Below are 144,179 nucleotides of genomic sequence, written 5' to 3' on the forward strand. Positions count from 1 at the left end.
TATCAGCTGCTGTATGCTCCACAGGAAGTTCTTTTCTTTTTGAATTTATTTCCAGTCTGACCACAGTGCTCTCTGCTGACACTTCTGTCCGTGTCAGGAACTGTCCAGACCAGGATAGGTTTGCTATGGGGATTTGCTCCTGCTCTGGACAGTTCCTGACATGGACAGAGGTGTCAGCAGAGAGCACTGTGGTCAGACTGGAAAGAAATTCAAAAAGAAAAGAACTTCCTCTGTAGTATACAGCAGCTGATAAGTACTGGAAGGATTAAGATTTTTAAATAGAAGTAATTTACAAATCTGCTTCACTTTCTGGCACCAGTTGATTAAAAAAAAATGTTTCCCACGAGAGTACCCCTTTAATGTCTGCTGCCGCGGGGGTAGGATCCAGCTCCCAGGGGAAAAAGGCATTAAAACTTAACATTTAATAGTTGCATATAAAAGAATGGATTGCCACCGAAGTGGCGGGTGACATGTCATTCCATAAAAACGAGTGAAACGCTGATGCATTTCGAGCTAGTGCTCTTAATCATGGCACTGGCATCATGTCACACGGAGATATAAATAGCTGCTGCTGCTGTGACATGATGCCAGTGCCATGATTAAGAGCACTAGCTCGAAACGTGTCGACGTTTCACTCATTTTTAAGGAGTGACATGTCACCCGCCACTTCGGTGGTGATCCATTCTTTTATATGCAACTATTAAATGTTTAGTTTTAATGCCTTTTTTCCCTGGGAGCTGGATCCTACCCCATGTTTTTCTTTATACATCTACATTATCATTGGACAGACCCAAACAGTAGAATACAGAGGTAGACTTTTATTTTGGATTCCCATATGTACAGTATACAGGAAGTGATATATTTAGATGACATACAGTAAAATCCCAACCATGAGACCTTAGTGACATATCAGAGGTTTTATTTGCTAGTAATTTAAAGGGGTACTCCCACCCTAGACATCTTATCTCCTATCCAAAGGATAGGGGATAAGATGTCTGATCGCGGGGGTCCCACCACTGGGGACCCCCGCAATGTTGCATGCGGCACCCACCTGTTTCTTGTCTGGTAGCGCGGGAGGGTCTGGGTCGTTACAACGGGAAAGGAAGTCCGTGACGTCAGGACTCCGCCCCGGTGTGACGTCACGCCCCGTCCCCTCAATGCAAGTCTATGGGAGGGGGCGTGATGGCCGTCACGCCCCCTCTCATAGACTTGCATTGAGGGGATGGGGCATGACATCACACGGGGGCGGAGTCCTGACATCACGGATTTCCTTTGGATAGGGGATAAGAATTCTGGGGTGGGAGTAACCCTTTAACAATATAGTTTGGTGACAATGTAGTTTTTATTGAGTGGTTCTTCAAAGAGACAACACCCCCTTTCTAAAGGACTTAGACAAGAATTGTGTTTTCAACCCTGTGGCCTGGGGACTGTGCAACTCTGATGCACATTGCATGCTTACAACCAAGGATTCCTGAGATGAGGAGGCCATGAGGACCCATGGAGGTGCAGAGTGATTTTTCACCAAAATGACCAGTGCTACCCCTTGAGTTGCATATGTGGGGGAAGCTGTGGTAAAGTGTAGCCAAAGAGAGACCTAAAGTGTCATAGTAGGACAGGCTAAGGTATTGAAAGAGCTTAAAGGAGTACTCCGCCCCTACACATTTTATCCCCTATCTAAAGGATAGGGGATAAGATGTCTGATCGCGGAGGTCCCGCTTCGACACCCCAGACATCCGGTGCACGGAGCGAACTTCGCTCCATGCCGGACAACTGGCGAATGCTCGTAACGTCACGGCCACGCCCCCTCAATGCAAGTCTATGCGAGGCTGTCACGCTATAAAATAAATAATTTTTAACAACAATACATTACAGTCTGTGATCGAGGAGGGGTGTGGGATTTATAGGGGTTGTGCAGGTCGGATCACAGGGCCAAATTACTCAATTTAATGGGACTACTAGTGAAGCTCAAGTTCTCCGACCCTAGCTTAAAGGGATTATCCACCATAAGGTGATTTTAGTACATACCTGGCAGACAGTAATGGACATGCTTAGGAAGGATCTGCACTTGTCCTGGAGCTAAATGGCTATGTCAAGAGATTACCATAACACTGTGACTAGCTTTTTTGAACTGGTATTTCCTGTTTCACTTTTCTTTTTCTCACTACAAATCCCACAATTCCATTTTCCTCCCTCCCACATATCAGCCACTGTTACGCCGAGCTCTCCGGGTCCCCGCTCCTCCCCGGAGCGCTCACAGCGTTCTCCTGTTCGCAGCGCCCCGGTCAGACCCGCTGACCGGGTGCGCTGCGATAATGTCCCTAGCCGGGATGCGATTCGCGATGCGGGACGCGCCCGCTCGCGGTGCGCATCCTGACCCGCTTACCAGACTCGCTCCCCGTCTGTGCTGTCCCGGCGTGCGCGGCGCCGCTCCCTAGGGCGCGCGCGCGCTGGTTCTTTGCGATTTAAAGGGCTGGTGTGCCACTGATTGGCGCATGGGTTTTAATTAGTGTGTTCACCTGTGCACTTCCCTATATTACCTCACTTCCCCTGCACTTCCTTTCCGGATCTTGTTGCCATTGTGCCAGTGAAAGCGTTCCTTGTGTATCCCTAGCCTGTCTTCCAGACCTCTTGCCGTTGCCCCTGACTACGATCCTTGCTGCCTGCCCTGACCTTCTGCTACGTCCGACCCTGCTCTTGTCTAATCCCTTGTACCGCGCCTATCTCAGCAGTCAGAGAGGTTGAGCCGTTGCCGGTGGATACGACCTGGTTGCTACCACCGCTGCAAGACCATCCCGCTTTGCGGCGGGCTCTGGTGAAAACCAGTAGCAACTTAGAACCGGTCCACGCCAATCCCTCTCTGACACAGAGGATCCACTTCCAGCCTGCCGAATCCTGACAGTAGATCCGGCCATGGATCCTGCTGAGGTCCCGCTGCCAGATGTCGCTGACCTTACCACGGTGGTCGCCCAGCAGTCGCAACAGATAGCGCAACAAGGCCACCAGCTGTCTCAACTGACTGTGATGCTACAGCAGCTTCCGCCACAGCTTCAGCAACCATCTCCTCCGCCAGCTCCTGCATCTCCTCCGCAGCGAGTGGCCGCATCCAGCCTCCGTTTATCATTGCCGGACAAGTTTGATGGGGACTCTAAACTTTGCCGTGGCTTTCTCTCGCAATGTTCCCTGCATTTGGAGATGATGTCGGACCAATTTCCAACTGAAAGGTCAAAGGTGGCTTTCGTGGTCAGCCTTCTGTCTGGGAAAGCCCTGTCATGGGCCACATCGCTCTAGGACCGCAATGATCCTGTCACTGCCTCTGTACACTCTTTCTTCGCGGAGATTCGCAGTGTCTTCGATGAACCAGCCCGAGCCTCTTCTGCCGAGACTGCCCTGCTGAACCTGGTCCAGGGTAATTCTACTGTAGGCGAGTACGCCGTCCAATTCCGTACTCTCGCCTCCGAATTGGCCTGGAATAACGAGGCCCTCTGCGCGACCTTCAAAAAAGGCCTATCCAGTAACATCAAAGATGTGCTGGCCGCACGAGAAATCCCTGCTAACCTGCATGAACTTATTCATCTGGCCACCCGCATTGACATGTGTTTTTCCGAAAGATGTCAGGAGCTCCGCCAGGATATGGACTTTGTTCGCACGAGGCGGTTTCTCTCCCCGGCTCCTCTCTTCTCTGGTCCGCTGCAATCTGTTCCTGTGCCTTCCGCCGTGGAGGCTATGCAAGTAGACCGGTCTCGCCTGACACCTCAAGAGAGGACACGCCGCCGCATTGAGAACCTATGCCTGTACTGTGTCAGTACCGAACACTTCTTGAAGGATTGTCCTATCCGACCTCCACGTCAGGAAAGACGCACTCCGATTCCGCACAAAGGTGAGACAGCTCTAGGTGTGAACTCTGCTTCTCCACGTCATACTGTGCCTGTGCGGATTTCTTCTTCTAACTTCTCCTTCTCAGCTGTGGCCTTCTTGGATTCTGGATCTGCAGGAAATTTTATTTTGGCCTCTTTCGTTAACAGGTTCAACATGCCAGTGACCAGTCTCGCCAGACCCCTCTACATCGCCTCTGTTAATGATGAAAGATTGGACTGTACTGTGCGTTAGCGCACAGAACCCCTCTTAATGTGCATTGGACCCCATCACGAAAAGATTGAATTTCTACCTGTGGTCTACCTGGACGTGTCAGTATTCCAGAAGTGATTTATCATCCCAACAGTGCCAGGATTTCAAAGGAGATGGAAGCTTCTGAAGCAGTGGAAATAGTGGAAATGGATAAGTATATTTCTCAAAAAGCACTTTTGTACATATGGAGAACAGGTGACTCTAAGCTTTCTAGACATAATATAATACGGAAAATAACATACAGACAGTGAGCGAGGAAAGGGATTTGAAGTCTTTGCCCCTTGACACAAATTACTTCATTTGTATATCTGTCCATCTGGATAGTTACTAATCTTTAAATAAAATGTAGTAAATGTTGAAGAAGGACGGAAAAAAAACGTGGATACTTTCAGGCGCAATTCAGCCAAAGTAACTCACATTAAAGCGTGGAGTAGAAGCATAGAGTTTATTAAGCCAAAACACAAACGCGTTTTGAGGTATGCTACGTCTTTTTCAATGTGAACATGGCATGTGTACAGATCAGGACCGAAGCCCTTATACAGTAAAAAAAAGCTCGCCAGATTCAAATGGTGACATCAGTGGGATGGTCCTGTAAACGTCACGGTACACAGTAAAAAAAAACTGATTGTGGCAGTACATAATATAATATACAACAACATAGGAACAGATAAAAATATGGTACATCCAGTAATTATATGGATAAAAATACACCTCGAAACGCGTTTGTGTTTTTGCTTAATAAACTCTATGCTTTAACTCCACGCTTTGATGTGAGTTACATTGGCTGGATTGTGCCTAAAAATATTCCTGGGTTTTTCCTTCTTTGTTCAACATTTACTACATTTATCAGCTCAGCTTGTTCCTGAACTGCCGACTCCGGCGAGGCAGCACCACCATTGTGGAAATCTAACCATGCGACTATAAGTTGTTGTGTCTTCCAACACAACTCCAGGTGAGCACAACTGTATGTTCATCTGACATTTTATGACCTAATTGTACTACTCTATTGGAAGCTCTGCGCAGAACCCCTCTTAATGTGCATTGGACCCCATCACGAAAAGATTGAATTTCTGGTCCTCTCTAACTGCACTTCTGAAATTCTTCTTGGACTACCTTGGCTTCAACGCCATTCCCCTACCCTTGATTGGACCACCGGGGAAATCAAGAACTGGGGTACTTCTTGCCACAAAAAATGTCTTATGTCTGCTCCCAGTCCTGTCAGTCAAAACCCTATGGCTCCTCCGATACCAGGTCTCCCCAAGGCCTATCTGGACTATGCTGATGTTTTTTGCAAAAAACAAGCAGAGACTTTGCCTCCTCACAGGCCTTATGACTGTCCTATTGATCTCCTCCCTGGTACTACTCCACCCCGGGGCAGAATCTATCCTCTGTCTGCTCCGGAAACACAAGCCATGTCGGAGTACATCCAAGAAAATTTAAAAAGGGGATTTATCCGCAAGTCTTCCTCCCCTGCCGGAGCAGGGTTCTTCTTTGTCTCCAGAAAAGATGGCTCCTTACGACCATGCATTGATTACCGCGGTCTTAATAAAATCACTATAAAAAAACGCTATCCCCTGCCTCTTATCTCGGAACTCTTTGACCGCCTACGTGGCGCCAACATCTTTACCAAATTGGATTTAAGAGGTGCATATAATCTCATCCGCATCAGGGAAGGGGACGAGTGGAAGACCGCGTTTAACACCAGAGATGGACACTTTGAATATCTGGTTATGCCCTTTGGGCTTTGCAACGCCCCTGCCGTCTTCCAGGACTTTGTAAATGAAATTTTTCGTGATTTGTTACATACCTGTGTTGTGGTCTACCTGGACGATATTTTGATTTTTTCTTCTAACCTAGAAGAACACCGCCGGCATGTCCCCATGGTTCTTCAGAGACTTCGGAACAATCAGTTTATGCCAAGATGGAGAAATGTCTCTTTGAATGCCAATCTCTTCCCTTCCTAGGATATTTATTCTCTGGCCAGGGACTCCTAATGGACCCGGACAAACTATCAGCCGAGCTATCCGTTTCTTGGGGTTTGCCAATTACTACAGACAATTTATTCCACATTTTTCCACTATTGTGGCCCCAATTGTGGCCCTAACCAAGAAAAACGCCAACCCTAAGTCCTGGCCTCCTCAAGCGGAAGAGGCGTTCAACCGTCTCAAAACTGCCTTTTCTTCTGCTCCCGTACTCTCCAGACCTGATCCATCTAAACCCTTCTCACTGGAGGTAGACGCCTCCTCAGTGGGAGCTGGAGCTGTACTCCTACAGAAAAATTCTTCCGGACATGCTGTTACTTGTGGTTTCTTTTCTAGGACCTTCTCTCCGGCGGAGAAAAAATACTCCATTGGTGATCGAGAACTACTGGCCATAAAACTGGCTCTCGAGTGTTACGCCTAGCGCTCCGGGTCCACGCTCCTCCCCGGAGCGCTCACGGCGTCTCTCTCCCTGCAGCGCCCCGGTCAGTCCCGCTGTCCGGGTGCGCTGCACTGTCATGGCCGTCGGGGATGCGATTCGCACAGCGGGATGCGCCCGCTCGCGAATCGCATCCCAGGTCACTTACCCGTCCCGGTCCCCTGCTGTCATGCGCTGGCGCGCGCGGCTCCGCTCTCTAGGGCGCGCGCGCGCCAGCTCTCTGAGACTTAAAGGGCCAGTGCACCAATGATTGGTGCCTGGCCCAATTAGCTTAATTGGCTTCCACCTGCTCCCAGACTATATCTGCTCACTGCCCCTGCACTCCCTTGCCGGATCTTGTTGCCTTGTGCCAGTGAAAGCGTTTAGTGTGTCCAAAGCCTGTGTTACCTGAACCCTTGCTATCCATCTTGACTACGAACCTTGCCGCCTGCCCCCGACCTTCTGCTACGTCTGACCTTGCCTCTGCCTAGTCCTTCTGTCCCACGCCTTCTCAGCAGTCAGTGAGGTTGAGCCGTTGCTAGTGGATACGACCTGGTTGCTACTGCCGCTGCAAGACCATCCCGCTTTGCGGCGGGCTCTGGTGAAAACCAGTAGCCTCTTAGAACCGGTCCACCAGCACGGTCCACGCCAATCCCTCGCTGACACAGAGGATCCACTACCTGTAAGCCGAATCGTGACTGTAGATCCGGCCATGGATCCCGCTGAGGTGCCGCTGCCAAGTCTCGCTGACCTTACCACGGTGGTCGCTCAGCAATCGCAGCAAATTGCCCAACAAGGACAGCAGCTGTCGCAGTTGACCGCCACGTTACAGCAACTTCTGCCTCTGCTACAGCAGCAACCATCTCCTCCGCCAGCTCCTGCACCTCCTCCGCAGCGAGTGGCCGCTCCTAGCCTCCGCTTGTCCCTGCCGGACAAATTTGATGGGGACTCCAGACTCTGCCGTGGATTTTTGTCTGTGTTCCCTGCATATGGAGATGTTGTCGGACTTGTTTCCTACAGAACGGTCTAAGGTGGCGTTCGTAGTGAGCCTTCTTTCAGGAAAGGCCTTGTCTTGGGCCACACCGCTCTGGGACCGCAATGATCCTGCCACAGTCCAGTCCTTCTTCGCTGAAGTCCGGAGTGTCTTCGAGGAACCAGCCCGAGCTTCTTCTGCCGAGACTGCCCTGCTGAACCTGGTCCAGGGTAATTCTTCAGTGGGCGAGTACGCCATCCAATTTCGTACTCTTGCTTCCGAATTATCATGGAATAACGAGGCTCTCTGCGCGACCTTTAAAAAAGGCCTATCCAGTCGCATCAAGGATGTGCTGGCCGCACGAGAGATTCCTGCCAACCTGCAAGAACTTATCCATTTGGCCACCCGCATTGACATGCGTTTTTCTGAGAGACATCAGGAGCTCCGCCAGGAAAAAGACTTAGATCTCTGGGCACCTCTCCCACAGCATCCTTTGCAGTCTACGCCTGGGCCTCCCGCCGAGGAGGCCATGCAAGTGGATCGGTCTCGCCTGACCCAGGAAGAGAGGAATCGCCGTAGGGAAGAAAATCTCTGTCTGTACTGTGCCAGTACCGAGCATTTCTTGGTGGATTGCCCTATCCGTCCTCCACGTCTGGGAAACGCACGCACGCACCCAGCTCACGTGGGTGTGGCGTCTCTTGGTTCTAAGTCTGCTTCTCCACGTCTCACGGTGCCCGTGCGGATTTCTCCTTCAGCCAACTCCTCCCTCTCAGCCGTGGCCTGCTTGGACTCTGGTGCCTCTGGGAATTTTATTTTGGAGTCTTTTGTGAATAAATTCCGCATCCCGGTGATCCGTCTCGTCAAGCCGCTCTACATTTCCGCGGTCAACGGAGTCAGATTGGATTGCACCGTGCGTTACCGCACAGAACCCCTCCTGATGTGTATTGGACCCCACCACGAAAGGATTGAGTTATTCGTCCTTCCCAACTGTACCTCTGAGGTCCTCCTCGGTCTGCCATGGCTCCGGCTTCATTCTCCCACCCTTGATTGGATCACCGGGGAGATCAAGAACTGGGACTCTGCCTGCCATAGGAAGTGCCTCTCCCCCCCTCCCAGTCCCGTCTGGCAAGCCTCAGTGCCTCCTCATGGCCCCCGTCTTGGTGACACACTGCCCCGTGCCAGGCTTCGCCCTCTGCCCTCCCTCCCCATTCCCACTCCTGCTGTACTGCCTGCCATTGAGGAAACCCTCCAGTCTTTCCCGGTGTCCTCATCCCAGGGGAGGCAGTTACCGGACAAAGAAAAGGGGAGACCTAAGGGGGGGGGGGGTACTGTTACGCCTAGCGCTCCGGGTCCCCGCTCCTCCCCAGAGCGCTCACGGCGTCTCTCTCCCTGCAGCGCCCCGGTCAGTCCCGCTGTCCGGGAGCGCTGCACTGTCATGGCCGTCGGGGATGCGATTCGCACAGCGGGACGCGCCTGCTCGCGAATCGCATCCCAGGTCACTTACCCGTCCCGGTCCCCTGCTGTCATGCGCTGGCGCGCGCGGCTCCGCTCTCTAGGGCGCGCGCGCGCCAGCTCTCTGAGACTTAAAGGGCCGGTGCACCAATGATTGGTGCCTGGCCCAATTAGCTTAATTGGCTTCCACCTGCTCCCAGACTATATCTGCTCACTGCCCCTGCACTCCCTTGCCGGATCTTGTTGCCTTGTGCCAGTGAAAGCGTTTAGTGTGTCCAAAGCCTGTGTTACCTGAACCCTTGCTATCCATCTTGACTACGAACCTTGCCGCCTGCCCCCGACCTTCTGCTACGTCTGACCTTGCCTCTGCCTAGTCCTTCTGTCCCACGCCTTCTCAGCAGTCACCGAGGTTGAGCCGTTGCTAGTGGATACGACCTGGTTGCTACTGCCGCTGCAAGACCATCCCGCTTTGCGGCGGGCTCTGGTGAAAACCAGTAGCCTCTTAGAACCGGTCCACCAGCACGGTCCACGCCAATCCCTCGCTGACACAGAGGATCCACTACCTGTAAGCCGAATCGTGACATCGAGGAATGGAGGCACCTGCTGGAGGGGTCCAAATACCCAGTTATTATATACACTGATCACAAGAATCTCTCTTATCTTCAGTCTGCCCAACGGCTGAACTCTCGCCAGGCTAGGTGGTCGTTGTTCTCTGCCTGTTTTAACTTTGAGATTCATTTTCGCCCCGCTGACAAGAACATTAGGGCTGACGCTCTCTCTCGTTCCTCAGATGCCTCTGAAATGGAAGCCTCCCTGCAACACATTATTCCTCCGGACTGTCTGATCTCCGCTTCCCCAGCTTCCATCAGACAAACTCCTCCTGGAAAGACCTTCGTCCCTCCACGCCAGCGACTCAGGATTCTCAGGTGGGGACACTCCTCACACCTCGCCGGCCATGCTGGCGTCAAAAAATCCGTCCAGCTCATCTCTCGTTTTTATTGGTGGCCTACCCTGGAAGCAGATGTTGCTGATTTTGTTCGGGCTTGTACAGTCTGTGCCCGGGACAAGACTCCTCGCCAGAAGCCTGCCGGTCTCCTCCATCCTCTGCCTGTTCCTGAGCTACCATAGTCTCAGATTGCTATGGACTGTTACGCCGAGCGCTCCGGGTCCCCGCTCCTCCCCGGAGCGCTCGCAACATCCTCGCAATCGCAGCACCCCGGTCAGACCTGCTGACCGGGTGCGCTGCGATACCTCTTCCAGCCGGGATGCGATTCGTGATGCGGGTGGCGCCCGCTCGCGATGCGCACCCCGGCTCCCGTACCTGACTCGCTCTCCGTCGGTCCTGTCCCGGCGCGCGCGCGCCGGGTCTCTACGATTTAAAGGGCCACTGCGCCGCTGATTGGCGCAGTTGGTTTAATTAGTGTATTCACCTGTGCACTTCCCTATATAACCTCACTTCCCCATCCCTTCCTTGCCGGATCTTGTTGCCATCGTGCCAGTGAAAGCGTTTCCCAGTGTGTTCCTAGCCTGTGTTCCAGACCTCCTGCCGTTGCCCCTGACTACGATCCTTGCTGCCTGCCCCGACCTTCTGCTACGTCCGACCTTGCTCTTGTCTACTCCCTTGTACCGCGCCTATCTTCAGCAGTCAGAGAGGTTGAGCCGTTGCTAGTGGATACGACCTGGTTGCTACCGCCGCTGCAAGACCATCCCGCTTTGCGGCGGGCTCTGGTGAAAACCTGTAGCAGCTTAGAACCGGTCCACTAGCACGGTCCACGCCAATCCCTCTCTGGCACAGAGGATCCACCTCCTGCCAGCCGAATCGTGACAGTAGATCCGGCCATGGATCCCGCTGAAGTTCCACTGCCAGTTGTCGCCGACCTCACCACGGTGGTCGCCCAGCAGTCGCAACAGATAGCGCAACAAGGCCACCAGCTGTCTCAACTGACCGTGATGCTACAGCAGCTACTACCACAGCTCCAGCAATCATCTCCTCCGCCAGCTCCTGCACCTCCTCCGCAGCGAGTGGCCGCTTCCGGCCTACGACTATCCTTGCCGGATAAATTTGATGGGGACTCTAAGTTTTGCCGTGGCTTTCTTTCACAATGTTCCCTGCACTTGGAGATGATGTCGGACCAGTTTCCTACTGAAAGGTCTAAGGTGGCTTTCGTAGTCAGCCTTCTGTCCGGAAAAGCTCTGTCATGGGCCACACTGCTCTGGGACCGCAATGACCCCATCACTGCCTCTGTACACTCCTTCTTCACGGAGATTCGAAGTGTCTTTGAGGAACCTGCCCGAGCCTCTTCTGCTGAGACTGCCCTGCTGAACCTGGTCCAGGGTAATTCTTCCGTTGGCGAGTACGCCATCCAATTCCGTACTCTTGCTTCCGAATTATCTTGGAATAATGAGGCCCTCTGCGCGACCTTTAAAAAAGGCCTATCCAGCAACATTAAAGATGTTCTGGCCGCACGAGAAATTATTGCTAACCTGCATGAACTTATTCATCTAGCCACTCGCATTGACATGCGTTTTTCCGAAAGGCGTCAGGAGCTCCGCCAGGATATGGACTTTGTTCGTACGAGGCGTTTTTTCTCCCCGGCTTCTCTCTCCTCTGGTCCTCTGCAATCCGTTCCTGTGCCTCCCGCCGTGGAGGCTATGCAAGTTGACCGGTCTCGCTTGACACCTCAAGAGAGGACACGACGCCGCATGGAGAATCTGTGCCTGTACTGTGACGGTACCGAACACTTCCTGAAGGATTGTCCTATCCGTCCTCCCCGCCTGGAAAGACGTACGCTGACTCCGCACAAAGGGGAGACAGTTCTTGATGTCTACTCTGCTTCTCCACGCCTTACTGTGCCTGTGCGGATATCTTCCTCCATCTTCTCCTTCTCTACTATGGCCTTCTTGGACTCCGGATCTGCAGGAAATTTTATTTTGGCCTCTCTCATCAACAGGTTCAACATCCCGGTGACCAGTCTCGCCAGACCCCTCTACATCAATTGTGTTAACAATCAAAGATTGGACTGTACCGTGCGTTACCGCACGGAACCCCTCCTAATGTGCATCGGACCTCATCACGAAAAAATTTAGTTTTTGGTCCTCTCCAATTGCACTTCCGAAATTCTCCTTGGATTACCGTGGCTTCAACGCCATTCCCCAACCCTTGATTGGTCCACAGGAGAAATCAAGAGCTGGGGTACTTCTTGTTTCAAGGACTGTCTTAAACCGGTTCCCAGTACTCCCTGCCGTGACCCTGTGGTTCCCCCTGTAACCGGTCTCCCTAAGGCTTATATGGACTATGCTGACGTATTTTGCAAAAAGCAAGCTGAGACTTTACCTCCTCACAGGCCTTATGACTGTCCTATTGACCTCCTCCCGGGCACTACTCCACCCCGGGGCAGAATTTATCCTCTGTCCGCTCCAGAGACTGCTATGTCTGAATACATCCAGGAAAATTTAAAAAAGGGGTTTATCCGCAAATCCTCCTCTCCTGCCGGAGCTGGATTTTTTTTTGTGTCCAAAAAAGATGGCTCCCTGCGTCCTTGCATTGATTACCGCGGACTTAATAAAATCACGGTAAAGAACCGCTACCCTCTACCTCTTATCTCAGAACTCTTTGATCGCCTTCAAGGTGCCCACATCTTTACCAAACTGGACTTAAGAGGTGCTTATAATCTCATCCGCATCAGGGAGGGGGACGAATGGAAGACTGCATTTAACACCAGAGATGGACACTTTGAGTATCTGGTCATGCCCTTTGGCCTGTGCAACGCCCCTGCCGTCTTCCAAGACTTTGTTAATGAAATTTTTCGTGATCTCTTATATTCCTGTGTTGTTGTGTATCTGGACGATATTCTGATTTTTTCTGCCAACTTAGAAGAACACCGCCAGCATGTCCGCATGGTTCTTCAGAGACTTCGAGACAATCAACTTTATGCCAAAATGGAGAAATGTCTGTTTGAATGTCAATCTCTTCCTTTCCTAGGATACTTGGTCTCTGGCCAGGGATTACAAATGGACCCGGATAAACTCTCTGCCGTCTTGGATTGGCCACGCCCCTCCGGACTCCGTGCTATCCAACGTTTTTTGGGGTTCGCCAATTATTACAGACAATTTATTCCACACTTTTCCACCATTGTAGCTCCTATCGTGGCTTTAACCAAGAAAAATGCCAATCCCAAGTCCTGGTCTCCCCAAGCGGAAGACGCATTTAAACGGCTCAAGTCTGCCTTTTCTTCTGCTCCCGTGCACTCCAGACCTGACCCATCTAAACCCTTCCTATTGGAGGTAGATGCCTCCTCAGTGGGAGCTGGAGCGGTCCTTCTACAAAAAAATTCTTCCGGGCATGCTGTTACTTGTGGTTTTTTTTCTAGAACCTTCTCTCCGGCGGAGAGAAACTACTCCATCGGGGATCGAGAACTACTGGCCATTAAATTGGCACTTGAGGAATGGAGACATCTGCTGGAGGGATCAAAATTTCCAGTTATCATTTACACCGATCACAAGAATCTCTCCTATCTCCAGTCTGCCCAACGGCTGAACCCTCGCCAGGCCAGGTGGTCGTTGTTCTTTGCCCGTTTTAACTTTGAAATTCATTTTCGCCCTGCCGACAAGAACATTAGGGCCGATGCCCTCTCTCGTTCCTCGGATGCCTCGGAAGCAGAGGTCTCTCCGCAACACATCATTCCTCCTGACTGTCTGATCTCCACTTCCCCAGCCTCCATCAGGCAAACTCCTCCAGGGAAGACCTTCGTTTCTCCACGCCAACGTCTCGGGATTCTCAGATGGGGTCACTCCTCCCACCTCGCAGGCCATGGGGGCATCAAAAAGTCCCTGCAACTCATCTCTCGTTTCTATTGGTGGCCGACTCTGGAGACGGATGTTGTTGATTTTGTGCGGGCCTGTACTGTCTGTGCCCGGGATAAGACTCCTCGCCAGAAGCCTGCTGGTCTCCTTCATCCTCTGCCTGTCCCCGAACAGCCTTGGTCACTGATTGGTATGGACTTTATTACTGACCTACCCCCATCCCGTGGCAACACTGTTGTTTGGGTGGTCGTTGATCGATTTTCCAAGATGGCACATTTTATTCCTCTTCCTGGTCTTCCTTCAGCGCCTCAGTTGGCAAAACAATTTTTTGTACACATTTTTCGTCTTCACGGTTTGCCCACGCAGATCGTCTCGGATAGAGGCGTCCAATTCGTGTCTAAATTCTGGAGGGCCCTCTGTAAACAGCTCAAGATTAAATTAAACTTCTCTTCTTCTTATCATCCCCAATCCAATGGGCAAGTAGAAAGAATTAACCAGGTCCTGGGTGACTATTTACGGCATTTTGTTTCCTCCCGCCAGGATGACTGGGCAGATCTTCTACCATGGGCCGAATTCTCATACAACTTCAGAGTCTCTGAATCTTCTGCTAAGTCCCCATTTTTCGTGGTGTACAGCCGTCACCCTCTTCCCCCCCTCCCTACTCCCTTGCCCTCTGGTTTGCCCGCTGTGGATGAAGTAACTCGTGATCTTTCCACCATATGGAAAGAGACCCAAAATTCTCTTTTACAGGCTTCATCCCGCATGAAAAGGTTTGCCGATAAGAAAAGAAGAACCCCCCCCCCCCATTTTTGCTCCCGGAGACAAGGTATGGCTCTCCGCTAAATATGTCCGCTTTCGTGTCCCCAGTTACAAACTGGGACCACGCTATCTTGGTCCTTTCAAAGTCTTGTGCCAGATTAATCCTGTCTCTTACAAACTCCTTCTTCCTCCTTCTCTTCGTATTCCCAATGCCTTCCATGTCTCTCTCCTTAAACCACTCATCATCAACCGTTTCTCTCCCAAACTTGTTTCTCCCACTCCTGTTTCCGGTTCTTCTGACATCTTCTCCGTGAAGGAGATACTGGCCTCCAAGACGGTCAGAGGAAAAAGATTTTTTTTGGTAGATTGGGAGGGCTGTGGTCCTGAAGAGAGATCTTGGGAACCTGAGGACAATATCCTAGACAAAAGTCTGGTCCTCAGTAGTGTTGAGCGGCATAGGCCATATTCGAATTCGCGAATTTTCGCGAATATATGGACGAATATTCGTCATATATTCGCGAATATTCGCATATTCGTTATAGCCTCGTTTTATTTTCGCGTATGCGAAAATACGCACATGCGAAAATTAACATATGTGGAAATTCGCATATGCGAAAATTAGCATATGCTAATTTTCGCATTTGCGAATTTTCGCACGCCAGTCTCACACAGTAGTATTACAGCCTTCTTTACACCACACAAGCTGGAAGCAGAGAGGGGTGATCACTGTGATGTGTACTGTGAAGAAAAAAAAAAAAAAAAAAAAACGAATATTCGTAATTACGAATATATAGCGCTATATTCGCGAAATTCGCGAATTCGCGAATATGCGATATTCGCGAATAATATTCGAATTGCGAATATTCGCGAGCAACACTAGTCCTCAGGTTCTCAGGCTCCAAGAAGAGGGGGAGACCCAAGGGGGGGGGGGTACTGTTACGCCGAGCGCTCCGGGTCCCCGCTCCTCCCCGGAGCGCTCGCAACATCCTCGCAATCGCAGCGCCCCGGTCAGACCTGCTGACCGGGTGCGCTGCGATACCTCTTCCAGCCGGGATGCGATTCGCGATGCGGGTGGCGCCCGCTCGCGATGCGCACCCCGGCTCCCGTACCTGACTCGCTCTCCGTCGGTCCTGTCCCGGCGCGCGCGGCCCCGCTCCTTAGGGCGCGCGCGCGCCGGGTCTCTACGATTTAAAGGGCCACTGCGCCGCTGATTGGCGCAGTTGGTTTAATTAGTGTATTCACCTGTGCACTTCCCTATATAACCTCACTTCCCCTTCCCTTCCTTGCCGGATCTTGTTGCCATCGTGCCAGTGAAAGCGTTTCCCAGTGTGTTCCTAGCCTGTGTTCCAGACCTCCTGCCGTTGCCCCTGACTACGATCCTTGCTGCCTGCCCCGACCTTCTGCTACGTCCGACCTTGCTCTTGTCTACTCCCTTGTACCGCGCCTATCTTCAGCAGTCAGAGAGGTTGAGCCGTTGCTAGTGGATACGACCTGGTTGCTACCGCCGCTGCAAGACCATCCCGCTTTGCGGCGGGCTCTGGTGAAAACCAGTAGCAGCTTAGAACCGGTCCACTAGCACGGTCCACGCCAATCCCTCTCTGGCACAGAGGATCCACCTCCTGCCAGCCGAATCGTGACATGGACTTTATTACTGACTTACCTTTATCCCATGGCAACACAGTTATTTGGGTGGTCGTTGATCGTTTCTCCAAGATGGCACATTTTATTCCTATTCCAGGTCTTCCTTCTGCGCCACAGTTGGCGAAACAATTTTTTGTGCACATTTTTCGCCTTCACGGGCTTCCTACGCATATCGTCTCGGATAGAGGCGTTCAATTTGTGTCAAAATTCTGGAGGGCCCTCTGTAATCAGCTCAAAATCAAATTAAACTTCTCGTCTTCCTATCATCCCCAATCCAATGGGCAAGTGGAGAGAGTTAATCAGGTTCTTGGTGACTATTTGTGACATTTTGTTTCCTCCCGCCAGGATGATTGGGCCAATCTCCTACCATGGGCCGAATTCTCGTACAATTTCAAAGTCTCTGAGTCCTCCGCTAAATCCCCATTCTTTGTGGTGTACGGCCGTCACCCTCTTCCCCCCCCTCCCCACTCCCACGCCTTCTGGTTTGCCTGCTGTTGATGAGGTGACTCGGGACTTCTCCACCATCTGGAAAGAGACTCAAAAATCTCTCATACAGGCCTCATCCCGGGTGAAGAAACATGCCTACAAAAAAAGACGAACTCCTCCTGTCTTTTCTCCTGGAGACAAAGTGTGGCTCTCCACCAAGTATATCCGCTTTCGTGTCCCCAGTTATAAACTGGGACCACGTTATCTTGGTCCTTTTAAAATCAAATGCCAAATCAACCCTGTCTCCTACAAACTCCTTCTTCCTCCTTCTCTCCGTATTCCTAATGCTTTTCATGTCTCTCTCCTTAAACCACTTATCCTTAACCGCTTCTCTCCTAAGGTTGTTGCTCCTACTCCTGTCTCCGGGTCCTCTGACATCTTCTCGGTTAAAGAAATTCTGGCATCCAAGACGGTCAGAGGTAAAACATTTTTTCTTGTAGATTGGGAGAATTGCGGCCCGGAGGAGAGGTCATGGGAACCCGAGGACAACATCCTTGACAAGGACCTTATCTACAAATTTTCAGGTTCTAAAAAGAGTGGGAGACCCAAGGGGGGGTACTGTTACGCCGAGCGCTCCGGGTGCCCGCTCCTCCCCGGAGCGCTCACAGTGTTCTCCTGTTCGCAGCGCCCCGGTCAGACCCGCTGACCGGGTGTGCTGCGATAATGTCTCTAGCCGGGATGCGATTCGCGATGTGGGACGCGCCCGCTCGCGGTGCGCATCCCGACCCGCTTACCAGACTCGCTCCCCGTCGGTGCTGTCCCGGCGTGCGCGGCCCTGCTCCCTAGGGCACGCGTGCGCCGGTTCTTTGCGATTTAAAGGGCCGGTGCGCCACTGATTGGCGCATGGGTTTTAATTAGTCTGTTCACCTGTGCACTTTCCTATATTACCTCACTTCCCCTGCACTTCCTTGCCGGATCTTGTTGCCATTGTGCCAGTGAAAGCGTTCCTTGTGTATCCGTAGCCTGTGTTCCAGACCTCTTGCCGTTGACTACGATCCTTGCTGCCTGCCCTGACCTTCTGCTATGTCCGACCCTGCTCTTGTCTAATCCCTTGTACCGCGCCTATCTCAGCAGTCAGAGAGGTTGAGCCGTTGCCGGTGGATACGACCTGGTTGCTACCGCCGCTGCAAGACCATCCCGCTTTGCGGCGGGCTCTGGTGAAAACCAGTAGCAACTTAGAACCGGTCCACCGACACGGTCCACGCCAATCCCTCTCTGACACAGAGGATCCACTTCCAGCCTGCCGAATCCTGACAGCCACTCCACCCATTGAAACATAAATGAGCTGTATCCATCATAAGACCTGTGGTTTTCAATCAGGGTGCCTACAGCTGTTGCATTAGTTGCAGATTGATCGCTCCACCCATTGAAGCAGACAGGCTCCCTGTCATAAGCTGACTAGTGATGTCAAGTCTTGGCCGCATTGCAAGCTGGGAAAAATGCGAGACAACAGTCATTTTGTTTGCCTTTAAAAATAAATATTGGGGTGAAAATCACAGAAGAATTGTGAGAAAACTGTCACACACAGGTACAGACACTATATTATGAACTACACTAACTTTACAGCCCCTGTAGCATAGTCAAATAAAAAAAAATTCCTGGAATACTCCTTTAAGGACTGCTCAGAAAGGTTGTAGCACTTTTATTATGGCAACTTGTTCAACTGCAATGTCTAAGACATACTGGGGAGCCCAGTGCAAATCAACTAAAGTGGGATTGTTTAAAGTGGAAATAATAAGTGAGTTAAATGTTTGTTGACGTGTCAGTATTCCAGAAGTGATTTATCATCCCAACAGTGCCAGGATTTCAAAGGAGATGGAAGCTTCTGAAGCAGTGGAAATAGTGGAAATGGATAAGTATATTTCTCAAAAAGCACTTTTGTACATATGGAGAACAGGTGACTCTAAGCTTTCTAGACATAATATAATACGGAAAATAACATACAGACAGTGAGCGAGGAAAGGGATTTGAAGTCTTTGCCCCTTGACACAAATTACTTCATTTGTATATCTGTCCATCTGGATAGTTACTAATCTTTAAATAAAATGTAGTAAATGTTGAAGAAGGACGGAAAAAAAACGTGGATACTTTCAGGCGCAATTCAGCCAAAGTAACTCACATTAAAGCGTGGAGTAGAAGCATAGAGTTTATTAAGCCAAAACACAAACGCGTTTTGAGGTATGCTACGTCTTTTTCAATGTGAACATGGCATGTGTACAGATCAGGACCGAAGCCCTTATACAGTAAAAAAAAAAGCTTGCCAGATTCAAATGGTGACATCAGTGGGATGGTCCTGTAAACGTCACGGTACACAGTAAAAAAAAACTGCTTGTGGCAGTACATAATATAATATACAACAACATAGGAACAGATAAAAATATGGTACATCCAGTAATTATATGGATAAAAATACACCTCGAAACGCGTTTGTGTTTTTGCTTAATAAACTCTATGCTTTAACTCCACGCTTTGATGTGAGTTACATTGGCTGGATTGTGCCTAAAAATATTCCCGGGTTTTTCCTTCTTTGTTCAACATTTACTACATTTATCAGCTCAGCTTGTTCCTGAACTGCCGACTCCGGCGAGGCAGCACCACCATTGTGGAAATCTAACCATGCGACTATAAGTTGTTGTGTCTTCCAACACAACTCCAGGTGAGCACAACTGTATGTTCATCTGACATTTTATGACCTAATTGTACTACTCTATTGGAAGCTCTGCGCTTTTATCTTCATGCACATATGCATTAAATAAAAAGCAACATTATCTCTCCTAGCAGCATTGCAAAAGAGTAAGTGCCCCACATAGTCTCCAAACCACAACCAAAATTTTGAGGTTTAAGTGTGTTTGCTTAACCCTTTGGGGACGGAGCCCATTTTGACCTTTAAGTAGTACTCCGCTGCTCAGCATTTGGAACAAACTGTTCCAAACGTTCAGCAGCGGTGTACCCCTTTAAGGACGAGAGCATTTTTTGCAAATCTGACCACTGGGATGCTTTTACTTAAGAATTTGATTCAGAGATTGTTTTTTCATGACATATTCTACTTTATGAAAAATTTTGAAAAATTCAAAGATTTCATGAAAATTTTGAAAATATAGCATTTTTCTAACTTCGAAGCTCTCTGCTTGTAAGGAAAATAGACATACCAAATCAATTATATATTAATTCACATATACAACGAGGGACATTTATCAATGTTTGCTTATGTATTCTTTTTTTTAATAATTTTTTCCTTACTTTTTTTTTGCTTATGTGCGACTTATTTATCAACTGGTTTCAGCCTTTTTTCAGCAATTTTTCCTTTTTTACTTTGGTAGTAGCTTTTTCTGCTCCATGTTTGAGCTGGAGTAAATTTAGTCAATTTTTAACCCTGTTGCGACTTTTTTTTGCGCAGTTGCGACTATCGCAGTTAATAAATACCTGACTACCCGTAGTCCATTTTAAAGTTATTACTACGTAGTAAGTAGTGCTTTTCTTGCTTTCCAGTCAAAATGTTGCACGAAAAATCGCGTAGTCGCAGTTGCGACAATTTTGCGACAATTATAGTAAAGAAAACCTGACTAAACCCCTTGATAAATGTCCATAAATATGTCTACTTTTTGAAGAAATAAGAGGGCTTCAAAGTATAGCAGAAATTTTAAAATTTTTCAGGAAATATTTCAAAATCTGAATTTTTCAGGGACCAGTTAAGATTTGAAGTGAATTTGAGGGTCTTTATGTTAGAAATACCCCATAATGGACCCCATTACAGGTACAAACACTTATTAACACATTCATGCAATACATTAACTCTTTATGGGTAAAGAGAGTTCTGAGGAGTTTGGAGGCCAGGGGACTGGGACTGATTCCACCTGATAGGACCAATAGTGTACAGAAGGGCCACTTCTGTACTGGGCCACCATAGTACCACGTTCAGTTTCTCAGTGGGCCCAACACCGGTGCTCCAAGGCTGGCCAAAGCAGTCCAAAGCCACAGGACAGCCATTGGTGCTGGGACACCACGTATCTATCTATCTAATCCATATATCTAATCTATTTTATCTAATCTATCTCCCTATGTAACTATATCCTGAATCATTTTCTTCCTACAGTATATATATATATATATATATATATATATATATATATATATATATGTTTTCATAGTCCACATACCAAGAACATGTCAAGAGTAGCTACTTGCTTCCTGTTTGTGAAGCCTGAAAGAAAAAGTGATCTAAAAATTGGCCTGGATTATTCACGTAAAATAACAAATGTCATAGCTATAGACAGACGCTGCTAGTATGAGGGGCGGCATAATACCCCTATCCATGGCTCTACCATTTACATCCATATTCATATCACTTGCCCTGCATGAGTAATTCTAGAAGATTCCTTCTCATTACACTGCATGCCTTCAACTTCTTTCAGGTAATACATTCTTTTAATTGTAAGTTTTTTTTTTTGTGCTAAACATGGACTAGATCCTGTGCAAAATTCTGTCTGCCGTGTAACAAGCTCTAAAACAGCTTTTGCCAACCAGGGTCCCTCCAGCTGTTGCAAAACTACAACTTCCAGCATGCCCCGACAGCCTTTGGTGTAGAGGTGTAGAATAGTGGTAGAATGGTGGGCTTGTGCCTATACACAGGAGCCAATCTGATAAAGCTGAGGTTCAGTGTAGTGCAAGATGCAGCAAAGCAGCCCCCCAAATGTAACCAAGCTCCTCCATTATTTACACTAGGTACTATGGGGAGATTTATCAAAACCTGTGTAGAGGAAGGGGGTGCAGTTGCCCATAGCAACCAATCAGATCGCTTCTTTCCTTTTTAACCCCTTAAGGACTGAGCCCTTTTTTGCAATTCTGACTACTGTCACTTTATGCATTAATAACTCTGGGATGCTTTTACCGATTATTCTGATTCTGAGATTGCTTTTTCGTGACATATTCTACTTTAACATAGTGGTACATTTTCGTCAATACTTGCATCCTTTCTTGGTGAAAAATTCCCAAATTTCATGAAAATTTTGAAAACTTAGCATTTTTCTAACTTTGAAACTCTCTGCTGTAAGGAAAATGGATATTCCAAATAAATTTTATATTGATTCCCAAATACAATATGTCAAAGTATAGCAGCAATTTTCAAAATTCTCACGAAAATTTCAAAATCTTTTTCAAATTTTTCAGGGACAAGTTAAGTTTGAAGTGTATTTGAGGGGCCTTTCTGTGAGAAATACCCCATAAATGACCCCATTATAGAAACTACACCCCTCAAAACATTTAAAATGACATTCAGAAAGTTTGTTAACCCTTTAGATGTTTTACAAGAATAGCAGCAAATTTGAGGAGAAAAATCAAAATCTGTATTTTTTACACTAACATGTTCTTGTAGCCCCATTTTTTTTTTCATTTTTAAAAGTAGAATTAGGTGAAAATGCCCCCCAAAATTTGTAGCCCAATTTCTCTGGAGTATGGAAATACCTCATATGTTGACATAAAGTGCTCTGCGGGCTCACAACATGGCTCAAGAGGGAGAGAGCAACTGTGGGATTTTTTAAAACAAATTTTGCTGTCATGGTGCCAGAACAGCAAAAAAAAAAAAAAAAAAAATTCTACTATATACTATTTTGGAAACTCCAACAAGGAAGGTAACAAGGGGTATAGTGAGCCTTAACACCTCACAGGTGTTTGACGACTTTGCGTTGAAGTTGGACGGGAAAATGGAAAATTAGATTTTTAAGACTAAAATGATGGTGTTACCCCAAATTTTTCATTTTCACAAGGGGTAATAGGAGAAAATTTGAAGCCCAATTTCTCCCATTTAAGAAAACGCCTCATATGTGGATGTTAAGTGCACAATTTCTCCCGATTAATAAAATGCCCCATATGTGGATGTTAAGTGCTCTGCTGGTGCACTACAGGTCTCAGAACAGAAGGAGCGCCATTGATCTTTTTGAGAGGGAATTTTGCTGAAATTGAAGTCGGGGGCCATGTGCATTTTCAAACCTCCCATGATGCCAGAACAGCTGAAACCCCCACATGTGACACCATTTTGGAAACTAGACCCCTCCAGGAACGTAACAAGGGTTACAGTGAGTACTTACACTTCATAGGTTTTTTGAGCAGTGGGCTGTAAAAGTGAAAACATTTATTTTTAACACTAAAATAATGGTGTTACTCCAAATTTTTCTTTTTCACATGGTGTAATAGGAGAAAATGGACCCCAAAATATGAAGCCCAGTATAGGCAGTATATATATGGCAGTACAGCCCTATGCGAGTGCAAAACAGGGCTTACGAGTGAGACAGCATCGATGAGATTTGAGGCCTAAAGTGGTGCTTTGCACTGCAATGGTTGAGGTTCAGATGTAAAATCTAAAATAAAAAACCCTGGCAAGTGACAATTTTGACTACACCCCTCAAGGAAGGTAACAATGGGTACAGTGAGTACTTACACCTCACAGGTTTTTTGAACAGTGGTCCGTAAAATGAAAAAAATAGATTTTTTTTACGCTAAAATGCTGGGGTTACCTAATTTTTTACATTTTCACGAGGGGTAATTGGAGAAATTGGGTTACAAATTTTTAAGGGCTTTTTCCCTTGACTATGGAAATACATCCACATATGGGGTAACATGCTGGACGGGCACACAACAAGGCTCAGAAGGCATAGAGGTCTGTTTGCATTTGAGGCCTATGGCATATCAGTAGCTGACGGTTACATACATTCAGAGGAAAATACAAAAATGAAACACCCACATGTGACACCATTACAGAAAGCACCCCCTGAGAAATGGGTATAGGGGTAAAGAGGACATTTTGAACGCACAGGTGTTTCCTAAATTTGTTTTCCAGGAATGGATGAAGGGTAGCTTTTGAAAATTGCAATTTTCAACCTATGCTCTGCTTCATCTTTCTGGAAACAACTAACATGTGACTCCGAATTGTCGCCTGGAAATACGACAGAGCTCAGCGAGAACTCTTCGCATTTGAGGCGGATGTTTGTTACGGACCTAACAGTTACATACATTCAGAGGAAAATACAAGAAAGGAACACCCACATGTGAGATTATTACAAACAGTACACCCCCTAGGGAAGGTGTATAGGGTGAAGTGGAGATTTGGAACAGACAGGTGTTCCCTAAATTTATTTTCCAGGAATGGATGAAGTGTACTATGGGGGGATGAAAATTGCATACTGCTATGCCAATTCCCAGAATGATGAGTATAGCCAAAAGTAAAAGTTATGCCTGACCCAAACCCTATGCTCCGAATCATGATTCTGGGAATGTGATGTGTGTGGCCGTCCTTAACCTGTTACCTCAAATGCGCACCCCGCTCAGGTGGGGAGAGAGTGCTGTGCATTTAAGGCAACTTCAAACCCCCAATGCTGTTGACTCTGTGTCCCATGACCCATTTTTTGGGGGAAAGGGGGGGAGGAAGATATCAGGGGTATTGGGAAAGAGGTTTTGGGAATTTTTTTTGGGGGGGAGGGGATTGGTTTTAAAATTTGGAAGACGGTGTACTCTGGACTGGTACATTGGAGTCTAATTCTGGGGAATTAAAATTAGGGAAAAGGATTAAAAATGTAGTACTCCATAGAAGTGTGATACTCCCTGAAGCAGTTTTTAATGCAGAGGCCCGGGCAAGTGTCACACTGAGTGGTGGTGTCCTTCCGAATCCCCCTCTTGTTACATACTGCATTACTGCATTTTTTCTGGAATCGTTCCTTCTTTCCAATGTGGGGGATCTCACTTGGAAAGTGTTGACCTGGGACGATCCGGGGGCCCACAGTTCCAGAGGTGCTCTGACCCACTCCTTGGTGGTCACCAAAGATGATTCCTGAGTCGCCAACAAACACACAGGCTCGTGGTCCGTGGGCTGAGTCCAGACAAGTTCGCCGGTACGGGGCACCAGTAATCTTGGCTGGGGGGTTTGACTAGTATGAGCGCCAGGGGGACTCATACTAGCATGGGGCACAGGGTCAGGAGCAGAGGAGGTTTGCGGCCTCAGATGGCGGCGTCTCCGCCGCCTTGGTGGATCATCATCACAAGATGATGAGGAGGACGAGGAAATAAGGAAGGTGGCATCTTCCTCGTCCTCTGAGGCGCTTTCAGAGTCGGAGGCAAGTAAGGCTTATGCCTCCGCTGAAAACGCCCTGCGGGCCATTTCCCTACTCCAATGGGGGGTGAAATGTATATATGTGGGGGGCAAACTTTATTGGTGTGTGTGCTGCGTGTGGTGTGATACTTCCGACCCTAACCTGCCCTAACCTAACTAACTAACCCGCCCTAAGAACAAAAATATAAAATAAAACTAAACTAAAGAAAAGAAAAAGAAACTTTAAAAAAAAGTGGGGGGTCTGGCCACTCAGCCCAGAACAGTGGCTGATGGCACTTATACAAACCTTCACACAAAAAAAAAAAAAAAAATTTAATAAAATAAGATTAAAACCCCCCAAAAGGCACCTGCCTGAACCCCCCAAAAAAATTGCTAATCAATGAGAAATCACTGACAGCCTTGGGGCAGGCCTCACACACAGGTACGGTTCGTCCACACAGCACAGGCCTGCTACTGGTGGCACGGACCGCCTATAGGTGCAAAAAATTAAAAAGACGATTCAATCCCCGAAAAAGCTCCTTCACCACAAAAAAACACTGATCAGTACTACGGGACTGATCAGCGGCAGGTGGACTTTAGCTAATGGTGGCGGACCACTCTTTTATAGCTAAGAGGGCCCGCCACATGTTTAGAAAAAAAAAAAAAAAAAAGGTCTGCGCCCCCAAAATAAAACACTGGGGGCAGACCGCAGCAACCCTGTTGGGCCGGGGTCGCACAGCTAAAGGTGCTGTGGACCTGCGGACACCTACAGATAGTATGCTGAAAAAAAAAAGGTCTGCAGCCCAAAAAAAAAAAAGCTGGGGGCAGACCGTGGCGACCCTGTAGGGCCGGGGTCACGCAGCTAAAGGTGCTACGGACCCACAGACACCTACAGGTGGTGCGGCAAAAAAAATTATCTTTTTTTAACCCCTAACTGTCCCCATCTAATCTAATGCTTTCCCTGACTGCTTTCTGTGCCAAGGGGCCACAGAAAGGGGGCACTTTTTTCCCTTTTTTCTAACTGAGGGGGGAGATGGCAGTACAGGGCTCCGTCCTGGACACCTGATCTCTGGAAAATTGTGGGCAGAACGGAGCAGCGTGCACCTGATCCCACCTCTCCCTCCCTATACTGCAGTGATTGGTGCGGTCACTGCAGCTATCCAATCACTGCTGTACTGGGGGATGGCAATAGTGCAGCCCCCCAGTACTGTACGGATGATGATTGGTGGTGTATATTACACCACCGATCATCATCATTATCCGGGTCATCGGGTCACACATGACCCAGATGACCCGGAACCGCCGCAGACCGCCGGTTAGTATTTACTGGCGATCAGCGGCAATCTGATCCCGCCGATATGGGGGATCCTCAGCCCACAGCAACCAATCTGATTGTTTCCTTCATTTTGCAGAGGCCTTGTTAAAAATGTGTGGTGAGCCATGGGGTGTGAGGTGAGGTGTAAGGGGCAGATGGTGTTGCCCAGGGGTAGATGGTATTAACCCCTTCGTGTTTGTGATGCCAGGGTATGGTTTGCCTATGTAACCACCCGAAGGTAGCACCGTTAGTCCTAGGTTAGGCAGGGGCAAATAATAGTCAAAGGCCAGGTTAAGGTTAACAGTAGCTTTTACTGAAGTAGACAGATGGTACAGTCTATACAGCTAGGCCAGGATCCCAGAAAGGTGACCAGTAACACGGGGGACCTCCAAGCTTGCAGGGACTTGCAGTTACTTGAGAGACTATAGGTGCAGGACACGCTGACTATACTTGACTTGACTGAAGATGATGACAGATGATAAAGACACAAATTCCAATTCCCTTCAGGGTCGGAGACCCATCCGGGACTAAGACCCCCAACTAGGGTCACCCTTTTAAAACTTCACTTTTATTTATTATTTTAAAAAAAACAAATTATAGTGCAAAAATAATACAAAAAAGAAAGGTGTTTTAAAAACACAATAAATAGGAATTGGATTGGTCCAATAATGGTTCCACTAATTTAATTTTAGCTCAGGCTTCTATGTTAGGGACTCTTTTATTCCATTATTCTGGGTCCTAAGACTCCAATTTTAACGGTCCACATAACATATAACTTCCTCTATTTTGTCTACCAATTCCTATTATTGCTTATTAAAATTAGTTGCTCCCTAGCATCCCCCCAACGTTTCGCTGGAGAGACCCAGCTTTATCAAGGTATAGGACACTAATTAGTGTCCTATACTTTGATAAAGCTGGGTCTCTCCAGCGAAACGTCGGGGGGGGGATGCTAGGGAGCAACTAATTTTAATAAGCAATAATAGGAATTGATAGACAAAATAGAGGAAGTTATATGTTATGTGGACCGTTAAAATTGGAGTCTTAGGACCCAGAATAATGGAATAAAAGAGTCCCTAACATAGAAGCCTGAGCTAAAATTAAATTAGTGGAACGATTATTGGACCAATCCAATTCCTATTTATTGTGTTTTTAAAACACCTTTCTTTTTTGTATTATTTTTGCACTATAATTTGTTTTTTTTAATAATAAATAAAAGTGAAGTTTTAAAAAGGGGACCCTAGTTGGGGGTTTTAATCCCGGATGGGTCTCCGACCCTGAAGGGAATTGGAATTTATGAATTAAATACCCTGGGTACCCTATGGGGGATTTTTGTGTATATGAGATGATAAAGACGACTTGACTTACTGACTTGTGGCTGCAATTTAGGTTGAGGCCTCCAGATGTGCTGGACACTGACCCTGATACTTCTGGACTGGACTTGACCTCAGCAGAAAGTGAAACACAAGAGGGATTGTAGTACCTCCCCTCTTATAAAGGGGGGCTGAGCAAGGAGCCCATAGGCCAACTGCGGGTCACCTGGTGCTCTCTGGGTAACAAACATATGACTTAAACATGTGACAAACATTATCATATGACTAACAATCATGTGACCCACTTCAAAGGTCCTTTGCACTTAACCCCTTGGGGAAGGAGGGTTTTCCAGTTTTTGCACTTTTGTTTTTTCCTCCTTACCTTTGAAAAATCATAACCCTTTCAATTTTGCAGCTAAAAATCCATATGAGGCCTTATTTTTTGTGCCACTAATTCTACTTTGTAATGACATCAGTCATTTTACCCCAAAATCTACGGCGAAACGAAAAAAAAAATCATTGTGCGACAAAATTGAAGGAAAAATGCCATTTTGTAAATTTGGGGGCTTCCGTTTCTACGCAGTGCATATATCGGTAAAAATTACACCTTATCTTTATTCTGTAGGTCTATACGGTTAAAATGATACCCTACTTATATAGGTTTGATTTTGTCGTACTTCGGGAAAAAATCATAACTACATGCAGGAAAATGTATACGTTTAAAAATGTCATCTTCTGACCCAAACATACGCTATTTTGGACTTTGGAATTTTTGGGCCCGTACGCCATTGACCGAGCGGTTTAATTATCAATATATTTTTATCATTGGGACATTTCTGCACGCGGTGATGCCACATATGTTTATTTTTTTTTTATTTACACAGTTTTTTTTTTTAATTGGGAAAAGGGGGGTGATTCAAACTTTTATTAGGGAAGGGGTTAAATGATCTTTATTCACTTTTTTTCTCAGGCACTGAGCAGTCATTCGGCAATCGGACAGCAAGGAGGCAGGTAGGGACCCTCCAGCTATCGTGTCGGCTGTTCAGGATGCTGCGATTTCACCGCGGCGATCCCGAACAGCTCCCTGAGCTAACCGGCACTGCTTTACTTTCACTTTAGATGCATGTAAGGGGTTAATAGCGCACGGCATTGATCGCGGTGCCGCACGCTATTAACCCTTTAGATGCAGCGTTCAAAGTGGCTATTAGCCACGGGCCCGACTCGACACGGCGTGGCCCCGCGTTATAGACAAGGAGCGGGCTGAGGGTGTATAGGTACGCCCTCTGTCCCCGAGGAGTTAATATACAACCTATACACATTATGGGGGAAGACTGCAGGAGAGCCCTGAAAACATACAGGGACTCAACCTGACAGGACTGTAGGAACAAATCCCGTACTGGGACATCCCAAATGAAAGAAGCGAGCTGTTCCTGTGGACAGGCTTTGATAAATCTCCTCCAAGGTGTCTTGAATCTGTCACACCTGAGACAGCTGGAGCAGTATTTTATGACAAGTGGGCCAAGATAACTGAAGACAAGTACAGAAGTCTCATTGAGGCGGGGTTCACACGGCAGAATGTCCATGCAGAATTCTACATGAATATTTTGCATGGACATTCTGCAGCAGCAGAGTTGAAGTCAATGGGATTCAGCTGCTCTTCGCATGGAACAATTTCAGCTGCAGCAACCTCTGCCGCGGAAATCCTAATTCCAGCATCCGCAAAAACTTGAAACCTGTTCAATGTTTTTGCGGATTCCATAAGGAAATGCATTGCCGTCTGTGAGATGGCACATTTCTGAGCGGTCCTAGCACATTTACCATGTGAGCATAGCCTGAGAGATACAGAAATCTCTGGATTGCAGTGACTATCTCAAAAGGTTGTGCAGAGTACCAATAGTTTTGTCCAGGCCAACTTCTTCATTTTGATTCTGTTGAACCACAATTCACAAGCTAATTTACTAATTTTCATCTGCTCATTTTCAGTAATTTTTTATTCATTATTACTATTGTCAGTTTCAAGTTATTTCAGGGAGCTTTGTGGGTTTTTCTGTCTTTACCGGAAGAGTACTAGAAATTTTGTCCACGTCTGTATGTGATGTAATGCCACAATTGGTGTGGACTCGCTGTGTTACTTACCGGTTTAGCTTTGAGTCTAAGTATTGCCCATATGTTCACCCTTTATCCCAGTGCAGGATGCGGAAGCTGGATTTCAGGGTAGACAACTGGTTGCTACCGCAAAAATGGTCCCGGTATATGGCAGCTGGTCAGGCAGGCCAGAACACTCCAAGTACCAAAGATACAGGCAGGTGGGGCAAGCTTAAAGGGGTACTCCGTTGGAAAATATATATTTTTTAAAATCAACTGGTGCCAGAAAGTTAAACAGATTTGTAAATGACTTCTATTAAAAAATCTTTACCCTTCCAGTACTTTTTAGCAGCTGTATGCTACAGAGGAAATTATTTTCTTTTTGAATTTCTTTTTAATCTTGTCCACAGTGCTCTCTGCTGACACCTCTGTCCGTGTCAGGAACTGTCCAGAGCAGGATAGGTTTGCAATGGGGATTTTCTCCTGCTCTGGACAGTTCCTGATACGGGCATCAGGTGTCAGCAGAGAGCACTGGGAACAACACAAAAAATAAATAAAAAAAATAAAAAGAATTTCCTCTGTAGCATACAGCTGCTAAAAAGTACTGGAAGGGTAAAGATTTTTTAATAGAAGTAATTTACAAATCTGTTTAACTTTCTGGCACCAGTTAATAAAAAAAAAAAAAAAAAAAGTTTTCCACCGGCATACCCCTTTAAGCAATAGATGGAATGAGCACAGCAATGGAGTCAGATGAAGCAAAGATGACTTGGCATATAGATGAGCTGGAGCTGCTAGAACAGCAGAGCTGAGGAGCTCAGATGCAGCCAGGTGAAGTGACTTGAACAGCAGATAGAGGCGTGGTCAACAATCGGAGTCATTTATTTCTAAAGCAGAAAGGCTTGGCCGAGGTAAGCAGCAGGACATGCTGCACGATGGCAAGATTGCAATCTACATAAAAAAATTGTATAATCGACAACCTGTATAAGGACTAGTGTTGAGCGGCATAGGCCATATTCGCGAATATTCTCGAATATAGGGACGAATATTCATCATATATTCGCTAAATTCGCATATTCGTAATATTCTCGTTTTATTTTCGCATATGCGAAAATTCGCGTATGCAAAAATTTACATATGGGAAAATTTGCATATACAAAAATTAGCATAAGCGAAAATTCACATATGCGAAAATTAGCATATACAAAAATTAGCACAAGCGAATTTTCGCATATGCGAAAATTAGCATATGCGAAAATCCGCACGCCAGTCTCTCACAGTAGTATTAGAGCCTTCTTTACACCACACAAGCTGGAAGCAGAGAGGGATGATCACTGTGATGTGTACTGTGAAAAAATAAAAATAAAAACAATATTCGTAATTACGAATATATAGTGCTATATTCGCGAATATGCGATATTCGCAAATAAAATTCGCATTGCGAATATTCGCGAGCAACACTAATAAGGACTTGCATCTAGACTGAGGGCAGTCAATCCATTATCAGCGGCAGCGGAACCTACATATCACTCAACTATATTTCTTTTAGCACAGCATATAGTAGTAACTCTATACTTCCTTGTCAACCTCCTTGTGTCTGGTGAAAAAGTAAATATCAGACATGTTGTGGCTTTTATTTCTTAATTAAAGAGGAACTGAATATTGGCTGCAACTCCCAGACATCAAACCACTTCTGTATAAGTGTGGCCAATTGTACTGTCATACCTGGAATCAGTGTAATGGAAAATGTGATAGATCAAAGTGCCCCAACCTTATATATTAGTTTACTACATACTGTACGTGAAGGATCCAAATTAAAATAAAGAGCTCCCATATGTCCCCCTTCTACATCATTATACAATCTTATTGGCCTTCACAAGTCTTACATAGCAGCAATACCTGTAGACTATGGACCATCCTAACCGTATGCCAGCTTCTCTGCTGTGGCACCTCAGACATCCAGTGCACGGAGCGAACTTTGTTCTACACGAACGCCGGGTGCAGCATTATTATAAAGAAGTTGTCTTAGATAACCATATAACCTCAGATGTATGGACTATGTGAAGTCTTGGATAGTCTACATACCTATTGTCTCATCAGGAGCTCAGACAGATTATTCTAACCTCCATACTTTGCACTGCTGCTCTGCTACTAAGGATTTGCACCGTGTTACAATGCAAATTCATTACAAGCTCATCAGGAGCGGATTTCTATTAATACACTGATAAAGCAAAAGAAGAAGCAGAGATAACTGATCTACAAACAAGAAGATTATAAGATATATACATAAAAGAACATCCTACGTGAGACCATGAACTTCCTCTTTAACTCTATGAGCAAAAGAAATGTGCCCTACCTTGTACATACACAGGGCCGGCGCCAGGGGGTAGAGCCAATACCCCAGTAAGGGGCCATGGGTTCCAGGGCCTGGCCCCTGCTAACCCCCCCCCCCCCCCCTTGCAACAGTGGTCTCCTGCTTCTGTAAGTCCACCAGCCACATCCATCATTTGCCCCTCCAACTCGACCCCCTTGTGCCACTTTACTACCCTGTGTAAAATAATCCCTCCCTTTATTACCCCCTGTGTCACATCATACCCCATTGATCTCCCCTGTGCTATTTCACAGGGGTGAGAGGTGTATGATTTGGCACAGGGGGAATAAAGTGACACAGGGGGAATGAAATAGCACAGGTGGTGGTAAAGAGGGGGTTATCAATTTGCACAGAGGGTAATAAAGGGGCAAATGGTGTGGCACAGGGGGTAAAGCGGCATGATTTGGCACAGGGCATGTGGAATAAAGTGGCAAAGGTTATAAAAGGGGAATGAAATGGCACAGGGGGTTCAAGGGGGGAGGAATGAAGTGGCATTAAAGGGATCAAGAGGGGGCGGATGAAATGGTACAGAGGGGTAAGAAGGGGTGACTGAGTAAACGGCACTTGGAGATTCTACTGTAATATTGCTTTTTATTGTGTTTTATAGGTAATTACACTCTGGAGTGAGTACAGGACAGTATTTCATCTTTTAGATAGATTTTTTTAGCCTTTTTTTCCAATAGGGGACATCTCTCAATAGCGGACACTTTTTTCCACATGAGTGTCCGCTATTGGGAGATTTTATTGTACTTACACAAGCTGCATTATATGATACAGCAACAGTAGACTGTAGAACACTGACATCTGCTGGCCGTGTGTGGAAAAACTAGTGGAAAAAAAAATGAGATATATATATATATATATATATATATATATATATATATATGGTCACTGCAAGGATCAGAGGTCCAGAAATATCACAAAAGCGGAAGTTTCTTTTCTTCCCAAAGCACTTTTGCTAAAACGTCACATCTGTTTTTGTATGGTGGAAAAAAAACTTCAGCTTTCAACTTTGTGATCTTTCCAGATCCTTCTTCCAGTTTGGCATACTGATTGATCACCCATAGGGTAGATGGTGCTGGTGCTGACTTTTTCTGTATTCTTGCATCTAGACCGAGCGCAGACCATCCATTATCAGTGGTGATGGCGCCTACACATCACTTAAGCCTCAACTATATTTCTATAGCACATAGTAGTAACTTAACATTTTTTTGTCAACCTCCTGGTGTCTGGCGAAATAGTAAATATCAGACATGTTGTGGCTTTTATTTCCACAAGGCATCAGAGACGGCCCTAAGGCCCATGTGTCCCCAAGACAGAACAGAATTTGATTACATGCAGGAGTATTTGTAGTCTGCAACCATAGAGAGGCAAATGTATCATTTTAAGGGTAGGGTCCCTGCGTATTTGACGCACATGTGTTTTTCAGTGCTAGCAAAGTATATGGGTGTTCATTATTATTCCCATAGACATTGCTAGCACAGAAAAACATTGCATCAAATACACAGCATTTACGCTATCAAATCAGATAGCTTCTTTTATTTTTAAAAAGGCCCTGAATAATAAAAAAAAAAGCAATCTGATTGGTTGCTATGGGCAACTACTCCTCTTTTCCTCTGCACAGGTTTTGATAAATCTCCCCTAACTTCTCTCTCGGTCACAAGATCTGCTCGGCCTCCTCCTAAAACCTTAATACCCCCCTCCCTGTCTGCAGTCTGGTCGACAGAAACACAGAAGGGATATGCTGACAATACACACATGACAATAACACTGCCCATCCAAAAAAAAAACTAATCAATTAAATCTGAATGCAATATCATTATGCTCGGCAGAAATGTAACGAAAATATTTGATTGTATTTGTTATTAGAGTTTTCATTTTTGTCATTTTAGTCGCCTGCATCATTTGGATTTAAGTCATTTCCTTTTTCGTATTCGGACTATCTGTTTTGTTTGCATATATGATCTTAATGATTTAGTTTTTTTCATATGGATCTGAATGTACAAACACTACGAAAAGTAATGAAAAATCAATTTGTTACGAATTGTGTAATTTATATATATATATATATACCGTATATATATATATATATATATATATATTCATTCCTTTAGATGCATCTGGTGCATTCTATTGGGGTTTACATTGCATACATTCATGTCTGTGGAACATTAAAGAACATCTGTCATCACAATGAAATATTTGCTCCAGTACAACAATATACAATAATACATATAATCTGCGCTCAGCTATTATTTGCATTATTTCACTCACGCAGAGATCCTCATAAATATGCATATGAGGCTCCATTCAGCCTTCATTATTAGGGGCCTCCTCGTGCTGACAACATGCTGACCGGATAATCCTACATACCAGGGAACAGGTTAAGGTCGTCTGGTGCTCTCTGATTTTTTCTGCTGCCGGGTATGTTACAAATGCCTGTGGAATTCCGACCGGAATTCCGCTTCTAAATTTTAGTCGAAAATTCCACTGCTTGAGGGTAATATGCAGGTGAATGGGTTTTCCGTTAACCCATTCCCACAGGACAGAATTTCCGTCAGAAAATTCGGATCAAAAAATATCAGCAGAACATTGACACAGCTTTTGGCGTTACGAACTGGATACGGGTGTGCGCCTTAGGCAAGAACCCCCCCCCCGTCTGAACTGCATCCAAATTGAAGAAAAACACATGTCCGTGCGACAGTCTATCCACCAGTCTTGTACAGGACTTTGTCTGTCTAAAATACCTATGTTAAAAGGCGCTTGTGAAAAGAGGGGGAGAGGAAAAGTTTATTCAAGTTACTGTGAAAGAAATAAGACTGTGTCCGCCATGTGTAAAATTTGTACAGAAGTCATGCTGCGACCTATAATGTATGCTGTACCTGTAAGGGTTAATAGATTCGGAGAAAAGTGCACAAAGTATGCCCGCGAAAGTCAGCATCCCGCCCCTGGGTGTGGAAGTCAAGACTCCGTGCCGAACCAAAGGTGGAACCTAAAGGGCCATTCCTCTGTTGCCCAAGGGGCCGCGGAAGAGGTCGCACTGCTGACGTGTTTCCAGCCGGCAACCATTTTGCTGGAGTCTTCTATAAAAGGCAGTGACCATCCGGACCTCTTCAGACCAAGATGGCATGCAGCGCTGGTGAAGTCGCGGCGGCCACCGCTCAAGTGTTCCAGGTGTTGACGGATTGCCTACAGAAGGTGTCACTGGAGGATCGGTGTTTGCAGACTCCACTCCCTGAGAGCGACGCTAGCTGGTCAGCTACCCCAGTCAGCAGAATGCCTGAAGGAACTCTGCCATCATCTAGAGAGGCATCACCGGTGAGGTTCTCGCCCCACCACCGGACCTAGGGATCCTGGGCCGAAATCGCTACGGAGTAGTCAGATGTGAGTACCCCTGCAGAAGCTGACTTTTCCACACCGTCTATGCCCTCTAGCCCAGAGTCAGCCCCCCCAGGTCCCAGAGCCCGTGTCACATCCCCGATCACCCCCGCTGCCATGGTGGGTGTTCCGTGATGACCCCCAGGTGCTACAGTATATGCATGAGAATCTCCTGCCCAGAAAGGAGCATCCCCCAATTCCTGCGACCTTGTCCGAGATGCCCGTCACAGCACCGAAGTATGTGTCTGGTCCGAAGGAGAAGTCTACTACTGATGTCCCCCTGCCTACTCCTGTCGTTGAGGAGGTTTGGCCGACCCATTAGACCCAAAGTTTGGTTGGCCCAACAGTCTGTCCCCAAGTGGCGCAAACCACTGCTGTCCAAATGGTGGTCACTGTGAGTCCCACCATCTCCCACTCCAATCTTTCCAAGGTGTCATGGAATACCACTGTCAATCCTATAGTGGGGGTCCAAGCAAGAGGGCCCCGTTTCATGTCCCAGCCCAGAAAGACCGGAGATCGGCGTGGCTGGGATGGAAAATATCCAGTCTAATTGTCCTTATCGCGAAAAGCGCTTAACTTTTCTAATCTTTTTTCACTGAAAGTAAAGTGAATTGGAGTGCTGTTTTGTCTTCTGTTTTCCAGTTTTGCAACGTTCAAGAAGATGTGCTTGCCAACCATGCCAAGAACTCTAACTGTAAACATATTCTTAAGTGAACTTCTAAGACTTACAGTACCTAGAACTTTTATAAGGTATTACATTAAATCACAGGGTAAAATATAAAATGTTGCGGAAGTGTGTCAATAAAAGTATCAGTCTTATGTACAGTCAGAAAAGTAAAGTAAGTACATATAATTAGTGTTGCTCGCGAATATTCGCAATTCAAATTTTATTCGCGAACATCGCATATAGCCCTGTGTATTCGAAATTACGAATATTTGCTTTTTTTTTTCACAGTACACATCACAGTGATCATCCCTCTCTGCTTCCAGCTTTTGTGGTCTAAAGAAGGCTCTAATACTACTGTGTGAGACCGCCGGGCAAATATTCGCATTTGCGAATATTCTCGAATATTGAGGGGCATTTACTAATCTTTTACTATGTAGTCTGGTTTTTACCCTGTTTTTTTCTACTTCATTTTTGACTATGTGCGACAAATTTACTAAATTGTTGCACGGCGTTAATAAATTTGGCACACATAGGCAAAAGTGGGAAATTTACTTCATGTAGTAGAAAAAATAGTCTGTTCCTTTTTCCAGCTGTCTGAATAGGTTTGGCTGCTGGTTTCCTTCTGGATCTTTTGTTTTTGAGTTTTTTTTTAGCTTTTTCACCACATCTAAATAATTCAATAACTACAGTGGTCCCTCAAGTTACAATATTAATTGGTTCCAGGAAAACCATTGTAAGTTGAAACCATTGTATGTTGAGACCATAACTCTATGGAAACGTGGTAATTGGTTCTAAAGGCACCAAAATGTCATCCAAAATAGGAAAAAGTGACAAAGAAAAATAAGTAGATAACTGATATAGATAAAGCAAATCCTTCCATATAAAAGTAATAAAGATCTGCTGGGAGCTGTAAATCACTGTCTATGTCAGTGTTTCCCAAGCAGGGAGCCTCCAGCTGTTGCAAAACTATAACTCCCAGCATGCCTGGACAGCCAAAGGCTGTCCGGGCATGCTGGGAGTTGTAGTTTTGCAAAAGATGGGGCCACCCTGCTTGGCAAACACTGGTCTATGTAGAGGACAGGAGCTTCTTCAGGGGTCCTGTACAGTACAGGCAATGTCCCAAACAAGTAATGGAGTCGCCCTCACCTGGTGTCCAAAAGAGCAGCTAACCCTGATACAGGTAAAGTGTACAGAACATGTAATACCAGACACCAGTCAGTGCATACACTTCAGTAATACAAGGGTTTTACCAGTGAATGCCCATTTTGATTGGTTGGTTCTTCCAGCCATTGACACGTTTTACAGATCTGGACTGTCTGTAGCATTGTATGTTGAGTCTGGTTTCAACTTACGATGGTCCAGAAAAGACCATTGTATGTTGAAACTATTGTATGTTGAGGCCATTGTAAGTTGAGGGATCACTGTAAATTGTAGTCATGGCTCAGAAGTGGTAAACGGCGTTTAGTGTGTGTGTGTGTTTATTACATTTTTTTAACACAGTTTTTTTCTCCCTAAATGTACTTACACTTTTTTTTTTTTTTTTGTTACTTCTTCTACAGATCTGTGTATCCTGTGGACTCCTTCGGATTCGGTGGACTACTTCGATGACCAGCGTTTTTCTTTGCTTGATGTTAATAAAATGGTTAACGAGGGCTTGTGGGGGAGTGTTTTTTGTAATAAATTTTTTTTAAAACCTGTTGTGTTTTATTTTTATTTTACTTTACTAGACAGGCTTAGTAGTGGAAGCTGTCTTATAGACTGAGTCCATTACTAAGCCGGGCTTAGCGTTAGCCACAAAAACAGCTAGCGATAACCCCCAATTATTACCCCGGTACCCAACACCACAGGGGTGCCGGGAAGAGCCGGTACCAACAGGCCCGGAGCGTCAAAAATGGCGCTCCTGGGCCTAGGCGGTAACAGGCTGGCGTTATTTAGGTTGGGGAGGGCCAGTAACAATGGTCCTCGCCCACCCTGGTAACGTCAGGCTGTTACTGTTTGGTTGGTATTTGGTTGAGAATAAAAATAGGGGGACCCTATGCGTTTTTTAAATATATTTAATTATTTATTTAAAAAAAAAAAAACGCATAGGGTCCCCCCTATTTTCATTCTCAGCCAAATACCAACCAAACAGTAACAGCCTGACGTTACCAGGGTGGGCGAGGACCATTGTTACTGGCCCTCCCCAGCCTAAATAACGCCAGCCTGTTACCGCCTAGGCCCAGGAGCGCCATTTTTGACGCTCCAGGCCTGTTGGTACCGGCTCTTCCCGGCACCCCTGTGGCGTTGGGTACCGGGGTAATAATAGGGGGTTAGCGCTAGCTGTTTTTGTGGCTAGCGCTAAGCCCAGGTTAGTAATGGACTCTGTCTATAAGACAGCTTCCACTACTAAGCCTGTCTAGTAAAGTAAGAAAAAAACACAACAGGTTTTAAAAAATTTTTATTACAAAAAACACTCCCCCACAAGCCCTCGTTAACCATTTTATTAAAATCAAACAAAGAAAAACGCTGGTCATCGAAGTAGTCCACCGAATCCGAAGGAGTCCACAGGATAAACGGATCTGAAATGAGAAGAAAACAAAAAAAATGGGTTAGTACATTTATTATCACCTGCTCACACATCTCCCGCCCCGCACGACTACAACTGCCAGCATGCCCTTACAGTAAGGACATGCTGGGAGTTGTAGTTGTGTGGTGCAGGAGATGTGTGGGCAAGTGACAAGCTTGTCCCCTGCCCCCAGCTGCAGGACTACAACTCCCAGCATGCCCTTACAGTAAGGTGGGGCGGAGGCCGGGCACAGTGTTTCCCAACCTGGGACTTGTAGTTTTGCAACATCTGGAGGCACCCTGGTTGGGAAACACTGTTTTAGGCCAGTGTTTCCCAACCAGGGTGCCTCCAGATGTTGCAAAACTACAAGCCCCAGCATGCCTGGACAGTCAAAGGCTGTCTAGGCATGCTGGGAGTTGTAGTTTTGCAACATCTGGAGGCAACCTGGCTGGGAAACACTGGCCTAAAACAGTGTTTCCCAACCAAGGTGCCTCCAGATGTTGCAAAACTACAAGTCCCAGCATGCCTGGACAGTCAAAGGCTGTCTAGGCATGCTGGGAGTTGTAGTTTTGCAACATCTGGAGGCAACCTGGCTGGGAAACACTGGCCTAAAACAGTGTTTCCCAACCAGGGTGCCTCCAGATGTTGCAAAACTACAAGTCCCAGCATGCCTGGACAGTCAAAGGCTGTCTAGGCATGCTGGGAGTTGTAGTTTTGCAACATCTGGAGGCAACCTGGCTGGGAAACACTGGCCTAAAACAGTGTTTCCCAACCAGGGTGCCTCCAGATGTTGCAAAACTACAAGTCCCAGCATGCCTGGACAGTCAAAGGCTGTCTAGGCATGCTGGGAGTTGTAGTTTTGCAACATCTGGAGGCAACCTGGCTGGGAAACACTGGCCTAAAACAGTGTTTCCCAACCAGGGTGCCTCCAGATGTTGCAAAACTACAAGTCCCAGCATGCCTGGACAGTCAAAGGCTGTCTAGGCATGCTGGGAGTTGTAGTTTTGCAACATCTGGAGGCAACCTTGCTGGGAAACACTGGCCTAAAACAGTGTTTCCCAACCAGGGTGCCTCCAGATGTTGCAAAACTACAAGTCCCAGCATGCCTGGACAGTCAAAGGCTGTCTAGGCATGCTGGGAGTTGTAGTTTTGCAACATCTGGAGGCAACCTGGCTGGGAAACACTGGCCTAAAACAGTGTTTCCCAACCAGGGTGCCTCCAGATGTTGCAAAACTACAAGCCCCAGCATGCCTGGACAGTCAAAGGCTGTCTAGGCATGCTGGGAGTTGTAGTCTTGCAACATCTGGAGGCACCCTGGCTGGGAAACACTGGCCTAAAACAGTGTTTCCCAACCAGGGTGACTGTTTTAGGCCAGTGTTTCCCAACTGTTTTAGGCCAGTGTTTCCCAACCAGGGTGCCTCCAGCTGTTGCTAAACTACAACTCCCAGCATGCCTGGACAGCCAAAGGCTGTCCAGGCATGCTGGGAGTTGTAGTCTTGCAACAACTGGAGGCACCCTGGTTGGGAAGCCTGCGCAACTTACCGGCTTCCGTAGGATCCAGCGCTGCACGACACTGCCGCGCGACAGTGCCGCGCGACGATCTCCGACAGCGATCGTCGCTGGAGCCTCGGAAGGGTAAGTGAACTTCTTCGCCGGTCCCCTTCAGCTGTTTAGTTTTGCAACAGCTGGAGGACTACAGTTTACAGACCACAAACCAGTGGTCTGCAAACTGTGGCCCTCCAGCTGTTGCAAAACTACAACTCCCAGCATGCCTGGACAGCCAATGGCTGTCCAGGCATGCTGGGAGTTGTAGTCTTGCAACATCTGGAGTCACCCTGGTTGGGAAACACTGTTTTAGGCCAGTGTTTCCCAACAAGGGTGCCTCCAGCTGTTGCAAAACTACAACTCCCAGCATGCCCGGACAGCCAATGGCTGTCCAGGCATGCTGGGAGTTGTAGTCTTGCAACATCTGGAGGCACCCTGGTTGGGAAACACTGTTTTAGGCCAGTGTTTCCCAACAAGGGTGCCTCCAGCTGTTGCAAAACTACAACTCCCAGCATGCCCGGACAGCCAAAGGGTGTCCAGGCATGCTGGGAGTTGTAGTCTTGCAACATTTGGAGGCACCCTGGTTGGGAAGCTTGCGCAACTTACCGGCTTCCGTAGGATCCAGCGCTGCACGACACTGCCGCGCGACAGTGCCGCGCGACGATCTCCGTCAGCGATCGTCGCTGGAGCCTCGGAAGGGTAAGTGAACTTCTTCGCCGGTCCCCTTCAGCTGTTTAGTTTTGCAACAGCTGGAGGACTACAGTTTACAGACCACAAACCAGTGGTCTGCAAACTGTGGCCCTCCAGCTGTTGCAAAACTACAACTCCCAGCATGCCTGGACAGCCAATGGCTGTCCAGGCATGCTGGGAGTTGTAGTCTTGCAACATCTGGAGTCACCCTGGTTGGGAAACACTGTTTTAGGCCAGTGTTTCCCAACAAGGGTGCCTCCAGCTGTTGCAAAACTACAACTCCCAGCATGCCCGGACAGCCAATGGCTGTCCAGGCATGCTGGGAGTTGTAGTCTTGCAACATCTGGAGGCACCCTGGTTGGGAAACACTGTTTTAGGCCAGTGTTTCCCAACAAGGGTGCCTCCAGCTGTTGCAAAACTACAACTCCCAGCATGCCCGGACAGCCAAAGGGTGTCCAGGCATGCTGGGAGTTGTAGTCTTGCAACATTTGGAGGCACCCTGGTTGGGAAGCTTGCGCAACTTACCGGCTTCCGTAGGATCCAGCGCTGCACGACACTGCCGCGCGACAGTGTCGCGCGACGATCTCCGTCAGCGATTGTCGCTGGAGCCTCGGAAGGGTAAGTGAACTTCTTCGCCGGTCCCCTTCAGCTGTTTAGTTTTGCAACAGCTGGAGGACTACAGTTTACAGACCACACACCAGTGGTCTGCAAACTGTGGCCCTCCAGCTGTTGCAAAACTACAACACCCAGCATGCCCTGACAGCCAAAGCCTATGGCTCTCAGGGCAGGAGCCCGGGCTGACATTACAGTGCAGCCGCCCGGGCTCCTCATACGGTCTCCCCGCTACCCCCCTTGTCTCCCGTCCGGGCTCCTCATACGGCCTCCCCGCTACCCCCCCCCCCCCTTGTCTCCCGCCCGCGCCGCTCAGCTCCCGCTGCTACAAGACTACAACTCCCAGCGTGTCCTCACTGTAAGGCCATGCTGGGACTTGTAGTCTTGCAACAGCAGACAGATGGGAGTTGTGTGGCGCTGGCAGGTGAGAGGGGGGGGATGTAAATCACTGTAGTGTCCCGGTAGCGAAGTGAGGGTAGCGGGGAGAAAGTATGTCGGAGCCCGGGCGGTAGTAGCTTTGCCTGCTCCATGTTGGAGCTGGAGTAAATTTAGTCAATTTTTATGGCCGTTGCGACAGTTTATTGCGCAACTGCGACTGTCTCAGTTAATAAATTCCTGACCACTGCAAGTAAAAACTGAAAACTTGCGTAAATTAAGCGGGAAATTTTTTTTTGACTTTCTAGCTCTTGCTAGGGAAAGTCGCACAATTTATAGGGTAGGCACAATTGCGACAATTTTGCGCCAAAAATAGTCAGAAAAAAATGACTAAACCCCTTAGTAAATGCCCCCCATTGATCCCTCCCTTCTTTTAGCTTGTGGGCCAATGAGAATGATGCAAATACAGTTGTCGGAGATTAGCAACATACCCAGCAACCAATAGGAAAGTATCCCACCCCTTCGCTATGGGTGGGTACAAACCACGTTTTTACCCATACGGGATACGAATGCGCATATGGCTGGGGGGAGCTAAAACTGTGCACTCCCGTATCTCGGCCGTATGCGCCGTATGGTAATTCATTTTAATGAACTGACCAGAGTGAAACGTTCGCTCCGGTCGGCTCATTTTTGCCCTGTATGCGCTTTTCCAACCGGACCGAAAACCGTGGTCGACTATACAGTGGTCTCCAAACTGTAGCCCTCCAGATGTTGCACAACTACAATTCCCAGCATGCCCAATCAGTCAGTTTATGCTGAAAGTTGTAGTTTTGCAACAGCTGGAAGGACACGGGCTGGAATCAATGAACTAGAGTCTGTTTCCTAACTCAGTGGTTTCCCTCCAGTGTGTCTACAGCTGTTGCAAAAATACAACTCCCAGCATGTATGGTCTGTCAGTGCATTCTGGGAGTTGTAGTTTTGCAACAGCTGGAGGCACACTGGTTGGAAAACCTTCAGTTAAGTTCTGTTACCTGACTCAATATTTTCCAACCAGTGTGCCTCCAGCTGTTGCAAAACTACAACTCCCAGCATATACTGGGAGATGTAGTTATGCAACAGCTGGAGGTACGCAACTACAACTCCCAGCATGCCGAGACAGCTGTTTGGGCATGCTGGGATTTACAGTTTTGCAACAGCTGGAGGGCTACAATTTAGAGACCACTGCACAGTGGTCTCCAAACTGTGGCCCTCCAGATGTTGCAAAGCTACAACTCCCAGCATGCTGGGAGTTGTAGTTTTGCAAGTTTTTCTAATGTGCGAATATATCAAAAATAAATTCACAAGATACAACTACAAAAGTAATGCGAAAATAATTACACTGATGATGATTCTTCCTTCCTTCCTCGCAAATTGGCTGAGAACCATGTTGATAGATGATACTTGTATGACTTGTACTTCTACTGCTTCTATCAAGTTACACTGATATACTTACTATAAAGTTTATAAATTTTCGCATATGCGAATTTTCGCAAAGAGAAAAAAAACACGAATATTGAGGGGCATTTACTAATCTTTTACTATGTAGTCTGGTTTTTACCCTGTTTTTTTCTACTTCATTTTTGACTATGTGCGACAAATTTACTAAATTGTTGCACGGCATTAATAAATTTGGCACACATAGGCAAAAGTGGGAAATGTACTTCATGTAGTAGAAAAAATAGTCTGTTCCTCTTTCCTGCTGTCTGAATAGGTTTGGCTGCTAGGTTTCCTTCTGGATCTTTTGTTTTTGAGTTTTTTTTTTAGCTTTTTTCACCACATGTAAATCATTCAATAACTAAATTGTAGTTATGGCTCAGAATAGTGGTAAACTGCATTTAGTGTGTGTGTGTGTGTGTGTGTGTGTGTGTGTTTATTACATTTTTTTAACACAGTTTTTTTCTCCCTAAATGTACTTACACGTGTTTTTTTTTTTTTTTTTTGTTACTTCTTCTACAGATCGGTGTATCCTCTGGACTCCTTCGGATTCGGTAGACTACTTCGACGACCAGCGTTTTTCTTTGCTTGATGTTAATAAAATGGTTAACGAGGGCTTGTGGGGGAGTGTTTTTTTGTAATAAACTTTTTTTTAAACCTGTTGTTTTTTTTTTTTTTACTTTACTAGACAGGCTTAGTAGTGGAAGCTGTCTTATAGACGGAGTCCATTACTAAGCCGGGCTCAGCGTTAGCCACAAAAACAGCTAGCGCTAACCCCCAATTATTACCCCGGTACCCAGCACCACAGGGGTGCCGGGAAGAGCCAGTACCAACAGGCCCGGAGCATCAAAAATGGCGCTCCTGGGCCTAGGCGGTAACAGGCTGGCATTATTTAGGCTGGGGAGGGCCAGTAACAATGGTCCTCGCCCACCCTGGTAACGTCAGGCTGTTACTGTTTGGTTGGTATTTGGCTGAGAATAAAAATAGGGGGGACCCTATGTGTTTTTTTAAAATATTTAATTATTTATTAAAAAAAACAAAACGCATAGGGTCCCCCCTATTTTCATTCTCAGCCAAATACCAACCAAACAGTAACAGCCTGACGTTACCAGGGTGGGCGAGGACCATTGTTACTGGCCCTCCCCAGCCTAAATAACGCCAGCCTGTTACCGCCTAGGCCCAGGAGCGCCATTTTTGATGCTCCAGGCCTGTTGGTACCGGCTCTTCCTGGCACCCCTGTGGCGTTGGGTACCGGGGTAATAATAGGGGGTTAGTGCTAGCTGTTTTTGTGGCTAACGCTAAGCCCAGCTTAGTAATGGACTCCGTCTATAAGACAGCTTCCACTACTAAGCCTGTCTAGTAAAGTAAGGAAAAAACACAACAGGTTTTAAAAAATGTTTATTACAAAAAACATTCCCCCACAAGTCCTCATTAACCATTTTATTAAAATCAAACAAAGAAAAACGCTGGTCATCGAAGTAGTCCACCGAATCCGAAGGAGTCCACAGGATACACAGATCTGAAATGAGAAGAAAAAAAAAATGGGTTAGTACATTTATTATCACCTGCTCACACATTTCCCGCTCCGCAGGACTACAACTGCCAGCATGCCCTTACAGTAAGGACATGCTGGGAGTTGTAGTTGTGTGGTGCAGGAGATGTGTGGGCAAGTGACAAGCTTGTCCCCTGCCCCCAGCTGCAGGACTACAACTCCCAGCATGCCCTTACAGTAAGGTGGGGCGGAGGCCGGGCACAGTGTTTCCCAACCTGGAACTTGTAGTTTTGCAACATCTGGAGGCACCCTGGTTGGGAAACACTATTTTAGGCCAGTGTTTCCCAACCAGGGTGCCTCCAGATGTTGCAAAACTACAACTCCTAGCATGCCTGGACAGCCAAAGGCTGTCCAGGCATGCTGGGAGTTGTAGTCTTGCAACATCTGGAGGCACCCTGGTTGGGAAGCTTGGGCAACTTACCGGTTTCCGTAGGATCCAGCGCCGTACGACATTGCCGCACGACAGTGCCGCCCGACGATCTCCGTCACCGATCGTCGCTGGAGCCTCGGAAGGTTAAGTGGACGTCTTCGCCGGTCCCCTTCAGCTGTTTAGTTGTGCAACAGCTGGAGGACTACAGTTTACAGACCACAAACCAGTGGTCTGCTAACTGTGGCCCTCCAGCTGTTGCAAAACCAAAACACCCAGCATGCCCTGAAAGCCAAAGCCTTTGGCTCTCAGGGCAGGAGCCCGGGCTGACATTACAGTGCAGCCGCCCGGGCTTCTCATACGGCCTCCCCGCTACCCCCCCCCCCCTTGTCTCCCGCCCGCGCCGCTCAGCTCCCGCTGCTACAAGACTACAACTCCCAGCATGTCCTCACTGTAAGGTCATGCTGGGACTTGTAGTCTTGCAACAGCAGAAAGATGGGAGTTGTGTGGCGCTGGCAGGTGAGAGGGGGATGTAAATCACTGCAGTGTCCCGGTAGCGCAGTGAGGGTAGCGGGGAGAAAGTATGTCGGAGCCCGAGCGGCAGTAGCTTTTCCAATTCCTGCTCCATGTTGGAGCTGGAGTAAATTTAGTCAATTTTTACGGCCGTTGCGACAGTTTATTGCGCAACTGCGACTGTCTCAGTTAATAAATTCCTGACCACTGCAAGTAAAAACTGAAAACTTGCGTAAATTAAGCGGAAAAAAAATTTGACTTTATAGCTCTTGCTAGAGAAAGTCGCACAAAAAATAGGGTAGGCGCAATTGCGACTATTTAGCGCCAAAAATAGTCAGAAAAAAATGACTAAACCCCTTAGTAAATGCCCCTCATTATGAATATAAGAATTTAGCAAATATATGACGAATATTCATCCATATATTGGCGAAATATCGCAAATTCGAATATGGCCTATGCCGCTCAACACTAATTATAATAGTCAGAAATATATATATATATATATATATATATATATATATATATATATATATAATTCATATTGTGTACAGATAGTGAGTTGGTGTACAGTATTGAAAATGTCTCACGTCAGGACTGTTATCTCCTAGTCAGTATATTTAAACTCCAGTCCATATCAATACCGAAATGTGTATTGTCAATACTAATAGTTTTTTCCTGTACACTGTGCACAGGGTTCTCTAAGTGGCCATAGAGAGCACCTGGTAAGTTAAAATAGCATCTTCAGTGGAAGTCATTGTTGTCCATACCACAATATACTCAAAAAAATTCTATGTTACGCAAAGAAGTAGCAAAAAGCCGATGGGCCCCGTAGCACAGGCATCTGGGTAGAAAGCCTCTGGCAGCCCAATCAGAAGTATTTCTATTCATTACACAGAAACAAAAAAATTTCAGTATCAGTGATATAAGGGTTGTGTTAGTATAAAGGTATCAATTACCCGTTACTTTTCTCTACAACAAAGGACTTTGTTATATTCAACTGGAGTATGTAAGGACATTCATATAAAATGCCACGTGAACTCTTACAACTGTTTACATCCCTGTGAAGGACATTCTAACCAATGCCCCAGGAAAAATGTATATAGCTCTGTGATGGACGTTTTCATTAATGCCCCAGGAACTATTTTGTTTGTCCTAATTAGACCCATTAGGACACTTCAGCAACATCCGCCCTCCAGAACATTACGCCAAGGACAGTTTGCCTTTAGAGGGGGAGTCTGTGGTGACCCAGTATTCTGTATTCCTGCTCATCCTGTGTAGCAGATGCTGCTCCAATATCCATCTTGGGCCCACACTCCTCAGGACTCTATATTTCACAGTATAATGCACTGTTATGCAATGGTTAATGTATCTGTATTTTCTATGCACCTGTTACTTTAAAGATTCTGTTGTCATGGACCTTGTTGTTGGGGGAGTATGCAAAGGTGAACCAGGTGACTAATCTGGCCAATGAGACCCCTCTAAATTGCTCCCATATATAGTGTAACCAGAGTTTAGAAGTTAGTTAATGCTGAGGTACAGTTCAGAGAAGTATGAGGAGTCTGTGAGGTGTTTATGAGGGAGGCCAGAGGCCTAGTCCAACAACCACGTGTCTACTACCAGTTAACCCCTGTGCCTGGGTGAAGGTCAAAGCCTGGGGGTAAGCAATACATTTTTGGGGATTAAATTCAAGTCGAGTTCAGCAAGTTAGTCAGTCAGTCAAGTGTCTTTCAATTAACTACAGTCCAGAGTGGGTTGCATACAGCAAGTCAGTCGCAGTATCATACCATTACAAGTCCCAGCAAGCCGATAAGGTTCTCAAAGTTCACCCTGCATCTCCATCCTGCTAATCTGAGTTGAATGTATTGTACCACCTTTCCAACCTCAGTAAAGCCAATTACCTGTAACCTTGCGTCAGAGTAATTATTTGCCCTGTGCCTGGCACAGGAGAAGCTGGTCTACCTCGGGTGGTGTATAGGTCAACCAGGCCCTGGCATCACAAAAAGGTAATTTACACTTTAACCTCACCCGACACCACAAATGTAACCATCTGCCTACTCACATCTCCCCTAGCATTAGTAAAACTACAACTCCCAGCATGCCCTGGCATTGAGGACATGCTGTGAGTTGTAGTTTTGCTAATGCTAGGGTAGATGGGAGCAGACAGCATTCTGAGGGAGGGGCTGAGGCATGTACAGTGAACCACGCCCCCTCCCTATATGCCCCCAGGCCACATATCCCCCCCCCCCCTTGCTGTACTCCTGCACTAACTGGAAGAAGATCAGGGATGCATGGTGTAGGTCTGTATATATCTAGTTTGCATGCTCCCTGATCTTGTGAAGCAGTAAGTCCTGTTTTGGGCGGGCATCCCTCAACCCCTGGGCCCTCGGGCAGTGAGCGACTGCCCGACCTGTCAGTCCACCCCTGGTCCAAACCATACTGGGTTACAAAAGACAGGCTGTAACATTATTGGAGGAGATTTATCAAAACCTGTGTAGAGGAAGAGTAGTGCAGTTTCCCATAGCAACCAATCAGATTGCTTCTTTCATTTTTCACAGGTCTCTTTGAAAATGAAAGAAGCAATCTGATTGGTTGCCATAGAAAAGAATTCCACAGGCAGAAACATCTGCAGTGGAGATTCCGAGCTCCGCAGAAAGAATGAACACGTCAATTCTTTTTGTGGAATCCTCTCATGAATGCATAACCGTCTATGGAGAAATCGCATTTCCGACCGGAAATTTCGCTGTGTGAATGGGGCCTAAGGGTATATTCACACACAGCAGATTGGTTGCAGAAATGTCCACTTGTGCCCTCTTTATTCACAGGGTGAAATTTCAGTGTGGAATTTACTACCTATTGATTTCAATTGAATTCCGCGGTCTCATTCAGACAGCGAATTTCCACAACGGGCAGTCCGCTGTGGAAATTCTGATTTCCGTATTCTGCAAAAAAAAATAAGACCAGTCTAATAGGTCTTATATTTTGCAGAATTCTGCGGCGGAATCCCATTGAAGACGATGGGGCTTAAATTTTCAGATAAAGTCTGTGTTCTGAGAAATTCTGCGGAAATTCTGCCGGGTGAAGATAGCCTTAGAATGGAGGTTTTCACCTAGTGACCCAGTTCGGCCGCATGCGCTTTTTTTTTTAACGCAGACTCAAAAGCACGGTTTTCTACTCTTTTGAAGTCCTGAAGAGAGTCACAAGATGACTCAGTTCAGTCATTGAATTCAATGGAGTCCACTGCTTCCGTGAACAGTATACGTCGCCATCTTGTTTTCGGCGGGATGCCGACTGATACGACTAACAAGGGCGCTAATGCAATGTGAACCTGCCACTATGTGGATGCAAAAATATGTATGTCTGAGGGGGAATTAGACTGTGGGCTCGCACTCCACCCTTGTGTTTGTCAATCAGCAGAAGGTGAGGTCCCTCCTCATGTGATCTGCATTAGTCCTGCTCCTCAGAGATGGTGGAGACGACCATGATGCCTCTTGAATAACAAACATCTTCAGGGCCTGCACCTTGTATACGGTATATATGGATATAATGGCCAGAGAGCAGTTTTTCAGTTTATCCAGCATTTATTCAGAAGCCTCAGCAAGACAAGTGTGCGAAATATGGGGTGAGTGTTGTGTCATATGTGCTGTTTATAGCAGAGCAGGTACCCCTAATACAAGCTACCTGGCCATACCAGTGTTTTCCAACTGGTGTGCCTCCAGCTGTTGCAAAACTAGAACTCCCAGCATGGCCGGAGAGCTAGCACTTTGATTGGGGAACCCTGGGATTTGCCACAGTTGCAAAACTACAACTTCCAACATGCCCAGACAGCCTTCGGCTGTCTGGGCATGCTGGGAGTTGTAGTTTTGCAACAGCCGGAGGCTCCCTGTTTGGGAAACACCGCCCTAGGACATGTTCAAATATATAATTTTTTATTTTTTTCCAAGTAGGCTTTAAGTAAAGTAGTATGATCACAAAATAAAGGTCACTACAAACATTGGATGTTGATGACACAATGTTGGTTAACCCCTTAAGGATTGAGCCCTTTTTCACCATAAGGACTGAGCCCTTTTTTGCAATTCTGACCACTGTCATTTTAAGCATTAATAACTCTGGGATGCTTTTACCGATTATTCTGAGAGAGTTTTCTCGTGACATATTCTACTTTAACACTGGTAAATTTTTGTCGTTACTTGCATCCTTTCTTGGTGAAAAATCCCAAAATTTCATGAAACTTTAGCATTTTTCTAACTTTTAAACTCTGCTTGTAAGGAAAATAGACATTCCAAATAAATTTATATATTGATTCACATATGCAATATGTCTACTTTTATATTTGCATCATAAAGTTGACATGTTTTTACTTTTGGAAGACATCGGAGGGTTTCAAAGTTCTGCAGCAATTTTCAAATTTTTCATAAAATTTTAAAAATCTGAATTTTTCAGGGACCAGTTCAGTTTTACAAGGGGTAAAAGTTGAAAAAGCCCCCCAAAATTTGTAACCCAATTTCTCTCGAGTAAGGAAATACCTCATATGTGTATGTCAAGTGCTCTGTGGGTGCACTAAAGGCCTCAGAAGGGAAGGAGCGACAATGGGATTTTGGAGAGTGAGTTTTTCTGAAATGGCTTTTTGGGGGGCATGTCCCATTTAGGAAGTCCCTATGGTGCCAGAACAGAAAAAAAAAAACTACATGGCATACCATTTTGGAAACTAAACCCCTCAAGGAACGTAACAAGTGGTCCGCTGAGCCTTAACACCCCACAAGTGTTTGACGACTTTTCGTTAAAGTGGGATGTGTAAATGAATTTATTAGTTTTTTCACTAAAATGCTGGTTTTCCCCCAAATTGTACATTTTTACAAGGGGTTATAGGAGAAAATGCCCCCCAAAATTTGTAACCTTATCTCTTCTGAGTATGTAAATAGGCCATGTGCGGACGTCAAGTGCTCTGCTGGAGAACTACAATGCTCAGAAGAGAAGAAGTCACATTTTGCTTTTGGAAAGCAAATTTTGCTGAAATATTTTTTGGGGGGCATGTCGCATTTAGGAAGCCCCTATGGTGCCAGAACAGCAAAAAAAAAAAAAAAATAAAACACATGGCATACCATTTTGGAAACTACACTCCTCAAGGAATGTAACAAGGGGTACAGTGAGCCTTAACACCCCACAGGTGTTTGACAAATTTCCACAAAAGTTGGACGTGAAAATGAAAAATAAAATGATGGAGTTACCCCAAATTTTTCATTTTCTCAAGGGGTAATAGGAGAAAAAGCCTCCCAAAATGTGTAACCCCATTTCTTCTGAGTATGGAAATACCTTATATGTGGATGTAAAGTTATCTGCAGGCGAACTACAATGCTCAGAAGAGAAGGAGCACCATTGAGCTTTAGGAGAGAATTTGGTTGGAATAGAAGTGGGAGGCCATGTGCCTTTACAAAGCCCCCCGTGGTGCCAGAACAGTGGACCCCCCACATGTGACCCCATTTTGGAAACTACACCCCTCACAGAATTTAATAAGGGGTGCAGTGAGCATTTACACCCCACTGGCGTTTGACAGATCTTTGGAACATTGGGCTGTGCAAATGAAAAATAAAATTTTTCATTTTCACGGACCACTGTTCCAAAAATCTGTCAGATACCTGTGGGTGGTAAATGCTCACTGTACCCCTTATTACAATATGTGAGGGGTGTAGTTTCCAAAATGGGGTAACGTGGGGGGGGGGGGGTCCACTGTTCTGGCACTATGGGGGCTTTGTAAACACACATGGCCTTCAATTTCAGACACCTTCTCTTGCCAAAAGCCCAATGGTGCTCCTTCTCTTCTGAGCATTGTAGTTCACCCACAGAGCACTTTACATCCACATATGGGGTATGTTCTTACTCAGAGGAAATGGGGCTACAAATTTTGGGGGCTTTTTTCCTATTTTCCCTTGTGAAAATGAAAAATGTAGGGTAACACCAGCATTTTAGTGAAAACATTTATTTTTTTCATTTTCACATCCAACTTTAATGGAAATTTGTCAAACACCTGTGGGGTGTTAAGGCTCACTATACCCCTTGTCACGTTCTGTGAGAGGTGTAGATTCCAAAATGGGGTCACATGTGGGTATTTATTGTTTTGCGTTGGTCAGAACTGCTGTAAAATCAGCCACCCCTGTGCAAATCACCAATTTAGACCTCAAATGTACATGGCACGCTCTCAATTCTGATCCATGTTGTGCGCCCGCAGAGCACTTTACGCCCACATATGGGGTAGTTCTGTACTCAGGAGAAATTGTGTTACAAATTTTGGGGGTAATTTTTTTTTCCTTTTACAGCTTGTGAAAATTAAAAGTATTGGGGCAACACCAGCATGTTAGTGAAAAACTTTTTTTTTTTTAAACTAACATGCTGGTGTAGACCCCAACTTTACGTTTTCATAAGGGGTAAAAGGAGAGAAAGCCCCTCAAAATTTGTAATGCAATTTCTCCCGAGTACGGAGATACCCCATATGTGGTCCTACACTGTTTCCTTGAAATACGACAGGGCTCCGAAGTTAGAGAGCACCATGCGCATTTGAGGACTAAATTGGGGATTTGAATTCGCTACAAAAATACCCTACGGCAGTGTTTCCCAAACAGGGTGTCTCCAGCTGTTGCAAAACTCCCAGCATGCCTTGACAGTCAGTGGCTGTCCGGCAATACTGTGAGTTGTTTTTCAACAGCTGGAGGCTCCGTTTTGGAAACACTGCCGTTCAATACTTTTTTTTTTTTTTTCTTTTTAATGGGGGGGACGACGACAGTGTAAGGGGGTGTATATGTAGTGTTTTACCCTTTAGTGTAGTGTTTTTAGGGTACATTCACACGGGCAGAGGTTTACAATGAGTTTGCCACATCTCATACTTGCAGCAGAACTCGCTGTAAACCCACCCGTGTGGATGTACCCTGTACATTTACATGGGGGGGGGGGGGGGGGGGCAAACCTCCAGCTGTTGCAAAACTGCAACTCCCAGCATGCACTGACAGACCATACATGCTGGGAGTTGTAGTTATGCAACAGCTGGAGGTACATTGGTTGCGAAACACAGAGTTTGTTACTTAACTCAGTGTTTTGCAACCAATGTGCCTCCAGCTGTTGCAAAACTAGAACTCCCAGCACGTACAGTCTCTCAGTGCAACAGCAGGAGGCCCACTGGTTGCAAAACACTGAGTTAGGTAACAAACTCGGTTTTAAAGCCAGTGTGTCTCCAGCTGTTGCAAAACTGCAACAAACAGCATGCATGGACAGTCGAAGGGCATGCTGGGAGTTGTAGTTTTGCAACAGCTGGAGGCACACTGCTACAACTCCCAGCATGCCATTTGGTAGTCTGTGCATGCTGGGAGTTGTAGTTATGCAACAGCATAGAAAAAAAGTGTCTCCAGCTGTTGCATAACTGCAACCCCCAGGATGCCCTTTGGCTGTGCATGCTGTGAGTTGTTGCTAAGCAACAGCAGGAAGTGAACAGGCCTCACTTCCTGCTGTATCCTGCCGCAGGGAGTTGTAGCAGTATGCCTCCAGCTGTTGCAAAACTACAACTCCCAGCATGCCCTTTGGCTGTGCATGCTGTGAGTTGTTGGTAAGCAACAGCAGGAAGTGAATAGGCCTCACCTCCTGCTGTATCCTGCCGCAGGGACCACCACCGCTGCAGCCGATCATGCTGCTCCTGTCGCCGCCACCTGCCGGACCAGGGCAAGGTAGGAGACCCCCGCCAACGCCGATCACCGCCATCTTCACCGTCCCGCTCGCCGCCCAGCAGGGACGTGATTGGTCGGTCGTTCTGACTGATCAATCACGTGATTGTGAGGCGGCACCCGCGTCACCTCACTCCTGCTGGGTAAGGGTGAATGGGACTGTCTCGGACAGCCCCATTCACCCTTTTTTCCGGGTCACCAGAGACTCGATCGGTCTTGGGACCCCCCCAGGGGTTTGCACGGGATGCCTGCTGATAGATAACAGCAGTCACCCCGGTCCGGACCCCGCCCGGCGAGCGGCGGGGACCGGAATTCCCACGGGTGTACCCATACACCCTCAGTCCTTAAGGACTTTAAAAAGGGGGCGTATGGATACGCCCGACCTCCTTAAGGGGTTAAAAGGGTACTCCGGTGGAAAACTATTTCTTTAAATCAACTTGTGCCAGAAAGTTCATACAGATTAGTAAATTACTTCTATTTGAAAAATCTTTCCAGTACTTATCTAGGTCCGGTCAGAAAACCGTATTCGGGGAAAAATGAGACAACTGGAGTCAGCGTTTGACTCCGGTCGGCTCATTGAAATGAATGGGGTTCAGGCCAGATCCAGCTGGGATACGGGAGCGGCCGGTTTTCGCCCCTCCCAACCGAATCCAGCAACCGTACACTACAATCGTAGTGTGAAAGCACCCTAACATTGACTGATCTGTCTGGATTTCTAGGTTGTGAACTTAGTTCATCGTGCAGGAAGTTTGTGTTTGAGGTTGAAGATGACTACTTGGTGCATCTGCTGGGATTGTGGACGGTAAGGCTAAATTCACACATAACAGATTTACTGTTGTTTTACAGCTAATTTTCCTGTCCCATGTGAACAGAGCCATACTAAATAGAGAACACAACTAAACTGATGCCCCTTATCTCCAAAACTTGGATAACCAGGACTCATTCAAGTGTGGTAGGCCTCTGGGGTAGTGGTAGTGTAGTCAGGGTTTTGCTTTAGTATATCAGGGGTTAAGGTTGACCCTATTGTTCGTGACACCAGGCTGGGGGCTAGTATGCTGAGGTAATTCTCCGGCCTATCGCCGCCCTTTCCAGTAATGATAGGTGCATGCATAAAATGACTGAAGGTCCACAAGGTAGCTGAACTTGAACTTGGATAAACTTTACTTAAAGGCTTGCGGTACATCCAATGAACAGTAACAGTCTCATCAACACAGTCTCTATACACTTCAGTGACTGACAGTTGTTGCGGACCTTGACTTTTGTTATAAGTCTCTGAATTTAGGGTTAATTGCAACGATCCGTCTGGATTTAGGGGATAGATTAGGTCCGGTGATCTTGCAGAGTGCTTAGGGATTGATACACTCACGGTTTGGTAATGATCAGCCGTTGCCGCAAGGCTCAGGCCTAAACTCACTGATGACAGCAGCGCAAATCCTTCTCTCGTCAAAGCCCGGGAACAAGAGAGCGAGCTATGGCCACCACTCCCTTATATGGGCAGGGCCGTTTTAATTCGTCCGAATATCTGTCACTCACTGTTACAAGGAATTGTGGGTGCAACACGTAACAGGGACCTCCAAAGGTCCTTAAGCAAAAAACTATAGAGTTTACCTGATCACGTGACCCGCAGGTCCTGCTACGCTCCATACAAGTAATTAACCACTTATATTCATTTGTACAATTATATTTATAGAAATCCTGAGTAAACTGTAAGATAACTAATATCTAGATGAGAGGTGACAAGGGGTGGACTAAATAAGAAGGACCCCGACGTCCTAGGGACTCTGGCTATGGGGACCTATACACAGGTACCGGGACACCACACTAGCATGTCTTCGTTACTCTCCAGATATCTCTCCATCAACAACCTCCACTTTGCCAAGATCTTGCCCTCTCCTTTGTTCTAGTCACCTCTTTACATCCAGTTCTTCATCCCTGTCTTCCTGGGAAAATCCCTGGGTTTTGCTATATAGCACTAGATGATCTAGTTTATTATTTCACCAATAGCTGTTCAATGATCCTTGAGAAGATCCCTGTTTTTACTAAAAATCCAAAGGAATGTAGCAAAGGTACGCTATTAAAGGGGTACTACGGTGAAAATTATCTTTTTTTTTTTTTTAAATCAACTGGTGCCAGATCGTTAAACAGATTTGTAAATTGCTTATATTTAAAAATATTTATCCTTCCAGTACTTATCAGCTACTGTATGCTCCAGAAGAAGTTCTTTTATTTTTAAATTTCTTTTCTGTCTGGCCACAGTGCTCTCTGCTGACACCTCTGTCTGTCTCAGGAACTGTCAAGAGCAGGAACAAATCCCCATAGAAAACCTCTCCTGCTCTGGACAGTTCCTGACATGAACAGAGGTGTCAGCAGAGAGCACTGTGGTCAGACTGAAAAGAAATTCAAAAAGAAAAGAGCTTCCTCTGGAGCATACAGCAGCTGATACATACAGGAAGGGATAAGATTTTTTTTAACAGATGTAATTTACAATTCTGTTAAACTTTCTGGCACTAGTTGATTTTAAAATAAATAAATAAATGTTTTTCACTGGAGTAAAGCCCCCAAGAGTAAAAAAAAAAAAAAAAAAAAAAAAAAAAAAAAGCCCCCAAGCAGCTACATCGAAAAAAAAACTAAAAATTGCAGCATCCTGAAGACCACAATTGGTGACATCCTTTAAGGTTTGTCCATGCACACTCATCCCACCCCATAGACGATGATGTTTTGCTTTGACTCATTCTTCATCATCTTCCTATGTAGATCTTTCTACCAGACACTTTCAAATGTTTATAACTGGCTTTGAGGTAAAAATGACCTTTTGGCCTAGAATAAGTTATAGCTGTTTAGTAGTTTGTTTGAATGGTTTATTTTTTTCTAATAACTTTGTTGTCCAGCAGATATGTCTTGGAGATACAGTAGATGAAACTCATTTGATCGCGGTGGAAAGTGAACAAACACAGGGGCAGCCGGTGACTATTGCCTCCCTCCAACCTTCTCTTCTCCCTATGGTACTCACAAAGACAGTCCCTTCTTTTTCTGTGTATAGAAGAAAATTGTATTTTCGGTAGTGCCATCCTCAGTCAGTCTTGATGGATTTTTATTAACTTTTAAAGGGGTACTCCGCTGCTTAGTGTTTGGAACAAAATTTTCCGAATGCTTAGAGCCGGTGGCGGGAGCTCGTGAGGTCATAGCCCCGCTCCTCATGATGCCACGTCCCGCCCCCTCAATGCAAGTCTATGGGAAGGAGCGTGACATCCGTCACGCGCCCTCCCATAGACTTGCATTGAGGGGGAGAGGCGTGACATCATGAGGGGTGGGGCTATGACATCACAAGCTCCCGCCACCAGCTCTAAGCATTCGGAACATTTTGTTCCAAACGCTGAGCAGCGGAGTACCCTTTTAATGTTTTGCCCTTTCTCTTTTTACCCAGGTTAATGTACACGACTTGGAGATCACACTGCCTGTCACGTTCCTCCTGACATCTGGCTCAGGCCCAGTGTACATCTCAGGACAACATGTAACATGTAAGTGCTACTTGTGTAATGAAAATTACAACATCTCTGTTCTGATACTATTTTTTTTCCTCCTCTTTTTCCTCCTTCTCTTCCTTTCTTCTTCCACTATCCTCCAATATCTTGTGAAGGTTCCTGTCTTCTACCCCTTCGACAGATTCAATCTCCAAATCCTCCTCCTCAGGTCCTACTTTCTCATCCTCCTCCTCCAACTGCACCTCAAAGAGAATATCCATACTGCTGCCAGCCAGACGAAAACCTTCCTTCATCCGTCCGTGCTCAATCATCACAGTGAGCGTTTGCTCCAGAAGGAGTATCAGTGGCATAATATCACTAATTCCACTGTTGTCCTGGCTGACAAATCTTATGCCTCTTCGGAAGGCCTGAGCATGTGTCAGGTGTCCCTGATTAGCTGCCAATGTTTCAGCTGAAGGTCACACTGGCTCCAAAAATCATTGTCGGCTTCATTGTGAAGTCTTTCACTGCTTTGCGCTGCTGGTACAGGTGGTCCAACATGTGTAATGTTGAGTTCCACATTGTTGGAAAGTCGCAAATGAGGCAGTGTGGAGGAAGACCATTTTGGCACTGTAGGTCAAAAAGCATAAAAACAGCTGAACAAAACACAGACTTTCCTGCACATAGCCAGCTTATCATTAAAGGGGAACTCCGGTAGGAAAAAAATGTTTTCAAATCAACTGGAAAGTTCTTTCCAGTCTTACCACAGTGCTCTCTGCTGACACTTCTGTCCGTGTCAGGAACTGTCCAGAGTAGGAGAGGTTTTCTATGGGGATTTGCTTCTAATCTGGACAGTTCCTGACACCGACAGAGGTGTCAGCAGAGAGCACTGTTGTCAGACTTGGAAGAACTGCACAATTTTCTTTGTAGTATACAGCAGATGAGAAGTACTGGAAGGCTTAAGATTTTGAAATAGAAGTAATTTACAAATCTGTACAACTTTCTGGCACCAGTTGATTTGAAAACATTTGTTTTCCACCTTTTTCCACCGGAGTTCCCCTTTAAGGCCGCCAACATTTCTCAAAGAATGTTTGACGACAAGATTTAGTACATACGCCACACATAGTACATGTCATACCACCTATATGCAGGAATCTTACAATATTTGTGTGTTCTCGGCCACCAAGTTTTCCAATGTCAGATCACAACCAGAGATCACCATGGCAGTGCTTGACTTTGCACCGATGAAAAGTGGGGGAAGAAGGAGGAGGGTAAGCTATGCTATTTCCTGGGGGAAGGGGGGGGGGGGTGGTATTTTGTTCTGCAGGATGTTGACCAAGCGGGCCGCTTCAACTGGTCCTACATCATCAGCCCTGGCAGCATGCTTATATCACAAACAAACTTTATTGTTTCTTGCTCATGGTAGCAAGACTTCCTTCATTAACCCATGTGTTGCTAGTGGTAAGTTCGGCACAGCCAGGGTTGGTGATCGTTCACAGTGCTTCTATACAGGAACAACCAGGTTCAAGCACTTGCAATTAACACAGGGAAATATAATAAAACATGTGCATCAAAGTGTCTACTATTAATGTAGCTATACAATCCTATTTATAATCATAAATAGCGGAGAAAAGGGCTCCATTATTATGTGAACACATCAATATCGCTGAGCTCATTAAAGCCGCCCGGGCCTAATGCCCGAGTTTTAATAATCAAGGCTGTCTCTTTTTTTGTCATAGTAATTTATTCCGTTCGCTTCCCCCCGGGGATGTTATCTTGACGGACGAGACCCATGAATTGAGTGTCAGTGATCCTACCATCATGTACCTCACATACGTGTTTGATGAAGCGTGGGAAGCTCTTTCCTGTGCTTAGCGATCTCACATGTTCAGAAAACCGGACATTTAACGCACTGATTGTTTTCCCAATATAGAACATGCCACACGAACATCTGAGGGCATAAACCACAGACTATGTGCGGCATGTTATATGGTGGTTAATGCAGAGATATTCTGATCCCAATTGTATGCTCTGGCCAGGGCACAAGTATTGACACCAACGCCAGGAGCCACACTTAAAGTTCCCTTTAGGTAAATCCCTGCGCAGCCAATTGTGTCTCACATTAGAGAATTTGCCCTTCACAAGTGCATCACGAAGGCTTTTTGTTTTTTTTTAAAGGTAACTAAAGGCTTATTGTGAACCACTTTTTTTTAGGATATCATCCTGAGCCAACACGTACCAGTTCTTCTGAATAGAGTTCTTAATAATTTTGTCCCATAGGACTGTGCTGAAATGAAAAAACAAAGCACCTGTCACTCGGAGTGGCGCTGCGTTTTTTTCTTTTCTTGAACAACGTGCTTCTATCAAGAGCCCTCGCCACATGGTACGCTTTTGCCAATAGAGTTTTTGGGTAATTCCTCTCTTCTAAGCGTGTATTAATTCGGTCGTCTGTTGGTCAAAGACTGAAATGTTGTCATTAATTTCGGCGTAATCTAACCAACTGTCCGTATGGTAGAGAGTTTTTTTACGTAGTCCGGGTGATAACTGTTAAAATCTAACAAGGAATTGACAGCAGTGGGTTTCTGGTACCCCCTGGTTTCAAGTTTCCCCAAACTAGTATCAATTTCTACATCTAAGAAGCTTAATTTATGACCCCCCCCCATACACACTCGTGAATTTCATACTGAAAATTTTGTTATTGAGAGAGCTGACAAACTCACCAAACTGTGATTCACTCCCTGCCCACACGATGATGATGATATTATCGATATACCTAAGGTATAACTTAATGAGGGAAGTAAAAGGATTCATAGGGGTATACACTGTGTGCGCCTCAAATTCTGCAAGGTAGAGATTGACGAAAGTAGAGGTGACAGGTGTCCCCATCGCTGTGCCCGCCTGCTGTTTGAACCATTTCTGGTCAAACTGGAATGCATTGCATTTTAAGACGACGAGCAACAATTCACACAGGAACCCCTTAGTATGGTCCCCCATATCTACAGCATATCGGAGTTGGTTGTGGACCACCTGTACACCCACAATTTTCTGTTCTCACCTCAGGAGCAAAAAGAGCTAGCCACAGCTCTGTCTGTAATGCATATCATGTAACAAAGTTTAGCGCTTATCTGATCGCTGTTATAAGAGCCTTGTAAGACCGCTTGACACAAATGATGAAGAATATCTTAGCGGATACAGATTTGGATATCGCGAAAGACAAACCACCAGGAAAACATCCAGAAATAAAAAATAAATCAAGATTCTACCCAACATACAACCAGGGTCATATGATAAAATACTTCCATGAATTGGTAGCAAATGACCTAAAAAAAACTACCAACTAGAACTCCCGGACTGAAAGAAGGGAAGCTTTCCAGGAAAGAACAACAAGCGCTTAAAACCCTCAAGAACAACCCTGATATCGACATCGGGTCGGCGGACAAAGGAGGTAGTATTGTTGTTCAGAACTATAGGGATGATCATAAAGAAGCCCTGAACATCTTAGAGGACATCAATTACTATAGAAAATGAGTGAAGATCTCTATCCAGGTCTGCAAAAGAAGACAATCACTATAATGGAAGAAGCACATAGAAAAGAAATTTCTGGTTATCAATAACCCCTCACAACCATATTATTACCACTTTCCCAAGGTGTACAAAAATTCCAATAACCCTCCAGGATGCCCGAAAATATCGGGCATAAACAGCCACACATCCAACATGTCCCAATAGCTAGATCTTATTCTGCAGGATCATGTGCAGGCACTGCTGAGCTTTCTCAAAAATTTGGATGACTTGATTCTCCTTCTACAAGACATCAAATTGAATATTGATTACATCTTCATTACCATGGACGTGACCGCCTTATATAGTAACATCAAGCATCGGATTGGTCTGGCGTGCATCAACGATGTCCTAAGTAATGATTCTTCCATACCAACCTCACAGGAACAGTTCCTATTGAAATGTTTGGAGATGAACCTCACTAACAACTTCTTCAGCTATGACTGTGCCACCTACCACCATACACGTGGTACCGCGATGGGTACAAGGTGTCATATGCAAATCTCGTTCTGGGCAGATTTGAGGAACTTTTTATAACTTCTCAAGAATTATACAAAGGGCATGCCATTAGCAACACTCCTTGGGGGATTACACTCACTTCCCAAAAATCTGCAGAAAAAATAGAATACTTGGATCTAGAAATTTCACACAACTCTTCTGAAATTCATACTGCTACATACTTCAAGAAAGTTGAATTTTGTCACTACTTATAACCATGCACACAGTCAAATTAAGGCAATTCTAAAAAAAAAAAAAAAAACATAGGCATAGTCTGCAGGCTGATCAGATTCTTTTGGATACATTACCTTCTGGTCCAAACGTGACCTTCAGAAGAGACCGACTCCTAAATCCATCCTAGCACCGCGCAAATTAAAACAGCGCAAAAAAAAGAAAATAAAAAACAGGGAAGCAAAATGGTGTATACAAGTGTAACACAAAACGTTGCTTATGCTGCAGCACTATAAAAGCAGATCTAAAAGCTCACATCAGCAACACCTCGGGAGAAGTTTATACCATAAAACACCCTTTGGATTGCCGTTATAGTTATATGATCTATGTGGTCGGATGCTGCTGTGGGCAGCAATATGCCAGCAGTACAACTCAAGGCTGAACAACCACAGGCCAAACATAAAAAAAAAAAAGGGTACCTTCCATACAGCGTCTCCCGACACTGCCGGGAGAAACCTGCAGGAATGAATGACCCAATATGGATATATCCAATAGATCGATGAGGCAACCCACAACACATTTGAAGAGCTCATGAAGCGGGAGATGTATTGGATATTCCATCTTGACACTTTAGCCCCTAGAGGTCTAAATGAAGCCACGGAACTTATCTGATAACAATGGATGGGAAACCTCTCTTCTTTATCCAGGATATTGCATTTATCATCCCGGGCACATCCATCATGCATCTCTTGCTACTCCCCATCCAGTAATTCAATATCCCGGGCATTGCATCCACCTTCCTGGGCATATCCACCATGCATCCTGGAATGCCACATTCTGATCTTTGCATTTACCATTGCAGGAATATTCATCATGCAAATCCTGCCTTATTCTATATTGGATTGTGACACCATCCGCCTTGAAATGTAACCCCATATGCCCCTGTTCAAATCCATGCTCTCTTGCTCAATACTACTATAATTCTCATAACTTTCAATATCTAATTACATATGCATAACGTCAACACCATGCTTCTGTACTGCACCAGCTTTTTACATCATGAAATCTACTATATGCCCAGACATATGCACTATCCTGGTATTAACTTGATGTCAGTGTGAATACCATTCGAACTCTGGATGCGTTATCTATATATTCGCATACCGTGGTCTGCGTATATATATATATATATATATATATATATATATATATATATATATATATATATATATTACATACATTACCCTTGCACAATAACACCAAATGATTTTTTTCTCCTGACCACTAAATATGGCAGAAATATCCTATTCCAAATATAAAACCTATACTTACATTATACACAGCCATCCGGCCCCTAAAGCAGCACTCCGGAGGCGTTACACTCTCATAAGTATTATCAACAAGAAACCACGAGATGCTGCGCTAGAAAATAAAGCTGCTGGACCAATCACAATCATCCACGTGTCTATGTAAACAAACTGCAGCCAATCCATGCTCAGCCTGATACTATGAATGAAGGATAGCAATCTCTTGCCTGAGATATGGCAAAAAAAGTGTATAGAGATCATCAGTAGCTGCATAACACGAGCTAAGAAGCACATTAACCTCTCTAATAACACATCCATTAGTAGCAGAAATTCCAGACTAGTTGCACTGTAGGGTGCATTCACACCACGTTTTTGCAATACAGTTCCCGTATCAGGTTTTTGATGAAAAACGAATTCCTCAAAACCAGACTAAACTGTATCAAAACATGTGTACAAATTTTAACCCGTATACAGTTAAAAAAACGTATACGGTTTAAAAAATGATGTCCGGTTACGTTTTTAACTTTTCACTCCATTATGAATAAAGTTTCACTTGTTTGATTGAAATTTCAAGAAAAAAAACTGTGCAAAGTCAAAAACCGTATGGTGAAAACCGGATGGAACCGTACGCACATACAGTTCTGTACAGTTCCCATTGACTCCCATGTTAAAAAAATAAATAAAAAATAAAAAACTATATGGTTTAATACAGTTTTTTACCCCGGACCGAAAACCGTGGTGGACTACGGTTTTGGGTACGGGAAAAAAACTGACAAAACTGTACAGGATGCAAAACGGACACAACCTGATGCATCTTTTGCCATACTATTTTCAATGGAGATTCAATTATTACGGTTTACAATACGGTTCCATATGTTTTTCACATTGAAAACGTATACGGGAAATGTATTACAAAAACATGGTGTGGATGCAGCCTAGATGAGTGATTATGCCAATGCAATGCACTCCATAAAAGTATACGTGTAGCAAATAGCTATGTTATAAAGAATAACTATTCCTTTATATTTGTTGTTATCATAACCTTATACTTATCACACTTACAACACTGCTTTGAACATTTTTTATGTGTATATGTAATATGAAGTTTAGATCACTTACAGGGATACGATGTCCATGCCGATACATCACATCCAATAATCAAATGACATCATCATGATGTTTTTTTCCCCCGCACTTTTTCAATGTGCACATGTATATAAAGAGTGGTTTTATTTTTGTTATCACGCCCTGACGAAGCAAGGGACCCCTCGTGAAATGCGTTGTCAAAATTGTCCAAATAAAGGGAAATGTTTATCATACGCGTTCTCTGCATCTTCACTCCAGCATCCTGTGACTGGGATATGGAGTATTGTTCTCCCAGGTGGCCCATTATAGCATCATCTTTTTCCTGCTGGAACAGCTACCTTGCAGCCCTGCTCCAACACCAGCGTCCATCCGTCCCTACTTGGCTTCCAGCACTGAACCTTGAACATTTATCTTGCAAGGCAGGGAAGGCGAGGGAGCTTTGAAGGAAAATATGATTTTAAAACTGTGAAAACAGCCATCAGCTGTATAATTTCCCTATCAGCTATCTGCTCATGTCTGCAGCTCTGAGCAGGATATAGAGCTGACAGATTCTCTTGGTTCTCAATGAGATGTGCAGGTAAGATGTGCAGGGGGATTTCCCAACATGCAGCTTACTGATTGCTATGCAACTTTTTTTCTTTGTTATAATTTTCTGTCTTAGTAAATAAATGTTTGGGAGGGATATTCAAATACTTCAGTACCACTTTATTTTTAATTTTTTTTTATCTGTGCCACATTTGCATGAAATGTGGCACACATTATAAGCGCCACATATTCGGATATTTTACACATGATATTCATTTTTTTAGCACCTTGCTAACCAATTTGTTTAAAAAGGGTGTGGCCCCAAGTTTGTGTGCATTTTTTTCCCCACTTTCTGGCACACACAAGTGTTGGTCAATACCATAGTTCTACTGGTGTTAACTGTGCCATCCTGCAACAGTGCCTTACTATTTTGAATCAAACTTTTTTTTTTTTTTTTTATTCAAAAAAGCTTGTGCATTCTTTTTTCACACTAATTTGGAAAAAATATTTATTTTTGTTAAATGTCAATTCATGTTCCTAAATAGGCTGTTCCACAGTTTTAAGCCCCAAATCAGACATATACAGCATGTACACCCAATTGTGTTCCTGGAGTATGAAGTGTGTTCACAAGCTGAGCTTGCTTCATACTCGCTGAGTTTCAGCTGCTATAGGCAGCCAGGACTCACCACTAATGTTGGGCACCAGATGCCACATTCATGATGTTGTCGATCAGATAGTGAGGCTGTTCTTGACCTCCTTGGCTCCAAAGAAGATAACATGACAGATCAAGGTCCCTTACCCTCCTACCAGGGGTCAGATTAGTGCTCTTACTATACAGGTTTCCTGGGCAGGCTATGCAAGCACAGAGCCAACAATAATCAATAAGGCCATGCTATGGCATAGCATTGGAAGTATTTGTAATTGAAAAAATTGTAATAGTCCCCAATGGGCACTTAAAAGTAGTGATAAAATTATCAGAAAATAGCATTATTAGGAGGCATAAGTAAATTTGGGCTGTTGCTGGCAGTGTTTACTTAAGAATTTTTTAAGCATCCCTGCTATATGCGAGGGCACCAGCACATGGACCTGGGTGCTTTGTGACTATTCCACCATCTTCTTTCACTTCACAATAGATATTTGCGGTAAACTAGTTAAATAGTGTGTTTAACATAGGTTTTTGGTGAGGGACAAACGTGGACCAGGTTTTCAAAACTCCAGGCACCACTTTTGAAAATATGGCACGAAGTTTTCGAATAAGTCCCAACTGCGCTTAATGTGAATTATTCACTGTTTACAGAGTAATATATATAAATTCTCATAAATCTGATGGCAATTTCTTTGTGTTAGATTGATGTAGCCTGCTGAAAATTGAGAACCTGTCATCTGCAAGTCCACAGCTACCCGCTATGTTGCTGCTGAGCAATGGAGAACACTGATACAATGGATGACTTGGGCCTGTCTGCTAGAAGCCATTCATCATACTCAATAATCTACAATACATTTGTATTGGTTATTAATGTCTCCATATATCACTTTTGTGTATACTTTATATTAGTTACATTTACAGTTTAAAGGAGATCTGTGGTGGTAATTTTTCAGAATCCCCTGTGCCCTGGCCACAGAAAGTAACAAAACAAACATTAACTCCCTTTACGACGTTCCCCCGTTATGCTGATTGGTCCTCCGGTGCCAGTCTTCTTCCTGCTTCCTGGGGACGATGAGTCATATTGCGCTCAGCGTATTGCCGGCATCAGCGATTTCCTGCTTCGGCCGGTGATAGGCTGAGTGCAGTGTCATGTAACAAGCCTGGGCCACGCCTTCTCCTTGGGCTCGTTACATGACAGTGCACTCAGCCTATTACCGGCCGAGGCAGGACATCGCTGCGACCAACAATACTCTGAGCGCAGTATAACTTATCGTCCCCAGGAAGCAGGAAGAAGACCGGTACCGAAGGATTGGGACACAGATATCGGCGCAATGGGGGGGAACATCAGAAGGTGAGTTAAAGTTTGTTTTGTTACATTTTGAAGCCCGGGCAACGGGGATTCTGAAAAATTAACACTATAGATCTAATTTAAAGGGATATATTGCTTATAAAGCATGATTACAATCACAAAGCCCTTAGAATAGTGATCTGCTGTTTGTGGTCAATAATTTCAGAGCCATGTGTCAGGCCCCCATACACACATTCCTGATTTCATATGAAAAGTGACGTGTTTTTATTTACCCACCAATAGTTAATGCAATGTTCCAACCTCACATGACTTCTTTCTCAAGCTCATGGTGAGGTTGAAACGTTGCATTGCTATTAGATGAGTGAATAAAAACTCTTCATTTTCCACTTAAAGGGGAACTCCGGTGGAAAACGATTTTTTTTTTAAATCGACTTGTGCCAGAAAGTTAAACAGATTTGTAGATTATTTCTATTTAAAAATCTTAATCCTTCCAGTACTTATCAGCTGCTGTATGCTGAAGAGGAAGTTGTGTAGTTATTTTCAGTCTGACCACAGTGCTCTCTGCTGACACCTCTGTCCATGTCAGGAACTGTCCGGAGCAGGAGCAAATACCCATAGCAAACTTCGCCTGCTCTGGACAGTTCCTGACATGGACAGAGGTGAGCACTGTGGTCAGACTGGAAAGAACTACACAACTTCCTCTGTAGAATACAGCAGCTGATAAGTACTGGAAGGATTAAGATTTTTTTAACAGAAGTAATTTACGAATCTATATAACTTTCTGACACCAATTTATTAAAAAACTTCCACATGGAGTAACATTTCCCATTCTTTAAGTTTGGATGATTTAACCTTCGTCAGGTTTTGAAGATTGGGCACCCCACGGACTACAAATCCAAGCACTGTCCCCTATTCAACTACTTGTTAAATTGATTTCATATGTATTTTTACACTAAAATCTGCAAGCAATCCGCCTTCCATTGAAGTCAATGAGGAATCTACATAATCGCCAATTTTTTTTCCCGCTCTGATGACTGTACTGCAGCAAAATAAATCAATAAAAAATTTATCATAAATTATAATGAAGAAAACGTTTATAATTTTTGCAGGTTTTAGCTGAAAAAACATGCATATTAGCTCCATTAAATGGAGTACATGAAACTGTGTGTCTAAAGTGTTAGCCTTCACGGATCCTATGATCGCTACGTCATGTTCTGGGTTAGAGCAAACAATACGGACTTCAGAGTGGATAGCAGGATTCACATGGCACCAATACGACCAACCTCAGCATAGACGGTAAAAAGGTTCATTGGTAATAATGCAACACGTTTCACGGCGCAAAAGCAGTAAAACGTGTTTCATTCTTACCAATGGACCTTTTTACCGTCTATGCCGAGGTTGGTCCTTTCAGTGCCGTGTGAATCCTGCCATCCACTCTGAAGCCCGTATTTTCTATAACAGGAAGGCTGGAGAGAGGACAATATTATACCCTGATACTCTCTTTCCATAGTTGTGTATAAGGCTACGCAACCAACTGTGGTAAGCGGCATTTGACCTTATCCGCCTGACCATTTCTCTGGTGTGTTTTACACTATGGAGCGTTTGCCTTCTTCTTTTTAGATGTCCTGGATTAAAACTGGAATACATATGAATTAATATGTAAAAGCTTTAAAGCGTATCTTTTAGATCCCACAACAGCAAAAAAAAAAAAAAACGTATGTTGCTTGGCACCTAATCCTGATCATGTACATGTAATTTTTATTTCTCCATCGCCCATATAGCATATTACAGCTGCTCAATGACTTTTCTATCTTCTCCAAGGGAGGGGGCGTGTCCATCTCTTGCCTGCACTGTGATTACTCCTTCCCTTCCCTGACTCTGCCTACAGCTTTTGCAAAACCTAATTCCCAGGATGCCCAGACATCCTTTAACTGTCCAGGCATGCTTGGAGTTGTAGTTATGCAACAGCTGGGGGCACATGTTTGGTAAAACTCTGTGTTACAGTAGTATTGCTGCAGGCTGTGTTCCTCCTATAGCCTTGTCAATTAGCCATCTTGTGTCCATGACCCTTGGACATGCTCATGCTGCTGTGGGACTCATCAGTGTCCCAGGACTTATGGGGATCCCTAGTGATGGGATTTTCAAAGACAATTTTCTTTAATAAAATGTTTTTTTTTTTTTTTTTTTTTTTTTAAAGTACATTAGAAAAACTATTGTTTTGCCAAGATGTACAACATATAAAAAGTTTTTATATCTCAATGCCCATTTAACCCCTTATGTCATGTTCTTGGAGTGTTCTGTGTCAATAGCTTGCCTCTCACAATATAGTTACAAGTCACCTCCCCAGCCCTCTGAAGTGTTGACAGATTACCTTGGTGACTATACACATTCACATTCCGTTGCCAATGACATAAAGGAACAGAAACCTAGAGGTGGCCAGAGGCGGTCTGTGAGGGAGAGTCACGTAATAACGCTGCGTGCACTGAGAAGGTGCTGAGGAATTTTTTAGCTGAAGGAATGTAATGATCCCTATATCGGAGAATCCACATGTGTAGTGCAGGAGGTAAGATACTGAACATTGATTTACTATTGCTCCAATAGAACTGTCACTGTTACACCCAATTGGTCCAGCTGAGACTGGAGAGAGTGTAATAGTGCGAGGGTTAATGCCTCTAGACCTCTGCAAAGGAATAATGTTAAAGGGATTTTCTGTCCTGTTGCCAGTAACAGACTATGACTATATTATACCATCATGACTTCATTGATCCTCAGAATAAAAAAGCCACGTTTATAAGCTAAGTTTATGCATAAACTCCAGCACCTCGGCCATCTGCTTTGCAGGCAAGAGCATAGCCCCATTATGTTGAATTGTGAGGCTGAGCACGGCCTTGAAGAAAAGAGAAGAAGCAGCTTCTGCCTTTTTGTTGTTGGGATTGATGAGGGTCCCAGAAGTCAGATTCCCATTGAAATTAAAGGGGTACTCCGGTGGAAAACTATATTTTTTTTTTTAAATCAACTGGTGCCAGAAAGTTATACAGATTTGTAAATTACTTCTATTTAAAAATCTTAATCCTTCCATCACTTATCAGCTGTTGTATGCTACAAAGGAAGTTGTATTTTTTTTCCTGCAGTTCTTTTTTAGCCTGACCACAGTGCACTCTGTTGACACCTCTATCCGTATCAGGAACTGTCTAGAGCAGGAGAGGTTTGCAATGGGTATTTGCTCCTACTCTGGACAGTTCTTGAGACAGACAGAGGTGTCAGCAGAGAGCACTGTGGTCAGACTGAAAAGAATTCCAGAAAGAAATACAACTTCCTCTGGAGCATACAGCAGTTGATAAGGACTGGAAGGATTAAGGATTTTATATAGAAGTAATTTACAAATCTGTATAACTTTCTGGCACCAGTTGATTTAAAACATTTGTTTTCCACTGGAGTACCCCTTTAATACTATATCATTTCCCAGAACTATTAGGCTGTGTTCACACTATGGTATGTCAGCACGGAGAATCTCTGTGTGGACATTCCGCAAACTGTGGGGCACCTGCATATTATGCTAGGACTGCGCCGTCTCATAGATAGCTAAGCATACCCTGCGGACTCCGCGCAAAGATAGACGTGTTCATTCTTTGTGTGGGCACGGAAAATGGAATTTCCGTGCAGGAAACGTCTGGCACAGAAATTCTGCCATGTCCACAGCGCAGCAGAATCCCATTGAATTCAACAGGACTCTTCTGCTCTGGAATCTCCATACAGACATTCTAATCAAAATTCTGCACGGAAATTCCGATCCTAATGTTAACTTTCAACATTTTTTTTTCTTTCAGTCTGCGCCACAGACACCAAGGTGTTTGGGCATGGCTTTGCACACTCCACATTTATCACAATTTACATGAAAAACGCTACAGGAATCTACACCAGCTCCAAGCTGGGTTAGATTTCTTGCGCACACGGAATGTAAATCCAGCACAGGGAACAAGGGCGAAGTTTTACATAACACCGGCAAATGAAATGCCAGTCTCAGTAAATCTTCCCCAAAGTGTATCAAAAAGGTTTATAACTTCATGTTATACAATGTGCTACATAATAAAAGAATATTCCGGCCAAAGACATCTTATCCCCTATCCAAAGGATAAGGGATAAGATGTCTGATCACGGGGGGCAAGGAGTTGTCCAGGTGTGAAAAAAAAACAGAGAGAAGGAGGGTAAATTAAAAAAGAAAACTTTTATCTATTTACTTATAGGGTACTCCGGTGGAAAACTTTTTTTTATTAAATCAACTGGTGCCAGAAAGTTAAAGGGGTACTTCGGTGAAAACCTTTTTTCTTTTAAACCAACTGGTGGCAGAAAGTTAAACATATTTGTAAATTACTTCTATTAAAAAATCTTAATCCTTCCAGTACTTATTAGCTGCTGAATGCTACAGAGGAAATTCCTTTCTTTTTGGAACACTGATGACATCACGAACACAGTGCTCTCTGCTGACATCTCTGTCCATTTTAGCAACCATGCATAGCAGATGTATGCTAAGGGCAGCATGGTGGCTCAGTGGTTAGCACTGCTGCCTTGCAGTGCTGGGGATTTGGGTTCAAATCCCACTAAAGACAACAATAAATAAAGCGTTATTATACTAACCTCAGCAGAGAGAACTGTGGTCATGATGTCATCAGAGAGCATTCCAAAAAGAAAATAAGTTCCTCTGTAGTATTCAGCAGCTAATAAGTACAGGAAGGATTAAGATTTTTTTTATAGAAGTAATTTACAAATATGTTTAACTTTCTGCCACCAGTTGATTTAAAAGAAAAAAGGTTTTCACCGGAGTACCCCTTTAAACAGATTTAGAGATGTCAGCAGAAAGCTCTGTGTTCCAAAAAGAAAATAATTTCCTCTGTAGTATTCAGCAGCTAATAAGTACAGTATTTCTTAATAGAAGTAATTTACAAATCTGTTTAACTTTCTGGCACCAGTTGATTAAAAAAAAAAAAAATTCCACCAGCGTACCCCTTTAAACCTACCACAGTTCCCTGTAGAGCTTGATGGCTGGAAGGGCATCTGTTCAGGGAATGGGATGCTGTTTGCTATCTGTCATCAGGCTCTGAGCATTGTGTGGTAGCCATACTGGGTTACTGAAGCTCAGCTCCAATTTAAGGGGGACCTGTCAGCAGCTAAACGGATATAAATGAACACAAGGGTAGACAGGGCTTCTCATTTTAATTCTAGTTATAACTCTATGCTGGAAAGGACTAGGAAGGTTAAAAAGGTATGTCTTTTTGTTAATATGTAAATAAGACCGAAGTGCCCAGGGTTACTAGCCCTTGTCCTAAGTGTGAAGGCAGCAAATAAGAAGAAATGGGCCCTTGCTTTGTTGGGGAATGCCCCCTCAGCACTTCCGCCTTATTTATATATTAACAAAAAGGCTCCCATTAACTTTGCATAAGGCTTTGGGAAATTCCTCCTCTGATCTCATCAGTCTTGGGCAACAAGATTGCCCGGTAGCTTTAAACATACACTGGTGCCGTTTTATTTATTTGTTATGTCCCAGTACAGGTACACAGTCCTGTACTACCTGTAAGCCCTGTCAGGTTGAGTCCTTCAGTGACCTGGGGGCTCCCCTGCAGGGTCTCCCCCTGTTGTCTCCCTGTTGTTTTATATGGTGGGTATGTCACTTTAATGCTTAGACAGGATCCCTATGTCTTGATAGTATAAAGGACCTGTGGGAGGTCTCAAAGACCTGTGTGTAAGTTGTCACATGTTATGTTATGCAGTCACATGATTTGTTGTCACATGTACTCTCAGAGAGCACCAGCTTAACCTATGACCCACAGCTTGACCAATGGGCTTTGGTCCAGCCCAACCACAATATAAAAGGGCGGCCATTACAATTCTGTCTCTTCTGCTACCAGCTCTTCTGCTGCAAGCAGCTCTTATCACATACCTCCAGCTACCTTACTGAGCTCATCTACCAGAGATCTCAGGACAAGTGATCAGCATATGGAAGGCCCAAAAGCTTCAGTCTCTCCGGTAAGTCTCAAGTCTATGTCTGCTGTCACTGAAACTAGTCAAGTCCTGCACATAGTCAAGTCAAGTACAAGTATTGGCCCAGCAAGCTGCGAGGTCCTCTGGGTCCTGGCCACCGCTCTGGGAAATCTGGCCTTATCTGGCCTTGTCTTCTACTCAGTAAAGCCTCTGTTTAACCATAACTGGTTGTGGACTCTTTATTCACTACTAGCCCGTGGGATAGCGGAGAATCCGGGCATGTGGTGTTCCGGAACCCTAAAACCACACTGGCGTCACGAACACATAGGGATTAATACCATCTGAACCCCGGGGTTAATAACATCAGATTCCACCAACCTACACCGCCACACCCGTGGTCCCGCCATTCACCCGGTGGTCAACCACACATATATATATATATTTTTTTTTCCCCCATACAATGTACTCTGGCCACCACTATTCTCACAGTGCCATCTGTTTTGTTTCGACTCTGCTGTATCCAGACATTTCATTACTACAGCTGGGTCATCAAGTCACCAGCAATCAAGCTACCAGAAAATGACATGGGTTTGTGTGTTTCCAGGAAAGGGTCAGTCCAGGGTCAGCTGTCCTACGGTAAACTACAGGATGGTATCATCCCCTATCAGATCCCTCCTGGCAGCTGTCACTCACCTCCCAGCTCTATCTGTATGAAGCTGCTGCTCTTTTTAGCTCTATGGGACCAGGATGTATTGTAGTGAGTCCAAACACTGGTTACTGCAGAGTTATATAGTTATGCATCTCACTTCATTTTATAATGTCTCCTGAGTGATTTAGGCTGACACTGCTTTCCAGTGTGTAAGAACTATAGAAACAGGGAGAAAAAGAATCAGGCTGCAGCTGTATCTTATAATGCTCTGTAGTGTATGTGGTGACCCGGTACCGCATCTTATGCGGTCCCTTTATGTGTATGGGTCCCCATAGCCAGAGTCCCTTGGACGTAGAGGTCCATGTTGTATAGTCTACCCCTTGTCACCTCTATTCCATCTAGTAAATCAGTAACTTATGCAAGGTTTATGTAAATATAGTTATATAAATGTAAATGAATAGTTACATAGTTACATAGTTACATAGTTAGTATGGTTGAAAAAAGACATACGTCCATCAAGTCCAACCAGGGGATTGAAGGGAAGGATGTAAGGGGATAAGGGAAAGGGATGTAGTTTTATAATTCTGCATAAGCATTAATGTTATTTTGTTCCAGGAATGTATCTAACCCTGCTTTAAAGCTGTTAATTGTTCCTGCTGTGACCAGTTCCTGAGGTAGACCGTTCCATAAATTCACAGTCCTCACGGTAAAGAAGGCGTGCCGCCCCTTTAGACTAAACCTTTTCTTCTCCAGACGGAGGGAGTGCCCCCTCGTCCTTTGGGGGGGTTTAACCTGGAACAGTTTTTCTCCATATTTTTTGTATGGGCCATTTATATACTTATATACGTTTATCATATCCCCCTTAAACGTCTCTTCTCAAGACTAAACAATTGTAACTCCTTTAATCGCTCCTCATAGATAAGATGTTCCATGCCCCATATTAGTTTAGTCGCGCGTCTCTGCACCCTTTCCAACTCCGCAGTGTCCCTTTTATGAATAGGCGACCAAAACTGAACAGCATATTCCAGGTGAGGCCGTACCAATGCTTTATAAAGGGGGAGTATTATGTCCCTGCCCCTCCAGTTCATGCCTCTTTTTATACATGACAATATCCTGCCGGCTTTGGAAGCAGCAGCCTGACATTGCATGCTATTTTGTAGTCTGTGATCTACAAGTACACCCAGATCCTTCTCTACCAGTGACTCTGCCAGTTTAATCCCCCCTAAGACATACGACGCATGCAGGTTATTAGTACCCAGATGCATAACTTTACATTTATCCACATTGAACCTCATTTGCCAAGTGGATGCCCAGACACTTAGTCTATCCAAGTCATCTTGTAACTTATGCACATCCTCTATAGACTGTACCGTGCTACAAAGCTTGGTGTCATCTGCAAAGATAGAAACAGAGCTGTTAATACCATCCTCTATATCATTGATAAATAAATTAAACAGCAGCGGGCCCAGTACTGAACCTTGGGGTACACCACTAATAACCGGGGACCAATCAGAGTACGAATCATTTACCACCACTCTCTGGGTACGATCCATGAGCCAGTGTTCAATCCAGTTACAAACTAAAGTTTCCAAGCCCAAGGACCTTAACTTACCTGTCAGATGTCTGTGAGGGACAGTATCAAACGCTTTGGCAAAATCCAGAAACACTATATCCACAGCCATTCCTCTGTCAAGGCTTCTACTCACCTCTTCATAAAAGCAAATTAGATTGGTTTGACAACTTCTATCCTTAGTAAACCCATGCTGGCTATCACTTATAATACTATTATCCCCTATGTATTCCTGTATGTAATCCCTTATAAGTCCTTCAAACAATTTACCCACAATGCACGTTAGACTTACCGGTCTATAATTGCCTGGCGAAGACCTAGAGCCCTTCTTGAAGATTGGTACCACATTAGCCTTGCGCCAGTCCCTTGGCACAATACCAGACACCAGAGAATCTCTAAATATCATGAACAAGGGTACAGATATTACTGAACTTACCTCTCTAAGAACTCTTGGGTGTAGTCCATCCGGCCCTGGAGATTTGCTTACATTTACCTTTACTTAACTTACCTTGTACCATCTCTACATTAAGCCAGTTCAATACATTATATGATGTGTTACCAGCACTGACCTGACCAATGTCAGCTCCTTCTTCCATAGTGTATACAGAACTAAAGAACCCATTCAGTAGCTCCGCCTTCTCTTGATCGCCCGTGACAACCTCCCCATTATCATTATTAAGGGGTCCTACATGCTCTGTCCTTGGTTTTTTTGTATTTATATATCTAAAAAAATATTTAGGATTAGTTTTGCTTTCTTCGGCCACCTGTCTCTCATTTTGAATTTTTGCTGTTTTTATTACATTTTTACAGATTTTATTAAGCTCCTTGTACTGTTTAAATGTTATAGCTGACCCATCCGATTTGTATTTTTTGAAGGCTATTTTTTTGTTGTTTATTGCTCTTTCAACCTCATTTGTCAGCCATGTAGGATTTAGTTTTAATCGTTTATATTTGTTCCCCTTTGGTATATATTTAGCTGTATAGTTATTTAGAGTTGATTTAAAGATGTCCCATTTACCTTCTGCATCAGCATTTGAGAACACCTCCCCCCAGTCTATGTCCTGTAGTGCAGATCTCAGCCCAGGGAAATTTGCCTTTTTAAAGTTATATGTTTTTGCTTTCCCCGTCTGTCTTTGTTTTCTACATTTTAAGTCAAAAGTAACTATATTGTGGTCGCTATTACCAAGGTTTTCCCTCACAGTTACATTACCAACCAGCTCTGCGTTGTTGGAAATGATCAGATCCAACAAGGCATCACTTCTTGTTGGGTCCTCCACAAACTGGCCCATAAAATTATCCTGCAATAAATTTAGGAATTTTCTCCCCTTTGTAGTTTTAGCCAACCCCCGGCCCCAATCTATATCTGGATAGTTAAAATCTCCCATTATTACCACTGTACCTGCCCGGGCGGCCCTCTCTATTTGTTTATACAGCCGACCTTCTATCTCTTCAGTGATATTAGGGGGTCTGTAAATTACACCAAATATTATTTTTTCAGTATTTCCCTCCTTTCGTAATTCTACCCACAGTGATTCCACCTCCTCAGAATCATCACACACTATGGCATCGTTCACATTGACTTTCATACCACTTCTTACATACAGACAGACTCCACCACCAGTTAATTACCTGCGCGTAGCGTACCAGGACCTGCGGGTCACGTGACTAGGTGAACTCTGTGGTATTCTGATTGAGGACCTGTGAAGGTCCCTATGACGTATGCAATCCCATCATTCTGTGTACGAGTGAATGACAGGTATTCGGACCAATCAGATTCACCCCGCCCCTGCCCATATAAGGGAGGGGTGGCCATTATTCTCTCTCTTGTTCCTGGGCTGTCAACCGAGAAGGACCTGTGCAGCTATTCTCACAGTGAGTTAGGCCCGAGCCTTGCGGCAACGGCTGATTAATGCTAAATCGAGAGTGTATCAGACACTCTGCAGGATCACCGGACCTAATATAACCCCTAAATCCGGATGGATCTGCAATATCTATCCTAAATTCAGAGACTTTCTAAATACCTCAAGGTCCGCAACAACTGTCAGTCACTGAGCAATATAAGGACTGTTATATTAGACTGTTACTGTGCCTTGGATGTACCGTAAGCACTTAAGTAAAGTTGTTCAAGTTAAATCTCCTTGTGAACCTCAGTCATTTCATGCACCTCTCGTTACTGGGAAGGGCAGCGATAGGCCAGAGAATTACCTGGCGTCATAAACTAAAGGGTTAACATTAACCCCTCATATACCGATACAACATCCCCACTACTATACACCCCCCAAAGGGCTACCACATGTAAGAAAGAGAATAGGACTCAAAGCAAGTGCCAAGATGACGCTTTCCACCCTCTCTGAAAAGCCATATTTATCATGGGAAATGTAGGCAGGATTAAGAAACTATACCAGTGGGGAAATAGGAGTCAAGATGGCTGAAAACCTGTGCCTGACACATCAGCAAACACAGATATACTCACTACACTATGCTGCACTATAAAAGCTAAATAATAAAAAAAAATCCTGGAGTGCTTCTTTTAAAGGGGTACTCCGCTGCTCAGCGTTTGGAACAAACTGTTCCGAATGCTAGAGCCGAGATCGGGAGCTTGTGGTGTCATAGCCCTGCCCCCTCATCCTGCCCCACCCCCTCAATGCAAGTCTATGGGAGGGGGCGTGACAGCCACCACGCCCCCTCCCATAGACTTGCATTGAAGGGGCGTGGCGTGACATCATGAGTGGGGGGAGGCTATGACGTCACAAGCTCCCGACGCTAGCTCCACCATTTGGAACAGTTTGTTCCAAATGCTGAGCAGTGGAGTATCCCTTTAAGTGAATAGGGGCTGAGATGCAGTAACTTGCCACAGCCACTACACAATGAATACGGCTGGGACTGTTTGCTCTGTTGCCTATACTGTATAAAGGTGCTTCGGCTCCATTGAACAGCTGATCTCTAGGGATGCCAGCTGTTGGACCACCATTGATCAGATATTGATGACCAATCTTGAGGATCACAGAGAAAAAGTCCTGGGAAAAAAAACTAACCTTTTATTAAAATAAAGTTTTCTGAAATGTTTACAAATAACATACATAACAGATATAACAATACATCAATGAGTAACTTCCATGTTGGCAGGATGTCTGTTTAAATCTCCCCATAACTTTGCTAATAAACTGATCACGATAAAGATTTGCCGAAAGTCCCATAGAGTCAATAGGACTTACGGCAAATCTGCATCCTGATTGCTTTAGTCTCGGAAAAGTCTTGAAGTTCCGAAGTTGCCGGGAGATCTAAACATTTTAAAATCAACTGGTGCCAAAAAGTTATACAGATTTGTAATTTACTTCTATTGCTTCTTGATCCTTCCAGCACTTATCAGCTGTTGTGTGCTCCAGAGGAAGTTGTGTAGTAGACATGTGCAGAACCAAAAAGGTTGTTTTTTTTGTCTTGTTCGTTTTTTTTATTTTTTTTTATTTTCAGTTCTGTGAATATTCGGAATGCTGTGCATTCGTCATATTCGGTTTTCGGATGCATCCGCAAATTTTTTTTCCGTTTTTGGATGCATTCGTTTAAAAAACCGGATGCATTCGTTAAAAACAACGAATGCATTCGTTAATTCAGATTTTTTGTTCTGCACATGTCTAGTGATCCCTCAACATACGATGGTAATTCGTATGTTGAGGGATTCGTGCAATGTAAAAAAGTAAAGTCCTACTCACCTGTCCCCGCTGCTCCCGATGGTGTCCCCGGGCCTCTGCTGAGCTCTTCTAGTCCTCTTCGGTACTCCGCTGGGCTCTGCTTGGCTCTCCTGGTCTTCTTTGGTCCTCCGCTGTCTGCCGCAAGGCCTTACTGGGCCTCCGTAGCGACATCATCACGTCCCTGCGCACGCCGTTCCTATTGGATGACGGGACGGCGTGCGCGGTGGCGTCATAACGACGTCAGAGGGAGACCCGTATGAAGGCCCCGGACCAGCTCAGGACCCACCGGAGGAAGGCCCAGAGCAGCGCGGAAAGGTGGGTGAACATGCCCGGGCTGCTTCAACTGCTAACCGGCAGCAACTTAAGCATTATGCACTGCCGGATAGCAGTTGATGCATAGCCCCGACATTCGGTATACTGATAACGAATGCATTCGTTGTTCGTTAAAGGATGCATTTGTTAATTGTATATTCGTATTCGTATGCTTTTTCAGGATTTTGTGATTTTTTTCTAAACAAATTGCACATGTCTATTGTGTAGTTTTTTTCCAGTCTTATAACTCTCTGATGACACCTCTGTCCGTGTCAGGAACTGTCCAGAGCAGGAGCAAATCCCCAAAGCAAACCTCTCCTGCTCTGGAGAGTTCCTGGCATAGACAGAGGTGTAAGTAGAGAGCACTGTGGTTAGACTGGAAATAACTACACAACTTCTTCTGGAGCATACAGCAGCTGATAAGTACTGGAAGGATTAAGATTTATTTTTATATAAGAGTAATTTACAAATCTGTATAACTTCCTGTCACCAGTTTAAAACATGTTTTTTTTTCATCTGGAGTACCCCTTTAACTCCTTAACGACAATGGACATAAATGTACGTCATGGGGACGTGGTACTTAACACACCATGATGTACATTTACGCGCCACTATGATCGCGAGCACCTGAGCAGTGCTCGCGTCATAAGCGGCAGGTCCCGGCTGCTATCAGCAGCCAGGGACCCGCCGGTAATGGCAGACATCCGGAATTGCGCGGATGTACGCCATTAACCCCTCAGATGCCGTGATCAATACAGATCACGGCATCTGCGGCAGTGTGGTACTTTGAATGGATGATCGGATCGCCCTCACCTGGCTCCGGCCGTCTTCCGGGGTCTTCTGCTCTGGTCTGAGATCGAGCAGACCAGAGCAGAAGATCACCGATAATACTGATCAGTGCTATGTCCTATACATAGCACTGAACAGTATTAGCAATCAACTAATTGCTATGACTAAAATAAAAAATTTGAAAAATCCCCACCCCCAATAAAAATGTTTTTCCCATTTTACCCCCTTAATAAAAGCGTAAAAAATATACAATACACATATTTGGTATCGCCGCGTGCGTAAAAGTCTGAACTATTAAAATATATTGTTAATTATCCTGTATGGTGAATGGCGTAAATGTAAAAAAAATTTTAAAAAATCCCAAATTGCTGCTTTTTTGTCACATTTTATTAAAAAATTTTTTTATTAAAAATGTATAAAATGTAAAACCTAAGCAAAAGTGGTACTGATAAAAACTACAGATCATGGCGCATAAAATGAGCCCCCATACCCCCCATATACAGAAAAATTAGAAAGTTATAGGTGACCAAAATAGAGCAATTTCAAACATACTAATTTTGTTAAAATGGTTTGAGATTTTTTTTAAGCGGTACAATTATAGAAAAGCATATAACATGGGTATCATTTTAATCGTATTAACCCACAGAATAAAGAAAACGTCATTTTTACCAGAAAGTGTACAGCGTGAAAACGAAACCTTCCAAAATGTGCTAAATTGCTGTTTTCTTTTCAATTTTCCCACATAAATAATATTTGTTTGGTTTTGCTGTACATTTTATGGTAAAATAAGTGATGTAATTACAAAGTACAATGGGTGACGCAAAAAACAAGCCCTCGTATGGGTCTGTGGATGGAAATATTATGATTTTTAGAAGGTGAGGAGGAAAAAGAAAAATGCTAAAATAAAATTGGTCTGGTCCTTGAGGCCAAAATGGTCCTGGTCCTTAAGGGGTTAAAACAACTATCCAGCCACCAGACCAACATTGGTGTTATGCAGTAAACTCACATTTTCAGGAGAAACACAGAAAATGTATTTGTATTTGTACACAGAGTAAATTATTTGTTCACTGAAGGCCAAAAGTTACTGCATCATTTAAGGGGTTTCTGAGTTGGGAAGAAACATGGCTAAACCACTGCTCTAGTCTCCCTGCTGCTCTTTGTTTACTTGTCTGTGTTGATAATGTGCCAGTATATCCCATGTGACGGTCACAGCCAATCACTGGCCCCAGAGATGTATGGCGAGACTGCTGAGGGTTGAGATTGGTTGCAGCAGTCACAGAGTTGTTCTGGCACATCATCAATGGATAGATTCCTAGATACAGGCCTATGTTTCCATGGTAACAGACAGCAAGCGAATTCAGTGTAGTCTGATTTCTCAGTCATATTGCCTTTCAGCTTCTACTCCTGGCTTACCTGACAAAATTAATGTAAATAAGAACGACCGCATTCTACCTAAGCTACCTAATGTCTATGTGGAGCAGAAGAGCAGCATCCTCAGTCTTCCTCAGTGATGAGATGGTAGGCTCATGATGGCAACTCTCTCCGTGTTCCTCGATGTTCCCAAATCTATAAAGGATAAAGATAAGCAGCAAGAAGAGGCTCATCTCAAAGACAGGGATAGAAGAAAAACTTTCTTAGGACAAAGAGGTAATGTGTTAAAGTTAAAATAATGAAACATATATTTTTATTTTTCCTGAATTAGGCTGGGTTTACATCACGTTTTAGACCATACGGGACCGCATGCGGCTGGGGGGGAGCTAAAACCGTGCGCTCCCGTATCCTTGCCGTGGTAGACCACGGTTTTAGGTCCGGTGGGAAAACCGCTTCCGGGGCAAAAATGAAACGACCAGAGTCAGCGTTTCACTCCAGTCGGCTCATTGAAATACATTACATACGGGCCGCATACGGCAGGGATACGGGAGCATACGGTTTCAGTTTATGTGGTCCCGTATTGTCTAAAACGTGATGTGAACTAAGCTTTATATAGAATGCTTACTCTGTGTCTCAGGCTAGTGGTCACTTTCTTTGAGGACCAGTGGACAATGTATGCCTCCATGCCTATATGACAGCATACGTTGGAGCCTTCTATCAGAATTATACATTAGGAAAACCTCTTTACGTACCTCTGATCGGAGATTCCAAAACATCTGGGGGGGGGGGGGGGTTAGGTAGGGCTGCCACCTTTCTTGCAAAAAATACCGGCCATGGTAACTTGCATGATTGATTATATATGCTTGACATCACAGGATTAGTGTTGAGCGGCATAGGCCATATTCGAATTCGCGAATATTCGCGAATATATGGACGAATATTCGTCATATATTCGCGAATATTCGCATATTCGTTATATTCTCGTTTTATTTTCGCATATGCGAAAATTAACATATGTGAAAATTAGCATATACAAAATTAACATACGCGAAAAGTCGCATATGCGAAAATTATCATATGCTAATTTTCGCATATGCGAATTCTTGCACGCCAGTCTCACACAGTAGTATTACACCCTTCTTTACACCACACAAGCTGGAAGCAGAGAGGGGTGATCACTGTGATGTGTACTGTGAAGAAAAAAAAAAAAAAAAAAACGAATATTCGTAATTACGAATATATAGCGCTATATTCGCGAATAATATTCGAATTGCGAATATTCGCGAGCAACACTACACAGGATACCCATATGCGGGGGAAATTTTATCATGTTCTGACCCCTATAACTTTTTTATTTCTCCCTATACGGGCCTGTATGAGGGCTCTTTTTTTTTTGTGCCCCAATCTTCAGTTTTAACAGTACCATTTTTGTTTTGATGTGACATTTTGATCGCTTCTTTTAATTACATTTGGGAGTTGCAGTTAGTTAGTTAGTTACTAATTATATCTTATAAGCAAAAGAACAGTGGAGCAGTTGGCCTCTGTAACTTTAAAAAAAAACTTTTCACAAATTTTGACCAGTGTTTAGACCCAAAACGATCGCTAGACTGAGCTGAGAGAAGACCCTGCCAAGTCTCTCCACTTCCTCCCATCCCATACCCTTCAAATGAACACATAAAATCAGAATGGATTAAAATGGCCATTTTATTCATATTAACATATAAACAAACATAGTAAATACAACTTGACCATCCACAGAGGAGGTCCTCGGAGCCTAACAAGCCCACTGGCGGTCCCCCACTGACCATGCACACAGGTTTCTTTTACCTCCAGCCGATCCACCCACTCGCTCGTAGGCACAACCACAATGAACCTGCATCCCCGACTGAGGCCTAAGCCTCCCATCCTTCTTTAACTCTTCCCAGAAATGCCAGCCACGAACCCCTTTCGCCCTGGACTCCAGAACCAACATTGATTCCCTCCACCACCTTAAAAAACATCTTCCTGTTGCTCCCAACTGCGAGGACCCCCTGCCACAACACAAACACCTGATCCCCTTAGGTGTTTGCGTCTCTCCACATATCCAAAGCTACCTCTATGCCATCCCGCAGGGCCAAACACCCCAAATCAGTACCTATGGCATTTAAATGAATCCCATCCCACCCCCAAAAAGCCCCTTCCCCATTCCAAATCGGAATGGGGTACTGCACCCAAGCCATTATGAGCCACAAATTTACTCATTGCCCTGTTAACCTTTATCCGGGCCTTATTTATGCGATCCACCTACCTTGCCAGCTTCCAAACCTTCCTTGATACAATGTCCAACCAGACCATGACAGTCTGCGGATACATAGCCCAGATACGAAGGATATATAATGTCATATCCCTCACATGCTCCCCCTGCCCTCTTAGTAGAGGGGCTAACTCCCCTGTACGCAAAGCCCCAAAAAAGGCAAAAGAAAAACCTAGCCGGAAAAGAACAACCTCCCCTTCAGAGGAGCACACATTCCCCCAATCTAGCAGTCAACAACCCCAAAAGCTGAAATGATACTGGCCTTCGCTGATCAGCCACACTCCAACCCTTCCTAAACCCCCTCAAAGCCTGCGGTACTAAAAACGATTTAGTTACATCCCCTAACCCCTGGGCTCGGCAGCAGCATGAAACAATAGCCATCAACTTATTCACCCTGTACACCCACCACCCCTCTTCCCTGCAATAACCCAACAGCAATAGCAGCTGCACATCTGCCCCCACATCCGCACCAAACAACCACTCATCCCACTGCCGCCATGCAGCCGTGTATGCAGACCATGTAGAATGAGCCAAGGAAGTCGCAATTCTGAAATGGCATGTCCCACAACTCCTCCAGGCACTGGAATCCCTCCACATCCGCCTGGGGCACCAGAAACCGGAACCGTGACCACTGTGAATGAGAAAGGGTGTCAGCAATCTCATTCTTCACCCCAGGAACATGCACCGCAGCCACCCACACATTCAAAGATAAACAAAATAGCACAAAGTATTGTAACAAACGAATCACTGCGGGGCAAAGATGCCAACAAATTCTTAATAGCCATCACCACTCCCATGTTGTCACACTGAAAACAAATCTTTTTATTCCTGAACCTGTCCCCCCAGATGGCCAAGGCCACCACAATGGGAAACAGCTCGAGCAAAACCAAATTTTGCAAAACTCTGGCAACAACCCACTTGTCCGCCCAAGGACCCGCACACCAACTGCCCTGACAAAAAACTCCAAAACCAACCCCCCCTGCAGCATCAGTATACAATTAAAAATCTGCTGCATCCACCACCTCCTCAATCATCAAAGACCTCCCATTATACTCATCCAAAAAAAGTGTCCCACACACCAAGATTATCCCACATTTCCTGTGACAACCTGACAAAATGATAGGGAGAAGCCACCCCGCAGTAGACCTAGACATCTTTCTACAAAAAATCCTCCCCATGGGCATGATCCGACATGCAAAGTTAAGTTTCCCCAGAAGAGACTGAAGAGCCAGCAATCTAATTATCTTACTCCGACAAGCCACCTGCACCTCTTCCCGCAAACCCACCAAATTATCCCCAGACAAACTACACTCCATCAAGACCTTATCAATTTCAATGCCCAAAAAACTAAGAACAACATTAGGACATTCCGTCTTGTCTGGAGCCAAGGGAAACCCAAAACGTCTGGCCACTGACTCCTTAGTGTGCAAAAGGACTGAACACCCATTAGAACCTGGGAGCCGATACACATAAAATCATCCAAATAATGGATAAGCGACTTCCAGCCAGACATGTCGCGGACCACCCATTCTAAAAAAGTACTAAAACATTCAAAATATGTACAAAAAATAGAACAACCCATGGACAAACACTTATCTACAAAATAACCTCCATCCCAAAAACACCCCAACAAATGCATACAATCCGGATGAACAGGCAAAAGGCGGAAAGCCGATTCTATGTCCGTTTTTGCCATAAGGGTATCAAATGAAGTATAACTTACAGAACACAAGCTAGGGTAAATCCCACCATTAACAGAGGACCCTCGGTGAAGAAGAGATGATGAATCAGCCGAAACTTAAACGGCTCCTACTTGGGAACTAGTTGTTTACGAACACCCGGTGCCCTCCCTGAAAGGGCTGCCCACCAGGAGTGGCTCTCACAGGCACATTTACCCTCGACCAAAGACTAATATCTTTTGTATCCCACCTGATAGCAGGCCGTACCGCCTTTCTCTTATGAAATTGCTTGTCATAAAGGAGCCAAGCCTGCCCCCCATAAACTCTATATTTCTCCCCAATGGAATCTAGATAGCAAAGCAAAGCAGAGCAATTCTCCAGCGCCTTTTCCCCAATAACACTAGCAAGAATTGCAAAAGCCTGTAGCCAATTATAAATAATGAAAAATACGCAGAATCAAGTGATACCGCCGCTTCTCCTCCTTCTCAGTCTTTTCCTCAATCCGCTCGCCATCTAGATAAAAAATTTCCATGGGGAGCAAGGAAAAAAATTCTACATACTCCCCACGCCATACTCCCCACGCCACTCCCTCACATCTTGTTTAACCCCTTAACTTCTTATAACTTCTTATATTTACGTCCTCTGCCGGTCCCCGCATCATATCGGGTCGGTCCCGGCGGCTATCAACGGCCGGGACCCGCGGCTAATACAGGACATCACCGATCGCGGTGATGCCCTGTATTAACCCTTCAGACGCGGCAATCAAAGTTGACCGCCGCATCTGAAGTGAAAGTATCCCGGCTGCTCAGTCGGGCTGTTCGGGACCACCGCGGTGAAATTGTGGCATCCCGAACAGCTTACAGGACACCAGGAGGGCCCTTACCTGCCTCCTCGGTGTCCGATCGACGAAAGACTGCTACGTGCCTCAGATCCAGGCAGGAGCAGTCAAGCGCCGATAACACTGATCACAGGCGTGTTAATACACGCCAGTGATCAGCATGAGAGATCAGTGTGTGCAGTGTTATAGGTCCCTATGGGACCTATAACACTGCAAAAAAAAAAAGTAAAAAAAAAGTGTTAATAAAGGTCATTTAACCCCTTCCCTAATAAAAGTTTGAATCACCCCCCTTTTCCCATTTTATCGCCATGTCCCGATCAGTCCGACTGAGCTGCCGGGAAGCAGTTACTTTCGTTTTCAGACACGGCGATCAACTTTGGGTTACCAGCGCACGGCACAACGATCGGTGCCGCATGCTGTTAGCCCAGGGTCACGGCTATCGTCAGCAGCCGGGACCGACCCGGTGTGATGCGGGGTCACGGCATGACCCCGTTTTTCACACCGGGCTCAGGGCGTAAAGGTACGCCCTGAGTCCATAAGAGGTTAAGAAGCGCCAGAGGCCCTTCAAAACACACATATACCTCCTCTTTTGCAGCATCTGCCCACCGAGAAACAACACTTTCAGCACTCCCACAGTGATCCAGGGATTGCAACGACACTGATACCCCAGACCCAGAACCCACACTCAGACTATCTTCCACCCCAGCAGACCCCTGACAGGGCAAGGCACTCACACTCTCACCTCGCACACCACCACCAGAAGACCCCCCCCCCAACACCCCATGCCACCACAGGCAAACAAACTCTGTTCCCCCAATGCAGAGCCAAGCCCTGCCATCAAATCACGCAAACCCACAAATAATTCAGAAACCCCCTGAAGGGGTTACTGTATTGTGTGCATCTATAACACAGTGTCTTTATCCTGTCAGCATTTCATGTTATCTCTTTGCTAGGAATGTAGCCGCGAAGGTTAATATACCATATTAGGACTTCCTATTCTACAAGTGTTATGACTGCTGCAATCATCTGTCTCTCCCATGAATTTTCTCAGAAACCTCTGTATACCTAATATTATAGGCTAGAGATTATACCAAATATTTGAGTGACGGCAGGAGGGGTGCAACCCCCCTATAATATGTGCTTACAGACTGCTGAATAAACTAGAGTGAATTTGATCGGACAAACTGTTGTTACGTGTTATTTCTGGTAGATTCATTCTCCTGGATCCAGATAAAGACTTAAATCAAGCTAACCACTGAAGTTCGGTACCAGGGGTACCTAGAAAGATCATATCTCCTTACTCCCCCAGCTACACTCTCTATCTACTGCTTATACCTCTCCCTATACATCCAAGCATTCTGCTAGTGTTTCCTGCTGCTCTATTACATTGTCTTCCTACCTTTTAAATCTTCTGAAATAATTACTCCTAAATCCCTTTCCTCAGATACTGAGGTCAGGACTTTGTTAAATATTCTATATTCTGCTCGAGAGTTTTTACACCCCAGGAGTAGAGTTCTGACCATTCTTCTAGTTTGCCTAAATCCTTTTCCATTTGGCGGATCCCTCCAGGAACATCAAACCTGTTACATATCTGTGTGTCATCAGCAAAAAGACACACCTTACCATTGAGACCTTTTGCAATATCACTAATGAAGATATTAAACAAAATTGGTCCCAGTACAGATCCCTGAGGTCTCCACTGGTAACAAGACCTTGCTCGGAATATATTCCATTGATTACAACCCTCTGTTGTCTGTCACTCAGCCACTGCCTAATCCACTCAACAATATGGGAGTCCAAGCTCAATGACTGCAGTTTATTGATAAGTCTTCTATGCCGGACAGTGTCAAAAGCCTTACTAAAATCTAGATATGTGATGTCTACTGCTCCTCTGCCATCTATTATTTTAGTCACCCAATCAAAAAAATCAATAAGATTTGTTTGACATGATCTCCCTGAAGTAACCCCATGTTGTTTTTCATCTTGCAATCCATGGGATTTTAGATGTTCCACAATCCTATCCTTTAGTAGGATTTCCATTCATTTCCCCACTATTGATGTCAGACTTACTGGCCTATAGTTGCTTGATTCCTCCCTCCCTACTACCTTTCTTGTGAATGGGCACCACATTTGCTAATTTCCAATTTTCCGGGACGACTCCTGTCACCAGTGATTGGTTAAATGAATTTGTTAACGGTTTTGCAAGCTCACAATTAAGCTTTTTAATAATTTTGGATGTATCCCATCACCCCCCTGTGACTTATTTGTATTCACTTTAGACAGCAAACATAGAACCTCTTCCTCTGTAAAGACACATGCATCAAACAATTCATTGTTAGTCTTCCTCCCTAATTGACATCCTTTTCCTTCTTTTTCTTCTGAAAAAACTGAAAAGAAGTATTCATTAAGGCTGTCGGCTAGCCCTTTATTCTCTTCTACATACCTCCCTTACTTTGTTTTTAATTTAGGAATAAAAAACACGCAGGAATTAAAAACATGCACGTCGGGCTCCGCTCCCAGACAAATCCCATTGGGACCTTGCTGCTCCTGATCCGGAATCCCTGCCGTTCACCGCCAGGGGGGGATGTGGGGTCTCCCCTTGCTGCAGGCCCTGACGACCAACCGTATTCCTCCCAGACCATGCTGCTCAGGATCCGGCAGTTCTCCCCGCAGCAGAGCCTGGCTGGTTCCTGGAGGGGCTCTGTACATGGCGCCTTGCCCGAGGGGGTCTCTTCAGGGCTAAGACGCTAAGGAGACCTCGTCCTCCTAGCCAGGCGTGATGTGGAGGCTGCCGCAGCAGGAGCAGCTCCAGACCCCTCCTCTCGAAGTCGGTCCTGCAACCACCCACCCTACGACCATAACCCTCCTCCTCCCATCTCAACTGAGCCAGCAAAGCATCCACAGACTCCATGAGGTACATCTGACACAATAGATTCACCTTCCTCAGCTGGAACACTACAAAATGGTTGCTCCAACTGCCCTTTCACTTCCTTATATAACCTAAACCCCCCCTTATTCATCCAATCCCCACTGCCTCCGCCTATAGCTGCTCCCCCTCATTTCACACACCAAAACCTTAATCCCAACTCACATACCCCTCAAAACACCATTAACCCTTACTGTCCCAGTCCTGACAAACCCTGTCATGAGGGCCTCCCCCAGCTATACTTCAGTCCAGCCTAACTATACGAGTTCTCTCCCAGCTCTCGTTACCAAGATTAATCTACAGTGTAAGTCTATGGTATTGTCTTAGTTGCCAGCACAGAGAGCAGGGAGAGTAGCACTCAGCCAAACTCTTCTTTTCTTGCTCGTTCTAGGAGTCAGCTGACATGCCAAAAGTTTGTAGAGCCAATGTTTTGACCCTCCCAGGCCTTGTTCACGGCAGATCTAAGAGACTGCAAGGGAGCTTTGGACACCACTTCCATTACATCTCTCAGATCTGTCGTATTTAAGGCCTGGTAGGGACGAAAAGTTGGCTATGTCTGATCTGAGTATATTCTTTAGTCCAAAAACCTCTACTAATCCCCCTGTTAGTTGGTTTTTACTAATAAAATCCTCATTTTGTGCTGTGGTTTCTTCACTTGATGTCTATGGGCTTTCCCACCCTACCACAAAAGCACAAGAAAATCACAGTATGTAGTCTCATCACTTGCAAAAATTAAAGCCTGAATTTATTTGGTTTGTATGGACAAGTTCTCCACTGTTCCAACACACAAGTTTCTATAAATCGCTTCCCATTCTGTATTACAAACACTTTTTGGACTAACTATTGAATTACTCGTGTTGGTGTTCTGTTCATGACAGTGAAAATCATTTACTTATTTTTACAGTTTTCCTATCTGAGGATTGTCAGCCATGGGTTCCATTGCCAGTAAGGAAGGCATATAAACAGATAATTGATGACCCAACAAGGAATTATGAGCATCTGCCGGTGGTCGGAGTACCAGAATTTATCCGAGGAGTTACAGAGTTTGCCCTTGGGAAGAACAGCAAAGCCATCCTACAAAACAGGGTAAAGGAGATTTTAATGATTTTCTCCCAAGATGACCTTTCCCATAGTTTGTCTCATTTTTTCTGCAAATGGATTAGAGTAGAAGGACTGGGGTGTATATGACTGAAGAGTTTGTTTTTTTTCAAAATTCACTAAAAAGTACATTGCTTTATGGTGGCAATATAAAAAAAAGGTTTTGTAATAGCCTCTGTTGTATTTTTTCTTTGTCAGGCAAGTGGTGTGCAAACCCCAGGAACCACCGGGGCCTTCAGAATAGGAGCAGAATTCCTCCATCGGTATTATATCACTAAAAAAACTTCAGTCTGTATTGCTCTTCTTGCTTATGGTAAGTTCCATTCTTGGACGTTATATGTAAATGATACAATTGCTATAGATTAACCAGGTACCTTCTTGACTTCCCAGCTGCCCTCAGAAAAATGTAGGTGCAATCAAATGAACTATTACATAAGCCACAGATCTTGAACCACATAGTGTGCATTAGGTAGAAGGGTCTTTATGGGTTAACATAGTTGTTATACAGCATAGTGATAGTGTTATTTTCTATGCTAAACTAAATGACCCAGGTATTTCATAATATGTAGGTCCAAGATTTAATTGACCATTCTCATTTCTCATAAAAATTGAAAGGGCTGAAACTCCACTAACCAGACCCCCAAAATGAATATAGAGCTCAGACTAGACCCTCTAAATCAGTGGTCTCCTTCACAGTCCTCATTGCCCATCAGCATTCCAGGTTACTCCGTTGAAAAATAACTGTGATAATTATAAATCCTGGACTGTTGGTGGGCCTTGAGGACTGGGCTGGGGACCTCTGATCCAAAAGAAAACATCCCTGATAATCTAATGACATACAAACCCCAGAAAAGACCCCCTAAAATTCATATAGACCCCAGACCACACCCCCTCCAAATACTAGACACCTCTTAAACAAAGCACAGTACAAACCCGTACAAACTCCCATATAAAAACAGACTTGACCTGCTTAAAAATATAAATCCTAGACTAGACCCTTAAAAATAAAGATCATAGAAGTGGACCTCCTCCACATAATTCAAACACCTACTAAATAAAGAGAACCCAGACCAGACCCCCTAATACAGACTACAAGATAAGACCTCTAAATAAATTAGAAAAAAAACTCTAAAGGCAGAATCCTGACCAACTAATAAATAAAGATCTCAGATCAGATCGCCTAATTAAATACTTACACCAGACCAGACTTTGAGTATACTCACCTCTCCTCATTCTTGCAGTCTGTAATCCGTTTACTAACTTTTTCGTCTGCACTTATCCCGAGGACTGCAGGAATGGATAGAAGGAAATATTTTGTCAGTATTTGGGGAACCCAGGAGCTTTGCCTGCTCTTTATGGGTATTGTTAGATGTTTTCTTCCCCACAGTTATGGCTGATATACTTTATCATGTAAACAGTGTTAAAGGGATACTACGCTGCCCACATCTTATCCCCTATCCAAAGGATAGGGGTTAAGATGTTAGATTGTGAGGGTCCCGCCACTGGGGGCCCCCGCAATCTCTGGGCCGACACCCCTGTCATTCGGGGCATGCAACAAACTCCGCTCCGTGCCCAATGACTGCCAATGCAGGCCACCATGCCCCCTCCATTCACATCTATGGGAGGAGGCATTACAGCTAGCCATCACGCCCACACCCATAGACGTGAATGGAGGGGGCATGACGTGACATCACGAACGCGGATGCTGCAAGCTTCCGTGTTCCGGATGCAGCAGCTGCCAGCCTGGAGATGGCGGGACCCCCGCGATCTAACATCTTATCCCCTGTCCTTTGGAGTACCCCTTTAAACAGCTAGAAGGAGCAGGTCTGTTGTGCCTGACTGTAGACTAGTACAGTACTTGAGGATTGTAAACTTGTACTTGGCGGTACTAAAGAGTGACAGGATACTATGATCTGAAAATTCTCTATTTATTATTGAGTTGTTCCTCAGAACAGAATTTGAAAAATAGATAGTCCCAAAGGACTGGTCCCTTTTGAAGTCAATGAATTGCTGTCATTGCTTATTGTCTTAAGGATGTAACTTAGGAAATCCTACTGCCATGAGAAAAATTCTTCTGTATGTACATAAGAAAACATTAAAACATAAATGATCAGGCAAGGTGATGCGTTTGTGGAGCGGGAGGGCAATTCTTCCAATCTGTAAATCTGATAAACAGATGTATGAGCTGCTATGTACTTACTTTTAACTCAGCACCTCTTCATGTTGTCTTATTGCCTCTGCTCTGTAAAATGGATTGAGCCTAGATAATATGCAGACAATGTGGCCAATCCAGTAACAATAGGAATAATAAAAATAATACAATTATATTTATATTTTTACCATTTTTGTTTAAACTTTTTGTTAGCTAGTGTTACTGCATATACAGAAATGGAATTCTGCTGGGGATGAAATAACTCAATTGTACTGGTAACAAGCGATCTAAGCGGCAGTAGTCAACGTCAAGCAGCAGCTGCCAAGGCAAATCATTTTTGAGTTGTATGAAAGAGAGAAAATCTGTGATCACATTGTAACATTGTTCCCCTTTAGTCGTCGCTTAGCATCAGTGATGTTTTAAAGCCCTATAGAAAATTATTACAGTGCTAGCTGCGCACCTATGCTTCCTCTGGATGGGTGGTGGTCCGAACAGCCAGACCCCCACTGATTAACTTGTTAACTGATATCCTGTGGCTTGGGAATACACCATTAAATCTCTTAGAGATGATATACCGTATATGGTCAAAGCAAAGAACTGGCACACTTATTTATAGAACTTTATAAAAGATTTAAGGGGCCTTTTTTTTTTTTTTACGAAATTAGGATATTATCCTTATCATTATTATTTTTAAAGTGCCCTTGGTTCCAGGTCCCTGTACACATTGACTAGTTTAAATACAATGAGCGTGAAACAGTAAATGACAATATGGAGTAAGAGAGGGCCCTGCCTGTGAGGACTTAGGGTCTATTCACACAGCAGAATTTCTGCTTGCCTAATTCCACCTCAAATGAGAGCCCAATAGACTTCTATGGGATTCTGCACTCCCATTCACACTTCTGAATTACCGCTTGCAAAATTCCGCAAGCGGAAATCCAGAAGTGTGAATGGGAGTGCGGAATCTCATAAAAGTCTATTGGGCTTTCATTTGAGGTAGAATTCCGCAAGCGGAATTCTGCATGCAGCAATTCTGTCATGTGAATAGACTCTAACAATGTACAAGGATAGGAAAGGGTTCTTAACAGTCAGGCTGGGAGACAGGCTGAGGAATCTCTGGGGGCGGCCGGCACCGACTGAATCGGTTGGTGCTAGGTCTGCACGGACATTGCCGTCCCAATAGACGGCAATGTATTCTGCATGTATTCTGCCAAAAGAGCAAGGTTATTCTTTTCGCAGCAAAAGGTCCGCCGCTGAATTTCTGTAGCATGAACAATACAGCAATGGGGTTCTTTTAAAACAGAATTTAGTATGGGAATTCAGTAGTGGGAACCTATCCATAAAACAGCCACGCCCCCTCCTATAGACTCGTATTGAAGGGGGCAGGCCGTGACATCACAAGGGGCGGATCCGTGACATAAAGATGCTCCAGCCCCTGTACTGCCCATCATTACGTGCAGAGCGAACTCACTCTGTGCAGTAATGACAGCGGGGTGCCGCAGCGGCAATCCCGGGGGTCCCCAGCAGCGGGACCGTAGCGATCTGACCTCTTATCCCCTATCCTTTGGATAGGGGATAAGATGTCTAGGGGCGGAGTACCCCTTTAAAAAATCTTAATCCTTTAGTACTTATTAGCTGCTGAATACTAGAGAGGAAATTCTTTTCTTTTTGGAACACAGTGTTCACTGCTGACATCACGAATTCAGAGCTCTCTGCCGACATCTCTGTCCATCTCTGCCGACATCTCTGTCCATTAAGAACTTGTCAGCAGAGAGCACTGTGTTCGTGATGTCAGCAGAGAGCACTGTGTTCCAAAAAGAAAATAATTTCCTCTGTACTAGTCAGCAGCTAATAAGTTCTGGAAGGATTAAGATTTTTTTAATAGAAGTAATTTACAAATCTGTTTAACTTTCTGGCACCAATTGATTTAAAAAACAAAAACAAAAAAAAACTTTCCCACTGGAGTAACCCTTTAAGGGTTGAATTTAGGCCTAAATATAGAAAAGACTGAGGGGTTCCCAAACATTCCAGCACTGCTGTATAATCAGAATGCTGCCTGTAACATTGAATTTAGCTTTAGGATGTTATCTGTTACATAACCTAATGGACTAAGACCTATTTCTTGCTGAGTAGTTATATAACATGCATTTGTAGCTCAGGAAGACCCATGTATACAAAGACTCTGGAGTGATGACACGGGTGCATCCGCTTTTCCAAAATTCCCAAAGAGGTCTTTAAACTTGGCATTAGTAAACATACGATCCTTGGCACGCTAATAACAATCAAAGCCACTCTTGGGAGAGATCTCACTTGGTGCCATATACACAGCTGACTTCCCCCTCCCCGCTGGCTGGAATTGTCTTTTCTTTCTTCTGACCCTTAAATGCCTACTGGGACATTGCCCACAGTCACAATCAATCACTATTCGTCTATTTTTATTCATTTCCTCCTTGTAGTTAAAGTCACCATTCTCTATTTCTTTGCTTTCAAGTTATCTTATTTCATGACAGGAAGAGCTGGGTGGTTACAGCAGTCAGAGGAAAAAACAGGAGCTGACTGGTATATAGCTTACTGGGGACTCTAGACGTATGGTATTTAGACTAAATATAAATATACTGCCATTTGGTCCCAACTTGGCAGGATCACACGCAATGTTATTGTATAGGATGGCACCTCCATTGTCTACTTACGTAATCTTAGCTTGGAGGATCAGAGAGCGATCAGTACAGTTGCACAATAATTCATTGCTATGCCAAGTGAATCCGGATACACAATATATAGAACGGCTAAAGTTTCCGGTGACCGGAGTCAGGTGACCTTTTTATGGAACAATTTTTGCCCTACAGAAAAAGTCAGTAGGTCAAGTTCTGGAGGGTAACAATTGCATGGAATCAATAGAGAATGTTATTGTTGTTTATGGACGGTAAAGAATCTTTGCATAATCAGGGTAGGTTTCTCCTCCGCCCTTGGACTCCAATGTAGATTTGGGCCACCAACTATACTGTGCCTCTCATTACACTGATATCTTCTGGACAGCCTGAGCCATTCTGGTCGGGACAAGCTGACTCCCTTCTGGTGCCCATAGGCTGAAATGGGTTATGAGAACCGACCTATGGAGCATAGTTTGTGCCAGATTCCAAAATACTGCATGCAATTTTAATTTTTTTGACCCAGGGCAACTATGATGGATGGCAACTGTTCCAGACCACCAGGCCTATGTGAACTTTGCTTTATTTATTACACGAAACCATTATTTTTGGCCAATATTGTCCTGTATAATAGTGCTATCGATCAGCCCATCGAGCATGGGTTTTATTTTGTTCTACTTCTTTTTTTTGGCCACACATCTCCCTAGGAGATGTGCAGCTGATGGATGATGGCAGGGTTGTAGTAATATTTGATTATGATCCTTAAAACCCGGGTTCTTACCTAATTGTCTGTGTGCTTCCAGTTTTGTCAATACCCTTTAAAGGGGTACTCCGCCTCTAGACAAAGGATAGTGGATAAGATGTCTGATCACGATGTCCCACCACTGGGGGCCCCCGCGATCTCCCTGCTGCACCCGGCGTTCATTTAGAGCATTGGGTGCAGCGCCGGAGGCTCGTAACATCACAGCTTCCCCTCAATGCATGTCTATGGGAGGGGCGTCACGAGCCTCCGCCCCACTTTGCCAGTCATCCGGTACGGAGCAAAGTTCGCTCTGTGCACCGTATCTTTGGGGCGCCACAGCCGAGATCACGGGGGTCCCCTGTGGCGAAACCCCCGCAATCAGACATCTTATCCCCTATGCTTTGGATAGGGTATATGATGTCTAGGGGTGGAGTACCCCTTTAAGAGTTGACACAACATTGCAGTGTGGGAGTTTTCTGTTGAAACCCCTCTCAAACTCTTTATTATATACAGTACATTGAGGTGTAGATCAGGACATATGAGCCTTGTATTCTAATATATGAATGATTCTTATCCTTGACTGGTTTCTTGTGTTTGCTAGACAGGTACCACTGGATATTTGAAGCTGCTGGGTTAACAGATATCTGGACATACAGGTTTTGGGATGAGAGAAATTTGGGCCTGGCATTACCTGAAATGCTAGAAGATCTGGAGGTAACATGACCACTATATTTACATGTGTCTCTGACCTGTGATTTATTTCTCCATTTTCTCCACAATTATTGGCAGCTTTCCCATTTTAACCATACAACCTGAGGGCACACAGCCTATGCTGGTACTATTTTTGCAGGAAGAGCAAGAATCAAATAAGTTGACATATTTTTTTCTTTTAGACCATTAAAACATCAATTATGAAATAAAAAATAAAATAGAAGCATAGAATGTGTCGGCAGATAAGAACCATTTGGCCTATCTAGTCTGCCCAATAATCTGAATCCTGTCAATAGTCCCTGGCCCTATCTTATATGAAGGATAACCTTATACCTATACCTATCCCAATCTTATATGAAGGATAACCTTATACCTATACCTATCCCTATCTTATATGAAGGATAACCTTATACCTATACCTATCCCTATCTTATATGAAGGATAACCTTATACCTATACCTATCCCTATCTTATATGAAGGATAACCTTATACCTATACCTATCCCTATCTTATATGAAGGATAGCCTTATACCTATTCCTATCTTATATGAAGGATAACCTTATACCTATCTCTATCTTATATGAAGGATAGCCTTATACCTATCTCTATCTTATATGAAGGATAGCCTTATGCTTATCACATGCATGTTTAAACCCCTTCACTGCATTTGCAGCGACCATTTCTGCAGGAAGGCTATTCCATGCCTCCACTACTCTCTCAGTAAAGTAATACTTCCTGATATTACTGCAGAAACCTTTACCCCTTTAATTTAAAAAGATGTTCTCTTGTGGTAGTTTTTATTCTTTTAAATATGCTCTTGTACAACATTTTGCCATAACACAGGACTTTGTAAGAGGTGTGTGTGTGTTTTAGGGATGAGCGAATCAAATCTGACGAATCTGAATTTGTTAAAAATTTCCGGAAAATTTTTATTTGCAACGAATGCGAATATCGCCGGGATTCGATCTCGCGAATCGCTTTGTTAAACTCCATTTAGTGCGGTCCAGGCTCCAGGGCATCCAAAATGGTGGATCTACATGTGAGGACATGGGGCAAGGAATCCTGGGAATCAGCAGCCAGTCACCCCTGTGATGTCACAGCCCTATATAATCGGCAGCCATCTTGCTGACAGTCACATCAGCATTCTATTATAGAGAGAGGGACAGAGAGCAGTGTGTTGCACAGAAAAGCATTTTTACAGCAGCGATTCCCCTCAAGCCCAAATCCAGCCTAGAAGCACTGATAGGGTAGGGAGTGAGATTAAGAGAGAGAGAGAGAGAGAGAGAGAGAGAGTGCAATTTTGGGGGTAGTGCACAGTGACTGTGTGCAGCAGCATTGGTGTGTACATCAACTGAAAAGCTAAAGTAGTCAGCCAGTTAGGGTGAGCAGAGCACTAAAAGCGTATTGTCCTCTTTTAAGTGTAACCTGTGCGTACATCTAAGTGGTGTACTATTTTGTTCCTGTAAAGTCTTAAGGGCCTAGTTACTGTGAAAGGCCAGACAAAAGTACATACCTGCTGGTTTTGTAGACAAATACTATTTTAAGCTTACTGGAGCACATTGTACTCACCTCATAAGTGCATACCACATACGTACATCTAAGTGGTGTACCATTTTGTTCCTGTTAAAGTATTAAGGGTCTAGATTCTGTGAAAGGCCAGCCAAAAGAACACACCTTCTGGTGTTGTAGACAAATACTATGTGGTGTCCCGGTACCGTATTGTATACGTTACCTTTGTGGAGGTCCCCATAGTCAGAGTCCCTAGGATGCCGGGGTCCCTCTTTTTTAGTTTTCCCCTTGTCATCCCTCTGTGACTATATAGAAGTTCATATAAGTATATAGATATGTATATATTTAGAAACCTACCTATTCACGTGATTAGGTTAGAACTCTATGGTTTTGCTACAGGACCTTTGGAGGTTCCCATGACATGTTCACCCACAATACACTGTAACGGTGAGTGACAGTTGTTAAGGACCAATCCAAAACGGCCAGCCCCTGCCCATATAAGGGTCCTGCGCCATCTTGATCCCTCTCAGGTTGCTGACTCTGGAAGAGGTAGGACCTCCACAGCTTGCAAGATGATTTACTAGGCCAAAGCCTTGCAGCCTAGGCCTTTAACATAGCGGATAGACTAAGCAATTCCCTGCTACTCATCGCAAGATCACTGGACCTAAACGCACCCCTAAATACAGCGGATCTCTGCTATACAATCCCTGAGAAGCTAAACTGAGCTTACCTGATCCCACCCAACTGTCAATCGCTGCTCAAGTTATATGCATAGAGACTCTGATATCTGGACTGTTACTATTGCTGCATATGCCAAAATTCTTCAGTAAAAGTTCCTGCAAGTTTTCAGTTAACAGTGGTTGTGGACAATCCTTTATTTCTGCATCATCTATTGCTCTTGGGAAGGGTGGCAATAGGACTATCAAGAAACACAGCATTTAACCCTCACCCTGACAGAGCCTATAGGTGGCTTCAGTATGAGGAGACCATATAGTGGCTGAATGACCCAGCGTGGAGGTGGCGGCAGCATGAGGAGACCATATAGTGGCTGAATGACACAGCGTGGAGGTGGCAGCAGCATGAGGATATAGTGGCTGAATGACCCAGCCTGGAGGTGGCAATAGCTTGACCATAGGGCCTCACAATTGAAAAGATTAAAGATATTATTAACATTTAAATTGAAGATTTCAAATACATTAACCTAAAAAGTTTTATTTAAGGTTCCAGCAGCATGAGGAGACCATATAGTGGCTGAATGACACAGCCTGGAGTTGGCGGAAGCATGAGGAAACCATATAGTGGCAGAATGAGCTCAGGCCTCTTGCTGCGACTCCTGCCTAGTCTGCTGCGACCTCTGCCTGTGCCTGATGAATTTAGGCCTCTACCACTCCTCTGTGCATGTCCTGGCACTTCTCTGCCTGACATACTTAGTGCGTATATGAGGGGAGGACAATACGCTTCACTACGCATAAAACAGTATTTGTCTACAACACCAGCAGGTGTGTACTTTTGGCTGGCCTTTCACAATATCTAGGCCCTTAAGACTTTAACAGGAGCAAAATGGTACACCACTTAGATGTACGAATGTGGTATGCACTTATGAGGGGAGGACATTGCGCTCCAGTATGCTTATAACAGTATTTGTCTACAACACCAGCAGGTGTGTACTTTTGGCTGGCCTTTCACAGTAACTAGACCCTTGATACTTTAATAGGAACAAAATGATACACCCTTTAGGTGTACGCACAGGTTACACTTAATAGAGGACAATACGCTTTTGGTGTTGTGCAGTACACAACACAACATGCTGCTCTCTGTCCCTCTCTCTCTGCAATAGAACGCTGATGTGACTGGCTGCAAGATGGCTGCCTATTATATAGGGCTGTGACATCACAGGGGTGACTGGCTGCTGATAAGGCTGCATGTGATTCAGGATCATCACACCTACCCACCTTCCCAACGTTCCTTGCACCATGAACCAACATGTGGATCCGCCATTTAGATGCCCTGGAGCCTGGACTGCACTAAATGGAGTTTAATGACGTGGTTCTAGAGATGGAATAACGGTGATATTCGCATTAGTTGCGAATACATTTTTTCCTGAAATTCATAACGGATTTGGATTCATCAGATTCGATTTGCTCATCCATAGTAGCAACTCATTGACACCCCAAAACATTATGGCATGGGTATAGGCATTGCTTCCTCAACATTCCATACTGTTATGTTAGTTCCAGGAAATTGCTTAGTTCTAGTGATATAATAGCACAGCTGAGGGCAGGAAGGGGTTAATGCCTTAAATAGGGCCATCCACTTTGGGCAATCTAGTTCTGTTTAAATTGTCATCTCCTGGAGCTCAATGTGATTAACTGTAGTCTAGGGGAGAAACCAGAAGCAAAAGTTGTAGTTTTTCTGTTGCTCCACCGCAGGAGAATATTTCCTAATTAACAGTCACAGTTATACAGATTTGTAAATTACTTCTATTTACAAAAAAAAAAAGTTTCAAGTATGTATCAGCTGCTGTATGCCCAGAAGACCATGTAGTCTTTCCAGTCAGACTCTGTGCTATCTGCTGCCACCTGTGTTCATGTCAGGAACTGTCTAGAGTAGAGACATAGAGCAAACCTCTTTTCTGTTGCTGCTCTGGACAGTTCCTGATAAAGGTGTCAGCAGAGAGCACTGTGGTCAGACAGAAAATAACAACACAACTTCTTCTGGAGCATACAGCAGCTGATAAGTATTGGAAGGATTAAACATTTTTAATGGGGAACACTAGATACATTTTGTGTCTTTTACTATTCTCCTCTTTCACTAAGATAGATGAGAATAGATGATTATATATATATATATATATATATATATATATATTTATATTTATTATTAACATATTATTATTAATAATAGTAATAATTATTATTATGTATTTAATATATATATTTTTTTTTTATTACTATTTTTTGTTATTTTTATTATTGTTTTTTGTTTTGTTAGAAATCTCCTGACTATTCAATTGTTGTTCTACCAACTTCCTGCAACCCATTAGGAATCCAACTCTGCAGCAGTGACTGGAAGCAGATAGCAGATGTCATGAAGGTGAGAAAAGGGGTAATGCTTTACTTTAGTTAATAATGTCATCAGATTAATGTGTCTTCAGAAAATGGCCTATTGTTTTTTTTTTTTTTTTTTCTATTTTACTTTCAATAGCAGTAGTCTTCAAACTGTGTACCTTCAGCTGTTGCAAAACTACAACTTCCAGCATGCCCAACCAGGGGAATTCTGGAAGTTGTAGTCTTGCAACTGCTGGAGGTCCACTGTTTGGAGACCACTGATCTATATTATTGAAAAAAAAATATCCTGAAATGTTGCAGTTTTTATACTGGCCACTTGGCCTAACACTAAGCTGAGACTTCCTGTTCTGTACAGATCACTTCCCAGCAGTGTCCTCCTTATCATGGCAGACAATAGAGAAGACACCATTCACAATAGCTAAAGCTCACAGCTCAGCCTCCCTCACCCTGTGGAATGACCTCTGTACAAGTCACAGAGCATGCCTAATAAACTCTTCCATTTATATCAATGAGTAAAGCATAGGACTAAATGTCATCAAAAACAGCTCAGACAGGGTGACTGCCCCCCCAGGGGCTTTGCTATAGGTGCTGAGGTAGCAGTCACACAGGGACTCTGGTACCTAAGGGGCCCCCAAGCACATCTGCTACAGTATTATAACTGGCAGAATTTGGATCAGGGCCCAAAAGCTAAAAGTTACACCTCTGCTGCCCCCATGATAATAAACAAAAAAATAAATTTACAATAAAAAATTGAAACAGTTAAATCCAAAGGATAGGGGATAAGATGTGGGATCGCGTGGGTCCCGCTGCTGGTATGACATCACGAGGGGCATGGCCGTGACGTCACAACCCCCACCACCTGCTTTAATCGCTCGGAACAAAATGTTCTGAACGCTGGGGCAGCAGAGTACCCCTTTAAGACAGAAAGAAAAAGTTTCAGTATCTGGCTCTACATAATAAAAAAAGAAATATGCTGAAATAGTTAATAGATCATGTGGTCAGCATTATCAGGCTTAAAGGTGTCCTTGGCTTTAGCCCCTATTCTATTTCCTGGTGCCGGGCCCAATACATCACACTGCTGTTCAGCCTATACCTAGGGTGTCTGAGAAGTGGAGGTAAGTCATGATTTTTTGTTTCAATGACGGGAGCCTGGGCAAGTTTTTTTTTTTTTTCTTTTTTACAGTCTAAAGCGATCCTTTACAGCCAAGAAAGACTGTGAGTAAATCATGTTTTGTTTATCTGCTTCTTATAAACACATACATTTTTCTAAGGCTGGGTTCACGCTACGTTTATCACATACAGGGACTGGATCCAGCGGGGAGATGGGAAAACCGGGCACTCCCGTATCCCAGCCGGACACGGGTCCGTATCTCATTCATTTAAATGAGCCGACCGGAGTCAGATAGTGACTCTGGTCGGCTCATTTTTGCCCCATATCCGGTTTTGTGACCGGACCTAAAACCATGGTATACCCCAGTTTTAGGTCAGTCTAAACTGGAAACAGGGCAAAAATGGGCTGACCGGAGTCACTATCTGACTCTGGTCAACTCATTCAAATGAAAGAGCCAGCCGGATCCAGTCCCCATATGTGATAAACATAGTGTGAACCCAGCCTTACTGTGTTTTTGGAGTGCAGTTTACAGACACAAATGTGTGAACGCAGCCTAAGCAACCGGGTGGTATTCATCTGTCCTGTGATGATCACACCGGTGCAGGGTGCGTTACAGGTCAAATATCAGAGCAGCGTCGTGTAAGGAGTTGTGCACATTGGTGATCAATTTGCTACTTTTCTGCATTTTGGGTAAACATTCTTATATTCATTTCAGAGAAAGAGCATGTTCCCATTTTTCCACCTTAAAGATCAGGGCCTGGCCTCTGGAGACGCTGACATAGATGCGTGGCCTGTGCGCTACTTTGTAGCTGAAGACTTTGAACTCTTCTGCGCCCAATCCTTTTCTGCCAGTTTTGGATTATATGGTGTGTATAGATTTATTTTTTATTTTTTAATAACAAGAGATATGTGAGACTCCACTCTGTACATTCTATTTAATAAAAATTAAATGTCTGTGTTTTTCATGTGTAAGATAAAGTTTGTTTTAATTTATGTAACCTAGATTGTGTGCGATATTGCGTGACTGCTTCTTTATGTATTGTCTAGTTTATTGCAGTCATTGCACGGATATTGTCTCGCACTTATAGCTGTGCCCATTCAGGCCCCCCTGGCTATGGGGCCCAGTCACAATTGCGACCATTGGGACCTCTATAGCTACACCACTGGCTGTGTGTATTTATTACATGGTGTTGCCTGTAGATTCAATAATGTAGGTATGAAACATACAATATTTATTAAATATCAATTACATGGTGTCTATTATCTGTGTAGTATTGTTAGACACATGGTTGTACATTCCATAGAAGGTATAGTTTGTGTATGAATTAAATATTGTGTATATAGAGAATGCCACTCTACTGTAGGGCTAGTATATATATATATATATATATATATATATATATATATATATATATAGTTATGATTCGGCAGGCTGGATGTGGATCCTCTGTGTCAGCGAAGGATTGGCGTGGACCGTGTCGGTGGACCGGTTCTAGGTTGCTACTGGTATTCACCAGAGCCCGCCGCAAAGCGGGATGGTCTTGCTGTGGCGGTGGCAACCAGGTCGTATCCACTGGCAATGGCTCAACCTCTCTGACTGCTGAAAAGGCGTGGGACAGAAGGACTAGACAGAGGCGTGGTCAGACGTAGCAGAAGGTCAGGGCAGGTGGCAAGGTTCGTAGTCAATAGTGATAGTAGAAGGTCTGGAAACACAGTTATGGCAAACACAGTAAACGCTTTCTCTAGGCACAAGGGCAACAGGGAAGGGGAAGTGAGGTTATATGGACGTGGAGCAGGTGGAAGCTAATTAGACTAATTTGGGCCAGGCACCAATCATTGGTGCACTGGCCCTTTAAATCTCAGAGAGCTGGCGCGCGCGCCCTAAGGAGCGGAGCCGCGCACACCAGGACGTGACAGCCGGGGACCGGGACAGGTGAGTAGCTTGGGATGCGATTCGCGAGCGGGCGCGTCCCGCTATGCGAATCGCATCCCCGCCGGCAGTGTCAGTGCAGCGCTCCCGGTCAGCGGGTCTGACCGGGGCGCTGCAGAGAGGGAAACGCCGCGAGCGCTCCGGGGAGGAGCAGGGACCCGGAGCGCTCGGCGTAACAGTACCCCCCCTTAGGTCTCCCCCTCTTTTTGTCTGGTTGTCGCTTCACATGAGAAGAGGCCATTGGAAGCGATTCTTGAGTTTCTTTCTGGAAGACAGAAGTCCTGGGTAAATTCATCCATGGCAGGCAGTCCAGAAGAAGTGGGAATGGGGAGGGGGGGCAGAGGGTGAAGGTTGCCACGGGGCAGAGTGTTACCAGGAAGGGGGCTATGAGGAGGCAAAATCTTTGCTCGTTTTTTGCAAAAAATGTCAGCATAGTCCTGATAGGCCTTGGGGAGACCTGGTATAGGAGGAGTCACTGAGGTTTGACTGACGGGACTGGGAGCCGACGTGAGGCATTTTTTGTGGCAAGAAGCACCCCAACTCTTGATCTCCCCGGTGGTCCAGTCAAGGGTAGGAGAATGGCGTTGGAGCCATGGCAGACCGAGGAGGACTTCAGAGGTGCAGTTGGGCAGAACAAAAAATTAAATTTTTTCGTGATGCAGTCTAATGCTCATGAGCAGGGGTTCTGTGCGTTAACGCACAGTGCAGTCCAATTTTACTCCGTTGACCGAGGAAATGTAGAGCGGCTTGACGAGACGGGTCACAGGGATGTTGAACTTATTAACAAAAGAGGCCAAAATAAAATTTCCCGCAGAACCAGAGTCCAAGAAGGCCACAGCTGAGAAGGAGGAGTTGGCAGAGGGAGAAATCCGCACGGGCACAGTGAGACATGGAGAAGCAGACTTCATACCAAGAGATGCCACTCCCACGTGAGCTGGGTGCGTGCATGCGTTTCCCAGACATGGAGGACGAATAGGGCAATCCACTAGGAAATGTTCGGTACTAGCGCAGTACAGACATACATTTTTATCTCTGTGGCGAGTCCTCTCTTCATGGGTCAGGCGAGACCGATCCACTTGCATAGCCTCCTCGGCGAGAGGCACAGGGGTAGATTGCAAAGGATACTGGGAGAGAGGTGCCCAGAGATCAAGGTCTTTTTCCTGGCGGAGCTCCTGGTGTCTTTCAAATGGATAAGTTCATGCAGGTTGGCAGGAATTTCTCGTGCGGCCAGCACATCTTTGATGTTACTGGATAGGCCTTTTTTAAAGGTCGCGCAGAGAGCCTCTTTGTTCCAAGATAATTCAGAGGCGAGGGTACGAAATTGGATGGCGTATTCGCCTACAGAAGAATTTCCTTGGACCAGGTTCAGCAAGGCTGTTTCGGCAGAAGAGGCTCGGGCTGGTTCCTCGAAGACACTACGAACCTCAGCGAAGAAGGACTGAACAGTGGCAGTGACAGGATAGTTGCGGTCCCAATGCGGTGTGGCCCATGACAAGGCCTTCCCAGACAGGAGACTAACCACGAAAGCCACCTTTGACCGTTCTGTGGGAAATTGGTCCGACAACATCTCCAAATGTAAGGAACATTGAGACAGGAAACCACAGCAGAGTTTAGAGTCCCCATCATATTTGTCCGGCAGGGACAAGCGGAGGTTAGGAGCTGCCACTCGCTGCGGAGGAGGTGCAGGAGCTAGTGGAGGAGATGGTTGCTGCTGTAGCTGTGGCAGAAGTTGCTGTAGCATGGCGGTCAACTGCGACAGCTGCTGTCCTTGTTGGGCGAACTGTTATCCTAGTTGTGCTATCTGTTGAGACTGCTGGGCGACCACCGTGGTAAGGTCAGCGACAACTGGCAGCGGGACCTCAGCGGGATCCATGGCCGGATCTACTGTTAGGATTTGGCAGGCTGGAGGTGGATCCTGTGTGTCAGCGAGGGATTGGCGTGGACCGTGTCGGTGGACCGGTTCTAGGTTGCTACTGGTATTCACCAGAGCCCGCCGCAAAGCGGGATGGTCTTGCTGTGGCGGTAGCAACCAGGTCGTATCCACCAGCAACGGCTCAACCTTGCTGACTGCTGAGAAGGCGTGGGACAGAAGGACTAGACAGAGGCGTGGTCAGACGTAGCAGAAGGTCAGGGCAGGCGGCAAGGTTCGTAGTCAATGGTGATAGCAGAAGGTCTGGAAACACAGTTATGGCAAACACAGTAAACGCTTTCTCTAGGCACAAGGGCAACAAGATCCGGCAAAGCAGGGAAGGGGAAGTGAGGTTATATGGACGTGGAGCAGGTGGAAGCTAATTAGACTAATTTGGGCCAGGCACCAATCATTGGTGCACTGGCCCTTTAAATCTTAGAGAGCTGGCGCGCGCGCGCCCTAAGGAGCGGAGCCGCACGTGCCAGGACGTGACAGCCGGGGACTGGGACAGGTGAGTAGCTTGGGATGCGATTCGCGAGCGGGCGCGTCCTGCTATGCGAATCGCATCCCCGCCGGCAGTGTCAGTGCAGCGCTCCCGGTCAGCAGGGCTGACCGGGGCGCTGCAGAGAGGGAAATGCCGCGAGCACTCCGGGGAGGAGCAGGGACACGGAGCGCTCGGCGTAACATATATATATATACTATAAACAGTGTGTGCACACATTATATATAGTGTGTATTACATGAATTTTTTTATCTTTACACATTATATATAGTGCACTTTACATACGTTTATATTTTCTCTGTCTACAGTATAGTGCACATTACGTGAATTTATACTTTGTGTATATATATATATATATATATATATATATATATGTATAGTTGATTAAATACATTTATATTTTGCTTGTATGCATTATATAGTGTTTATTACATGAATGTATACTTTATCTGGATACATTATACATAGTGTGTATTACACACATTTATGTATTTGTCTATATACATTATATAGTGTTTATTTCATGACTTTATTTGTCTGTATACATTATCTATAGTGTACATTACACAAATGTATATTGTATCTGTGTACAATATGGTGTATTACATGAATTTATATTTTGTCTGTAAATATATATAGTGTATTACATTAATTTATAGATTGCCTGTATACATTATATACAGTGTGTATTACATGTATTTACGTTTTGTATAGTTTGTTCTAATTTAATTGCAGTTACCAAGTCAAATGAACATGATGCCATCTAGTGGCAGAAACATTAACTGCAATGTTTGCATTTTGTGGGCAATGGTGGTGTCTCATTCATACACATTTCTTCTGCCTGAATTTGAAATGTTGTGAGATCTTCTGTGTTCTCTGATCTGCAGGTGAGAGAGTTGGGAATTTGTTATTTGTTATGAAGAGCAATGAAGTTCTTCTCAGTGTCCGCTCCCAGCTCGAAGGTCTTGTCCTTGGAATATGGTCAACACCAACATGCGTCGGTTCACGGGTTATAGCAACAGTACTGAACAATCCATCATTGTATGCAGAATGGTACGCTTTCCTGTTATGTATAGTTTTCTGGTGGGCAATGATCGAGCCCCCTGATTGGATTCCTGTGTTCATTCTGAGCGGAGATCCATGGATGGGCCTTGTCATAAGTTAAAGTGGACCTGTTAAGGAAAACAGGGGCTAGATAGGACTATTCATCATGATTCAGACATAGTCCTTTCCACGTCCGAAATGTAATTCTGGGAGCATTTCCCAGCACGGTAAGAGCCCAGGGTTAGCCAGCCTGTGTCCTCTTCTACATCACCTCTGTGCCTGCTTGTCTATGCCTACCAACCTTTCATGGCTAACCCTGGGCTCTTGCCCTACTGGAGGAATGCCCCCTGGGCACTTAAAGGGCTGCTCTCCCCCTAGACATCTTATCCCCTATCCAAAGGATAGGGAGTAAGATGTCTGATCGTGGAGGTCCCGCCGTGGGGGACCCTCGCAATCTCCCTGCTGCACCCGGAGGCTTGTGATGTCAGGGCTGCCAGGGTTTTTTTTATTTATTCTTTTTTTTTTTTTGTCTAAAATGTCACAGCCACGCCCTCTCAAAGCAAGGCTATGGGAGGGGGCATGACGGTCGTCACACCCCCTCCCATAGACTTGCATTTAGGGGGCATGGTCAAGGGGGCAAGGCCGCATCGCCAGTCATCCGGCACGAAGAAAAGTTTACTCCATGCACCGGATGTCTGGGGTGCCACAGCCGAGATCCCAGGGGTCCCCAGCAGCTGGACCACCGTGATCAGACATGTTATCCTCTATCCTTTGGATAGGGGATAAGATGTCTAGGTGCAGAGTACCCCTTAAAGCCTTGAATTTTGACAAAAAGGCTTAGATCTCAGTCCTGGAAAAGACTATTTAAATAAAAGAAAGGTATTCCTCTAATCCTGATGAGAAGCCCTATCTAGCCATGTGCTTATTTATCCTGCTGGCAGGTCTGTTTTAATAGAGAAAAGAATGCAGATGCTCTAAAAAGACCCAGGGAAAGGGGTTGTATAAACCAAAGCATCATAAACTGTTAGCAGGATTGCAACATAGTCCAATTAGAATCTTTCATCCATGAAGGCATTTCCCTACGCAGATTTTTACAGGAAGTTAGGCTGATCAGACTGTGACTTGTTGTAAAGGAAATCAGTAGTGCGAGTGACACCGATGATAACAATACTTACCTACCCCCAATCTGTGGTCCTCCTCGTTTGGGCAACAGGCATGGGACACACGCATAGCTCCAGGAGAGCACTGAAGCAGTGACATCAGCTCGCGGCCAGAACGAGGAGGTTAACAGCAAAGGGGACCACGGATCAGGGGTAGGTAAGTACCATTATCATCAGTGTCACCCACAGTACACACATGTACAAACAGGTGAGGTTAATGCTAGTGAAACTGATGACAGTTTCTCTTTCAGTTGTCATAAATCTGCTCCCCTAGGTCTCCCTCTTCCCTAACACAGAACTGCGAATACTATACTCCCCAAGAATGATTTAGTAGTGTTGAGCGGCATAGGCCATATTCGAATTCGCGAATATTCGCGAATATATGGACGAATATTCGTCATATATTCGCGAATATTCGCATATTCGTTATAGTCTCGTTTTATTTTCGCATATGCGAACATTCGCGTATGCGAAAATTAACATATGCGAATATTAACATGCAAAGATAGAACACGCGAAAATTCGCATATGCGAAAATTAGCATATGCGAATTTTCGTATATGCGAATTTTCGCGCGCCAGTCTCACACAGTAGTATTACAGCCTTCTTTACACCACATAAGCTGGAAGCAGAGAGGGATGATCACTGTGATGTGTACTGTGAAATAAAAAAAAAAAAAAAAAAAAAACGAATATTCGTAATTACGAATATATAGCGCTATATTCGCGAAATTCGCGAATTCGCGAATATGCGATATTCGCGAATAATATTCGAATTGCGAATATTCGTGAGCAACACTATGATTTAGCAGGTTATTTAAGATTTTGGATGTACGTAGTGCATGGAGTTTTCTTTTCTGTTTAATATTTTCTCCCAATCACTGCAAGAACAGCCTTTGTTTAATAAAATATGAAACACCACAAATCTCCACATCAGAGAGGTGACACCACATAGTTGGTTTGCTGATAGTGTCCCTTGAGAAACCCTGACGAATGGGTGTAAAATGCGTCGGGACTGTAACATTGATTTATTTACCAGCACAGGCATTATTTTCTGCACATCTACTGAACAGCTTTGAAATGTCCTGTTGCATTGTAAAAACACTGTACTGGTGGATCAGATAATCAAATTCATTAGCTGTTGCAAAACTACAAATCCCAGAAAAGGCTGTCCAAACATGCTGGAAGTTGTAGTTTTGCAACAGCTGAAGGCACACTGTTTTGAAAACACTACCCTAGAAGATGATGGTGGTGGTTCATATTTTGGAATATCTTGAGAATTTTACTCAATATCAATAAAGTGTATTTTTTTCCCCCCGTTTTATAGGCAGGAAAGCCTAAAAATGTCAGTAAGACGTCTTATGATTGTCCGAGAGAAAATCAGGGAGAAGCTAAGGCTTCTGGAGACCCTAAAATGTTGGGACCATCTCAATAAGCAGGCTGGTCTGTTTGCTTATATGGGGTTAACATGTAAGTAGCTTTATGGTGGGTAAATGTAAGTGAAACAAATGTAACCTCTTGGTGACCCATCATGGTTCTTATTCATCATGGAGCCGCTATGGGTGTATGGAGAGGGCTCCTGACTAGAGTTGATACTAGTAGTTGGGGGCAACCGATAATAGTAACATACAGCAATCCCTATGGCCAGCTATTTGACAGCAGCATTTAAATGCATATTAAATTAATTGTTGCTGGTGCAGTGGGTCCAGGCAACCTCCATAGCTGCTGGTCTTCTCCTATTTATAGAGCCTGTCTGTGGCAGACTCTACCAATCCAGTGCAGACTTCATGGACTTATGCAGTTCATAGGTACACAGGTAATCTAAATAAAACACCCCTGTTAAAGAAGTGGTCCAATCATAAACAACTTATTCCCTGTTCACAGGATAGGGGATTAGTGTCTGATCACGGGGATCAGACTGCTGGGATCCCCCGTGATCTCTGAATGGGCCCTGGCTTTCTTAGAGGAGTGCTTGCTGGGGATGGCACGTGCTCTATTCTTTTCTATGCGATTTCTGGAAATGCCCGAGTACAGCACTCAGGTCTCTTCAACGCTCCCATAGAGAATGAACGGAGCGAGTACCATCCCAGCAGTCTGATCTTCCATGATCAGACACTTATCCCCAATCCTGTTTATTGCTGGACCACCCCTTTAATGAACTAGATCCTATTCAGATTGGAGCCATTGCTAGGAATTAGCATTTGGAACAATATTCTATTATAAATTTATGGGAATATTTCCATTTAGAAGTCGTATGTGCTGAAGAAATCCAACCACTTATTTTTTTTCCCCATTTCAGCAAGTCAAGTGGACATCCTGGCCAAGAATAAGCACATATATCTATCTGAACATGGACAGATGAACATCTCAGGCCTCAATGCCAGTAATCTGGATTATGTTGCGCAGTCCATTCATGATGTCACTATGAACCAGTTTTCGGCAAAAACTGCAAGGCATTCTAGAGCAGAAAAACAATTTTAAGACCCCTTAGGTTACCAGAGTTACCCACGACCCAGAAGTTGATGGTCTATCACCATTGTATTCATGCCAGTGTTCATACCCGCTTGGGTGCTATAGATGTAATCGTACCATAAAGAAATAAAAAGACGTGTCATGAGCTACATGGTGAGTGCCTCTCTTTGCTTCTTACATCTGGACTGTCCTTAGGATAGGCCAATAATATCAGATCAGTACAGGCCCGACTCTCAGCACTCTCACTGGTTGGCTGATTGAAGTGGCCGCCATATGCCAGACAGGGTTGTGTCCCCTTCATTTGTCAAGCTCAGCGCATACTTTTAGCAGAGGCATTGTCTTGTATTACAGATATGTAACATGGAAAAAGGGGAGAGACCCTTGTAGAAATGTTCTTATGTGTTTATCCTTAAATATGCCAATATTAAAGTAAACACACTTACCTGGCTGACAACTGGACGAATAATAACCACCTCTGGCACCCCACAGTCCAGGATAGCCTCATTTCCAATAAAAGATTCACCATATTCTTTGACCATATTGTACAAACCAGAGGTAATTTTATGAACACAATAGGCCTTGTTTACTAAGGCTTTTCTGGGTAGATTTTGCAGCGTTTTTTTGTGTTGCATGTGTTGTGTGTCAGAATTTGCGACAAAATATCCCAAAAACTACAAATTTTACTTAGAAAATGGGAAAAAGGGGCGTGGCTGTTAGGAAAAGTGACATGCCTCAGAAAAAGGGGGCGTATAGCCAGACAACACATTATTAATATACATCTGTGGTAAAAGGTAAAAAAGCTGAAATGTATTGCTAGGTATAACAAATGAACCAATGTTATTACTGGTAGTGATCAATGCCCTCTAGAAGCCTTTGTAGCTAATGATTGAAGCACAGATATGTCCACCCTTATGGTTCCAAGAATTTAGTAAAAGACTTCTTCTTATGATTCTAATTCAATACACTTTCATGACATGCGAGTAAAGCCCCCACATCACACCCATTATATGGACACTTATAAACACCTATAGCTTATACATCCGCCCACAGCAGTCTTTCGCAACCAGGGTGCCTCCAGCCAGATGCGTAACTTGCTTCAGAGCTTCAGGGTCCCGATGCAAATACTGTACCAGGGCCCTGTGTCTAGTATGTGCCATTTATAATACTGGTGTTTTCTTATGGGGCAGATGTGCCTTTGAGCCTCCTTAGGCACCAGGGACCCGGTGTGACTGCTACCTTGGCACTCCATATGTCTCTGCCTCCAGCTGTGTCAAAACAACAATTTCCAGGCATTGGGGAATTTTGCAACAGCTAGGGGCACACTGGTTGGGGAACACTGCTTTAGAGATGCACTTTATAGCTTGCCCAATGGACAAAGACACAATAGACAGGAAAGGAGTTGACCCAATTGTCTTTTATAGGAGAGTTTTCTAGGCATGCTCTGTGTCCTAAAAATATGTCATTTTGTGATGAGGGATGGATGGAGTGGGTTGAGTTCTGACTGTCTCCTTTTGTGAATGGCCTGATACCCTCTTATCTATACATTAGTGTTACATTTCACTGTACTGACTGTGATGACAAATAGGACGCTGTTGGAAAGTAATCTCTACAGAACAGGAAGTTTCAGCTTATTTGGCTGTTCGGGCATCATGGGAGTTGTAGTTTTGGAATCAGCTGGGGGAAAACTGTTTGGGAAACATTGGTTTATAGAGAAGCTTTACAACAAACCCCCTGGACAAAAACACAGGAGAGGACACACACAATTGACTTTTATAGGAGAGTTTTTTGGGCATGCTCTGCGACCTGCACAGAAGTCATTGTGTGATGAGGGGTGGGGTTGAGTTCTGACTGTCACCTACAGACATTGTTGTGTTCCCTTCATTGTTTATCAAGCACCATACTTTTAGCAGAGGTCTTATCTGGTATTTCACACAAGTTGACAGAAAAAGGGGAGAGACCCTTGCAGTAATGCTTTTAAGTGTTTATCCTAAAATATGCCAATATTAAGGTAAACTCATTCAGCTGGTTGACAGCTGGACTAGAAATGCCACCTCAGGACACAGGAGACCAGGGAGAGGACTCACACAACTGACTTTTATAGGAGAGCTTTCTAGACATGCTCTGTGATCTGCACCAAGGTCATTTTGTGAATTGCCTGAACCCCATCTTATCTATGGACTGGTGTCACCTTTCACTTTACTCCTGTATGTGATGATAAAGAGGACACTGCTGCAAAGTGATCTCTACAGAACAGAAAGTGTCAGCTCATTATTAGGCTTGGTTGCCTGACTAAGAAAACTCAAATATTTAAGGATTATTTTAAATAAAAATAGTAAAATGGAAAATTAGAAAAAAAATACCAAAAGTTCTTAAAAAATATGTTTAACATCTTGACTTCAAACAATAGTTTATTTTCGGATGACATTCCCATTGTTTTTTTATGATTGATTTGAATAATTTTCTTAAAGCCTTTTTCACACTTTGGTTTCTGAAACTGTAAACCACGGGGTTAAGCAGGGGGATGATATACACGTATAATGTGGTTAAAGATTTGGCTTGACTTAATGACATTGATGAGGATGGTCTCATGTACAAGACAAACACCATGATGTAGAAAAGACTCACAACTGTGAGGTGCGAGGCACACGTGGAGAAGGTCTTGTGTTTCCCCCTTGATGTCTGGATCCTCATTATACTACATAATATTTTTATGTAAGATATCAGAGTAAGGATGAGAGATGTCATAACCAGCACAACTCCCTGTATGAATATGACCATATGGATAAGTGTTGTGTCATTACACGCCAGATGTATGAGCGCATTGATGTCACAGAAGAAGTGATCGATTAGGTTCGATCTACAATATTCAAGGCTGGAGGTGATCGATACGATTGGAATTGAAGCTACCATTCCACCCAACCAAGAACCAATGGCTGAAAACATACATACATGTTGGTTCATCAAAACAGAGTAATATAGGGGTTTACAGACTGCTAAATAGCGGTCATAAGACATAAGGGTTAGTAAAAAATACTCTGTGCTACCAAATGAAATGAAGAAGTAAAGTTGTATAATACATCCCGTATATGAAATGACGCCATTGTTGGTAGCAAAAATAGAAATGAGCTTTGGACAAGTGACAGATGTATAGACAACATCAAGGAAAGAAAGGTTACATAAGAAAAAGTACATGGGAGTAGAATGCAATGGACTCCATATTATAAGTAGGACAAGGACCAGGTTTCCACATACGGTCAAGATATAAACACTAAGAAAGTACAAAAAGAGAGGGGTTTGTGCGGCTGTAAAGTCGGAAAATCCAACAATGAAGAACTCCACCAATTTTGTACTGTTATTGCTAAAATCCATTCTATTTATATTATAGAATGTTCTACTGGATTTTTTTATCTGTAGAAACAAACATTTATATTTTACTGGTGTTCATTTCTAATAGGGATGTCCCGATACCATTTTTTTAAGAACGAGTACGAGTACCGATACTTTAATTCTAGTAATCACCGATACCAAGTATAAGTACTTTTTATTTTAAAGGGAATCTGACACCAGGGTGACCCAGTTTCTGGCGCTGTTTACCATATGATATGTGGGTCCTTGTTGTGTACAATGGAGGCGGCTGCTGTAGTATGAGCCAAGATTTCTCTCTTCTCCATTGGACAGAACAGGGAATTTGCATTGGCGGCAAAACCAATGTCTCCGGAGCGATTGGGCTGACATTCACATGGTGAGCAGCGGTAGAAACCGGGTCACCTGACCTATCAACCTATAAATTGAAGTTAGTGCAGGTGACTCTGCTGTAAGATTGCCTTTAATAGTAGGTAGTATCCCCTTGGAGGTAGTATAGATAGTTGCAGACATTAGAAGCAGCCCCCCTGTAGACCGCAGCCCCTCTGTAGACCGCAGCCCCCCTTGTAGACAGCCCCCCCCCTTGTAGACAGCACCCCCTCTTGCCCCCCTTGTAGACAACAGGCCCTCCCCTTGTAGACAGCGCCCCCCGTGTCTCACTTGTAGACAGCGGGTCCCCCCCTCCTTGTAGACAGTGGGCCCCCTCCTTGTAGACAGGGAGCAGTGTGCCCCCTTGTAGGGAGCAGGCCAGCCCCTTATAGACAGCAGGCCACCCCCCCTTATAGACCGCAGCCCCCCCTTTATATAGACAGCAGCCCCCCCTTATATAGACAACAGCCCCCCTTATATAGACAACAGCCCCCCCTTATATAGAGAGAGGGCCCTTCCCCTTTATAGACAGCAGCCCCCCTTATATAGACAGCAGCCCCCCTTATATAGACAGGAGCCCCCCTTATAGACAGCAGCCCCCCCTTATATAGACAGCAGCCCCCCCTTATAGACAACAGCCCCCAGCCCCCTCCCCTTATAGACAGCAGCTCCCCCCCTTTATGGACAGCAGCCCCCCCTTATAGACAGCAGCCCCCCCCTATAAACAGCAGCCCCCCCTTATAGACAGCAGCTCACCCCTTTATAGACAGCAGCCCCCCTTATAGACAGCCCCCCTTATAGACAGCAGCCCCCCCTTATAGACAGCAGCTCCCCCCCTTTATAGACAGCAGCTCTCCCCCTTATAGACAACAGCCCCCCCTTATATAGACAGCACTCACCTGCGGCTGTCCTCGGGAGTTGTCGCTCTGCTGTCCCGTTCTCCCGATCGCATCATTGTGTCCTACGGAGGAGCATGTGACATACACATCACTCTGCTTCCTCCGTAGCATTATGCTGTGCGCAGGGGAGAAGGAGTGATGTGTGTGTCACATGCTCCTCCATAGGACGCAATGATTGCGATCGGGAGAACAGGACAGTGGAGAACGGGACAGCGCCGCACAGCACCAGGTATCGGGCATGGTATCGGGGACATTAAACGAGTACCCAATACCATGCAAATGCCGAGTATCAGCCCTGATACCGATACCGGTAAAGACGGAGCACTGACCGGTAATTGTTGAAGCAGGATCAACTTTATTCTTGATGCGGGTATGTGCGTGGGGAGCGGACTGCCGGGAAGGACTACGGGCAATGGACCGTATCGCGCTTCGGAGAAGTGTGATACGGTCCATTGCCCGAAGTCGTTCCCGGCAGTCGTACCCGCCTCAAGAATATAGTTGATCCATCTTCAAGAATTACCAGTCAGTGCTCCATCTTTACCCCTTTCTAGTTAATGTTCTATGACACTGCCGTCACATTGCAGCACTACTTACCAGGTCTATAGGGGGTTGTCAGTTTGGAGATTGATACGCGTTGAAAGGTGCTGGAACCATTGCTATTCTTACTTAAAGGGGTACTCAGGTGGAAAACATTTTCTTTAAATCAACTAGTGCCAGAAAGTTAAACAGATTTGTAAATGACTTCGATTAAAAAAATGTTTACCTTTCCAGTTCTTTTTAGCAGCTGTATGCTACAGAGGAAATTCTTTTCTTTTTGAATTTCTTTCATGTCTTCTCCACAGTGCGCTGACACATGATGCCCATATCAGGAACTGTCCAGAGCAGAAGAAAGTCCCGGTTGCAAACCGAGTGCTGCTCTGGACAGTTCCCAACACAGACAGAGGTGTCAGCAGAGAGCACTGTGAACAAGACAAAAAAGAAATTAAAAAAGAAAATCATTTTCTCTATAGCATACAGCTGCTAAAAAGTACTGGAAGGGTAAAGATTTTTTAATAGAAGTCATTTACAAATTTGATTAACTTTCTGGCACCAGTTGATTTAAAAAAAATAAATAATTATATTTTCCACCAGATGTAATACAATATTTATAAAAAATAAATAAAAAATAAAAAAAAAGGCTGGTCTACCTGGGTATGGTATGATGACCTGTAAAAAAAAAAAGGAAATAATTCAAAAATGAAGCCATAAATACATTAGGATCTGCTAGATCTACAGCTGACACTACACACATCCGCCTGCCACCGCACTGATCTGAAATCATATAGAAAACAATAAGAACATATGATTTTATTATGAGTTATCCTGATTCCAAACTCACCTCTTTTATATCTTTATAGGGGTCTTGGTGAGAGGGCAGGGGTCATATCTGTAATGCTGTTATTAGCTTTCTCATCATTTATGCAGTAAAGACAGGGAGCACGATTGTTATTGGGATCCCCTTCCACATTGTATAACACTAAGGGGGGTAACATTACTTCTGAATATGCCAGTGTAGCCCATTGGCATCCACAGTTACCTGTAGGCATCTGGAAATGTTCAGCTTTATATTCGGTCCAGTGGTAACGTCATCATATTGTTCTCACAGCAAAATAAAATAAAATTGAGGATATAGGCAGGAATGAGAACGACTTCTCCTTACAGTATAATGGGTGATATTTATAAGACACAGATAATAGATGGCATTTATTAGACCTAAACTCCCTCATGGCCAAGTATTTGGGTTAATCTCTTCCTTAGAGAAAGCTTAAATCTCCTAATGATGTGCTGATTTACATGACAATATTACATTATGGAAATAATAAAATAAAATAAAAATAAGAAAATGAATTATAATAATACTATATAATAATAATAAAAATAATTTTAATTATTATTAGCATCCCCATCATCAATAATAACAATAATACTTAATATTATAATTAATAACAACAATAATAAATAATGCTATAATTAATAATAACAATAATAACTATAACAATAATTATGACATTATCCAATAAATAATATTATTTAATAAAGAATTGTAGAAATAATAAACCTAAAAAATATATAGGAACACCCGCGCTACCGTGCAGATATTTATGTGAGACGATAATATCTACTGCTGCTAGATTAAAGGTACCGATCCCTGTTTAATGTACCAATAAATGAGATAAAAATACAAAAAATAGTCTGCGCTGTAGATAAATATAGAATAAATAAAGTGCTATAAAAATATATATAAATATTTGAATAGTTTAAAATGGTGAAAGCATACCTCAATAGAATGGTAGTAGAGTGATATATGGTCACTAGTGAATAGGATGATCTTTAAAAATGCCGGAGTACTAGGAATAAAAAATATATAGACAAATATGTATATATACAACTATGGGATTATACAGCAGCTTGTAATAGTATATATAGCAGCAGGCCTACCTACAGATGGAGTAGAAAATAGTGATACGGTCAGTATTCATAAACAATCATTTGGACTTGATTCCACCGTAAAATATGTGCTGTACACCTATTAAAACAGTGTAAATTAGTACTAAATTAGTAAGCTTCCTTGTGTTTCTTCGAGCATCGCACTTTGATACGCCTACAATAAACGTGGTACCTGTTTCCTTTTTGATGCAAATGTGCTCCGTCCGGTACCTTAGGGGTTCTGCGGTTCCGGTGCGGTACTCATGCTGTTTTTTTCTGCAGTCGGGTATTTCTCCTTCGTTTCAAAAGGATCCTATTAGATAGATATGCAGCGGGAGTACGCCCCGACCGGTGGCGTCTCAACCTGCTGCAAACAACTGGAAGTGGCCTGGTGGAATTGGCAAATGTTTAGTGACGTCACTGAACGGTGGCTTGTTGGGTCCAAACTTCCTAGCGACGCGTTTCGAAGACTTAGAATCGGTCTCCTTCGTCAAGGCTGGTAAGTAACAGGTCCCTTTAGGTGTTATATAGCTTCCGGTTGTCTGGTCCAATAGGTTTAACCCCTTCTTTCCCTGTAATTTCCCTGGTTTGCTTTATTCCGTGTTATCTACTATAGCAGTGAATTTGAATCATATATTATGTATTACATGTTTGATCATTTTTATTTTTGCATTTTTTGCTAATATGTTAATGTATATATAGCACAATGTCCATCTGAAATTGATATTGATGTTTAATTTTGAAGGAAGCCGAACAGTTCGAATTCCGCATTCAAGCCATATGGAATTAAAGAATTGAGGTTGAATATCCACTTCGATTCTGCTCGTGAGAGTTGGGAAATGTAATCCCCCCCTCTCCAGTGTCGGGGGATAAGCTCAATTCCATAGAAGGTGGAACCTGAGCAGAATTGTCCATGCATTTCCTTATAATGTAATGACAATGGGTGTCCTTCAAATCCACGCTGGATGTTGTAAATATGTTCGGACATTCTTATCTTTAATTTTCTTTTTGTGCGGCCAATATATATTTTCCCGCATGGACAGCATATACCATATATTAGTCCTTTCAGTTCACAGTGTATATGCTGTTTTATTTTAAATTCACTATTATCCGCGCGGTTTTTAATTGACATAGTTGGTGTACAGCTCTTCATTGTTCTACACGGTTTACATATTTTACATGGGAAAAAAACTGTTTTCTCTTTTAAAAAATTCCCTACAGTAGTGCCATTTATTGGAGTTTTTACTGATGTACTATTTTTGTTTTGTATTTGTTTGATTGTTGGGGCTGTGAGATTGCCCACGTTTCGCGCTTTTTTATATATAAAGGTTGGAATCTTATGTATACGTTTTCCAATCACTTTGTCACTCCCCAGGATACTCCAGTGTTTTTGGACAATTTTACGAAAAATTGCACTCTGCTGAGTATATTGGGTGATGATAGGGATTTTGATTTTATCAAATTATTCTGTCAAAGATTTTCTCTGTGTGTTAGTATTTTGTTCTTTATTGATTAGAGTATTCCTTTCTGCTTCTCTTACTATAGCTAACTCCCTGTCAAGTGATTCTTCATCATATCCCTTGCTAGTAAACTTTCTTTTTAGTTGTATAGCTTCCTCCTCATAGTTTCCCAAATTAGTGCAATTTCTGCGTAGTCTTAAAAATTGGCTGCGAGGGATATTTCGCAGCCAAATGGGGAGATGACAACTGTCCATCCTGATATAGCTATTGCTATCCGTGGGTTTATTATATGTGCTTGTGACAATTTGATTCTCCTTAATGGAAATATTCAGATCTAGAAAATGTACTATGGAACAGCTATATGATGCTGTAAATGTTAAAAAAAAGTAATGCAGATTCCCCCCCCCCCCTTTCCATATAAAAACCACATAATCAATAAATCTGTGCCAGAGGACCAGATTCGCACCCAGAGAGCCCCCTGGGAATATAGCTGATTCCTCCCAGAGGGCAACATACAAGTTAGAATAACTTCTTGATTATTTCATCCTCCTTTTGTCTAATTCTACATTTTATGCTTCAAGCATAAAAGCATAAAATCTAGAATTAGACAAAAGGAGGATGAAATGATCAAGAAGAAACAGAAAAAACTGTGGAGGGACTCAGTAAATCAAGAGGCATTTGACACCAAAGAAAACTCATTTGAATTGTTAGAATTGCAAACAGTAGATGAAATTATAAACGATCAAGATGAACTAGAAGTATTAAATTTGTCTATTTTTACAGTACACGATACCCAAGAAATCCAAAGGAGTCAACAGGCATCATCTATAATTAGGGATGAACATATACAACAGAATATCAATAATAGATCAATACAATGTACGATAGGACATGCAGATAAAACTGAGGAACAAGCTCAAACACAAGTTAACTGCACCACGGTAAATAGGTTCTCCCCTCTGGAAACTATGGAGAACAACAGAGAAAGGAGATGGATAGATAGAACAGGGGACACTAGACCTAAAACAAGAACTCCACAAACCACTAGACCAACTACTTTTAAAAGAAATGCCAGCCAGAATAGAAGGAACAGTACCAATATGACTATCAAAAAAACCATAAACCCTAGTTTTTTTCAAAAGCAGGACTTAAACAACGCAAAAAGGGGAAAAGAGGGAGGAAACTCCCCCAAAAAAACGACAGAATCCACAATCATAGATCCACAAAACATTCAAAAAATGTATAACCTCAGCAACCATATCCTTTCACCTGGGGAGGAAACACTAATCAGGAAAGGATTAAAGTTTGCACCCTCTAATTCCTTTAATAAATTTGATGCTTATATTGGCCTGAAAAAGTTAATGAGAAACCTCTCACTGAAAAAAATATTTTTTTTAAACCCCATTGCAACAACAGCAATAAAAGATATACATGCAACAGAAAAGTATAAACATACATGCCTAAAAAAAACAATCTTCGTTCTTTCCCAATCAAGAATACTCACAGGCTATGTACACCTTCGAAAGTCTGGTCACTAAAGATCTCAGAAAAATTAAAATCAACACTAAATATCAGAGACATAACTTAAGTAAAAAGGAACAAAATGCAATTAAATCGTTACAATCTAATCATGATCTAGTGATCCGACCGGCTGATAAAGGTGGCAGAATTGTAATTTTAAACAGAACTATGTATGATGAAGAATGCTCACGGTTATTGGGGGATACTCAAACGTATAAAAAAAAAACTTAAAGGAGACCCTACTATTAAATACAAAATAGAATTAAACTGTTAATAGAGGAAGGCATACAAACAGGTATCTTAACAAAACAGGAAGCAGAGTATATCTCAATAAAAAATCCTACAATTCCAGTGTTTTATCAGATCCCGAAGGTACATAAAAGTAAAGAAAACCCACCAGGACGACCTATTATTTTGGGCATTAATTGCCTTACTTCAATTTGTCTAAATATATAGACACCCATCTACGTCCATGTGTGGAAAAAATCCCAGCATATTTAAAGGATACCTCACACATTTTGGAAATCTTACAAACAATAAAATGGGAGGAGGATTTTATTATAGGCACACTGGATATTACTACACTCTATACAATCATTGAACATCAAAAAGGACGTGAAGTATCAGAATATTTTTTAAAGAAAGAGGGGAATATGCCGGAGGATCAAATTCATTTTATAGGAAAATGTATAAATTTCTTTTTACAACACAATTATATTATCTATGAGCATCAGTTTTTTAATCAGCAGTGGGGCACGGCGATGGGGACCAGATTCGCACCAAGTTATTCTTACTTGTATGTTGCCCTCTGGAACGAATCAGCTATATTCCCAGGGGGCTCTCTGGGTGCGAATCTTGTCCTCTGGCACAGATTTATTGATGATGTGATTTTTATATGGAATGGGGGGGAAATCTGCATTACAAATGTTATTAACTAATATTAATAAAAATGACTTATTTTTTTTACATTTACAGCATCATATAGCCGTTCCATAGTACATTTTCTAGATCTGAATATTTCCATTAAGGAGAATCAAATTGTCACAAGCACATATAATAAACCCACGGATAGCAATAGCTATATCAGGATGGACAGTTGTCATCTCCCCATTTGGCTGTGAAATATCCCTCGCAGCCAATTTTTAAGACTAAGCAGAAATTGTACTAATTTGGGAAACTCTGAGGAGAAAGCTAAACAACAAAAAAGAAAGTTTATTAGCAAGGGATATGATGAAGAACCACTTGACATGGAGTTAGCTATAGTAAGAGAAACAGAAAGGAATACTCTAATCAATAAAGAACAAAATACTAACACCCAGAGAAAATCTTTGACCGAATCGTTTGATAAAATCAAAATCCCTATCATCACCCAATATACTCAGCAGAGTGCAATTTTTCATAAAATTGTCAAAAAACACTGGAGTATCCTGGGGAGTGACAAAGTGATTGGAGAACGTATACATAAGATTCCAACCTTTATATATAAAAAAGTGCAAAATGTGGGCAATCTCATAGCCCCAACAATCAAACAAATACAAAACAAAAATAGTACATCAGTAAAAACTCCAATAAATGGCACTACTGTAGGAGGGAATTTTTTAAAAGAGAAAACAGTTTTTTTTCCATGTAAAATATGTAAACCGTGTAGAACAATGAAGAACTATACATCAACTATGTCAATTAAAAACCGTGCGGATAATAATGAATTTGAAATAAAACAGCATATACACTGTGAACTGAAAGGACTAATATATGGTACATGCTGTCCATGCAGGAAAATATATTTTGGCCGCACAAAAAGAAAATTAAAGATAAGAATGTCAGAACATATTTACAACATCCACCGCGGATTTGAAGGACACCCATTGTCATTACATTATAAGGAAGTACATGGACAATCCTGCTCAGGTTCCACCTTCTATGGAATTGAGCTTATCCCCCGACACTGGAGAGGGGGGGATTACATTTCCCAACTCTCACGAGCAGAATCGAGGTGGATATTCAACCTCAATTCTTTAATTCCATATGGCTTGAATGCGGAATTCAAACTGTTCGGCTTCCTTCAAAATTAAACATCAATATCAATTTCAGATGGACATTGTGCTATATATACATTAAAATATTAGCAAAAATGCAAAAATAAAAATGATCAAACATGTAATATATAATGTATACATTATTCAAATTCACCGCTATAGTAGATAACACAGAATAAAGCAAACCAGGGAAATTACAGGGAAAGAAGGGGCTAAACCTATTGGACCAGATAACCGGAAGCTATATAACACCTAGAGGGACCTGTTACTTACCAGCCTTGATGAAGGAGACCGATTCTAAGTCTTCGAAACGCGTCGCTAGGAAGTTTGGACCCAACAAGCCACCGTTCAGAAATAATAAACCTGTATTAACCCCTTCATGACTCTTTTGATTTTGATATCTGGATCACATTTTTCTCCTCCTTACCTTCGAAGACCCATAACATTTTTATTTTTCCACTGACAAATTGTTGTATTAGGGCTTAATCTATGTTTACTTCCCATTGGTACACATTATTTTATCATACAATGTATTACGAAGCCAGAAAAAAAATATATGTAGGGCAAAATGAAAAATAAAAATGGAATTGCACAATTTTGTGAGGAAATAATTTTTCCAGAGTTCACAATATGGTAAAACTGACAACTTTATTCTATGGGTCAGTACGATTCCAATGATACCAAACTTGTATAATGTTTGTATTTTGTTTTATGGTTAACAAAAAGAAAACTTAGTTTATTACCATGTTCTCACCCTTATAATTTTTTTTCTTTTTCCACTTACGGAGCTGTGTTAGGGTTTATTTTTTGCGCCATGAGCGTTACTTTTTAATGGTAACACTTTTGGGTAGTTCTGGCTTTTTGATGACATTTTATAAAAAAATTTTGGGGATATGATGTAACCAAAAATCTAAAATTGTGGCTTTTGGAATTTGTTTTGCATTTACACCATATAACAATTACATTGAGGTGATCTAAGGTGATACAAGGTGCTCAACCCCAAGTGCAGTTGTGCACCTACGTTGGAGTGGAGGACCTGCACCTATGGATCACAATGTGGTTTCACTACTGTGGTAGATGTAAACAATGACATTAGCTAACCCTCAAAACTGATGTAAAACTGAGACATTAGCCAGTATATCCTTATATGAAGGACACACTTGAGCCCGCACACCACGCCAAGGTTTCTCAGATGGTGCGGGACCTATCAACTAACCTACCTGGCCAGATAAATAAAACCAGGAACCAAAATACGGCAGCCATAGGTCCGACCTGCAGATTGCTCCTCAGTCACCTCCAGTGTGGACTAGGCACACATACAATGGGAGGGGGGAGACAAGCTACAAGCCCCACCCCTGGTTGGTTCATTTATAGCAGGCCTCACAGGTGAAACCCTAATGCTACCCAGCAAGATATAAGGGTGCATTAGTATAAGCCTTAAGCAAAGACATATTGGCTTATATTTGCATGAACATGGTTATAGCAGGAAACTCAACCCCAAGTGCAGTTGTGCACTTTTGCTGGGGCGGAGGTCCTGCACTTGTACACCATTGCTAAGGGTGATCCCCAGCAAAAATTGCATACAATGGAGGATGCCTGCAAACGGTCACAGGTACCACAGTGGCATCCTGACACCAGATAGAAGTCTATGTGGATGTGTTAAACATTTACACCATATAATTTAATAGTTTGGACAATTACACAATTACGTGTTTTCTATTACTTAAATTGAGTTTTCTTCATGTAAAAGACCTGCTTCCCCCACTTACACATTAAAGGGGTACTCCGGTGGGAAACTTTTTTTTTTTAATGAACTGGTGCCAGAAAGTTAAACAGATTTGTAAATTCTATTTAAAAATCTCAGCCCTTTCAGTACTTATTAGCAGCTGTATGTTACAGAGGAAATTCTTTTGTCTTCTGTCCACAGTGCTCTCTGCTGACATCTCTATCTGTGTCAGGAACTGTCCAGTGCAACATATGTTGGCTATGAGGATTTTCTCCTGCTCTGGACAGTTCCTGATACGGGCATCAGGTGTCAGCAGGGAGCACCGTGGACTAGACAAAAAAGAAATTAAAGAAATAAATTAATTTCCTCTGTAGCATGCAGCTGCTAATAAGTACTGAAGGGTAAAGATTTTTTAATAGAAGTCATTTGCAAATCTGTTTACATTTCTGGCACCAGTTGATTTAAAAAAAATGTTTTCCATTGGAGTACCCCTTTAAGAAAGCCTGTGAGTTGTGTTTACCTTGTCTACACATTAAAGGGGTTATCTAGGGATAGAAACTCAGAGCTAATTTCTTCCTAAAACAGCACCACACCTGTCCTCAGGTTGTGTGTGGTATGATGACTTGACTCCATGCACCTTACTGGAACTGAGCTGCAATACTGCACAATCTGAGCACAGGTGCTGTTCTGTTTTTGGAAGAAATTAGTTCTGTCCCTGGCAAACACCTTGGAGAAAGCCTGTGAGTCCTGTTTACTTTGTCTTTGCATTAATGGTGTCCTGGTGCGGAATACCCCTGTCTTCCTGACCTGTCAGGTGGATGTCACATAGCGTGTCTGCTCCGGGCCCACTACTCAGGTTTACATGTGTCTTGTATTGCACTGTATTATATATTGTCCATTGCTCTTTATTGCGCTTTGTGTCTTTAAGAGTTAAATGGGCACTGTCATGAAAACAAAAAATTGATATGTTGTAGTACTTAAGTACTACAACATATCTCTAATATAGTTTAATAAAAAAAAGTGATTTTAAAACAGTTTAAAATCACTTTTAAATTCGGCCACTAGGGGTCGCCCTCCTAGTGGCCGAATGCATTCTGCAGTGACGTCACTACAGAATTTCGACTCATTTCAGCCGGGCAAATGAGTCGAAATTCATTCACTGCGCGCTGGCTTCCTGTCTGTCAATCAAACAGGCAGGAAGCCAGCGCAGTAAAGTCCAGGAGCAGCCGCCCTGGCCGCACAATGCACGCAGCCTGTACCTCAGCCCAGATGGAGTCTGCACTCTCTCTGCAGACTCCGGTAACTGAATTGGATTCCCCGGCACGTCCTGCATCTGGATTCCCCGTTTCTCCGCAGCTCGCCGCGCAGCGCAGAGTTCGCGGTCCCGGCTTCTTCTATCCATCTGAGCGACCGGAGGTGAGGGGAGGGGAGGGGGGTGGGGGCGGAAGGTTGGTACAAATGGGTGCCTTCAGTTGTTTCCCCACTACAACTGCCAGCATGCCCTGTAAGCTAGTAGATGTCAGGGCATGCTGGGAGTTGTAGTTGTGAAACAGCTGGAGGCACCCTGTTAGAACTAAGGGCGGAAGTCCCCCCCCAGCAGGCATCAGTGACGTGGTACCTGCTGGGGAAGTCTGCCTGGTAGTGAGCACACTACCAGGCAGACAAAATGGCAATTATTAGTCAATAAATATGAAAATAAAGGCAGGGAGGGGGTTAGGGATAGAAGGGCAATAGGCAGGGACAGAAAAAAATAAAAATAAAAAAAAGAGGGTTGGTGGGAGCTACCCTTTAACTTGTCTGTGCAGGAGAATGCTTAGTGGATCACATGAATGCTTCAGCCAATCAGGGCTTCTGTTCTGCTCCCCCAAGTCTGGCTAGACAGGGAGAAGCTATTTAGTTGTATAGAGGAGAGGAGAGTGAGTGGAAGTCACCTTTAGACATCTGCTGTGGACCTGTACCTCACCACATGAGGACAGGTCTAAGGTACCCAGCTGCTGCATCAATCAACACCCTTCACAGGATTCTGCCGACCAGGTTGTCCAGTAAGTCTATCCATTCAAGTTTAGACCAAAGTTTGCAGTGGGGAGAAGAGCCAATTTGTGAAAGAGAAAACAGGAGAGGAAGCCCTAACACAGGATTCCTAAGTGAAGAGCAGAGTCAGTGTTTGTTAGCTCTAAAGTCTTATACAAGTTACTCAATCAAGCTACAAAGCACAGCATAAAATATAATTCAGTCAAGCAAGGAACTAGACAACAAGGACTACAAGTCCCATAATCCCAAACAACTGGGATTCCTAAAGCATCCTTCAGCGAACAAAAGTTCAATAAAGAAAAATTGCAGGTCAGCTCACCACGTGGAGCATACAGGCACTTTGTATATGGTCCAGAAGCACGGACGCAGGAGACTGTTCTCCCCCGAAAGCATGTAGCTCTGGCAATGGTGAATGCCACCATTGCCAGTGCTACATCCTTCAGAGAACTTTGAATTGATTATTGAACTGTTCCTGTTTAACCTGCAAGTTTCTATGTTTAATTGAAGTAATTTCTGTAACGTTGCATCTGTGGTCGTTATTGCCTCAGCGCTTGGCCCAGGAAGCTTGGCCCAGGAGGTTAACACTACCCTGGCGTCACAAATTCTATTTTAGTCACAGCACACTGCCAGTACCAGATACATGCCATTCTCTCAAGTAGCCTACCACATTAACCCCTTCCCGCAAATGGACTTATATTTAAGTCCACTGTGGGCTTCCACTGTATGACGCATGTTCAGCAGCTGAGCGCGCATCATACCCGGTGATTAGCCTGCTGAGCTAGCTGGGAACGGTATTTTCCACTTTTAGAAACCACAGTCAATTTTGATTACAGTGTCTAAAGGGTTAATGCTAGACATCAGCCCAATCGGCAATGTCCGGCTAATGCCAGACATCGTTGATCGGGCTGATGTCCAGCATTAACCCTTTAAACGCTGCGATCAAAGTTGATTGCAGCATATAAAAGCGGTAAATCCTGTTCCTGGCTAGATCAGCAGGCTAATCGGGACTGCCACGGTGAAATCACAGCATCTCATTCAGCAGAGAGGATGGCGGCGGTCTCTCACCTTCCTCCCTGCTGTCCGATCGGTGCTTCAAACTTGCAGTCAGCTATGTCAGGATAAAGCAATGGAGCACCAATCACACTAATGAATGCTCTACAATGGAGAAGTACTGATCAGTGTATGCATTTTAAAGTTTTAAAGTTACAAAAAGTTAGATTTTTAACACCTTAATGACGCAGGACGTATATTTTCGTCCTCCACCAGCTCCCAGGATATGCCGCGGAGTCATGCGGTGTCCCCGCGTCATATCGGGTCGGTCCCGACAGCTATCAATGGCCGGGACCCGCGGCTAATACAGGACATCACCGATCGCGGTGATGCCCTGTATTAATCCTTCAGACGCGGCGATCAAAGCTGACCGCCGCGTCTGAAGTGAAAGAGAAAGTATCCCGGCTGCTCAGTCGGGCTGTTCGGGACCGCCGCGGTGTAATCGCGGCATCCCGAACAGCTTACAGGACACCGGGAGGGCCCTTATATGCCTCCTCGGTGTCCGATCGACGAATGACTGCTCCGTGCCTGAGATCCAGGCAGGAGCAGTCAAGCGCCGATGACACTGATCACAGGCGTGTTAATACACGCCAGTGATCAGGATGAGAGATCAGTGTGTGCAGTGTTATAGGTCCCTATGGGACCTAAAACACTGCAAAAAAAAAGTAAAGAAAAAGTGTTAATAAAGGTCATTTAACCCCTTCCCTAATAAAAGTTTGAATCACCCCCTTTTTCCCATGAAAAAAAATAAAACAGTGTAAATAAAAAAAATAAACATATGTGGTATCGCTGCGTCTGTAAATGTCTGAACTGTAAAAATATATAATTAATTAAACCACATGGTCAATGGCGTACGAGCAAAAAAATTCCTAAGTCCAAAAAAAGCGTATTTTTGGTCACTTTTTATACCATTAAAAAATGAATAAAAAGTGATCAAAAAGTCCGATCAAAACAAAAATTGTACCGCTAAAAATTTCAGATCACGGCGCAAAAAATGAGTCCTCATACTGCCCTGTACGTGGAAAACTAAAAAAAGTTATAGGGGTCAGAAGATTGCATTTTTAAACGTATTAAATTTTCCTGCATGTAGTTATGATTTTTTCCAGAAGTACGACAAAATCAAACCTATATAAGTAGGGTATCATTTTAACCGTATGGACCTACAGAATAATGATAAGGTGTAATTTTTACCGAAATATGTACTGCGTAGAAATGGAAGCCCCCAAAAGTTACAAAATTGCGTTTTTTCTTTGATTTTGTCACACAATGATTTTTTTTCTGTTTAGCCGTGAATTTTTGGGTAAAATGACTAATGTCACTGCAAAGTAGAATTGGTGATGCAAAAAATAAGCCATAATATGGATTTTTAGGTGGAAAATTGAAAGGGTTATGATTTTTAAAAGGTAAGGAGGAAAAAACGAAAGTGCAAAAACTGAAAAACCCTTAAGGGACATCTGCAGTGTTACAAACACTTATCCCCTATCCTCAAGATAGGGGATAAGTGTTTGATCGCAGGGGGTCCGAACGCTGTGGCCCCCGGCGATCTCCTGTATGGAGCCGCGGCTCTCCCGTGCAGGGGGCGTGCCAGCCGCAGCATGACATTGCGGCCGGCACGCCTCCTCCATACATCTCTATGGGAGAGGTGGGGAGGCAGCGTTCATGCCTCCCCGCCTCCCCCAATAGAACTGTATTGGGACGGGGAGGAGACGGGGCGTCACTGTCGACCTCTAGGTCGACGCTATGCGCCTTAGCGCTCACCATGAGTGCTAATGGTGGCGCCCCGTTAGGGAGATCGGGGGGGGCCAGCGGTCGGACCCCCTGCGATCAAACACTTTTCACTTATCCCCTATCCTGTGGATAGGGGATAAGTGTAATGCCGCTGCAGTTGTCCTTTAAGGGGTTAAGGACCAGGCCAATTTTCACTGTAGGACCAGAGCATTTTTTGCACATCTGACCTCTGTCACTTTAAGCATTAATCACTCTGGGATGCTTTTACCTTTCATTCTGATTCTAAGAAAGTTTTTTCGTGACATATTTTACTTTATGTTAGTAGTAAAATTTTGTCGATACTTGCATCATTTCTTGGTGAATAATTCCAAAATTTTATGAAAAAATTGAAAAATTTGCATTTTTCTAACTTTGAAGTTCTCTGCTTGTAAGGAAAATAGATATTCCAAATGAATTACCGTATTTACGCTGCCCCATTGCCTCCCCCATCCCCGTTTTATAATTACCTGTTGCCAGGATCAGCACCCCAGAATAGGCAGGGGCAGAGAATTGGGCAGCGACGGCAGGTCTCTGGACCTGCAAAAGCCTCTGCAGTTCATTGATTTAAAGCGCCCACTTTAAATAATTGAACTGCAGCAGCTTATCGGCGTATAACAAGCAGATAGACTTTAGGCTAAAAGTTTTAGCCTAAAAATTGCGTGTTATACACCGATAAATACGGTATATTTTGATTCACAAATACAACATGTCTACTTTATGTTTGCATCATAAAGTTGCCATGTTTTTACTTTTGGAAGACATCAGAGGGCTTCAAAGTTCAGCAGCAATTTTCCAATTTTTCACAAAATTTTCTAAATCAGAATTTTTCATGGACCAGTTCAGGTTTGAAGTGGATTTGAAGGGCTTTCTTATTAGAAATATTCCACAAATTACCCCATTATAAAAACTGCACCCCTCAAAGTATTCAAAATGACATTCAGTAAGTGTGTTAACGCTTGGTGTTTCACGGCAATAGCAGCAACGTGAAGGAGAAAATTCTAAATCTTCATTTTTTACACTTGCATGTTCTTGTAGACCCAGTTTTTGAATTTTTACAAGGTGTAAAAGGAGACAAATCCTCTCAAAATTTGTAAGCCAATTTCTCTCGAGTAAGGAAATACCTCATATGTGTATGTCAATTGTTCAGCGGGCGCAGTAGAGGGCTCAGGAGGGAAGGAGCGACAATGGGATTTTGGAGAGTGAGTTTTTCTGAAATGGTTTTTGGGGGGCATGTCACATTTAGGAAGCCCCTATGGTGCCAGAACAGCAGAACCCTCCCCCCCCCCCACATGGCTTAACATTTTGGAAGCTACACACCTCAAAGCACGTAACAAGGGGTCCAGTGAGCCTTAACATCCAACAGGTGTTTGACGACTTTTCGTTAAAGTCGGATGTGTAAATGAAAAAAAATAAAAATTTCACTAAGCTGCTGTTTTTCCCCAAAATTTTAGTAATAGGAGAAAATGACCCCCAAAATTAGAAACTTCATTTCTTCTGAGTATGGAAATACGAACTACAATGCTCAGAAGAGGAGGAGCGCCATTGAGCTTTTGGAAAGAGAATTTGTTTGGAATTGAAGTCAGGGGCCATGTGCTTTTACAAAGCCCCCCATGGAGCCAGAACAGGGGAACCCCCTGCATGTGACCCCATTTTGGAAACTACACCCCCTCACAGAATTTAATAAGGGGAGCAGTGAGCATTTACACCCCACTGACATTTGACAGATCTTTGGAACAGTGTGCTGAGCAAATGAAAAATTACATTTTTCATTTTCACGGACCACTGTTCCAAAAATCTGTCAGACACCTGTGGGGCGTAAATGCTCACTGCATCCCTTAATACATTCCAAGAGGGGTGTAGTTTCTAAAATGGGGTCACATGTGGGGGGGGGGGTCCATTGTTCTGGCACTATAAGGGCTTTGTAAATACACGTTGCCTTCAATTCCAGACAAATTTTCTCTTCAAAAGCCCAATGGTGCTCCTTCTCTTCTGAGCATTGTAGTGCACCCGCAGAGCACTTTACATCCACATAACCCCATCCCTAATAAAAGTTTGAATCACCTCCCTTTTCCCATTTTTCAAATAAAATTATGTCTGATCTAATAAAATCTAGCATTAATTAAATTACACAGTGAAAGACGAAAGAATACAAAGATACCAAAGTTCAGAAATGTGGATATTTGGTCACTTCATATAATAGAAAAAATGTATAAAACGCAATCAAAATGTCCATCAAAACAAAAATGGTCCTGATTAAAAGTACAGAGCACGGTGCTAAAAATTAGCCCTGTATGAGGAAAAATAAAAAAGTTGTAGGGGTCAGAAGAGGACAATTTTAAGCATACTAATTTTCGTACAAAAAGTTTGATCTTTAAAAAGTAGTTAAAAAAAAAAAACTATATAAATTGGGTATCATTTTAATCGTATGGACCTACAGAATAAAGGTAATGTTTGATTTTTACCAAATAGTGCACTGCGTAGAAACGGAAGCCCCCAAAATTTGCAAAATGGTGTTTTTTTTTTCCATTTTGCCCTACAAATAATTTTTTTATTTGTTTCACTGTACATTTGGAGGTACAATGAGTGATTCCATTACAAAGTAAAATTGGTGACATAAAAATCAAGCCCCCATATGGGACTTTAAATGGAACAATAAAAGATGTCTGTTAGAAGGTGAGGAGAAAAAAAACTAAACCTCAAAAAAAAAAAAAAAAAAAAGTTAAGAAAGCCTTTGGCTCCTGTTACACCCCTCTCATGCATAGAGAAAGCCTCTGAGTCCTGCTCTTCCAACCCACACATAGAGAAATCCTGTGGGCATTGCCCCTCACATGCATTTCAGTGACTGATAGCTCTCAATATATACCAAATATACAGGAATGTTATACAATATACAGATTCTGTGTTTATAGTCACTTTCCAAATATTAATCTTCCTTTAATCTTTGGAGTTACAAACTACAAAAATTTAAAAAAAAAACTTTTTGTGTGCAATCTGATTCTGCAGTCATGTGTTACCTTGTTTCTTCTTTTCTTCCAGTGCAAAGGAGCAACATGGGCACTAAATCTAAGTCTATAGTAAAGCAAGACAAGAATACAGGTGGAGCCAGCTCGCACTGGGTGCAGTGGGCTATGTTCACACGGTTCTGTTCTGTTCAAAATGGCTGAATTCTGTCTTCACAAAACACAGAATTCTGCTGAAGTTCAAAGCCCCATTGACTTTAATGGGATTCTGCTGTGGAATTCTGCAAAATTAAAGACAGGTCTCTAAATTTTGCAGAATGCGGAATGCGTAATACATGACAACTATGCAAAATTGACATAAAAACCAGTAGCTGGAAAAACATGATATAATAACTTCAATAACGTTTGCAATAAAGGTATGAAGAGCTTATGAGTGCAGGCTTATGAAGACTTCTTCTATAGTAAAGCCTTCAGCTATGCCATATCATTTGTAATACTGGTAACCTCATATAAAGTAATTTCATCCTGCATAGGCTCTATGGCACAGATAGAACTGCAATTCCACTCCCTTTATAAGTCAATAATGTCTACATCTGCCCTTTGTGCCATGTGTTGCCAGCACTTGATGGGGGCTGAACTCTTCTGAACAAAGCGCAAGGACTTTCTCCACCTGGCTGGACAGATATTTATTTTTCTATGATACAAGGTTGTAGTGAACATATTCGTATTAAGTTATTTGACCTCAAAATATAGAATGCAGCTGGCATTACTACTGTGACTCAAATTTGGCCTGATACTACAGCACAGCCACTATAGATGTAGCTCATTTTGGTTGTGCATACAGATAAATAGCTTCCAGCAAGTCCCATGTAATCTTCATAGAATAGAGAAATGTGGCAACTCACCAGCAATTATTTCAGGCTTTATTGCAACATGAAACTTGTGGGTGCACATGCAGAATACACAAAAAGTTGAGCAACGTCCGTTTTGCACTGGTTTGTGCTTCTTCTGGCTCACTGTACAGAGGGAAATGCGCTGCCTATTCTCCTATGATCAGACATACATAGCTTACCCGCAGCAGCCCTGTGTGTGTAGTAAGGTTTGGAAGCCGGCCCAGAGCACTGACAAGCACCTCCAATCCTCACTGCACACACAGGTCTACCGCTGCATATTTGCTTTGTGTAACTCTACCCTTAAAGGACATCTGCGGCAAAATACAACTTATCCTGTGGATAGGGGATAAGTGTCTGATTGCGGGAAGTCCGACCGATGGGACCCCAAACGAGGTCTCGCATAGCTGCTCTATGTGAGCGGCTAATGCGTGTAGCGTTAACCTCTCTACGGTCGAGGTATTACCCCTCAACGCCTCCTCCCCATAAAGTTCTATAGGACAAGCGGGGAGGCACGAACTCTGCCTCCCCGTCTCTCCCATAGAACTACATGGAGGAGGCGTGTCAGCCGCAAGGTCACACTGCGGTCGGCACGCCTCCTGCATGGGAGACCCGTGGCAGAGCCATGGCCCCGTGCAGGAGATCGCGGGCTGTTACAGTGGTTGGACACCTCGCGATCAGACACATCCCCTATTCCGTAGGTAGGGGATAAGTTGTATTTTGCCACAGATGTCCTTTAAAGAGAATTTGTCCGCTATATATATATATATATATATATATATATATATATATATATATATATATATATATATAACTCAGAGCTGCAGACAGCTGGGGGGGGGGGGAACTATGATACCACTGTTTTCCTCTAAAGAGTTCTAGATACCATGCTGAGCTGCAGCATGCAAGCCCCCTCCCTCCCCCACCCCTTTGTGATTGATGTAGAAGGCTTAGTGCTGGAAGCCAAATCCTGTACATTATTCATGCAGAACGGGAAGGGAGATAGTGTGCATGCTGCAACTCAGCCTTGCTTTGGGACAATCACCTTTTTGGTTCTATTCACACATACCATATACATTGCAGATTTGATGCTGTGTTTGTATATTTATTTGCATTGATTTAACAGCATGAAACCTGTTGAAACTTGTAGCAGCAAATCCATAGTGGATATGGTAAGTGTAAAGAGTGCAAATGTACCCTAAGGGTACGTTCACACACGCAGATTTACAGTGTATTTTACGCTGCAAATCCGCTGGTGAAGGCCCGCTCTATGCTGGCTTTACATGTGCCTGCTCATAGCAACAATATGCCACTACCAGCAGACACACTGCAATGTGCGAGTCGCAGTATACTCGCACATTGCGGGAGCTCTCTGCCTAGCTCAGAGCAGGGAGAGCGGCCGCCATGTGCGAGTAAGCCGCGCACATCACTGCACTGTGTCTGCTCGTAGCAGCGTATTGCCACTACCAGCAGGCACATATAAAGCCAGCATACAGCGGGGCCTTCACCAGCGGATCCGCAGCTAAATCCGCTGCGAAAATCCGCACATGTGAACGTACCCTAAAAGGGGATATATAGTCAGAAAGCAGTTAAGTAACCTTAAGAACTCATATATATATATATATATATATATATATATATATATATACACACACACATATATATATATATTGTTATTCTACTATAGTCTGCAAATATGTTTAGCAGTTCTCATTCCACCATTTACTTCATATATTGTGTTGTGCCTCTGTCATATTCACTTATTTTCTGTTTGCCAGCTAAATGTATAAGAATTAATAAAGAAAAATGAAAAACAGACAATAGGGCAATATATCTTTATATTATTTCTACTAACTTATATCCTTTGTAATTTTGTAATAAAGATATATTACTTTAAATTTTTTACCTTTTTCCCAACAAAGATCCTCCTGATATGCCCCACTCGATTTAGTGTCAGAGATGTCAGATTTGACAAATTCTCAATTTCCCATTCAGGCTTTCGCCCTCATGGAACTAATTTCTTAAGCTAGGGAACCCTATTTTCTTAAAATTTTACTTTTATTGTTATTTCTGGGGTGTATAATTTTATTGTTATTTTTGTGGCGTATAGTTAGCATGACAACACATCCAACTGAAATAAAAATTATAAATGGGAATGAGCACAATACTCAACCCTATACTGACCCAATGTCTGTGGTTTTAACCCACATTCTAATTTTGGTTTCTCACAATTTCTATAACATTTTTTAATAGAAATAACAATAAAAGTTAAATTTTAAGAAAATAGGGTTCCCAAGCTTGGGAAATTAGTCCCATGAGGGCGAAAGCCTGAATGGGAAATTAAGAATTTGTTATATTATCCCTGGGAAACACCTTATGGGTAATTTGGATTTACAGATTTGATGACATGTAAGTTGGTGCAGAATACAGCCATTTGGTGTTGACTTTGGAGTCAACTTGCCGTAATGTGAGACTAAACTAATTTTGAGCGTCTTATAACAGTCTTCAAGGCTCTCTTTACATCTTTGTTCCTTAAACTATACACCAGTGGATTCACCATAGGTATAACATTCGAGAAAAGGACACTTATCACTTTGCGTTGATCTTGGGTAAGTGAAGCTCTCGGCATCATGTAAAGGGTGAAAATTACTGAATAGAACAAAATGACAGTGAAAAGATGGGAGGCGCAGGTGGAGAAGGCCTTATGTTTCCCACTTAAAGTCTTTATCTTGGAAACAGTATGAATTATAAAGACATAAGAGACCACGGTGGGAAGGAAGCAGGTGGTCAAGAACAAGGCCCCTTCAAATAGTATGATGTTCTGTGTAGAATCTGTCTTGGTGCAGGAAAGTTCTAGCAAAATAGCAACATCACAAAAAAAGTGATTGATGATGTTGGAGGAGCAGTAGACGTTTTGGGACATGCTAACAGATATAGGCATGCAGACAATAAAGCCACTAATCCAGACAATAAGAGAGGCTATAACACAAAACCTCCTGTCTAGGACCATATGATAATGTAAAGGTCTACAGACCGCCACATACCGATCGTAAGACATGATTGTGAGGAGGAAGTACTCAACAGAGGTAAAAGCAACAAAGAAAGTATACTGGATTACACACTCCCTATGAGACAAGGTGCTATTGGTCATGATGAACATACAGATGAGCTTTGGAGACGTGACAGATGTGTAGGTGATGTCCAACACGGCCAAATTAAACAAGAAGAAGTACATTGGGGTCACCAGCAAAGTGCTCAAAGTTATGAGGGAAATGAGGAAGAGATTTGCTATCAACGTGGTCATATAAGACACAAGAAAGAACAAAATAAAAGGAACATTTAGGGAAGGAAAATTGGAAAAGCCAACAATGATGAAATCTGAATGCATGGTATGATTGTCCCTTGTCATTTCTATAAGTAGATCATGGGAAAATAATGGTTCTAAACATTATGATGATTTCAGGTGAGAGCCACCATTGTCTTGTCATGTTTTTATCTCCATTGTCAATTTGTGATGAGTTCTATTCTGCAATGTAGTAAAAATAATAGACAAGAAAAAAGATTAATTTCACTTTCAAGAGGACGTGTTTCAGGATAAACTTAAAAAAAAGGGGGAATACTGTAGACAGAGAAAAAAAATTGAAGCAAAAAAAAAAGCTATACTCACTTCATGAACCCCTCACCGTGCCAGGGCCCCACTGATCTCCACTTGCTGGTCCTGTCTTGACACAAGGAAATACCCAATCACTGGTTGACTGTTGAGGCCAATAGTTGGCTGAGCTGGTATATGTGTTAAGATAGACAGCCCCCAAGGTAGACAGAATGGGATCAGAGGGGGTCCATGGGTCAGATCAGGAGTCAGGAGCGGTATAGTGGTTAGGAAGGGGTTAAGTGGTCAGAGAGCAGGACAGGAGGGGTGGCCTGGAGGTAGGCTATAAAAGGAGAGGGTCAGGAGGGGTGGGGTCAGAATGTGAGGTGATTCAAGCCAGAGAAGTTGCCTGCAGCGGAAGGAGCTAGAGGGGGACTTGGAGGCACTTGGAGAGAGCCTAGCCGGGGCTCAGAGAGAATGGGATTGAGAGGCTGAAGTGGTACCCAGCCAGTTGTGGAAAAACCCATGTGGGTGAGGTCCAAAAGGGGGAATGGTTTCTAAAAGGGGTGTCCTTGGGTTAAGTGAAGGGACAACCAAGGGCAAAGTAGGACCCATGAAGAAGTCGTACTGCCTTCAAGCTCCCCTCCTGCTTGATGGCATAGTTTTTTAGGTTGTTTTTTTTCACTAAGTATGGCACTATGTTAAATGTTTAATAATGGGATTATTTATGAGAGTTCTGATATTTTTGGCATGTTATTTAATAAATGTGGCCGATGCTTCTGGGGTAAGAGTAAAGGGGTCACAGCTGATGTAGAAGATCCCCTAGTCAGGAGACCAGGAAGTGGAGGACAGTGGGGTCCAGATGACCACCAGGATGGTAACAGCAGAACAGTTAGGTAGCACATTTTACTAACCTAATTTTTATCTTTCTGTTTATTTTAAAGGGATCATCAAGCCATATAAAATTGATGGCCTATTCCCAGGACAGACCAATGCAGTACAGCAGTGAAAGTACATCAATGCAGGTATTAGCAGAAATGCAAAAACATGGCAGCACTCCAGAAGTAAGGTGAATGGTGGCTTTATTTACACCAAAACATACAGTGATGTTTCGGCCACCTCACGTGGCCTTCACCGACTTACCATTAGTATGCTGCTCCATCTGCTGTGGTATTAGCAGCAAGAAATATTTAAAAAGTTGCTAGGATGCTAGGAGTCGGACCCCCTGCTGATCTAATGTGAATAGTCTATCCTGAGGACAAGCCATCAATTTTGAAAGGTCGGACCACCCCTATTACGGCTTTAAATGCAAAATTCCAGTTACAACCATGGCTGCAGTGGAAAAAGCATCCCGTGTGATCCCTTTTGTTTGTGCTCCCCGCAGGTCCACTCTGGTCTGGGCAGACATATTGAAGGCCAGGGGACCAGCAACAAAAGACATCAGAGGTTATTTACCAAATTATATGTAAATAAAAATAATAAATTAGTCCCAAAAATATAGCACAAGATACACATTTATTTATTTTTTATTTCCTAACCCGGGTGCCTCAATCTGTTGCAAAACTACAGCTGGAGGCGCAGTGTGAATATACCCCAGAGGAGGTGGATGCAGACTGCCCCCTCCTGGCCACAAAAGCCTCCTCAGCTGTTCTTTATCAGATCCTGAAGCTCAGTCTTGGGCTGCTAAGTGGCTACGAGTCTCTTGCACTATGTAGTCTTGCTCGCGTGAGACCTGGTAAAATGACGCGTCTCTCCCTAGCAGTGTTTATGAAGAGAAGCGCCACTCAAGCAGCTGCCAGGAGGAGTAGTTACCTGGGTCAACTCCGCCTTTTAAAACTAAGATTTCTCTGAAGCACCCGGGTATATCTTAGGGTGTCAGGATCGCAATGCCTGAACCAGTTTTATGTTGCTGGCAGTTTGGGCAGCATAATATTGATGACACATTGACTTTAAAGGGGTACTCTGCCGCTAGATAGGGAATAAGATGTCTGATCGAAGGGGTCCCGCCATTGGGACCCCAGTGATTTCCGCTCAGCCCCCGGCATTCTAAACAAACACTGGGTTCCCTAGTGACATCTCATCATGCCCCCTCAGAATGCCGAGTGCTGCGCGGAGATCGCAGAGGTCGCCTTTGGATAGGGGATAAGGTGTCTGGTGGCAGAGTACCCCTTTAAAGACAAAGCCTAGAAGAGATCATAAATGGAGGATGCCTATAAAGAAAAAACTGCAACTTCTCCTTTTTATTATTCTTATAATCCCTTCCTGTTTTTGTAATCAATGATTGTGAATAAAAACCTGAACATGTGAACACAGCCTTAACAAGCAACTAAAGAACACATAATCAGAGTATTACAGCACTTACCAGTAAATTCGTAATCTCTTTACAATGGCCTCTTGGCTATTTCACACACACACACAGACACACACACACACACACACACACACATATGTGTGTGTGTAAATGTTGTATATTCCTGTAGAATCCCTTGTTGTTGTTATGCTATGATACCTGTGGTATAGTTGTGGAGATCTGTGCCCTAGATGATCCAGATGCACTGTCGCAGAGCACATCTCCAGTCTTTATATATCACTTTGCTGATCCCCAGAGGGGTTGATGTAATCAATCCCTCATAGTGTGGTGGCGGGGTGTGTGGTGCAGGGCAGATGTTGTTACCCTCAGGGAAGATAGCATTAACCCCTTGTATTCATGATGCCAGGGCATGGTTTAGCCAAACTACCACAAGAGGACATAGTTTTAAATTAGAGGGGAAAAGGTTTCTGCAGTAATATCAGGAAGTATTACTTTACTGAGAGAGTAGTGGATGCATCATGGAATAGCCTTCCTGCAGAAGTGGTCACTGCAAATACAGTGAAGTAGTTTAAACATGTATGTATGTATGTAACATGTAAGCATAAGGCTATCCTTCATATAAGATAGAGAAAGGTATAAGGCTATCCTTCATATAAGGTAGAGATAGGTATAAGGCTATCCTTCATATAAGATAGGGCCAGGAACGATTGATAGAATTCAGATTATTGGGCAGACTAGATGGGCCAAATGGTTCTTATCCTCAGACACATTCTATGTTTCTAACCACCCAAAGGTATACCGCTGGATCCTGGGCTAGGCATGGGGGCAATAAAGACTCCAATGCCAAGTTACGGACAATGGTAAACAGTTGGTATAGTTATGGTTATGATGTGGACTAGACTAAGGAAGTAGATGGCATAATGTCTTTTCCTTATAGGATAGCCACGGAAACCAGGTTTTGAAACAAGCGTTATAGGAGCGGTTACTCCAACTAGAAAGTTCTTCCAATCTGCAGATCAAGGAAACTTTGTTAATTCATCCCTGTAATGATGGGCGCTCTGGCTTACGCCAATGTACGGGTATCAAGGATTTTACTGTTGCCAATTAGTGGGCCAATAAAAGTTTGCCACTGAGCGAAAAATCTTTCTGCACTAATCCACAGGACCAATTGTGGTGTAAAATAGGGATTCTCAACCGGTGGTATGTGTACCCCTAGGGGTATGCCACTGGTTGTTCAGGGGTAAGCTGATGCGCTGACAAATACTGGCCATGCATTGGCCAGTATTTTTTTAGCGCATTGTGGGGAATGGCCACGGCAGCTCTCAGTAAAGTATCGCGGCCGCAGCTTGGTCCTTGGCTAATTTACGGCTGCTGCGTGGTTGCTGGGGAGACATGTGACATCGCACGGAGGTACCACACAGCGCAGAAGGACGTCACCCCTCTGTGTGGTGCCGAACGGGACTGTGGGAACAGGACTCAGAGCGGTACCGGGTAATGTAAACAAAAAAAGGAAAAACAAAGTGTATGGGAGGGAGGGATGTGTATCTATATATCTATCTATTTAATTATCTCAGGGGGATGGGTGGGGGGAGAGAAATAATGGCACAAGGGCATTAAGGCATTAAAGGGGTACTCCGGCCCTGAGACATCTTATCCCCTATCCAAAGGATAGGGGATAAGATGTCTCACCGCAGGGACCCCCACAATCTTGTATTCGCCACCCACCTGTTTGAGCTGCACTTAAGAGGCACAGTAGTCTGAAAAATGCCAGAGAGGTGTTTACCAATTTCTAACTAGTAAATCGTAATCATAGGGCAATATCACCAAATGTGCGACAAGGAGCCAACCTGATTACAACCTATCCAACAATCACTATTTGGTTCTAGACCCCAGTTATGCAGGAGTTCAGGTGTCCTAAACCATCTGGAGACTAATTTAAATGATTTTCCTGCAGCTTGAGGTTAACAGTAGCCTATCGATCCATGAGGGGTCTGTACCAATGACATCTTTAGTAATGACCTACATGTAGTTTGCAATATGTGCGTGTGGAGAAAATTAGGGCTAAAATTGGGCACTAGATTAGATAGGATGTCTGAGGTTGGCGGTTCTCCATTAGGACAAAGTTTTAATAGGGACATGATCTAGTTTTGACCAGACATCTACTGAGGAAGATATACAAGACAGGACATGTGGGATAAGAGAGCTCGGCAATAGCGGAGAGATCCATTTGGTGCTCCTAATGTCAGTCTTTGCCCCCTCATCATATGCCTTTTTAACCACTAAAGTGCCTTTCAATAATGATCTGGGCATGGATGTCCCTTGTCGGAAGCCTGAGAGCATTTATATACTGGAAGCCAAATTGGAGCATAATTGAGATAGCTCTAGATTTATGATGAACGGCATAGGCCATATTCAAATTCACAATATTTTGTGAATATATGGACAAATATTCATCCTATGTTCGCGAATTTCGCATTTCCGCATGCGCGATTATATCTTTCAACTTACTATCTGTGGGCAACTTTCCTATTGGTTGCTAGGGATGTTGCTAACCTCTGACAACTGTATTTTCATCCTTCTCACAAGCTAAAAGAAGGGAGGGATCAGTGTCCTCTGGAAGTGTTGATATTAGCGAATATTTGCATATATGAAATATTCGCGCTCCACACCGACTCACACAGTAAATAATACTGCAGCCTTCTTTGGACCACAATCTGGAAGCAGGGAGGGATGATCATTGTGATGTGTACTGTGAAAACAAATCGAATATTCGTCATCACGAACATATATCGCTATAGTGCAAATATTCGCGAAATTGCTAAGTGCCGATATTCACTGTAAAAATTAGCATTTCAAATATTCAAGCTCAACACTACTCTAGATCAGCACCATGAAGAAGGCTAGACCCAGAGGCCATCTCAATCCATCTATGTATGTGCGTAGTGGAAGGCGTGGTTTGCGAGCAGCCCACAAAAAGGAGGTGAATAACTGTCTCCACTGAAGAAGGTACTTAGAGGGCAAAGCAATTGGAAAAATCTGGAAGAGGTATAGGATCAATGGCTCTATATATGTTTGGAGCATGTTCTTTCTACCCAGCCAGGATAGTAGAGGTAGTTTGTATTCAGTGAGGTGTGCTTTCATCTTTTGAAGTAATGGGACGTAGTTCAATGTAAACAACTGGTCTAAAGAGGATGGCAGGGAGACACCTAAATAAGTAATACTATGGGATGGCCACTTATATGGGGAGTGTCGTTTCAGTTCTGCTAGGAGAACTGCTACGGATACATTAAGAATTTCTGACTTTGTGTAATGAACCTTAAAGTTTGATAAGGACCCATATTGGTCTAATATTGATTGGATTTGTGGGAGTGCTTCAACAGGGTTAGTGTTTGAGGCCGTTAGGTCATTAGAGGCCAGTGTGAGCTGTGGCTGTGGAGAACAGCATGGTTATGCGGCCATCCAGCTTAGCGGTCAGGCTCCGCCCCTAGGACTGATTGACCTTCTAACGTGTCATGGCTGTAAATGATGGCATCCCTGAAATTTTTCTAGAAAATGAAGTATTTCTCACAGAAAAGGATTACAGTAACACATGTTTTGCTATACACATGTTTATTCCCTTTGGGTGTATTGGAACTAAACCAAAAAAGGGAGAAAAAAAGCAAATTGGACATAATGTTACACCAAACTCCAAAAATCGTCTGGACAAAATAGTTGGCACCCTTTCAAAATTGTGGAAAAATAAGATTGTTTCAAGCATGTGATGCTCCTTTAAACTCACCTGGGGCAAGTTACACGTGTAGCAATATAAAAAATCACACCTTAAAGCAGATAAAAAGGAGAGAAGTTCACTTAGTCTTTGCATTGTGTGCCTGTGTGTGCCACACAAAGCATGGACAACAGAAAGAGGAGAAGAGAACTGTCTGAGGACTTGAGAATCAAAATTGTGGAAAAATATCAACAATCTCAAGGTTACAAGTCCATCTCCAGAGATCTAGATTTGCCTTTGTCCACAGTGCGCAACATTATAAAGAAGTTTGCAACCCATGGCATTGTAGCTAATCTCCCTGGGCGTGGATAAAAGAGAAAAAATTATGTCAATGCAGGATAGTCTGGATGGTGGATAAGCAGCCCCAAACAAATTCCAAAGATATTCAAGCTGTGCCGCTGGCTCAGGGAGCATCAGTGTCAGCGTGAACCATCTGTCGACATTTAAATGAAATGAAACACTATGGCAAGAGACCCAGGAGGACCCCACTGCTGACACAGAGACATAAAAAAGCAAGACTACATTTTGCCAAAATTAACTTGAGTTAGCCAAAATCCTTATGGGAAAACGTCTTGTGGACAGATAAGACCAAGATAGAGCTTTTTGGTAAAGCACATCATTCTACTGTTTACCGAAAATGGAATGAGGCCTAAAAAGAAAAGAACACAGTACCTACAGTAAAATATAGTGGAGGTTCAATGATGTTTTGGGGTTGTTTTTCTGCCTCTGGCACTGGGTGCCTTGAATGTGTACAAGGCATCATGAAATCTGAGGATTACCAATGGATTTTGGGTCGCACTGTACAGCCCAGTGTCAGAAAGCTGGGTTTGTATCCGAGATCTTGGGTCTTCCAGCAGGACAATGACCCCAAACATACGTCAAAAAGCCCCCAGAAATGGATGGCAACAAAGCGCTGGAGAGTTCTGAAGTGGCCAGCAATGAGTCCAGATCTAAATCCCATTGAACACCTGAGAGAGACCTTAAAATTGCTGTTGGGAAAAGGAGCCTTCCAATAAGAGAGACCTGGAGCAGTTTGCAAAGGAGGAGTGGTCCAACATCCGGCTGAGAGGTGTAAGAAGCCTATTGATGGTTATAGGAAGTGATTGATTTCAGTTATTTTTTCCAAAGTGTGTGCAACCAAATATTAAGTTAAGGGTGCCAATAATTTTGTCCAGTCCATTTTTGGAGTTTGGCGTGGCATTATGTCCAATTTGCTTTTTTCCTTCCCTTTTTTGGTTTAGTTCCAATATACACAAAGGGAATAAACCTGTGTTACTGAAATCCTTTTCTCTGAAAAATACTTCATTTTCTAGAAAAATTTCAGGGATGCCAACATTTACGGCCATAACTGTGTGTTTTGGCGAGTAGGGTTGGAAATGTTGGATTCCAACTGCCTTATCAATTCATTGTGCAAAAGATAAGTGGTTGCCAGAGCTGTCTGGCAGCTGTTTACCTCCCCTCACCTCATTCACATTGCATAATGGTCATGTGTATAAAGTGATCAAAAAAAATAGCCAGTGGCTAAATGAATGTTCATCTATTGAAGGTGTATGGGGAAAATCCATCTTGCTTTATGATCATACCCAAGTGCGACCAAAAAAAAGTAGAGGTGGCAGGACTACATTATAAGAAGAAGAAGATTTCAGCAAGAAGATTTCAGCTGAGAGCTTGTTCTCCCCACCGCCTCCTCCAGCGAGGAGACAGACTCTATAGAAAGTCTATGAAGCCAGTGTTCTGCAGTAAAGAGATGCCATGAATAGAAAGTGTTAATCTGAGTACTTCCCTCTGGCAATTGGCAGAAATCTCAGTACCCAGATACAAACTAATTTGTAAAAACAAAAAAAGGAACACTTTAAGAGACAAAATTGTGCCTTTTGTTTCTCTTTAATCATCTTACCTGTATGGTGTTACCACACCCTGCATTCCTGCACCCTCATGCCAGCCCCAGTAATAATGGGTTAGGGCTGGTATTGCGGCCCTAGCTGCGGGCATGGATTCAGCAGCACAGGGGCTACATTACCTATTGAGCGCTTCCATTATCAGGCTGAACAAGG

The 144,179-nt window shown here is 43.9% G+C and overlaps 2 protein-coding genes across 6 annotated transcripts; both read left to right on the top strand.

The window, feature by feature from the left end:
• The first annotated feature begins 48,929 nt into the window (after positions 1-48,929).
• LOC130366808 (nucleoplasmin-like) lies at positions 48,930-65,311 on the top strand. Of its 3 annotated transcripts, none has more exons than XM_056569167.1 (5): positions 48,930-49,127; positions 53,931-54,013; positions 56,103-56,213; positions 56,636-56,729; positions 65,168-65,311. In XM_056569167.1, exons 1-5 carry the CDS (start codon positions 49,043-49,045, stop codon positions 65,170-65,172), a joined length of 378 nt encoding a protein of 125 aa, XP_056425142.1. In that variant the 5' UTR covers positions 48,930-49,042; the 3' UTR covers positions 65,173-65,311. The 3 variants fall into 3 exon arrangements, with proteins under 3 accessions (XP_056425142.1, XP_056425144.1, XP_056425145.1); XM_056569169.1 differs by having other exon boundaries at positions 56,103-56,174; XM_056569170.1 differs by lacking the exon at positions 48,930-49,127 and adding an exon at positions 53,104-53,214.
• A 2,891-nt stretch (positions 65,312-68,202) lies between these two features.
• Positions 68,203-110,064, top strand: LOC130366809 (aspartate aminotransferase, cytoplasmic-like). 3 transcript variants are annotated; one of them, XM_056569171.1, is made up of 10 exons: positions 68,203-68,338; positions 80,156-80,407; positions 88,772-88,953; positions 89,164-89,278; positions 95,106-95,218; positions 99,718-99,819; positions 101,621-101,771; positions 106,134-106,299; positions 108,777-108,919; positions 109,749-110,064. In XM_056569171.1, the coding sequence occupies exons 2-10, from the start codon at positions 80,287-80,289 to the stop codon at positions 109,928-109,930; spliced, it is 1,275 nt and encodes a 424-aa protein (XP_056425146.1). In that variant the 5' UTR covers positions 68,203-68,338; positions 80,156-80,286; the 3' UTR covers positions 109,931-110,064. The 3 variants fall into 3 exon arrangements, with proteins under 3 accessions (XP_056425146.1, XP_056425148.1, XP_056425147.1); XM_056569172.1 differs by lacking the exon at positions 68,203-68,338 and adding an exon at positions 71,716-71,796; XM_056569173.1 differs by lacking the exon at positions 80,156-80,407 and having other exon boundaries at positions 68,212-68,338.
• The last annotated feature ends 34,115 nt before the right edge of the window (positions 110,065-144,179 follow it).

Source organism: Hyla sarda, chromosome 4, assembly GCF_029499605.1.
Source record: "Hyla sarda isolate aHylSar1 chromosome 4, aHylSar1.hap1, whole genome shotgun sequence".
NCBI classification, from domain to species: Eukaryota; Metazoa; Chordata; class Amphibia; order Anura; family Hylidae; genus Hyla; species Hyla sarda.

What these genes read in the sequence shown, in the direction of transcription:
- LOC130366808 (XM_056569167.1), top strand. Translation starts at nt 49,043, where the DNA reads ATGGATATAATGGCCAGAGAGCAGTTTTTCAGTTTATCCAGCATTTAT. An exon ending in ATCTGCTGGGATTGTGGACG is followed by an intron (nt 54,014 to 56,102) that starts GTAAGGCTAAAT and finishes GTTGTCCAGCAG; the next exon opens with ATATGTCTTGGAGATACAGT. An exon ending in AACCTTCTCTTCTCCCTATG is followed by an intron (nt 56,214 to 56,635) that starts GTACTCACAAAG and finishes CTTTTTACCCAG; the next exon opens with GTTAATGTACACGACTTGGA.
- LOC130366809 (XM_056569171.1), top strand. Translation starts at nt 80,287, where the DNA reads ATGATGGCAACTCTCTCCGTGTTCCTCGATGTTCCCAAATCTATAAAG. An exon ending in AAGCCATCCTACAAAACAGG is followed by an intron (nt 88,954 to 89,163) that starts GTAAAGGAGATT and finishes TTTCTTTGTCAG; the next exon opens with GCAAGTGGTGTGCAAACCCC. An exon ending in TGCCAGTTTTGGATTATATG is followed by an intron (nt 101,772 to 106,133) that starts GTGTGTATAGAT and finishes TCTGATCTGCAG; the next exon opens with GTGAGAGAGTTGGGAATTTG.